The sequence below is a fragment of the Sus scrofa genome, chromosome 14 (assembly GCF_000003025.6).
Source record: "Sus scrofa isolate TJ Tabasco breed Duroc chromosome 14, Sscrofa11.1, whole genome shotgun sequence".
In the NCBI taxonomy this organism is placed as follows: Eukaryota; Metazoa; Chordata; class Mammalia; order Artiodactyla; family Suidae; genus Sus; species Sus scrofa.
In genome coordinates, this window is record NC_010456.5 from 130,049,778 (window position 1) to 130,193,956 (window position 144,179).

The window sequence follows — 144,179 nt, forward strand, 5'->3', positions numbered from 1 at the left end:
TCTAAATGCATTCCCAATGTTTTCCTTTTGGCCTTCTAGAGCTGCCACACTTGAACTTCCTATCTCTGATCTGCACGTTTTGCCTGACTACACTGAGACCTTCCTTGAATCAAATGGCAAAGACATTCAAATCCTCAACAAATGTCATTTGAGCACGTGAGTCAGTCTGCCACAGAGTATTTATCATAACTTACATTTCGGAGCGAGTACAGCAAGCTTAAGGAGATTTATGCTGCACTTGACCTCTGAAGAGCTCTCATTTTATGAGGTCTCCAGGTCCTGGAGATGCCTGAAGACAGCACAGTTTTCATAGTTACAGGAAAAAAAGGTTTATCGTCAAGCCAGGCGTAGGTATAAGTTCTGGTTCTCAGAGCTGAATTTGCTATTATTTTCCTCACTCCCAGGAAGGACCCTTGAGACATTCATTCCTTAGGTAGGAATTCCTGCACTGGGAAATTGGTGGTCGTTGTGAGTTTTGCTCGCTGTGGTTGCGTTTTCCCAGTGATTATCAAGGATGCTGGGGGCAGATGGTTAATGAGTCAGGTGATGGGGGATGAATGAGGGTTTGGAGACAAACCCATTCCAAAAGTGCATGGGATATAAATAGTCATTTTGCTCCATGGTGTTTAAGATATTACTATGTTAAGCTTGGAATTATTCTGTGGCTTTACCGTACTTCAGAGAATTATTGTCAACTTGCGATTGAATAGATTTTTTTTTTTCTTTTTAATTTTTTTGGGTCTTTTTGTCATTTTAGGGCAGCACTCACGGCATTTGGAAGTTCCCAGGCTAGGGGTCCAATTGGAGCTGTAGCCGCCAGCCTATGCCAGAGCCACAGCAACACGGGATCTGAGCCGCAACTGTGATCTACACCACAGTTCATGGCAACGCCAGATCCTTAACCCACTGAGCAAGGCCAGGGATCGAACCGGCAACCTCGTGGTTCCTAGTCGGATTCGTCAACCACTGAGCCATGACGGGAATTCCTCATGTATCTTTCTTAAAGACGAAGATGGTTCCACAAAAATCCTAGAATATGACGATAGAGACATGGCTTTGGCAATAAATGAATGTAAAGAGGTAAAATTTTGGCTTATGCATTAGCGTTCATTGGTGAAACAGAATCAGTATGAGACATATCTATATGTCTATGTCCATATAATGAGGAATTGGCTCATGAGATCACAGAAGCTCTCTCTCATGATCCCATGATCTGCCATCTGCAAGCTGGAGACCCAGAAAAGCTGGTATAGATCCTAATATGAGGGCATGAGATGAGATGAGATGTCCCAGCTCAAGAGTGGGAGCTGAAAAAGGAAGGTAGAATGCCTTCTTCTCTGCTATTCAGACCCACAATGAATTGGATGTCTACCCACATTGGGGGATGGCAGTGCACTTTACCGAATCCACCAATTCCATTGCTAATCTCATCTGGAAATACCTTCACACACCCACTCAGAAATAATATTTAACCTGGGCACCTCATGGCCAGTGGGGTTGATACAAAAATTAATCATCACAACTTCTTTTTGATGATCTAAAGTAGTATTTTGATTTCATTTATTTATCCTTAAAGGAAGTGACTTTATAATCCACAGTCAGCCTCTCTTAGTGCTGAATTTTCATCACATAGTAATTAGCAAACCCTTGGCAGTTATTTTAGGTGGATCATAATGAAAACTTTTTTCAGCTCAGGTTAAAAATTGATCCTAGGCTGTGTGCACCTGGCACGTGGAGAAGTAAAGCTCTGAATACTCACCCAGTTAAACAGGTCACTGCAGACAATACGTATGATCTAATGTGGTGTTCAGGGAGAGAAGGGAAAGAGTTGAAGGATCTCTGGGATTGAGAAAGAGGCGAGTGCAAAATAAACTCAGTGAAAGGCCACATTTTAAGATTCCCGTGCTCCTCACTCCAGCAGGTTTATTTACCTGCAGATCTAGGTCAGCCAAGTCCTGGGACATGAAGAAAGGTTTCCGGGGGAAGATGGATTCCCTTAAAAGAGTCAGGTCTCCTCAGTGCTGGTAACTTACATTTGCTCTCTGAGCATCCTGTCTTGGTTCTGTGGCCTGTGGGGAACTGTTACTACCCCCTTCCTACCCATGCTGATCTCAGGTGCTTTTTCTTTTTTTTTTTTTTTTTTTCTTTTTCTTTTTTTTTTTTTTATTATTATTTTCCCACTGTACAGCAAGGGGGTCAGGTCATCCTTAGATGTATACATTGCAGTTACAGTTTTTTCCCCCACTCTTTCTTCTGTTGCGACATGAGTATCTAGACATAGTTCTCAATGCTATTCAGCAGGATCTCCTTATAAATCTATTCTAGGTTGTGTCTGATAAGCCCAAGCTCCCGATCCCTCCCACTCCCTCCCCCTCCCATCAGGCAACCACAAGTCTCTTCTCCAAGTCCATGATTTTCTTTTCTGAGGAGATGTTCATTTGTGCTGGATATTAGATTCCAGTTATAAGTGATATCAGATGGTATTTGTCTTTGTCTTTCTGGCTCATTTCACTCAGTATGAGATTCTCTAGTTCCATCCATGTTGCTGCAAATGGCATTATGTCATCCTTTTTTATGGCTGAGTAGTATTCCATTGTGTATATATACCACCTCTTCCGAATCCAATCATCTGTCGATGGACATTTGGATTGTTTCCATGTCCTGGCTATTGTGAATAGGGCTGCAATGAACATGCAGGTGCATGTGTCTCTTTTAAGTAGTGCTTTGTCCGGATAGATGCCCAAGAGTGGGATTGCAGGGTCATATGGAAGTTCTATGTATAGATTTCTAAGGTATCTCCAAACTGTTCTCCATAGTGGCTGTACCAGTTTACATTCCCACCAGCAGTGCAGGAGGGTTCCCTTTTCTCCACAGCCCCTCTAGCATTTGCCATTTGTGGATTTATTAATGATGGCCATTCTGACTGGTGTGAGGTGGTATCTCATGGTAGTTTTGATTTGCATTTCTCTTATAATCAGCGATGTTGAGCATTTTTTTCATGTGTTTGTTGGTCATCTGTATATCTTCTTTGGAGAAATGTCTATTCAGGTCTTTTGCCCATTTTTCCATTGGGTGATTGGTTTTTTTGCTGTTGAGTTGTATAAGTTGCTTGTATATTCTAGAGATTAAGCCGTTGTCCGTTGTATCATTTGAAACTATTTTCTCCCATTCTGTAAGTTGTCTTTTTGTTTTCTTTTGGGTTTCCTTTGCTGTGCAAAAGCTTTTCAGTTTGATGAGGTCCCATGGGTTTATTTTTGCTCTAATTTCTATTGCTTTGGGAGACTGACCTGAGAAAATATTCATGATGTTGATGTCAGAGAGTGTTTTGCCTATGTTTTCTTCTAGGAGTTTGATGGTGTCCTGTCGTATATTTAAATCTTTCAGCCATTTTGAGTTTATTTTTGTGCATGGTGTGAGGGTGTGTTCTAGTTTCATTGCTTTGCATACAGCTGTCCAGGTTTCCCAGCAATGCTTGCTGAATAGACTTTCCTTTTCCCATTTGATGTTCCTGCCTCCCTTGTCAAAGATTAATTGACCATAGGTGTCAGGGTTTATTTCCGGATTCTCTATTCTGTTCCATTGGTCTGTAGGTCTGTTTTGATACCAGTACCACACTGTTTTGATGACTGTGGCTTTGTAGTATTTCTTGAAGTCTGGGAGAGTTATGCCTCCTGCTTGGTTTTTGTTTCTCAGGATTGCTTTGGCGATTCTGGGTCTTTTGTGGTTCCATATAAATGTTTGGATTGTTTGTTCTAGTTCTGTGAACAATGTCATGGGTAATTTGATAGGGATTGCATTGAATCTGTAGATTGCTTTGGGTAGGATGGCCATTTTCACAATATTGATTTTTCCAATCCAGGAACATGGAATATCTTTCCATTTCTTTACATCTTCTTTGATTTCTTTGATTAAAGTTTTATAGTTCTTGGCATATAGGTCCTTTACCTCTTTGGTCAGGTGTATTCCGAGGTATTTGATTTTGTGAGGTACAATTTTAAAAGGTATCATTTTTTTGTATTCCTTTTCTAATGTTTCATTGCTGGTATACAGAAATGCAACTGACTTCTGAATGTTAATCTTATATCCTGCCACTTTGCTGAATTTATTAATCAGTTCAAGGAGTTTTGGGGTTGAGTCCTTAGGGTTTTCTAGGTATAGTATCATATCATCTGCATACAGTGACAGTTTGATCTCTTCTCTTCCTATATGGATGCCTTTTATTTCTTTTGTTTGTCTAATTGCTGTGGCTAAGACTTCCAAAACTATGTTGAAGAGCAGTGGTGAGAGTGGGCATCCCTGTCTTGTTCCAGATTTGAGTGAGAAGGCTTTCAGTTTTTCCCCATTGAGGATTATATTTGCTGTGGGTTTCTCATAAATGGCTTTGATGATATTCAGGAATGTTCCCTCTATACCCACTTTGGCGAGGGTCTTGATCATGAATGGATGTTGAACTTTGTCAAATGCTTTTTCTGCGTCTATTGAGATGATCATATGATTTTTGACCTTTTTTTTTGTTAATGTGGTGTATGATGCTGATTGATTTGCGTATGTTGAACCATCCTTGTGAACCTGGGATGAACCCAACCTGGTCATGGTGTATAATTTTTTTGATATGTTGTTGGATTCGGTTGGCTAAGATTTTGTTGAGAATTTTTGCATCTATATTCATCAATGATATTGGCCGATAGTTTTCTTTTTTGGTGGTATCTCTGCCTGGTTTTGGAATGAGGGTGATGGTGGCCTCATAGAATGTCTTTGGGAGTATTCCTTCTTCTTCAACCTTTTGAAAGAGTTTAAGGAGGATGGGCACCAATTCCTCTTTATATGTTTGATAGAATTCACCTGTGAAGCCATCTGGTCCTGGACTTTTATTTGTAGGGAGTGATGTTATGACCTCTTCAATTTCATTTCTAGTGATCGGTCTGTTCAGTTGGTCTGTTTCTGCTTGATTCAGTTTTGGCAAGGTGTAAGATTCTAGAAAATTGTCCATTTCTTCCAGATTGTCAAACTTGTTGCCATACAGTTGTTCATAGTATTCTCTTATGGTTTTTTGTATTTCTGCTGTATCCGTTGTGATTTCTCCTTTTTCATTTATAATTTTGGTTATTTGGGTTCTTTCTCTCCTCTTTTTAGTGAGTCTGGCCAGGGGTTTGTCAATTTTGTTCACCTTTTCAAAGAACCAGCTCTTGGTTTTATTAATTTTCTCTATTGTTTTTTGAGTCTCTATTTTATTGATTTCTTCTTTGATCTTTATAATTTCCTTCCTTCTGCTGACTTTAGGACTTTTTTGTTCTTCTTTTTCTAATTCGTTTAGGTGGAGGGTTAAGTTGTCAATTTGGGATCTTTCTTCTTTTTTGAGAAAGGCCTGGATTGCTATAAATTTCCCTCTGAGCACTGCTTTCGCAGCATCCCATAGATTTTGAGAGGTTGTGTCTTCATTATCATTTGTTTCAAGGTAGTTTTTAATTTCCTTCTTGATTTCCTCATTGACCCATTGGTTTTTTAGTAGCATGTTGTTTAGTCTCCATGGAGTAGGTTTTTTCTCTTTACTTTTCCCATGGTTGATTTCTAATTTCATGGCATTGTGGTCAGAGAAGATACTTGAGATAATTTCTACGCTCCTAAATTTATTGAGATTCGCTTTGTGTCCCAATATGTGGTCGATTCTTGAGAATGTTCCATGAGCATTTGAGAAGAATGTGTATTCTGCTTTTTTTGGATGTAGTGTCCTGAAGATATCAATGAAGTCTAACTTTTCTATTGTTTCCTTTAGGATCTCTGTTGCTTTATTGGTTTTCTGTCTAGAGGATCTGTCCATTGATGTGAGGGGGGTATTTAGGTCTCCTGCTATGATTGTATTCTCATCAACATCTCCGTTTATGTCTGTTAATATTTGTTGTGTGTATCTGGGTGCTCCTGTATTTGGGGCATATATGTTGACAATAGTAACATCCTCTCCTTGGATGGATCCCTTAATCATTAAATAGTGTCCTTCTTTGTCTTTCTTTATGCCTTTTGTTTTAAAGTCTATTTTGTCTGATATGAGCGTTGCGACTCCTGCTTTTCTGTCATGTCTATTGGCGTGAAATATTTTTCCCCACCCTTTCACTTTCAATCTATATGTATCTTTTGTCCTAAGGTGAGCTTCTTGTAGGCAGCATATTGAAGGTTTTTGCCTTTTTATCCACTCAGCCACTCTGTGTCTTTTGATTGGGGCATTCAGTCCATTGACATTTAAGGTGATAATTGATAGATGATTATTTATTGCCATTTGAACCTCGTGTTCCAGTTGATTCTATGGTTCTCCATTTTTTTTTTTTTTTTTTGGTTGGATGGTGTCCTGTTATTATCTGCTTGAGTGGTTTTTTTTTCATTTTTTGCAAATGCAATATTTGGTTTTGGCTTGTGATTGCCCTGTTTTTTAAGTATGCTAACCCCTTCCCATAAATGTGTGTTTTAGCCTGATGGTCCTGTAAGTTCAAACACTTCATTACTATATTAAAATTAAGAAGAGAGACATACATATAAACAAAAAGGGTTATTTACCTCCTGACATCCCTTGCCCACATTTTATGGTTTTGATGACTCTTTTTTATTTTTTTCTTTTTAATTTTATTTTGTTTGAAGCATGTTCATGATGAAGTCTGTATGCTGGCTTATTTGAGTGACTTCTCTCTGATTGCAGTTTCCTCAGTCCTAGTTCTTCCTCTTCTTCTTCTTCTTTTCTTTTTTTTTTTCTTTTCTTTTTTCTTCCCTTTCCTTCCTTTCTTTTTGGTTTAGAGAAGCCCTTTCAATATTTCCTTTAACCTGGGTTTTGTGTTGCTGTATTCTTTAAGTTTTTGTTTGTTGGGAAAACTTTTTATTTCCCCTTCTATTTTAAATGATATTCTTGCTGGATAGAGTATTCTAGGTTGCATATTTTTTCCTTTGAGCACTTTAAATATCTCTTGCCATTCCCTCCTGGCCTGTAGTGTTTCTGTAGAGAAATCAGCTGATATTCTTATGGGGGTTCCCTTGTAGGTAACATTCTGTTTTTCTCTTGCTGCCTTGAGGATCCTCTCTTTATCACTAACTTTTGCCATTTTTGTTATGATGTGTCTTGGTGTGGGTCTGTTTGGGTTCAGTTTGTTTGGGGCCCTCTGTGCTTCTTGTATCTTGAATCCAGTATCCTTTAGATTTGGGAAGTTTCCAGCAATAATTTCTTCAAATATATTTTCCATTCCCTTATCTTTTTCTACTCCTTCTGGAATTCCTATTATGCGTAGATTGGCCCGCTTTATATTATCCCATAGGTCTCTTATATTGCTTTCCAGTTTTTTGATTCGGTTTTCTGTCTGTTGACCAGATTGAGTGATTTCCATTATTCTATCTTCCATATCACTGATTCGTTCTTCTGCATTATTCATTCTGGTTTTTACTGCCCCTAGTTCAGTTTGCATCTCTGCAAATGAATGTTCTAGTTTTTCTTGGCTCCTCCTTATATTTTCTAGTTCCTTTCTGAGGGTATCTGCATTACTGTTCATATCTTCTCTTAATTCCTTCAGTATTTTCAGTATTTCTCTTTTGAACTCCAGGTCTGTCAGACTGCCGAGATCTGTTTCATTGTTGACTGTTTTAGGTGAGTTCTCCTGTTGGTTTGACTGGGGGTGGTTTCTCAGCTTCTTCATCTTGCTTGTTGTTTTCTTTCTCCTGAGGGAGTTGTACTCTCCGTGATCGGGCAGTGTTTGCCTTGTCACTGCCGTGAAATATTTCCTGAGGGCTGGCGTTGTTGGTCAATCTTTTTTGAGGCAGTGTGGCTTTTCTGGAGTGTTGATGGGGCTAACAGTGTTTCTTTGAAGCAAAGGAGGACTTCCTGAGGGCAGACAGGACTGAGAGGTCCACACCGCGATGGTAGCAGATTTCACTTGGCCATGCAGAGCTTGCTCTGGTGTTTTGAGGCTGTGGGGTTCTTGCAGGGGGTTGGCGGTGTTGGGCAGCTGCTTTTTAGGGGTGCATCACCCCCTGGGGGCTGGAGCAGCTATCTGGGGCACTGAGAACCTGAGAGGCTCTTCCCTAGGGCAGCCCAACTCAGAAGGACAGCCTGAGAATGTAGGCGGATCTTTTCACAGTCTGGCTGAGCTTGTTGCAGCTTTTCTGGGCTGCAGGGGGTCCTGCCTGGAGCTGGCAGTCCTATGCAGCTGGTCCACTAGAGCATCCCCTGGGGGCTTGGGCGGGTAGCAGGGCCGTTGGAAACCGAAGAGGCTCCTCCCCGGGGCAACCCGACTCAGAAAAACCGTCCGAGAATTAGGCCGATCTATTCACAGCCTGGCTAAGCTTGTTCTAGCTTTTCTAGGCTGCAGGCCTTTTCTCGGGGGCTGGTGCTGTTTGGTGCTGCTCTGCGGAAGTGTAGCCCCTCCAAAGGGCAAGCAGGCCTGTGCAGGGGCAGCCCCTGCAGTGGTAGGCTTCAGGCAATTGTTGAGGCCAGCCCTCCTGGATGGCAGGCAGCCCCAGGTCCCTGAGAGCGTAGGGCGTGGCGGGGGTGGGGGAGGGGATGCACTGGGAAGCAGAGTTTTCAGCTAGCTAGCGGGCCTGTAAGCTTGCTGTGGCGTGGGGGGTATTCTATGGGGACCCACCCCTTCTTCTCTCCCCTCCCCAGCACGGGCGCAGACCAGGCTCTTCTTCCAGGTTCCCTCTGATGTGGCTTTCCCCTTCCCCACTCCTGGAGTATTGCTCCCTTCCTCTGCGACAGCTTTGTTTTCTAGTCTCCCAGGCAGTCTCTGCCCCGTCAACTAGTTTCTAGACCTCCCAAGCAGTTTCCGCTCTGCCCCGCCCCCCTAGCCCGGGGACTAATCTCTGGAGCCGAGGTCTCGGTGCCCAGCCCCCACCCAGGCGGCGCCCCCTGGCCCTTTCTCGGGACTAACCTTCGGAGGCGAGGTCTCGGTGTTCAGCCCCCACCCAGGCGCCCCCCGGCTCCCTCTCGGGGACCAACCTTCGGCGGCGAGGTCTCGGTGCCCAGCCCCCACCCAGGCGTCCCCCGGCCCCCTCTCGGGGACTAACCTTCAGAGGTGAGGTCTCGGTGCCCAGCCCCCACCCAGGCGTCTCAACTTTTGGTGACTGTGCCCGTAGTTCAGATGGTCCGTTGGGTTCTTGATCGGCCCCTCCGCACTCCAACTCACTGCCACACTCCTCTCTGCATCTGGCGATTCCTCTGGTTCGTTTGATCTTTCGCCCGGTAGGTGACTTTCCAGGGTGCGGGATCCCTTTCTCCTCCGCAGTTCCCTTTCGGGAGCCTCCGTCTCGCTCGGATTCGCCTTCTCTCACTCTCCTCTTTTCTCCTGTTCTGCCCAATAATGTCACGAATTTCTTGCCGTTATTGGAGTTTAGGTTCCTCTGCCAGCGATTGGTTGCTGTTCTGTGCGAGTCATTTATTCTGTAGATGTGCTTTTTTTGTTGTGTTTGTGGGAGAGGGCGAGCGTGTCTTCCTACTCCTCCGCCATCTTGTCCTCTCTCTCCTCAGGTGCTTTTTCTATTTCAGATCCATCACCCTGGGCAGGTGCCCACCTTCATTTTTGCTCACTTGCACACTGACGCATTCTTACCAGGAGATCTGAGTATCACGTGTGCGCAGGTGGGAGTACGCTGGCGCATGCGCACACGCGCATGCCCATTAGGGCTGATTACCGTCTATTTTCTGATCTACCACGTTAGCCCTCCAAACTGATTTTTTACATTTCCTTGTTCCCTGCTTTTGTGCCTTTTAGGCGCCCTAAGATTCCAGTGCAGATAATGGGAATGATGAGCAGTCATGTGTGGTTCTGACATCTCTCCGAGGCTAGCGTCCTTTCCAGGAACTTCCACTATTTGCAGGACCTGTGTCTGAAACATCTTTCTTTCCTTCCTAATCGGACCTAGTTCCTTCTCTGTCACCAGGGCTATGTCTTCACTCATAACCACTGGACATCTGAATGAAGGGGGACACTCCAAAGCAAACGTCGTTGCTCTGTTTCTGGAGACGGGGCAGTGAGTCCCTATCCTGTCTGATGAGAAGCCAGTGCAGAAAACGCTGCTCTCATCAAGGCTAACTGCGCATGTCTTACTAGGAAGCCAGAGTGCTGGGCTTTACAATATTATGCTTTGATGGTAAATGCAAATGATGGGTGTTGTCGCCCAGTCATAAGTAATGATGAAGTGTCAGCTGAACACAAAGTGCTCATACCCCACTGAACTGGAGAGCCTCCAGCCATGGCCACGATGTTCTGGATACAATCAAAAATAGATTCGCAAAAAAAAAATCTAGAAAAAAATGGAGTTCTCATCATGGTGCAGTGGAAATGATCCGGCATTGCCATGAGCTGTGGTGTTGGACGAAGATGCGGCTTGGCTCCTCTGGCATTGCTGTGGCTCTGGCGTAGGCTGGCAGCTGTAACTCTGATTAGACCCCTAGCCTGGGGACCTCCATATGCCTCGGGTGCGGCCCTAAAAAGCCAAAAAAAAAAAAGAGATTTTCCCTAGACAGCACTGGGGACTCCACACTAAGAGCCCTTTGTTCCTACATCCCTGGACAATATCCATGGAATGTTATGAAAAACATATTGTTCTGATATGTTCATGTTAAAGTGTGCATGGATGGTAATTTTGATGTTTCCTGAGGTATGAATGGTATAGGGATTTATCATTTTCCTACCAGTCATTCCTGGTGTAGTTAATTTTTATTGGAGATTTAAGTGATTAGATTAGAAGATTCCGTTCTAATTAGATAATGATGAAAAAAGATTATCGTGGAGGGTCCAGATTAAGGTATTGAAGCTGGGAATGTCTTTCTCATTAGTATAGTGGGGACTATTTCTGTTTGTCATCTGGGAGACTGGGGTTTAAGTCCCCAACAGTGAGGCTGCATTCCTAAGTTCTAATGCAACTGTGTTAAAATATATATATATGTGTGTGTGTATTATATATATATATATATATATATATATGTAGAGAGAGAGAGAGAGAGAGAGAGAGAGGATGGGAGTCAGTGTTACTTGAGTTTGAAATGCACGACTTTTTTAGTTGTGTCATCTTAAGCCTTAGTTTCCTCTTCTGTAAAATTGGGATCATAACAGAACCTTCTTTCTCCAGCTGTCAGGAAGATTAAATCAGACAGTGCATCATTGCTATAATGATTGCAGAAGAACTGCGCCTCCAAAATTGGGTTATTCTGGTCTGTCTAAATATGACCTGAGGAAGATAAGCCGGACACTTCTGCACTGGACATTTAAATCTGGGGTGACTTTGCAAACGGCGTTCATGTCCCAAATGAAGTCCAGTGCGGCTGAAGGTGGTCCCAGTTCAGATTCAATATGTTGTTTGGACTATAGACTCCACCCTTTTTGCTTATGTTGCAGTACCTGCCATGCAGCAGTCATGAAAAAGAAACTAGTCTCTCTGCATCAGGTTTTGCCTTCTTCCTCATCTTCCTTTACTCTTTTGCCAGAGTCTTCTTTCCAAATGTGGATCTAAATGGTCAAGAGAGAGGCCTTCTTCTTGCTGGCAGCTGCAGCTGTTTGGGTGATCGCAGTCTAGAGCTTCCAGGGCCCAGTGCACTCGTGAAACTGGAAGTGGAGGATCAAGAATGTTAGCCAGGGTCCCAGCAGGAGGTAGATGGCACGTTCCCTGTGAGTGGTTTGAGAAGAGCGTAATAAATGAATCATTTGCAGTGGTACAGGGGAGGATGGAGGGAAGCCAGCAAGGATAATACAGTATCCCCGGCGGCTGGCACCATCCCTGTGCCTGAATGAGCAAGGAGGGCCACGTACTGGGAGCTGGGATCACGTCCTGTTAGGAGCTGTGGATTTTGGGGAAGGTGCTGGGCAATAAACTCTCTGACCAACCTCACTTTCCTTCTGCCTTTGTTTCCTACTGGTGCCTCCCATGGGGGCCCCACCCCCTGGAAGCCAGCGGGAGGAGCTCTTAGCACAGGCCGGACCAATCGACTTCCCCAGCCCAGAGTGGGGTGGGAGGGGTGGAGATTATATTTGGAGGGCCAAGCCTGGATGGAATACCCAGCATCTTACGTTAATTAGTAAGGGTTTGCTTTACTTGAACCCTATGGAATGGGCTCCTCTCCAGGGAGGACTCAGAAAAGCATGCTGAGCAAACAGAAAGTGTCCAGTGTCCTCCTGCTTCAGCTTCCTGAGGTTTAGAACTTGTCCTGTGACCACCGATGTCATATTTTATCAGCAACTCTTCAAAACTTACATCCGAAATTTTATGGAAGTCTGTCTTTTAATGCCTGTAAATAATTTAGCTTCTTTAATTTATAATGCTGTATAAACCTCAGAGTATATTTTTAGCTATATTTCTCAAGTCTTCTACCTCCTATAGGTAATTTATATTGTTTAGTATTAAAAAATTGCCTATTGAATACCATGGTTCTTCGATCAATCTTAGATAAACCTCTGGGTATAACTTTATACCTCTGATATCAGATTTATATGTTTCTCATTGGGTCCTTGTGTGCCCTCTTCTGTAAAGTTTTTAGGTCACAGTTGATGGACTTTTTTAGATATTCAATTCACTCAATCAATTTCTCCTTGTATAGCGATAATTAATCTACTGAGTGTTCTAGACATTAGCAATACATAAAAATCCTGTAATAAAGTATACTATCATCTCTTTTTGAAAATGAGTAATGAGGCATGGCAATTTCTTTGTGAAGCAATAATCAAGAAAGAGAGCCCTGCATTCAATTCGTTATGTTAGCCCATAGAAAGAGCAAAGGAAAAGTAAATATTTTCAACCATTTGAGTCAACTTCAAACCTAAAATTATAGGTTCTTGCTACTCGGACTTAATTGCCATCACAAAGAAAGCACAAATTGCTATGACCAGATTTCTTACTGGAGACAAAAGCACAAATCTTTGACATTTTGGAAGCTAATATATTTGTCTTTGACCCAATCCGAACTAATTTGTATTCACAGTGAAATTTTTTTTTTAAATATCAGGAATGGAGACAAACCCAGACCTTAGGAAATTTAAGTGAGAGTCTTCTTCTTGAAAGACAGTCTGTAATAAATGATAAGAACTCAGGTCATGCCCTTTCTCAGCATCCACATTTATAATAAGTAATGAATATTCTTATTAACACCGCGACTTGGTTAATGTGAAAGTTATACACTTTCTTAATACCAAAAATATTAGACTTCAGCCTTTCTGGCCTGTTATCAGAGTCCTTATGGTGGTTGGGTGGGTCCCCAAACTGGCCTCAGACTGGGCAGGAGAAAGGCCCCCACACAGGGTCATGAATAACCCAGGGAATGAAGCCAGGTTCATGACCATTAGAGTGGGGAGGGGAAGCTCACCTTGCCCCCTTCCAGGTCACTGCCCCAAGGGACTTTCTTCTGCATTGGGGTTTTCTTCCTATTCTGTCCTTGTTTTTAATGTCATCATTTCATTCATGTGTCCTCATTTATGAGCTTTATAAAAATTGTAAGGTGTTTCAAGCATGCAAAAAAATTCAGAAAATAGGAGTTCCCACTGTGGCATGGTGGGTTAAGAATCTGACTGTAGGAGTTCCTGTCTTGGGAAGCGAATCCGACTAGGAACCATGAGGTTGAGGGTTCGATCCCTGGCCGCGCTCAGTGGGTTAAGGATCCGGTGTTGCCGTGAGCTGTGGTATAGGTCGCAGACGCGGCTTGGATCTGGCATTGTTGTGGCTCTGGCGTAGGCCGGTGGCTACAGCACCGATTCGACCCCTAGCCTGGGAACCTCCATATGCCGCGGGTGTGGCCCTAAAAAGACAAAAAGACCAAAAAAAAAAAAGAAGAAAAGGAATCTGACTGTAGTGGTCCAGGTTGCTGCGGAGGCATGTGTTTGATCCCTGGGCTGACACTGCCACAGCTGCATAGGTCACAGGTGCAGCTCAGATTCAGTCCCTGGCTTGGGAATGTCTATATGCTGCGTGCGTGGCCATAAAAAAAAGAAAAAAATTCAGAAAATAATAAACATGTACCCACTGCACAAGTTTCTTAAATATTATATTTTACCATGGCTGCTTCAGTTTTGTTTTGTTTTGTTTTTTAAAGAGAGAAAACCTCATTGTATTCAGGGAGAGGGTACTGGGGGAGGGGAGGAGGGCAGGCCCTCTCTGCGCCCACTTCCTGAGATTATTCATAGCCACGTGAGGGGGCCTTCTCTTGCTGGGTCTGTTGTTATTATTATTTCCCGGGCTCAGCCAGCCCCAGAGGTGTTCTGAATTCTGTACCTCTTGGGTGCCATTTGCTGACCCCTCAGTGTGAGTGGGTCTGAACACCTTCATCTATTTTCTTGGCACTTCAGGCTCCCTCTTCTGGGTTGTGTTTTTTTCTTATTGATGTGTAAGGATTTGTGAGAATAAAATCTCTATCCTTACAAATCAACATCTATAGGCAATCGATGTTGACCCTTTGAAATAGGTTGCACATTGCTTTAGCTGTGGCTTGCTTTCTAATGATTTATAGCCTCCTTTTTTTTTTTTTAAACAAAGACTATTGAAGTTGTAAAGTATTTAACTATGCCATTCTTTCCATTTATGACTTACTATCTCTCTGTTTCTGTAATTACAGGCTAGGGAGGGAAGTGAGCAGAGGGGCTGAGTCCACGGTCTGGGCCTTTCCCAGCTGGGAGATGGTCACTGAGGAGCCAGGCTGTTCTGAGCAGCGTGGCAGGCTGGCAGCAGAAGTGTCTTGCTATTGCCTTGGCCTTTCCCCTCGCCGCAGGAGGTGAGGATACGGCCACGCGGTTTGAAGCAAAGGTCTGCAGCCCAGGCCATCCTCAGAGCTCTGGGACACACGGAATTGGCAGGCTCCCAGCCCTGGAATCACGGCAGAGAGCCCCGCATGAGGGAGCCTGCCCTCCTAGCAACTCTCAGAGCCTCGCGCCTCCTCCACGGGCCCTGCTGCCGCCCCTCTGCCATGTCCCCATCGCCCCACGGTTCTCCAGCACCCGAGCTGGGGTTCAGAGTCACAAATGACGGGCCCAGAGCTGCAACTCCAGTCTGCTTTAGTACATGGCGGGGCAGGTGTAGATTGGGGGCCAAACTTGCCTTTGGGGGGCTCCTGTAGTCCTCAACCAGTAAAAGAAAAGGCAGACTTCACTTTTTAGAAGCAATAAGATGGAGCCACGGGTCCTTGGGAGAAAGCCTTTATAAAAAGCAAGCCACCAATCTATACTGATGGCACGACTTTGCAAGGCAATCCTAAGAAATCCATTGATGTAATCAGCAGATGATTTCCCATTTCTCCTGAGCGGCTCTGGGCTCACTGCCGTCTGCACACTCAATACAGAATCCAGGAGCCTCCAATCAATGCTTTGAGCCAGGGGGCTGGGAGATTTTTCAGTCTTCAGATGCATTCATATAGCCTTCATATCGCGGGGGGCCAGGGTCCTTCCCTCCTTGCCTGGCTGGTGGCAGATCTGTGTGAAGACAAAGATTTCATTTATTGCCCGGCTTGTCCCAACAGGTCCAGTACAGGCTCGGGCTGAGGTATTGCAGCTGCAGCCCTTCTGGGGCTGAGCAGCTTCTCGTCAAGTTCCTTATTGCATTTAGGAGGACAAGCAGCTCCCCCTTGCTGGCCTTGCTCTGGCATCCCATGGGCCCATTTGTGGGGCTCTCTGTTCTGTGTCTGAGAGCTACCCTACAGTGAATGAGATTGTGCAACTGTTTGGGCCTGGGGTATGCGATGGTTTGTAAAGTCATACCCTGTCATTTGCTTTTGTTTTGCCAGGTAAAAGGAACCTAACTTTGTTTACTTACTCATTTTTAGATTACTATTATTATTATTATTTAGTGTTACCGGAGACTTCTGGAAACAAACCTAAAAACGGGTGCATGTATCTAAGGCTGGTCACATGATGAATGTAGGGAATAAATGGAATGACGTGAGGATAAATCAGTATGAAGAAAGGGTAAAGTGGGAAGGCTGGTTGAGCTCCCATTGAACCAAGATTTGTTCTTGGAACGTGCAGTTTTCTTATAGCTTCTTAAGGAAACATTTCTGGAGAGCCTTGGCTCTGCCACTCACTCCCCATACATCTCTTTGAGCCTTCCAGCAGCCCATGAAGGAGGAGGGGTGCTTCCTTTTTTTTTTTTTTTTTTTTGCGTTTTAGGGCCATACCCAAGACATATGGAGATTCCCAGGCGAGTGGTCTAATTGGAGCTACAGCCATGCAGGATCCGAGCCGTATCTGTGACCTACACCACAGCTCACGGCAACGCCAGATCCCTAACCCACTGAGTGAGGCCAGGGATCGAACCTGCATCCCATGGATGCTAGTCGGTTTCATTTCCGCTGCACCTCAACAGGAACTCCTGTGCTTCCATTTTTAAGATAAACTTTTAATTTCAGAGCAGTTTTAGCTTTACAGAAAAACTGCGAAAAGAGTACAGCATGCTCCTTCATACCCCAGACTCAGTTTCTCCTGCTGTGAACACCTTGTGTTTGCTTGGTACATGTGTCACAATAAGTGAATCAATCAGGATACATTGTTATTAACCAAAGCTCATATTTTATTCAGATTTCCTTTTTTTTTTTAACCTAAAATCCTTTTTCTGTTCTAGGAAGGTCACCAGGGCACCATGTTACATTTGACCATCATGTCTCTTTAGGCTCTTCTTGGCTGTGACAGTTTCTGAGACTTCCCTCATTTTCCGCAAGCTTAACGGATTTGAGGAGTACTGGTCTTGCACTCGTCGAATGTCCCTAACTTGGGGACATTCACTGTCTAATGTTTTCCTTATGATTAGACTGGGGCTCTGGGTTTTGGAAGGAAGACTGCAGGGGTGCAGTGCCATTCTCACCACATCATTTCAGTGTCCCCCATGTTTGCTGGTGAGGAAACTGAGGTTCAGACGGGGCAGTGGCCTGCCCAAGCCTCCAGGAGGGCTGGTACCCAGGTGGACCCACTGTGTCTGAGCCCCAAATCCATGCTCCTTTTATGTCATGACATCACCCTCTTTTGGGGCTCAAAGGGGGTGGTAACCAGGTTCCAGAAGGACGGTCCCTTTTTGAATAGCCCCCTCTTCCCATGGTATGCCCCTGGCCCACCCGTCTTCCTGGAGTAGGTATTCAAAGTTGGGAGGAGAGACAGGAAGGTGGAAAATTGTGTCCAAAGTGGATGGGGTGGCAAAGCCAGCTGGAGAAGCTAGACTCCTCTCCTCCCATCCCGCCTTCAGTTGTGTTTGAGTGAGCAAGGCCACCTGTTACCTGTTTTGGCTCCCTTGTGCTGCAGCAGAATTCCAATAAAGCCTTGCCTGAATTTCTCATCTGGCCTCTTACCAATTTCTATTGAGTTCCCTGATGGCTTGGTATGTTAAGGATCCATCATTGTCACTGCTGTGGCTCTGGTGACTGCTGTGGCGTGAGTTCGATCCCTGGCCTGGGAACTTCCACATGCCATGGGTGCAGCCAGAGGGAAAAAACTTCTATGGATTAAAGAGTCCAAAAACCTGGGTTGGTGACACTAACTGCCGGCGTCTGGGTTTCTCTGTGGGGGTGTGGAAGGTTGGAGGAGGGGGGGATTTCTCTTGCCCCAAGTCTGCTTTGTAACCCACAGAGCAGGTGGAATGTACTGGGGATTAATGTCCTTGGCAGCAGCCCCCACCAGGGACTGATGGGCTTTTGCGTATCATCGTACCCCCGACTGTGTAGCTTCTTGGGAGGGACACCTCTGCTGTCTGGGTTTTACACTGGCTCCCTATGCCCCTGTGCGGGGTTAAGCTCCAGTCGTCCCGATTGGGGGCGGTGACATTGCACCTTTATCGCTCTGATCTGATGGCCACCCAGCTTCCTATCTTGCATCTCAGTTAATTACGTGCGAGCTTTGATATCTTCCCAAGGCTGGAAACCTGTTCAGGGCAGGGACCGTGTTTTCCCATGCGGTCTGGTGCAGTGTCCTTCAAGAGCTGCTCAGTTAATGCTTGTTGAATGAAAAGCGGGTTGAGTTAGCGAGGGTGAAGTGCCTTCCTGGGCTGGTTTGTACCTGCTGGCTGGTGGTGCCACACCAGTGTAGGCAATCCAGAAACCTTTCTCTGTGATTGTGTTTTACTTAAGTTCCTTTGACTGCAAGCCATGGGAACCCACTTTAGCTAACTTAAGAGGAGGGAATGTATTGGGAGGCTGCTGTGAGAGCACATAGAATTGAAGATGGGCAGGAGCCTGTCAGCCCCACGCCGGAACAGTGACACAAGTCGGGGGGGGGGGCAGTGGTAGCTCACATTTCGTGAACACTCCCTGCATGCCAGGGCCTGGGCCCAAACTGCATCTTGATTTCATTTTCACAGCAACCCCATGAGGTTGGTCTTATTATTATCACCTTGCTTTACCAGTGAGTGACTTGGGGCACAGAGGCTAGAAGGCAGGCAGGCTCACTGCAGAGCATCTGTTCTTAGCACACGGATACTCGGCAGCAGGATGTCTGGATCAGCTTTCCAGGCTGCCACCTCTGAGACTCAGCTGTGATGACTTCTCATTTTTGTCTCTCTTCTGAGTTTCAGGTTCTTGGGAAAAACCATTGACTTGGCCCAACTTCGATCAGCTCTGTTCCCCAAACTGGTGTCTCCCACCAGGCTAGGGGTCTAGTTGGAGCTGTAGCTGCCGGCCTATGCCACAGCCACAGCAACCTGGGATCCGAGCTGTGTCTGTGTTCTATACCACAGCTCACGGCAATACTGGATCCCTAACCCACTGAGTGATGCCAGGGATTGAACCTGCAACCTCATTGTTCCTAGTCGGATTCATTTCTGCTGCGCCATGACGGGAACTCCTTGGTTTATATTTCTAAAGTACAGACGATGGTTTTTGCAGTATGGTCATGGCACCAACTGCGTCAGCATCTTTGGGGGAGTCGATAGAGATATATATTCAACTGCCCCATTTCAGACCTACTCAGTCTGAAACTCTGGGGGTGGGAATCAGATCCAGAGGTCCTACTGCCTGGCATGTATTTGGCATTTTGTGTCCCTGGATATTGAAAATAGAGTCTCCCTTAAGGCATGCTCAGAACCTTTGCATTAATAGACGGGCTGTTAGGTTGCATTTGCTTGGCAGGAGGTCAGCTTTTCTGTTTGCTTTGAGGCTGACAATTTTTGCTTAATAAGAGCAAAACCTTAACCAGAGCCCAGTGGTCTACTTAAATCCTACTAAGAAAAGCATTAGGTCAGAAATTTTTTACTTACAAAGGACAGAAACTAAGAACTTAAAATTTGTCAAGCCCCAAAGGAATTTTTTAACTCATATATCTGAAAACTCCAGGAATTTGTCTAATTTTAGGTACCGCTGGATCAAGGTGCTCAAATGATGTCACAATTCCCCTGCCCCATTTCTCTTACGTGGGTTTCCTTTTGTGTGGTTTTTCTTTTTTTGACAGATTCCCTCCACGTGACGATACCCAGCGACTCCAGGCTTACCCATACTTCTAGCTTGAAATCTCAAAGAAAGAATGAAGCCGACTCTGCCACTCTCCCCATCAAACTCCTCTCCAAAGGTCTTTGATTGGCCCTGTTTGGGTCATATGACTGTGCCTGAGCCCATCACTGTCTCCAGGAGCTACACCTGCTATGTGGAAGATGTGGGGTCTCCTGCCTGACAGCTCTACACTGGAGGTGGGTAAGAACCAGGGCTACGTTCCTAAATGTTCCCCAACCCTTTCTGGTGATGGGGGATGGGAAGCCCTAATTTCTGTCACATGCTAATGTCTGTGGTGTAGTTATTCCCACCGTGGCTGATTTCAAGCCACCACCATACTGTCCCTAAGGTGGAGTTGGGAAGAAATGCACAGTGGCACAGCCTTACAGGGAGGGCATCTTCTCCATGCAGACATGACAGATGTTGGTAATCCCAAGAGCAGAGAATAAAGAGTAGTAAGCTCATTAGGAAGTGATGAGTGTTGATTAATCCGTGCCTTTGTTTTTCTATTATTTGTTTAATTGGAAATTTATATAGCTTGGTTTTAAAATAATGACTGTTTAAAATTTAGCTCACAAAATTCTTGAAAATGTAATGGTCACCTATGTCGTCTAGTAGGAGTTAGGTCCAGCACACCATGGGTCCGAACCCAAGAGGGCAGAACAAGAGTGGTGTGTCCACTCTGCTTTGCATTCCCTGTCCCCACTGCTGGGCGGGGGGCAATGAAACATTCACTCCTGAGTGCTACTTCAGGTGGCCCACCGAGGTTGGTGGGTGTGAAGAGTTTAGCAATCCAAGTCCTTGTAGACACCTATAGTCTGTGGCCACCTGCTTTTGAATAGTTCATTGCCAAGAGGAGCTCAGATGTGGGAATGGAGCTTTAGTAGCCTCGGGGCATAAAGAACACTTCTACATAAATTTCTCAGTAAAGAGAAATTACTTAAATGGATTTCACAACATTTGAACGAAGAAGAAACCTAACCTCTTACTGGTGCCTAACTGGTCAGAATGAAAAGTTGCCTGTTGACAAGTGTTTTCACCTATAAAAATTCACACGTGGAGGAAGGACTATTGAATATGTGCCTATGAATCCTTTCTTCATTGTCTGCAGAATCTTGCTTTTCTTGAATTTACTGGCAAGGAGCAATACTTTGCACTTACCATTTGTCCCACCAAAGCTTCCTGCAGGCTCAGGGGCTGAGGCTGCAGCTAGGAGCCCAGTGGGAAGCTGGGCATCAGTGAAGGCAAGAGATGGTGCGGGCCTTCGCTTGAGCAGGGCAGAGGGGACGGGGAGGGGTGCCCGATGGCAGGTGGAGCCAGAGCAGTGACCTAGTGCTTGGGGTCATTGCTAGCAAATGATTAACTTTTAGCTGGAAGAGCTCAGGACAGTGATCTGAACGCTTAAAAATGTAAATCATGTGGCTGTGATTGTACCCTGTATTCCAATCATATTAACCTACTTTTTGGGAAAAGACACTTAACAGCAAGAACTGAAGAAATTATAATAAATTTCACTTCCACCCCCACCATGCAGCATAACAATTTCACTTGTACACTGAGCACCGTAGGATTTGGAGGTGCAAAAAAGAATGCAGCAAAACAGTATTTTGCTGGGTCTATTTTTAGTCGGTAAAGTTAAGAGAGCTTGTGGCTTGAAGAATCAATGCCTACATAGGAGGCGGTATGGCTCAGTAAATATGGGACCACGTGGAGATGGTTTATTATCTACAGCATACCTAGTCAAGGAGCACCTGAGACATTAGATCCATTTTAGAGGCTGCCATCAAAGAAAACCCCTAGGGCAGCTTGCTTAAAAAAGCACATGAAGGTAACAAAACTGTGTTGCTTTCCTCCTGAATTGGTTGCAACCATCAGAGTATTTCTTCCATGGAGATTGGGTCACCTTTTCATCTAGAGAAAAAAGTGGTCAGACAGGGACCAACCTAAGGTATAAACCCAAAAAGGGCCTGCAGTGTTTCCACCAGAAGCTGCACAGCTGCAGCTATGTAGCGTTTGCGTGATCTCTATTAAGGACAAGTTGAAGGACAAAAGAATAAGCCTTTGTGCCTTTGAGAAACTGTTGAAAGTCTTTCTAATGTCAAAGGCACTACAATGTACATCACTGTACACCACCAGCAAATACCCTTCGGATGCACCCTAGAAATGTCTTTACAAAGTAAAACCTGCTTGGGAATATGGAAATGAACCAGCAACATCTAACAGATCAATGTCTGTATTTTTAAAGTGGCAGGTACAAATTTCCTTAGATCTTATTTGTTTTTAACAAGTTAATGAATTAGTGTCGACTTTCTTTTTTCAGATTTGGCTTTGGGGGTCCCAGGAAATTCTGCTTCTAAAGCAACCTGGTGCTACTTGATGTTTATGATAGCAGTTCTCACTGGTTGTCACTGGCTGGTACCAGGTAATGAGTTAAACCTTTATAAGTGTGTTCTCTGGGACATACATGACATGTCTTTATAAATGAGGTTACTGAGCCTGAGAGACGTTAGGTAACCCCCAAAGTCAAGAAGTGAAGGCTTTGGGCTCTGAACCCACATGACTCACCCCAGAATCTGTCATTTGAATGACTACCTTATAGTGATTGCCCTGTTAAGTGGTAATGCTACCCAACACATACGGTGTAGTTTATAGTTTGCAAAGCGCTTTAGCAAACCTTGTCTAATTTGAACATGATTCCGTGAGGGTGGTGATGGAGAATTATTCTCAATCTCTGCAGTACCCCCTTTATCTCTGGAGAGAAAGTGAAATGATTGTGTTCCAGAGTCAAGAGTGTGTACACAGTCCTGGGAAGACAGTGGTTTTAGCAGGGCGCTCTCTCTGACTGTGTCTCTGCCCATCTATTAAGATGGTTGCCTCACTTGGTATCACACCCAGCTGTTAGTCTCCAGTATTTGCTGCTGATTGCTCTATTGTTTTCAACAGTGTCCTGGGGGCTTCAATTGCTCCACATTGGATCAGTTTAATTGGGGGGGGGTAGCTTTGGAGGCCGGGCTTTGAGGTTTGTTTTGACCCCAGTAGGGCTCTTAGCTGTCTCTTCCTGCATCTCTCTGGTGAACTAGCCAGCCTGTGGTTTAGCTTGGTGCCCTTAAATAAGCTACCAGCCTCCTCTTGTTTCCTTATGATCACAATCTGCATTGTTTCCAAGAGCACTGTTAGGTTTGAACTTTCCCACATTGTTTCAAAGAAAGTCATTTCCTTTTAGGAGCTGCTTTTTCCTCGCAGAAAACTCTGAGCACTACTCCAGGCCCTGGGTGGGCAGGAGCCTCTGGTCTTCTTGGCTTGTCTGTACCCCTTGTTTAGGAGGTGAGGGAGCCCTCTTCTTGGCCACAGTGGCCCAGAGTGGATGGGCGGGGGTGGGGGCGGAGCTGAGTGGGAGGCAGTTGTGGCTCCGGGGCCACAGACCTCATAGTTTTTAGCAAGTGGTAGTCGCTTTTCTTGAATAAATGCTTCTTCATTTGCTATGTGCCCTTAGGACAATTTTCAGAGACTTTAAATGGTAGTTTTTTGTTTGCTTTTAAATAGTTGTCACTGGTTATGCTTATTTCATTGAGTGGGTCCACAGAGCCCCTCATTTTGCTCTCCCAAGAGTGGACTCCCCAGTACGACTCTTGCCGTGTCCATTTTACAGATGAGATATCCGAGGCACAGGTTAAGTGGCTTGCCTAAGGTTGCACACTAAATGGCAAAGCTGGGCTATAAAACCATGCAGTCCGACTCCTAAGTGTGCATGGACTGCAGGGGATGGCACGTCCATCTCTTGAGGTGGAGGAGAGGATCCAGAGTAATTCTTGGGAACTGTAATAGGAACTTCTAATCCGGACCCATCTGTGTGCTGAGACTGGTGCCACTTCACACTGACTTTCTTTGATCAGCCCCAGGGCATCCTCAGGGGAGCCTGTGCCATGTACCTTTCCAGCAGGCAGTGGCAATGAGTTCTGCCCCAGCCAGTATTCTTGTCCCCCTGCTGGATGACAAGCAGCTCACAGCTCACAGCTTCCCTTTAATTGACATCTTTGTCTCTGCAGTCCGGGATTGGGGCTGAACAGAGGGTGGTGTGGTGCAGGTTTTTCACGCAGGTCCATTATAATTGACGGTCTCCTGAGATGCCTCCCACTCCAGCCACCTCTCAACTTGTCTCTCAACATCAAAAATGTCCCATCCTGTGCCTTCCTCCCTCCCTCCTGGCTCACAGCCTCCTGAGGAGGGAGCTGTGGTATTGAGTGTGGTGGGACATTCAGTGGTACCCTCCTGGAGACCCCGAATCTTTCCCAAATGAAGTGAGGCCTGTGATAACAAACCATCGTGGCTGCTGGGAAAATCTTTTGGAGTGGGCAGAACTCTGTGGCATTTGCCTGCCTCCCCAAACATACGTTGCCTACTTTATAAATCTACTTAGATGCCTGAGAGCCATCTCAGCGGTGTGTGTCCAAGGCTGAACTCTTATCTTCAACTCCAGACCTGTTCTTCTTTCTCTCTCTCTCTCTTTCTTTCTCTCTCTTTTTTTTCCTGCATCCATGGCACTTGGAAGTTCCTGGGTCAGGAACTTTAACCCATAGTGCCGGGCTGGGAATCGAACTCACACCTCTGCAGCGACCCAAGCCACTGCAGTTGGAGTCTTAACCCACTGTGCTGCAGCAGGAACTCCTTTCCTTCTTACTCCTAATGCCTCTCACCACTTGCCTCCAGTCCATCAACAGGTCTCCCCTAAAATATGCTTCAAATCGCCTTCTTCCTTCCAGCTCTGCCATGGCCATTATCACAACTCTAGACCACCCAGTAGCCACTGAATTCATCTCCCCACCTCTGTTCTCGCCCCTCCCCCATCCATCTCTCCCCAGCAGCTCATCATTTAAAACAACGCGAATCAGGTTATCGTCCCCCTGCTTACAAGCCAAATCTCAGCTTCTCATCATGGCCTGCAAGACCCGCGATGTCCAGCCCCCAGCCACCCCTCCAGCCTGGGCCGGCCCAGCTCTTCCTTCATCTGCCATCTTGCTCTTCTCTGCCCACATTGGCCTTATTTTAATTTCCATGCCAAGGCTTTTGCACGTATTGTTTCTTCTGCCTGTGTGGCAGGCAGAGGGGCCCCCAGCAGTATTTACACCCTAATCCCTAGAACCTGTGATGTATTTTGTTGGACAAAAGGGACTTTGCCAGTGTCATTCATGCTACAGACTAGAAAATGCAGAGAGTGGCCTCTCTCATCCAGGCGCCTCTAATTTATTTTTATTTTTATTTATTTTTTTAGAAATAACAGATTATCATGAGTAATTGTAATAACAAAAACTTTACCTTATGTATGCAGTGCCCAGCTTCCAGGAGGGACAGGTGCATCTAATTTAATCGCACGAGCCCTTAAAAGCAGAAGACAGTCTCCAGCTGGAGGCAGGAGGGCTGTGGTCGAAGTTAGTGTGTGAGAAGGAGTCAGCGCACTGCGTAAAGCCGGGGAGGGCAACAGGATGAGGAATCCGGGCGGCCTACGGGGCTGAGAGTGGCTCCCGGCCAACGATGGACGAGGAGATGGGAACTCAGCCCTCCAACCTCAAGCAGGTACATTCTGCCAAGAGCCTGAGTGAGCGCAGCAGCAGGTTCGACTCCCAGGGCCTTCAGATAAGAGCCGGGCACGCTGACACTTGGGCCTGGGCCTGGCAAGACCTGGAGCAGAGAAGCCTGGAGGTGCCCTGTATTCCGACCTACAGAACGGTGAGATGCTAAGTTTGTGTTGTTTTGAGCTGCTGAGTGTGTGATCATTGGAACGGCGGCAATAAAAAACAGGGCCCAGAATGTTGTCTTTTCCCCACAGCTGTTTTCCTGAGAGACTGCATCCCGGGCTTCAGGCCCAGCCATGCAATGCAAGCCCGTCCTTCTTCTGCCGTCCCAGTCTTTTTCCTACTAACTTTCTAATCACACTTGGCCTCGTATACTTGTTGACAGGGAGTTTGGTGCCAGAGAGGGGTGCAGTGCAGTCCTCACCTGTGCAGGCTCTGGACCGGCATGGTTCAAGCCCTCGTGCGTCCTTTTTGCTGCTTGTGTGATCATGGCTGAGTCCCATTTCTATGCCTTAGTTTTCTCATCTGTAAAATGGGCATAATAACACGAGCTCAGAGGGTTGTAATGAGGATTGAATGAGTCAATATCATAAAGCATGTTGAACAGTACTGGGCCCATAGCAGGCTCCGATTATTGTAGTTTGGACCATGTATTTGTTGAATGGCCTTCTAGACCTGGAAATGGCAGACCACTGCCTGCAGGTCAAATCCTTTTGAAAAGTTTTATGGAACACAGCCGTGACTGTTTGTTTACATATTATCTTTGTTTACATAGAGCCCTTTTCTCGGGCTACTGAGGTGTGACTTTGTAGCCTAGGAAGCCTAAATTACTTTGTGTCTGTGCTTCTACAGGGAAAGTTAGCTCTGGACGAATCCCAAGGGTTGGGGTCACGTCTAGTTTATCTCTAGAGGCTCAGTTCTCAGCATACCACTGGGCACATAAGGGGTACATGATGCAGTGGGCCGAGATGATAATGGTGAATTGTGTGGTATGCCAGGAATCCCTAAGAGAGGGTGGGATTCGTCCCTGCTACAGCACCTGTGCAGAGTCCTGCTGCTTCAGAACCAATGCCTCCTCTCCGGCGCTACTCTGTCCCACCTCCTAACCAGCCTCATTAATGCTCTCCTGCCAGGGGGTCTTAGTTTTAACACCTAGGGCCATTTTTACTTTCTAAGTGAAAGCTGCTTCGTGGTTGTAGTTAATAAGCTCAGTGTCCTTCGGCCATCCATCTCCAGGGTCTGTACATGAGCTGGGCTGTTTGGGATGTTTTACACTCGCCGAGTCATAAATTGGTAGGAGCCATGAATACACACAGTTGCTTTAGTGCAACTCTGCTGTGAGCTTGAAATTGCTCCTGGGGGAGCTTGAAATTGCTTCTTTAGAGGCCCACATATAGCACCAGCTTTGACCTGGGCTGCTGAGAAGTTTTAAAGTGTCTGAGGTTTTCATCAATTATATCAGCGCCTTTCTTGCAGGTGTGCTTTCAGGACTGGTCTGCTGCCATCCATCATGGTATTTTCACGTTTCTATTCTCATACTCTTTAATTATCCCACGGGGGCTTTCAGAGTTTTTAATGATCAAATATACTCACAGGCAAATCAACTTACCTTTTCATGAGGTTGATGACAGAACCAATGACTAATTGAGATGTTTGCCACCAGGATCAGCTGCATCAGCAACGACCCGTTTGGTGGCGGGTGAGGGGCAGAGGCTGGGAAGGCCTCTGTCTCCAGTGTTCCCTCCCTGCTGAATGTTTCTCCTGCATTGTACACTGTCTGCCTCGGGGCCATTCATTTTTATTTTATGCAAATATTTCATTGAGTGGTAGTAACATGTAAAGATTCTGTGCTTCCTTCTTGAGTGATTTGGGCAGGTGGGCAGCTGAGAGCCGAGCTGTGAGTGCCAGGCGTCCTTAAGGATGGAAACTATGGTTGAGAGATCAGGGAAGGAGAAAAAGGAGTTTTACAGCTTTTTTCCCCTACTGTTTTACTTTATCTAGCGTCCTCATGGATACTAGTCGGGTTCGTTATCACTGAGCCACAATGGGAACTCCTCTAAGTAAAATCTTGAAAATTCCATTTTCCTTTTTTTTTCCTTTTTTTTTTTTTTTTTTGGTCTTTTTAGGGCCACACTTGTGGCATATAGAGGTTTCCAGGCTAGGGGTCTAATCAGAGCTGTAGCCACTGGCCTATACCACAGCCATGCCAGATCCAAGCCTCATCTGCAACCTATACTGCAGCTCACGGCAACACCAGATCCTTAACCCACTGAGTGAGGCCAGGGGTTGAACCCACATCGTCATAGTTGCTAGTTGGGTTCATTAACTGTTGCGCCACGATGGGAATTCCTTGAAAATTATTTTAATATAAATCATTATAGATATTTAAAAACTACTTCAGTATGATGGATTTTTAGAGGTGAAATGACTAATTGAAAGAGTATGTTTTTGCCAAAATTGTCCTTTCAGACATAGAATATGAGAATATCTGACCATCCTTGTGAACGTACACCCACAAAAGTAAAAAAAAATGTTGTAAAATTGGGTGACAAAAATGGTTTTCTTGTAGTCTTAATGTAATATATTATGACCAATGTATGATAACATTCCAAAGTTTAGTAGTTTTCTTTCTTTCTCTGTGGCTTAGATATTGATGCTCTTTGTTCATTTTTCTTGTCTTTTTCTTGATAGAGGAATGCTTTGTGTATTATACATTTTATATATTTTTGTGTTATAAACTTTAATCCTGTAGTTATTTTTTCTTCATGGTCCTTTGGTATTTTGTTTTTGCTTCAGGATCTTTTGTTGTCAAGAAGTTTTCAATTTCTATATGAGCAAATAAGTAAATTTTTTCCTTTATAGTTTCTGGGTTTTGTGTATGTTGTTATTCTGCCAAGGTCAGAAAAGCATGGGTCTAGAGTTTCTGCTACTGTTTTTTTTTTTTTAATAATCATCTGGATTTTGTGCTTGAGTAGTGTGGGGTAGGTGTGTTTTTATTTTCTCATGAGTGGATATTTGATTTGTCCAATGACGGTTACTGAATTGTCTGTTTCATCCCCTTTGATCTGAAGAGTTGCTGGTATCTGATAGGAAATTCCTCTTAGTATATGGATCAGCGCCTGGTCTCTCCATTTAGTTTCATTACCTATTTGCTAATCGCTGTCTCTGAATTACACAGTGGTATTTGCTATCACTTCAGCATGTCGGCTAAGGAAATTGCATTAATTATTTTAAAAAATCTGTTTTCTTGGGAAATTCTTGGGCATTTTTGACATGAATTTTAGTATTGACATGATTAATTCTTGGGGTTTTGATTGGAATTGATTTGAATTTATAAATTTTTGAATTAAAATCTTAGCAGTATTAAATCTTTTCATTCATGAACATTGCAATTCTTTCCTTTAGTAAAACTTTCTGGTTTTGTTCATTTTTATCATATATATTTCCTAATAAATTTATTCCTAGATTGCTGATGATTTGGTTTCCTCCTGAAAATGTAATCTTTCCCCATGAAATTTCTAATTACTGTTCTAGTGACTTTGGCCTTGGATAGAGCTGCCTTCTGAAGCCTCCTTTGATTCTGATGATTGGAATTGTTTCTAATATTAGTCAATTCCATTGGATTTTCTAAGTTGATGAACATGTTGTCTTAATTACAACATCTCTCTTTTTCCAGTTCTTATAGTTCTTACCCCCCACCCCAATTCTTGCATTGACAGAGACCTCCAGTACAATGTTGAATAGCAGGGTTGTTAGTGGGCATCTTTCTCTTATTCCTGATTTAATTAGATCTTCCTTAATTTTTCTTGTCATTCAGTATGATGTCAGTCATAGGTTTCTGGTAGATAGTCTTTATGAAAAGTCTAGCAATCTTTTCCTAAATTTGTTTAAAGTTTCATCGGGAGGAGAAAAGACAGTCTCTTCAGTAAGTAGTGCTGGGAACAGAGAGGCAACTACTAAAAATGAATGAGACTGGAACATTTCCTTATACCATATACAGAAATAAACTTAAAATGGATTAGAGACCTAAAATCATAAAACTTCTAGAAGGAACATAGGCAGAACACTCTTTGATGTGAATTGTAGCAGTGTTTTTTTTGGATCTGTCTCCTAGGGCAAACGAAATGAAATGAAAGCAAATATAAGCTCGTGGGCAGAGGGGTTAACATATATATACTACTCCATATAAAATAGATAACTAACAAGGACCTACTGTGTAGTATAAGGAACTATATTCAATATTTTGTAATAACCTATAAAGGAAAAAGAACTGAAAAAAAAGTATAACTGAATTACAGTGCTATACCCTTGAAACTTACATGACTTTGTAAATCAACTATACTTCAATTAAAAAAAATGGGACCTAATTAAACTAAAAAGCTTTTGCATAGCAGAGGAAACCATCAACACAGTGAAAAAGACAACACATGGAATGGCGAAAAATATTTGCAAATGATATGACCAAGAAGGGGTTAATATCCAAACCATATAAACAGAACATGATGTTTATACAACTCGTTATCAAAACAACTCAATCAAAAAATGGGCAAAAGACCTGAATAGACCTTCTTCCAAACATACAGCTAGCTAATAGGCACATGAAAAGATACCCAACATCATTGATAATTAGAGAAATGCAAATAAAAGCAATAATGAGGTAACACTTCACATGTGTCAGAATGGCTATTATCCAAAAGTCTACAAATAGCAAATGTTGGCAAGGATGTGAGAAAAGGGAAACTTTGGTGGGACTGTAAATTGGTATAGCCGTTATGGAAAACAGTATGGAAGACCTCAAAAAACTGAAAATCACTATATGATCCAGCAAATTCCATTTCTGAGAATACCCCCCCAACTGAAAACACTAAATAAAAAAGATACATGCACCCCAAAAGATGTATAGCAGCAGTATTTACCATAGCCCAAAAATGGAAGCAACCCAGGTGTCCATCAACAGATGAACGGATGAAGAGAATGTGGTATATACACAGTGGAATATTACTCATTTAATATTTAATAAACATAAAAAGAATGAAATTCTGCCCTTGCAGCAACGTGGATGAACCTAGGGAGTATTATGCTTAGTGAAATAAGTCAAAGAGATAAAGACAAATACTGCAATATGTCACTTATTTGTGGAATCTAAAAATAAAATGAATGTATATAGCAGAATAGAAACAGACTCCGATATAGAAAACTAGTGGTTGAGGGAAGGGGGAAAGGGCTATGTATAAAATAAAGATATATTATACATAGGCAGTTAAAGCCATTATTTGTGAGAACTTAATGGGGTATGTAATCCGTAAAAACACTGAATCAGTATGCTGTACACTTGAACATAATATAGTATTAAAATCAACTAGACTTCAATTAAAAAAGTTTCACTGGAGGAGTTCCCTATGTGGCTCAGTGGTTAATGAACCTGACTAGGGTCCATGAGGATGCGGGTTTGATCCCTGGCCTTGCTCTGTGGGTTTAGGATCCCACATGGCTGTGGCGTAGGCTGGCAGCTGTAGCTTTGATGATTGGACCCTTAGCCTGGGAACTTCCATATGCTGTGGGTATGGCCCTAAAGTAAAAAAAAAAAAAAGGGGGGGTTTCATTGGGAAAATGAGTTGAATTTTTTGTATATATTCTTTTGATTATTGAGATGATCTTTGTTAATTTGTTAACAAAGTAAATTCATCAGGAGACTGTTGAACCATTCTATTCTTTCTAGAATAAGCCCTTTTTAACTATTTGGAAATGTCACAGTACACTTTTTGGATTTGATTTGCTCAAATTTAATTTAGGTTTGTTAGATTTGTACTCATTTTTGAGATAGTCCTGTAAGATTTTGTATTAGCTTTCTAGGGCTTTTATAATAAATGACTCTTTTCTCAAATAAGGTCACATTCACAGATTGAGGGGATTAGGACATGGACATTTGCAGCAGGGGTCGGGGGCGGGGGACACCATTCAACCCACTATACTTGTGTTACTAGTGCAGCCATCTGCCTTCTGAGCATGTGGTGGGATTGCAATTCTTAGATCTCTTGGAGCTGGATCCAGCCGTGTTAGTAGTTTGGTTCAACCGATTGAAAATGGACCTCGTGTCACAATTCTGGCCCAGGCATTTTATTATCACAGCAGTTGTCCAGGGTATTTTTTTCTCCTTTTGACTTAGTGACCAGAACATTCAAGGCCAGCTGGTGCCCTTGAGTAACTATGATGAGCACAGCCTCCTGCCGTAGCAGTGGACATGGAGCATGAGTGAGAAAATAAACCATATTGTTTAAATGAAGCATTGGCAAATTTCATCTGTAAAGGATCAGATAGTAAATACTTGAGACTTTTGCTGGTCAAAAGGCGAAATCAAGGATATTATGAAAGTACTTAGAAATCAAAAGAGAGGACAAATTTCTGCATTTTTTGGGTTGATGAAATCCAAAATATAATTGGATATATAACAAAATATAACAATAGCAATAGTAAAGTATAATTTTTTTTTTTTGTCTTTTTTGTCTTTTTGTCTGTTGTTGTTGTTGCTGTTGTTGCTATTTCTTGGGCCGCTCCCGCGGCATATGGAGGTTCCCAGGCTAGGGGTCCAATCGGAGCTGTAGCCACCGGCCTATGCCAGAGCCACAGCAACGCGGGATCCGAGCCGCGTCTGCAACCTACACCACAGCTCACAGCAACGCCGGATCATTAACCCACTGAGCAAGGGCAGGGACCGAACCTGCAACCTCATGGTTCCTAGTCGGATTCGTTAACCACTGCGCCACGACGGGAACTCCATAAAGTATAATTTTTTAATACAAGTTTATTAATAAGAATGGAATTTTTTTGGGGGAGATAGTATTTCACTTAGAGTTCAAAGATAGTACTTCCTGTGATCAGATTACAAATGTTTATTTGTTAATGCTGCTCTGCAATAAGTTTTTATGTATTTCACTTTTAAAACTGCCTTTTCACACAGATAGGTCCTGCCTAATTCTGGTATCTACCCATGCCTAGGCTTTTTTTCTTTTTTCTTTTCTTTTTTTTTTTTTTGTCTTTTTGCCTTTTCTAGGGCCGGTCCTGCGGCATATGGAGGTTCCCAGGCTCGGGGTCGAATTGGAGCTGTAGCCACCAGCCTACACTGCAGCCACAGCAACGCCAGATCCGAGCCGCATCTGCAACCTAAACCACAGCTCTTGGCAATGCCAGATCCTTAACCCACTGAGCAAGGCCAGGGATCGAACCCGAAACCTCATGGCTCCTAGTCAGATTCTTTAACCACTGTGCCACAATGGGAACTCCATGGTATCTACCCGTGCCTAGACTTTGAATTGAGCATAGTCATTTCTTGGAAGGCCGGTCAAATGGTAGTGCTCTACTCCTTGGAGCTCGCAGTCTAGAAAGGAGACAGACATAAGAGATGTGTAATCATAGAGGCATAGAATGCAGCCCTCAGTTTTCAAGGTGGCACGTCACTTCCTCTAAGAAGCTCCCTCTTGCTCGCTCTCTCTTTCTCTCTCTCTCTCTTTCTCTAGGGCTGTACCCACGGCATTGGGAGTTCCCAGGCTAGGGGTCAAATCAGAGCTACAGCTACTGGCCTACACCACAGCCCCAGCAACGCCAGATCCTAGCCGCATCTGCAACCTACACCACAGCTCACAGCAGTGCCGGATCCTCAACCCACTGAGTGAGGCCAGGGATCAAACCCACATCCTCATGGATCCTAGTTGGGTTCATTATAACCGCTGAGCTACGAAGGGAACTCCCACTCTTAAGTCTCCGCTCCGATGTACACACCTAGCTCTTTGTTCATATCTTTGTTGTCTAAGGAGATGGCGTTTGCTTTATTTTTAAGAGTTTTTATCGAAGGATAGTTGATTTACAATGTTGTGATAATTTTTACTGTACAGCAAAGTGATTCAGTTGTACATAGTCACATTTCCATTCTTTTTCAGATTCTTTTCCATATAGAGCGTCACAGACCATTGGGTAGAGTCCCTGTGCTCTGCAGTAGGTTCTTGTGGGCCAGTCATTACAAACACCACACAGTGCATTTTGATGCTAATGTGACATACCCCAGAGTATGGTGTTTAAGGCCATAGACTGTATTCTGCTCTTGGCCCTGACAACAACTTGCTGTGTGACCTCAGGCATGTTACTTTACCTCTCTGTGCTTCAGTTTCATTTATATATAGTCTTACGGCTGTAATGAAAAGGGAATTGATTTTTGTATATGTTTCACATGTATTGTTTTGCCTTGTAATCTTAAGTTGAATTCATGAAGATACATTATCTAGTCTGTAGCAACATTAATTTCTAACGATTAAAAGAGGTAAAAACTATTTTTAGCTGTGGACCATATGAAAACAGTAAGAGACCAGACTGAGTTTGCTGACTCCTCCTCACTGAGATGTTGGGGTTGTGTTTTACTGATGTTTATATCTATCTCCATCTGTGTGTGTGTGGATACATGCTTTCTTATTAGAATTTGGTATCAGAGATCTTTCTATACCCTGCAGACTTATAACAGGTATTATTTATGAATGTTATATTTAGGAATGGAACTTACCTATTAAACATCTATGGCTGGAAAAAATTTTAGAGTGTATATTCAGCTGTTCTTTCAAATTCTTTCAGAGTGTCTGGACTAAGTAAATGTTTCCTCCTCTTTTGTAATTTTTTTCCTAGAATTATGCTGTGTATTATGGTTGCTACCATCCATATGTATTTTTTGAAGTTAATTAAAATGAAATAACATGTAAAAATTCAGTTCCTCAGCTGCGCTAACCATATCTTAATTGCTCAAGTGTTGTTGTATATGGCCAATGGCTAACATATCTGACAGAGTAAATATAGAATATTTCCATCCTTGTAGGAAGTTCTATTGAACAGTACTAGAAAATTATATATATATGTGTGTGTGTGTGTATATATATATACATATATATATATATATATATTTTTTTTTTTTTTTTTGCTTTTTAGGGCCACACCTGTGCCATATGAAGTTCTCAGGCTAGGATTCAAATCAGAACTGTAGCTGCTAGCCTATGTCACAGCCACAGCAACATCAGATCCAAGCTGCATCTGCAACCTGCACCACAGCTCATGGCAACTCTGGATCCTTAACCCACTGAGTGAGGCCAGGGATCGAACCTGCGTCCGCATGGCTGCTAGTCAGATTCATTTCTGCTGAGCCACGACAGGAACTCCAGAAAATTATCATTTTAATTGGATAGTTCAATTTCAGCATATAATTATATACGGTCTTCAAAAAAAAATGAGGTTTCAACAAGCTGTTGGGGGACTTGAAGCATCTGAAGATTCCACTGGGGCAGGGGGAGCAGCTTGCATGGTTCATTCACGTGGCTGTTGGCAGGAGGCCTCAGTTCCTCACCAGGTGGGCTTCTATATAGCAGCTGGCTTCTCCTAGGAGGGACCAGAGAGTGAAAGCAACACCAGACAGCCCTTTCAGACCTAGTTTCTGAGTCATACACCATCACTTCATCTTATTCTACCCCTCAGAAGGGAACCACCAAGTGCAGCCATACTCAATGGGAGGGGACCACACAGGGTGCGCTTACTGGGAGGTGAGGCTCACTGGGGGCCGTACTGGCAGCTGCCTACCATAGTCAGGTACACGGTCTGTTTTTGGCACTGGTTTTTGTGATTTGAAAAGTGCTTTTGTATCTGTTGGGATGTGTGACATGTAGATCTATTGGATCTAACTTGTCAGTTGTGTTAAGTCCTCATTTTTGTTTGCTTCACCAGCTGATTTTGGTGTGGGCTAAGGGTCTATCTTAATAACTATTCCATGGCCATGTAAAAAGATTGTGCATTCTGCAGTTGTTGGATGGCATGTTCTAGAAATGTCAGTGAGGTCAAGTTGTTAGCTGGGGTTATTCAAGTCTTTTTTATCTTTAATGATTTTCTGTCAATTTTTTCCATCAATTACTGAGAGGGAAATGACAAAATCTCCAACTATGATTGTAGATTTATTTCTCCCTTTAGCTCTGTCAATTTTTGCTGCATGTGTTTTGAAGCTCTATTATTAGGTGTGTCACATTTAGAATTATGTCTTGATGAATTGGCCAACTTACCATTCTGAAATGATTCTCATTTTCTCTGTAATATTCCTTGTCTATTTTTGTTGATTCTTATACCCAAAGTTTACATGGCATATCTTGTTTTTGTTTTTTTTTCTACCTGTCTGCATTTTAAAAAACTTAAATTCTGTCTTTAGCAGTATGTAGTTTGGTTGTGCTTTTTTATCCAGACTGATAATTTCTGCCTTTTAATTATAATGTTTAAGATCAATTGATTTTAGAAACAGATGTATTAAAATCTCCCACTGATTGTTGACATGCTAAGTTTTGTTTTGTTTTGTTTTGTTTTCCTCTATCAGATTTTGCTTTATGTATTGCAAAGCTAAGTAGTTATGTACCTTTTGGGTTAGAAATGATAGTTAGCTCTAGGTTATAGAATAAGAATTTATTTTTCTTTTATATGACAGCAGTCTGAAGCTGGCCCCATCCAGGCCTGGCCTGGTAGCTCTACAAAGTCAATGCTCCATCAGCATTCTACTCCACCATCCTTAGGATGAGACACTTATCCTCATGAACACGAGATGGCTGCCAGAGCACCACCCATCACATTCTGTTCTTATACAGGAAGAAGGGAAAAGGTGAGGAGTAAAAAGGTACATACTAATCTTATCTGGTGATTTCTACTTAAACATCATAGCCCAGAGCATCACTATTGTAACCACATAGAGGCCAGGAAATGAATTTTAACAGCTGGGCTTGTGGCAAGTGTGCCATTCCTTTTCTTCAGGGCCGTTCTTGGCTTCTAGCCTGAGGCCTAACATTACTGCCATTGTAGATCAGCCTCTTCTGGTTCATTTTTTAGGTTTCCCTGGTAGTAGATCATGGCATCTTCTCTCCTTAAGCCAGTGTCCCTTGAGGCTGGGCTTTCCTACACCTGGCCCAGCAGCTGGCACACTTCACTTCTCTTTAAGCAGTTTCTTCCTCTGCTCATGTCTTGGTGAGTTTGGTCTCCTTGGCTTTCTATATTCCAGTAATTCCATCAGGCTTTCCAGTTCTCTGATCCATTCTTAGGCTGTTCCCCAATCCCCATGCTTTTCAGGGCACATTCTTTTAAAAAATACAGTTTCTGTAATTTTAAGGAATTTCGGAAGTAGATTTTTACTTGGATGTTTTCCTTCTTGCAGCTCAATCCCACCTAATCAATCATTTTACAGATTTTTATGTGATCCTTCACAGTTTCTCCTTGCTATAGTGAAAGAGAGGTTTACGTAATACAGAGTTAATATTTCATATACGAGAGCTATTAGATTTTGAATAACTTGCACCCAGTTATTCCCGGAATTTTATATTATTACCTTGTTGTTCAGATGGCTTCGTGAGTTATCTAAAGAGATAATCACAGCTTCAGCAAGTTTTACTTTTCCTTTTCAAATCAACTGTTTTAATACTTGAACACTTATTCTCAATGAGTGAAATGAGTGCTGGTGGCAGCCAAAACTCCTTCCAGGCAAGTTTGCCGAATTTAAAGGGTTCTGCCTCCACTGCAGCTTGGTTCTTAGTTCAATGCTTAGCATATTATGGCACCCAGGTTATGCTTGGCTTTCAGGTTGGGAAGGGAATGAGAAAGTTCCAGTTTTTCTCTTTTCCTTAATAACAACAGCAACAATAGCAGCCACCCCACCATCCCTAATACAACAGCAATCTCAGCATCAACAAATACAGCGGGATGGCTTTTAAAGCGTCATGAGAGGAAACGGACATCACTGAGGAGGACATTTGTGTTATTGACTTAGGGTCTCTCCTCCAAATTCATCCTTTTTGCTTGCTCTGTGAAAATGGATCTGGGCCCTTTAACTGTTTTCCCTGAGCCAGCTGACAGTGAAGGATTGGCAGTAGAGGGGGCTGGAGAGACACTGCAGGAGGAAAGGGTTTTACCTCCTGGATTGCACCTGCTCTCAAGCTCCTTTAGCATGCATAGCTTTCTTGAGCCTCCACCAAGCTCCTGCCGTGTTTGCAGCTCCTCCAGGCTCAGCTCTGTAGTACACAGTGGCCAGTGGCCTCTCCTGGCACTCCTCTTGGGTGGTTTTGTAGCAGGATGTCTCCGACCCTGTAGGACTCACAGGCAGTCGCCTTCAGCAGCCAGCAGCTTCCCCCCAGCACCTCTTCCTCAATCAAGACTGCCTTTGGTGGAGTTCCCATCGTGGCTCAGTGGTTTACAAATCCAACTAGGAACCATGAGGTTGTGGGTTCAATCCCCAGCCTTGCTAGAATCCAGGTGTTGCTGTGAGCTGTGGTGTAGGTGGCAGACGTGGCTCGGATCCTGCGTTGCTGTGGCTGTGGTGTAGGCCGGCGGTTGTAGCTCAGATTAGACCCCCTAGCCTGGGAACCTCCATATGCTGTGGGAACAGCCCTAGAAATGACAAAAAGACCAAAAAAAAGAGTGCCTTTGGCGAGGCAATTCCTTGTGAACTGGTTTCCCTGGCACCTAGAAGACGCTCACCAATGTCTCCTCTGCATCCAATGAGCCACAGTTGTGCCCTTTCTAATTCGGTCAGATCTCAGCTCCAGGGTGAGCTGGGCAGTGCCCTCTCTCAGCTCTAGTGGTGGTGGCTTCTCTCTGTCCCTGCTAGTCCTAAATTCTTTGGTGTTCTTTTCACTTCCTCTCAGCTTGTCTCATAAATCGAATCCCCTTTTATAGTTAATACTTTTATATTGACCTTTTGCTGTTCAAATTGCTGTGTGGTTTCTCTCTCCTGGTTAGACTCAGACCCTTGAATCTCTGATGATCGTGACACCCATCTCAGACACTGTGAGAAGGGGAGGGAAAGTGACAAGGGCAGCGAATGGGAAGAAAACAAAGAATTGGCCTCTTTATTTCTCAAAGTCAGTTTCTGAATTTAGGTCATTTATCACAGGATTCTGCTAGTCATCTTTATTGAATTCAGATCTGCAGTTGAAACAAAACCAAGGGCCGGTCCGAGCTCTGCTCTGGACTCCCCCTTCAGCTCTCTGCTCCCTTCCCAGGCTGCCATTACGGCTCCCACATGTCTTTCTCCCACATTTCCGTCTCTAGCTCTGAGTCGTCGTCTAGGTTTCCACCCTACATCATCAGCTGCCTCTTGAAAACTGGAAATGTAAATGCAAAACCACGGTCTCAGTTCAAGTCTCAACTCTACCATTCACTCCCTGCATCGTGGGCCTCAGTTCTTTGGTCTGTAAAAGGGGGGGGAGGTGACACATCCATCTCATGGAGTGTCTGGGACAATGATGTGAGCTGATACCCATAAAGGGCTTACAATGCACTTGACCCATGGCAAGCTCTGCATAAATGTCATTCTTTCAATCCTGGACATTTTTTGTCTAAAATCAGCACTCGTCATATTTACTCTCCTTGAATTTGTAGCGTTTTTGATTAATGACCCCAGTCATTTAGACCTAGAAATACAGTGTCTGCTTTGTCTCTGTCCTCCTTATCCAGTTAGCCTCCAAGCCAAACCCTCTTTCAGCACCTCTTCCATGCCTTCTTCACCCACCCGGCTTATGCCTGATCTATCTCCGTAGGCTGACACTGGTCGCCCGTCTTGTATTTCACCAACTCCTCTGCGTTTTGCACAATGCAGGGACATTAATCTTTCTAAATCATCCCTCTTCAGCCATCTCTATTGTCTCCCAGTTGCCTCAAGGAAAGTATCTAGACTCCAGCTTGGCATCCAAGGTCCCTATTCATTCCGAGTCCTACTTGTATCTCTAATTACATCTCTGCCCAAGTCTTCTCCCCCAGGTGAACGCTGTACTTTCTGCTTCTCCATGAAGAAGGCATGGTGCTTGCGTTTTCTTTTCTCAGCCATGTCCTCTTTCTCCCCAACCCAGCTGCAAAGTCCTCTTCCTACCTCCTCTTTCCACCTCCTGCCCTTTACGGTTCCAGCTGCTTCTGGCGTTCAGCCGCCGCCCACCCATCTTCCACCACCTGGGAGGAGGAAGCGTGTTCATCCGCCGAGGTGCTTTCCACTGAGAGCCTTCACTCCGCTGTCCTGTTTTCCCGGACAAGTTTCACAGACCATCCGGCAAAGATTTGCAGACCTTTGACGGGCGGAAACAGTTTTTCAACTTGGTGTTGTCTCCAGGGCCTCTCCTACTTTCGGTGGCGCTATACAAATTAAGTTGCATTAAAATGTTCTCTCCATCACGTTCATTTTTAGCCATTTGATCGAAACCCTATTGGCTTCAGTATGTGTTAGTAATTCACTAATTGTATCTGCTGTTCTCCGAGTAACAGCACTTCTGACAGTTTTCTTTTTTATTTTTATTTTTTATTTTTTGTCTTTTCTAGGACCTCACTGGAGGTGCATGGAGGTTCCCAGGCTAGGGGTCGAATTGGAGCTATAGACACCGGCCTACACCACAGCTCACAGCAACACCGGATCCTTAACCCACTGAGCGAGGCCAGGGGTCGAACCCACAACCTTATGGTTCCTAGTCGGATTTGTTAACCACTGAGCCACGACGGGAACTCCATACTTCTGACGGTTTTAGATAGAAATGTAAAATTGGGACAATTGCCCCTGTTTTTGTTTTCCCCTTTGTGGATTAGGAAAAATTTACTAACATTAGAGGCATTTTAGTTTGAATCACTGACTATCTGGGCTCTAAAACGCAAAGTTTGACCATCACTCGTGTAGGTACAGATTTTATTTTTTTGAGGGGTTGATAATTGCAAGAACATAGTTAAAGTTATGAGGTAAAATGAAACGACGAGTATCAAAGAATTTTGGATTTGCGGCAGCAGAGTCCTTTAAATTCCTAAAGGGACATTTGGGAAATTTCATCAAGAGGGCTGTATATTTGTACCTGATAATCGATTTCCTAAGCAAGTTTTACACCTAGACGGTTCCCATTTGTAAACATGAAAATTATCATTTGCAAATGAGAAGCCATTGCAAGAGCCAGCATCTTGAGTAATATTACTGCAGACAGGAGGAGAGGGCCCTGGGCTCTTGCTGGCTGGAATGCATCCCAATGAAAAGTATTCTTGGTCCTCCTCGCAGAACAATAAGGCCCAGGGTAAATCCCATCTCCAGCAGGCCATTGCCTCAGCTCTTAGCCTGACTTCCCATGTCGATCTTTGCCTTCCGGTAGGAACAGTACCTGTGGTGATTTTGATTAATAAAATGACACCAGATAATGTCCCAATTAAGTTTTATTTGAAGCTTATAGATTTTCCTTGACGTCTAAATCCAATTTGGACTCCATCATTTTTGTTATAAACGGCTTCTATGCTCAGTACCAACTATGATCCTGACAACTGGCTTTAGAAAAGTCTGTATTGAGGAGAGGAGTTCCCATTATGGCTCCGCAGAAACAAGTCTGACTAGCATCCCCAACAACACAGATTCCATCCAACTCAGTGGGTTAACAATCCAGCGTTGCCCTGAGCCATGATGTAGGTCACAGATGTGGCTCAGATCTGGCGTGGCTCTGGCTGTGGTGTAGGCTGGCAGCTGCAGATCCAATTCGACCCCTAGCCTGGGAACCTCCATATGTCGCAGGTGCAGCCCTAAAAAAAAAAAGAAGAAACAGACAAATCTTTATATTGAAATTCAGCAAAAAATGGAGGGCTCCAGTCAAAATCTTGGCAGGTTGCATTTGTTTACTGGGCTAGGACAATGCTCCTTGACACCATAGGGCAGTTGCAGCATCTACTCCCATGATGAGCCCTTAACTTCCACCCGAAGAAGAGACGGAAACCAACAGTGGGGAGAGAACAAGCCCGGCACAGGCAAAATTCTTCCCTGTATGGCTTTCATGTGTTACCATTGAATTTACACCTGTGGACTTTGGAGTTCTAGATATAAATGGTAAGATATATATATATATATATTTTAATTTTTTATTTTATTAAAGTATTGTTGATTTACAATGTTGTGCCAAATTCTGCTGTACGGGACTTCCTGTCATGGCTCAGTGGTAATGAGCCTGACTCGTATCCATGAGGATGCGGGTTCAATTCCTGGCCTCGCTCAGTGTGTTAAGGATCCGGCATTGCCATGAGCTGCGGTGTAGGTCACAGATGCAGTCAGATCTGGCATTTGCTGTGGCTGTGATGTAGGCTGGCAGCTGCAGCTCTGATTGGACCCCTAGCCTGGAAGCCTCCATATGCCGCAGGTGCATTCCCCCCAAATAAAGGGACAAATTCTGCTGTACAACAAAGTGACCCAGTTATTTATACACACACACACACGTATATACACATTTCCTTTCTTGTGTTATCTCCTATCATGGTTTATTCCAAGAAAGTAGATATGGTTCCCTGTGCTATATAGTAGGACCTCATTGCTTATCTGTTCTGAATGTAATAATTGCATCTACTAACTCTAAGCTCCCAGTCGGTCCCATTCCCTTCCACCTCCCCCTTGGCAACCACAAGTCTGTTCTCCCTGTCTGAGAGACTGTTTCTATAGATAGGTTCATTTGTGTAATTGGCAAGATTTTTAGGAAAGTCTTTCTAAAACCTTGATGAGTCAAGAAGGCATCTCTAGCAGTCATTTGAAATTTTGAAGCATGGCTGTATTGATTATAATTATGAAACTTAAGCATACAAGTTGTCAAAGATGGCTTTTGAATTATGACTTGAGCTCATTAAGTAGATCAAACAAGTCAGATCTACACTGGCGAAAACACATAAATCACTTGTAAAAATGCAGTCTAGATGCAAGGACTATTTGATGGATGGCTCCCTGAGGGCTGAACTCTCGTGCTCAGCCCTGTCCTGTGACATCTTCATCAGTCAACTGGTAGGATGAGAGGTCATTACTTCATAACAACTTAGTAATTTCTTTGCCCATTCATTTCTGAGCTGGGCACTGCAGATACAGGAGTGAGTAAAAGGTGACTCCTGTCCTCCAGGAACATACACCTAGTGGGGAACTTGGGTATAGAGACAAATGACTAGAGCACAGTGTGCCGTGAGAGCTGAGATGGAGATGTGTACCAAGAGCTACTGGGGTATTGAGAAGAGAGGTGATTCAGGGAGGGCTTCTCAGAGGAGGTGACACTTAAGGAGGTGACATTAAATCAGTGATTGCCTAGGGACCACTATGAAATTAGTTGAAAATTAAGTAAAAAGATACATAGGTTTATAGAATCATCTGAATTTATAGAATCACTACTTTAAAGCTTATTTCTTCATTTTACAAGTGGCAAAAGTGACTCAAAGTGATTTAGCCAAGGCCACACAAGCAGTCAGTCTCAAACGCCTAATACGGTCCTTCTCACCATTTTCTGTGCTTAGGAATCCAATAAAATAGACCTTTTATTCTCAACTGTTCTACTTCATGTTTTTTTTTTGTTTTTTTTTTTTTGTGTGTGTGTGTGGGGGGGGAAACATTCATTTAAATTTAGCAAGTGGGCATTATAGAGAGAGAAAAAACAAATGCAGTCTTGGGTTGTATGTTACTTTCTTATTGCTGCCATAACAGGTTACCACAAACGCGATAGCTTAACACAACAAGAATTTATTCCCATGGCTCTGGAAGCCAGAAGTCTGATTGGTATCGCTGGGTGGAAACCGGGGTGCCTGCAGGACCCAGTTCCCTCCTAAGGCTCTAGGCTCTTGCTGCTTCTAGCTTTTTGGTGACAACCCACATTCCTTGGGTGGTGCATGAGGACTGAAGTCTGGCGACTTTGGAACGCCTAGGGGTTTTCACTTGACCTGGGAGAATTTGGAGGGGGAGAAAAATATTAGGATGAAGTGTATTTTCCACAGAATCTGTGAGACCAGTTAAATAAATATAATCACCAAGAAAATGACTGATAACAGAAGTATTAAGTATATGTTGAAGTACTTATTTTATTAAGAAGTGTCTGTTGCCAAAATGATCTTTTTAGTGTCATTGGAGGACTATTAAAAGCCTGCTTTCCTGAGGCCATAAACAATTTCAAATTGAAAAACTATATATATAGAGAAAAAATTATTTAAAACAATATAGGCATACCTTGGAGATATCGTGGGTTTGGTTCTAGACCATCACAATAAAGCAAATGTCATGCTAAAGTGAGGCCCATGAATGTTTTGGCTCCCCCGTCAAATAAAAGTTATGTTTACACTATATTTAGTCTATAGATAGTGCAGTAGCATTCTGTTTAAAAATGTACATACCTTAATTATCTTATCGCTAAAATGTTAACCATAGTCTGATGATGCAGGATTGCCACAAACCTTCAATTTGTTTTTAAAAAATGGATTTTCAATGTGCAGTAGAGAAAAATGCAATAAAATGAGGTATGCCTAGCTATAAAATCTATAACTTCATGTATATAAACTATACATATATACACATTTGTCTCAGAAGATCTCAAATTTATTCTTTTGTACAGAAAAGCTTACTGCTGTTTCCATCTTCTCCAAATAGGATGATTCATGTGCCATATGCCTGGTGCTTGGAAGGTCACAGTGTCCCTTAAAGCAATGATCTGCCACAATCCCTGTGTTGCCCTTCTGACCACATATCTGGAGGACAATGGGGAAGTGAGAGGGCTTGCATCTCGACTAAGAGACAGTTTCTAGGTGTCCCCCATCTTGGTCTAGAGGTCACTGTCCTGGCCACTGCATATTCACGCAGTTGTAGCTGGTTAGGCTCGAATTTCCGCTGTAGATGGTGAACAGTGCGGGTGGACACCTGGGTTTCCAGGTCACCCAGGTCTCCATTAGTGTCCACCAGCATCACTGTAACTGTGCAGGAGTTGGCCACTTCTTGGAAAGGCCCAGTTCCTGGGCCCATGGGGTTTAACTCGCTTCTTTGGTGAGCTTTTAGTATCACATACCTACAGGTAAGGGTGCACATTCCAAAAGTCCAACTCGAATTTCCCAGAGTGTACCCATCCTCTTGAGCACCCCGCTCAAATACGAGAATAATACCATCTCCCCAGAGACTTTGGGTCTCCTCCAGCCATTGTAACCACTCCTCCAACAGTAACCACTCTCCGGACTTTTTTTTTAAAGGGTACAATGTGGTGATTGATTGATTGATTTTATAATTTATTTAAAAAAATTTTTTTAAATTACTTAATGGATTTATAGGTGTACCACAATCACAATCACATTTTACAGCATTTCCATCCCAAACCCTTGGTGTACCCCCCCTCACCCTCCAACCTGTCTCATTTGGAAACTAAGTTTTTCAAAGTCTGTGAGTCAGTATCTGTTCTGCAAAGAAGTTCATTGTGTCCTTTTTGTTAGATTCCACATGTAAGTGATAGAATTTGATGTTGATGTCTCATTGTCTGACTGACTTCACTTAGCATGAAAATTTCTAGGTTCATCCATGTTGCTGCAAATGCCGTCCTTTCTCTCCTTTTAATGGCTGAGTAATATTCCATTGTGTATAGGCACCACATCTTCTTTATCCACTTCTCTGTCGATGGACATTTAGGTTGTTTCCATGACTTGGCTATTGTGTATGGTGCTGCAATGAACATTGGAGTACATGTGTCTTTTCGAGTCCTGGTTTTCTCTGGATAGATGCCCAGGAGAGGGTCTCTTCACTCTTGACAGTGTAGGTTTGAACAGGTTTGTCTGTTTTTGTACATTATGCAAAGGAGATCATGCCCAAGGCACTCTGGTGGTCTGGCTTTTCTTGTCCATGACAAGTATATGAGATTTGTCTGTGTCGCTGGGGCTGTAGTTTGCTCATTCTCAACTCCTGGATCCACTGGTGAGTACAGCACGGTTTGTTTATTGAGTCTGCTGTTGGTATAGTAGTCAGTTTCTCTTTTTATTATCAATGGCTAAGAACTATCCATTCTACTCTTTCGGTGATTTTCAGTTTGGGGGTATTCCCAAAAGTGCTGCTATGCACCTGTCTTTTGGTGAACACCTGTGCACATTTCTGATGGGTAGAGACCTAGGCGTGAACTTGCTGCTCTCAGTGTATCAATCAGCATGGTCAACTGTAGTAATGCTTGGACCTAAAGTTCATGAATGAGCCCCTGCAGGAACACTAAATGTGAGGGAAATGAAAAACAAGCTTGAGGAATTAAATCTTCCCTCCTTCCTTGTTGTACAGAGCTTTCCATCCCTTTTGCTAATGATTTCTGAGCACTTAGCATGTGCCAAGGACTCCACATGCCATATCTTGTTTAGTCTTCAGAATAAGCCTGTGACTCCGTACTATCACAAATCTCCATTTTCTAGATAAGAGAGCTGAGGCTGCTGCTGCTGCTGCTGAAGTCAGATTCAAACTTGGCTGTTAACTCTCATGTATATGACTCACCTCTCATTTCATCTTAAAAAAAAAATCTGTTGCGTCTAAGTCCTTGAAAGAGTCAAGGACATATATACCAGTGAATCTCCCTCTCTCTATTGTCCTCTCAACACCCTTAACTGTGTCCATGTAACCTTAAAAAAGACACATGCATCCGCATGTTCATTGCAGCACTATTCACAATAGCCAAGACATGGAAACGGCCCAAATGTCCATCAACAGATGATTGGATTAGGAAGATGTGGTATATATACACAATGGAATACTACTCAGCCATAAAAAAGAACAAAATAATGCCATTTGCAGCAACATGGATGGAACTAGAGACTCTCATACTGAGTGATGTAAGTCAGAAAGAGAAAGACAAATACCATACTTATACCTGGAATCTAATATACGGCACAAATGAAGCTTTCCACAGAAAAGAAACTCATGGACTTGGAGAATAGACTTGTGGTTGCCAAGGGGGAAGGGGAGGGACTGGGAGGGACTGGGAGCTTGGGGTAAATAGATGCAGACTGTTGCCTTTGGAATGGATTAGCAATGAGATCCTGCTGTGTAGCACTGGGAACTCTGTCTAAGCACTTATGATGGAGCATGATAATGTGAGCGAAAGGAATGTATACATGTATGTGTAACTGGGTCACCGTGCTGTACAGTAGAAAAAAAAAAACAGTGTTTGGGGAAATTGAAAAAATTAAAGAAAAAAGAAAAAAATATGAAATGGAAGTCAGGGTAGGTGTATTTCAATTTAGTAACTCATTCAGCATATGTCAGTCTCTAAAAGTAATTAAAACTATGATGTGAGCCCTTGGGACTTTCTTCAGCCACTGGTCTGTTTTCCATCACAGCCACTGTCCAGTGTTCTTGCACATATGCTTTAGGATGGTGGACATTAAATTGCCACGCCAGGTTTATTGCTCAACAGCATGAGTGAAAGGAAGCCTTCACCTGCTCTCTGTACCCTTTGGCAAATTTGCCTTATGGTGTTTTGAGCTGGGAAGTGAAAAGATAATTATCTGAGAGAGTTTATAAGAATGAGTGCAAATGTTTCAGTGGTGCCTGTTTAATAAGCAGGCCACTGAGGAGATTTTAGGAGTTGGGCAAAAGTCACACTTTCTTTGATGCAATTAAAGTGGAAGTCTGCTCCACGCTTGTTGTCTATTAAAACTTTGCAAGACTTAACAGGTTGTAGTCTTCTGCTGTATGTCATAATGCACAATAGTGTCTAGATGTTACTTGCCAATGAAACAATCCATGAAAAGAAATTGGTTCATGGAAGAGACTTTGGATAGAATAGCCTGGTTAAGGATGCTAGGAGCCCTTTAAGAGAGTGGGAGGAGGGCATGGAGGACAGCCAATAAAGGGTGTGTCGTTAAGCAGGTTAATGTCCCGGGCAGCTGGGGCTTGACTCTCCGGGGCAGTTCTGAGACAGTGTGGTGAACTCCCATGTCAGCATCCCCAGAGTTCTAGAGCTGAGTTATTTACTGGCTCCCATCAGTCACTGGCTGAGAGTTTTGAGGGGCATCAGCCCCCCAGCACATCTGACCCTCCCTGTGAGGCAGCCAGAGGAAGCCGCCGGGAGAGTGCTTTGGGTGCTGGCACTAGACGCTGTTGGATTGGTGTTCGCAGGAATGGTCAGGGGAGGGGACAGGGCAAGAGTCCCCACAGCCCCCGCTGAGAGAGACCTGGGCAGATGCACTTGTCTTAGGACACCACCCAGTTGCTGTGATTGGCTGGACCAAGGGTGCACCTGACCTAGGAGGAGACAGCATTGGTGGTTGAGAAGATGGAATTCTTTGAGGTGTGACTAAGTGACAGACAGAGTCAGGGGGTGCCAGGAGAGTGGGAGCTCAACTGGGGACCACAGGAAGACTGAAGGTAGAGGTGGAGGGGGGGAGGCAGGCAGAGAGCAAGAGCTCTGCTGAGAATGCCTTGGAGGTTTCTGAAGAGAGAACAGGAGAGCTTAGGGACCAGGTGCCTCGGGGGAGCCAGGAGCCTTGAATCCCTATTTGGTGGCTTGGGGCCCTGTGTAGCTTGGCTGTCCTTTGTTTCTTGTCCTTAGAAACGGGTGGAGCCCCCAGTGTCCCCTGCATGCACATCTCTTTTATCTCGGGTAGCTTGAGAGTTTCTGCTCTTTGTAACCAGTCAACCCCTAACTTCGGTCCAAAGCACTTTGGGTCCTGGCACGAGAGTAGGCTACAAGTGATGCTTGACTGGGGTCTCAGTGCATAAAAGGGGGTTTTGAAGAGAAAGGAAGAGGAGGGAGGGCGTTCCTGGCAGAAGGACTAACACAATGAAAGACACGAGACTGTCCCGTTGGGGAGCAGGGAGGTGTCTGTTTTGGACACACCTTAGGATCTCGGAGGGACGTGGTGTGGAGACCCAGTTGGGAAGGGCCTTGAGGGCTGTGTTAGGAGCTTGCATGGTATTTAGGAGGTGCCAGGGGGACGCTGGAGCTTTCACAGCAAGAGACCACCACAGTGGGTAAGATTAAGGCTTAGGAGTTAAACTGATATGAGTTCCCAGCTGGGTTCTCCGCTGCTTAATAATGTGACCTTAGACACAGTTCTTCACTCTCAAAGCCTCAGTTTTCTCATCTGTAAAATGAGAATAATGGTACCTAATTCATGGAACTCTTGTGAGGATCACATGTGATTATGCACTGAAAATACTCCAACCAGAGTCTGACACTTTGTAAATGTTCAGTGAATATTATAATTTGATATGATTCTCTGGTCTCTGTGTGGGAGAATGATAATTTCAAGAGTAGGTATTTCAGGGGTAAGTAGAATAAATAGGGTACTGTCATGATTCAAATAAGGGTCTGGACTGTTAGTGGGGCTGAGGAGAAGGGAACGGATTTGTTTCGGATTATTTCTGGTGGAAAGGAGCAGAAAAACCAACTCTAATTTATCAAATAAAGGGAAGTTATAGATGTATTTAAGTCAAGAGTTCAGAGGCAATTCAGTCTTCAGGCAAAGCTTGATCCATTGAAATGTCACCAGGGACCTGGCTCCTTTAAAAAATGTCTGATCTTTGGAGTTCCCTGGTGGCTCAGTGGGCTAAGGATCCAGTGTTGTTACTACTGTGGCTCTGGTTACTGCTGTGGCATGGGTTTGATCTCTGGCCCAGGAATTTCTGAATGCTGTGGGCACAGCCCCTCCCCCTGCCCCGGTTCTGATCTCTGCTGATTGGGTGTTCCCCAGCCTGGCTGCCAAGTGGCTGCCAGACGGCCACCAGCAGCACCTGTGTTCCCTCAATTGTCCGGCGGGAGAGGAAGTGTTCATTTCAGGAGCTTCCATAGAAGAGAAGACTCCTTTCCCAGGAGGCTTCCGCAAATGTCTCTTTACATTTCATTGGCCGGAACTGGGTCTCAGGCCCATCTCCCAAGGGATTTCTGTGCCCAGACAGGATGCACCATGCTCACTATTTACGCCAGTTGATGCCCCTTCCTGGGGCTAATGTAGATGGATCCATCCAGTTCTCAGCCTGACTGGGGAACGCAGGGTGCTCTTCGGAAGGGGAAAGGCGGGGTGTACAGGGTGGGCTCACAACCATTGCAGGAATCAAAACATGTTTCCTCGGGATCAGCAGTGTGGCACGGGGACAGGCTGGGCGGGAGGGAGGTGAGAGAGGGGGTGGAAGACAAAACCGAAGTTTCAGGCATGGGCATCTGGTGGGCGGATGTGCTGCTGCCTGAAGGTCGGAAGTGAGGGTAGGCTTTGCGGAGGGCGAGTGGGGAAGAGGCTACTTTAATTCTAAATGTATTGCTTTCTGGTCACCAGCTGACCCCTCTCATGGGTGGTCAGTAATATCAGAGGTTAATTTAATCCAGGGAATGGACGCACCTTCCCGGACGAAGCACCTCATTCACACCCGCTTTGAGGTAGAAATCAAGAATGTGTGAAGATGCGGGGTTGGTTGCTTGCAGTGTCAAGCTTTGGTGTGCTGGCAGTTTTAGAACAAGTGCCACTGGCTCGTCAGCCCAGGGTTCTGGATTGGGGCTCTTTTGCTTGTTCCTGCATGATGTTGCACAGATCCTCTGAAAGGTGCAGGCTTTGCAGAGATCAGCAGGAACAGAATAGATCCTCTGGGGAGATCTGGCCCTGTAAGGAGCCGTTCCCTCAGTGTAAATGCAGCTCTGGTATGGGCTTTTGAGAACCATCAGGGCTTAATGTGTTCTCATAAATCATTATCTGACACTGGAATGGCCTGGAGAAGAGCCTCTGCTTTCTGAAGACCAGGGAATAAAGTTTTCAGTGGTTGAAATCCAAGGACATCAGACTCGCATTGCACAGGGCAAAGAGCCTTGAACTAAGAATCTAAAGGTGTGACTCTGGCCTTGGTTTTTATCCCCGGCCAGCTTTATGGGTGTGGGCTCCCTGTACTCGCTTTACTTTTTCACGTGCAAAACAGCAGCAATGAGCTAGCTTCCTAGTGTCCCTTCTAGCTCTCAGATGTGATGAGTCTATAATTCTGATGTTTTTCTTAGCCATAGAAACCATACCCACAGCTATGTGGGGGTTGTATTTTCAAACTGGGGGGTATGAGCCAGTAGAGGGTCACAAAGTCAATTTCATGGATCATGAATAAAAAAATATATTAGAGTGCCAAAAAAACCCCCAAACAAACCCCGAAACTTCACCCAGGATAAGTTGTGTGCTGAATAAATGCAAGATATGGATTGTTTGATACACGTATCGCAGAAAAAGAACAAAAGGATATTATGGACAGACACAGCCCTTATGTTCCTCAATGAGCTATTGGTGCAGCAAAATTACTGTGCCTGTATCTCCCTAGAAATATACATATCCACTGGCCAAGGAGCTAATGGATCTGAAACAAATTTACAAAATTGCGCTCATGAGAAGCATGCTATTTATTCCTGAAGACATGGAAAGGTGCCCATTACTGAATAGTGATGGAGGCATTATTATTGGTATGAAATCAGGAGACCACATTTTGATGCAGTGTGCTTACAAGGCTCTCATTAAACTGCTCAGATTTCAAAGATGTTGTAGGGAAAACAGTCTCTTGGGATGTTCCCTCTTCTCTGTTTTTTGATTACAACATCGCTCCTGAGTGGGGGAAGTCTCTGATATGGTCAGTACACACCTAATTTGGGTCAGATGAACATGGGCATAAAATAGTTAATGGGGCTGCACTATTTTTTTTTTTTTTTTAGGGCTGCACCTGAGGCATGTGGAGGTTCCCAGGCTAGGGGTCCAATTGGAGCTGTAGCCACTGGCCTACGCCACAGCCACAGCAGTGCGGGATCTGAGCCACATCTGCCACCTACACCACAGCTCATGGCCACACTGGATCCTTAACCCACTGAGTGAGGCCAGGGATCAAACCCACAACCTCATGGTTCCTCGTTGGACTTGTTTCCGCTGCACCATGACGGGAACTCCCTGGGCTGCACTCTTGATTGTACTCAAACACTAAAGGTGTTACAGAGTCCATGGATTCTTTTGTTGGGCTTATATATAATTTGAATGTTCGTTGTTGCCAAAGATCAAGGATATAGGAAATGGAACCCAGACAGAAAAGCCAGTGGGATGAGATGCATGCACTTTACAAAGCTCCAATGAACAGTATCAGTAGTTATAGAGATCCTTGAAATGGAGATGCTAAAGCAAGGAAAAAGGTTAGTTCATCATGACTTTGACGTCTAAAGTCTGAGCAGCTGAAATCAGATGACGCATTCCTGACAGCTGGCATGAAAAGCCCAGCCATGGAGGAAGAAAGTGTCAGGGTGCCGACCAGAGTGAGGACATGCATCTCCCTCCCTCCCTCCCTCCTCCCTCCCTCCTTCCTTCCTCCCTCCCTCCCTTCCTCCCATCCAATTTGATGACTCATTTTCAAGCCTGTTAGGTTTCAGTTTCCTCTGGCACATTCAAAGAGAGATGACAAATAGCTATAAAATAGCCCCTTCTACTCTTTGGTGAGGTCATGTCCAAATGACACAGTGGGGTCCAAGCTTCTTAAGGTTTTACTCTTGGCCAAGCCACATTATCCCACTTCTTAGAAAAAGGGGCAGGAACTTGTAGAAGTTAGATAGCTTTCCCCAATCACACAACCAGGAAAGTGGCAAACCGAGGTATTTTATTTATTTATTTATTTTTGTCTTTTTGCCATTTCTTGGGCCGCTCCCGCGGCATATGGAGGTTCCCAGGCTAGGGGTCCAATCAGAGCTGTAGCTGCCAGCCTACGCCAGAGCCACAGCAGCGTGGGATCCGAGCCATGTCTGCGACCTACACCACAGCTCACAGCAATGCTGGATCCTTAACCCACTGAGCAAGGGCAGGAATCAAACCTGCAACCTCATGGTTCCTAGTCAGATTCGTTAACCACTGCGCCACAATGGGAACTCCAGGAGGTATTTTTTTTAAAAAGGCTTTTTGTGGCATTTTATTATAGAAAGTTTCAAACACAACAAAAATAGAAAAATAATGCAATGAACCCTAATGTGTAGCATAACCCGCCTTCAGTAATTATCAGGTTATCTTGTTTTATCGAAACCTGCCATTGAATTGTTTTGGTAGCAAATACCACTTCATATGTAAATATTTCAATGTGTCTCTAAAAGATAAGGGTTTAAAAAAATTACTCCAATCCATTATCATCTCTCTCCAAATTAACAATAATTCCTTATCAGCAAATGTCTAGAATATGGATTTTTCATTGTCTCTTACTTTAAAATTGTGTTAAAATCAGGATCTAGTAGGGTCCATGTATTGTAATAAATTGATATGTCTCTTGTCTGTTTTAATCCATGGTTTATCCTCTTTTTTTCTTACAAATTGTTGAAGAAACATGAAAATTCCCTTCTCTAGTTCTTTTTTCTTTTTCTCTCCACAGGGAACTACTTTCAAAAATTTACTCTTTAGCCTCTAAGAACTTTTTGTGATGTAGCAACATACCCTACATATAAAGTACATATATTTTATGTGTATTGTTTATGTATCATTTATGCTCGCTATATGTTGGAGGAAAAAGGCCCATCTAAACCATCTAATTGCTATATGGTGATTCCATGGCATGGGCGGACTTTGGCCCTGGGTTTTGACTGCCAGGTCTCGTGATGTCTTGTTCTTTATTGAAATCAAACACATCAAAACACTTTTATACATATGTTTTTATTTTGCCCACACCTGCGCTGTAGCGGAGACAGTGTTGCCTTTTTAAAATTAATTAAATTTTTTACTTATTTAGGTATTTAGGTAGGTAGGTAAAAGATTCTGGTTTTTTTTTTTGTTTTTTTTTTCCCTCTGACCTTGACTGTGGAGCACAGTTGGAAAGGTAGGCTCAAGATCTTGCTCTTCTGTTGTCATGGACATGATAGAAATAACGACTGTTGGTATTTGTAGAGTGCTTTATTCTTTACTAAATATTTTCATTCTCCTTTTCTGGTAGAACTTTGTGATTTAGGAGTTAAAAATATTTCGCTTACTCATTGGAAGGTAGGTTTGGTAGAGGAATGAAAATTCTAGTTTAGGTTTATTATTACCTTGATGTATTTTTACGCATTTATTTATCTACCCAACTTGTAGTGACAGTGTTATCAATAACAACATTGGTGGGACCCTCCCATGAGAGAGGTGCACAGCCACCCAAGGGTGCAGAGGGCTCAGAGGTCAGACAGTACAAGCCAGCAACAAGGGGGGCAGAGGCAAAGCTGGTCCTGTTTGGCAAGAGCCAAGAAAGGGGATAGTTTACTCTTGGGGACCTTAAAGACACATGAGGTCTAATTGTCTGGGGAAACTTGGGCCGAGCCTACCTCTCTGGTATACTTGCTGTAGGACTGCCTGCCGCCTCTATCCCCACAACCAGGGTCTCATGTGCCATTACCAAGATCCAGCTGGTCCACCCGATAGCACCTGTCACGTGCAAGGAAGAGCAAAAGGGTTAGTCTAAATTACTAAAATCTGAATGGTATCATACTAATCTAAAGTATTAGGTTGAACCGTATGCGATTGCCAGAATGTCTACTTTTTTTTTAGCCGCACCTGTAGCCTGTTAAAGTTCCTGAGCCAGGGATTGAAGGTGTAGCTCATTTGCGGCAACTCTGGACCCTTAATCCACTGTGCCACAAGGGAACTTCCAGTATGTCTACTTTTGACTTAGAAAAATACCAAGTTTGTTACATATATGTAATGTATTCAGCCTTAAAAAGAAGGAGATACTGACATTTGCTACCACATGGATGAACCTTGAGGACATAACGCTGCGTGAAATTAGCCCCTCACAAAAAGACAAACACTCTATGATTCCACTTATATGAGCGTCTTAGAGAAGTCAAAATCCCAGAGACAAAGAATGGTAGTTGCCATAAGAGAGGGGAATGGGGAGTTATTGTTTAAGGGGTACAGAGTTTCAGTTTTGCAAGATGAAAAGAGTTATGGTGATGGATGCATGACATTTTAAATGTATTTGACACCACTAATCTAGATACTTAAATATATAGTTAAGTATATATTTAAATATATAAATGTAAGCCTAAATTTTGTTAGGCTTACTTTACCATAAAAATTGGAAAAAGTGCCAGATTTCACATTTAGCATATTTCTGAGTACAAGGAGTTACTTAAACTGGGATAGCCAATTTTTTTTCTTTGGAATAAATAGGCTAGCCTATTCTACTTAATAAGTAGACTGAATTTAATGAATGGAAAAGACTGAGTTGCCACATTGATTCTCTGGAGCTAAGTAAGAATTTTGAGGTGCTAGAAATGCATACAAGTAATTGATACTTGCGTATTTTCTTTCTGTAGCCGTGACCTCTCTAAAGGATAAACAGCTTAGTTACCACCTGTACAAAGGGGATGATAACACCCACCTTGTCATATAAACTCTATGCTCAGAGTCTGACAGCAGCCATATCCTTAATATACCAGTGATGGAAAAATAGTTTAAATCTGAATTGCTCATTTAAGAGAATCTGCCATAGAGGAAATTATTAAACTCTCTGGACAGATGATGATAATAGCATTAAAAAACCCTCTGAATAGATAAAATTCTTGAAAGATGTTGGAGGTATGCTAAGTGTATTATTCATAGACTTTTCCGGAGATGAGATTTAAAATGTTTCAGAGTATATTCATATTGAGGACTGAAACTGCACAGGAGGTAAGAGGTCATAATTGAACATGTTTGTGTATCAGAACTCATTGATGTCTTAATGAAGTATCACAAGCAGTATGAGAAAATCTACCAGCCTATTGTGCCCATTCCCCAACCCCCCCCCGCTTCAGGCTCTGAGTTGCCAGAGGCTGTTTTTCTCCTCCTATAGATCCATCTAGTTTCTGTCTTAAGTATATAGAATAGAATCATTTCCCTGCTTCCATCTCTTTCCCTTTCAAATTATTGTCTGCAGTACAGCCAGAATGACTTGAAATAATGTAATTCTGATCACGTTACTTCCTGATAATGTGGTTTATCAATACCCACACTATACACCCCAAAGCCTTTGTGTCCGAGTCCAGGCTTTTCACACTCTTGCAGTAGAGAGAGCTGGTGAAAGAGCCTGGTCCACAGAGCCCGACTGCCTGTGTTACACCTGTGAAGAGCGTCAGACAGTGCCTGGCATGAGGCAGGGAGCAGTATGATTTAGCTGTGATGATGGTCTGACTCTGGCCTGGTTCCAGGCTCATTTCCATCCCTGACCTCTTACATAATCCATCACCATCTTTATACTCCCTGGGCACAGTGCATTTATTATTTCACTTCACCTTCATGACAACCCGTGTAGCTAGATTTTTTAAATTAACTCCTTTCAACAGTGAGCCCTGGGGCTCATACCACATAGGAACCAGTTGGGATGCTTTTGAAAATCCTGAAGTCTGCGCTGGACCCCACAGCTAGAGATTCGGATGTAATTGGTTTGGAGTGGGACCCAAGCATGGGTCTTTATTTTCTAAGCGTCTGGGTTGAAGCTAATGTGAAGGTAGATGTGCAGACTACTGAGTTGGGTGATTTGCCCGCACTTCTCATAGATCATAACCGGAGGTGGCACCTGAATGGACCAAGAGCCTGCATGCCTTTCGCTACTGGGCTGCCATGTGTTCTGCCCTGGCGCTGCCTATTTCAGGCACTGCTCCTTCCACTCCATGGAAATCCATTCCCTCACTGCTTTGCCTGGTGAACTTTTTTTCATCTTTCCAATCCCAGCTCATGAGTTAGCACCTTCCCAGGCTTGGCGCTGCCACTGTCTGCTCTTGGGTACACGTCACATTGCACTGTAATTTTTTGCTGGCCCGGCTCTCCCCCTGCAAGACTGTGAGCTCTTTGCAAACAGGCCTGTCTCATGGTGCCGGGGCCCAGCACACTGCCCCGGCGTGGAGTAGACGTCAAATACTTAGTGAATGCATGTGTGGGTGAATGACTGATGTGCGAGTGGTTTTAAGTCAGGCTCTTCCATGTAGAGGAATTGGAAACCTGTTCAGTGTTTCTTTTTCCTCTGGGTGATTAACTTTTTTTTCCTTTTCCTTGTGAGTAACTGGCCTGGTTCTCTTCCTTCCCTCTATGGAACTTTTGGGAAGAGGAATACTAATGGTTTGCTTTGGATAACATCAGATGCATTCTCTCTACTTGAGTGTTTTGTAGGTCAAATCCTTAAATGTGCTTTTCAGGAATAAGTCTGAGTCTTCACTTTTTCCTTTAGGTCTTGGGAAGGAGGAGGAATAGAATTGAAGTTTCTTACGATGTGATTCAAGAAAAAGTCTGACATCTTCTTTTCCTGAGAATTCCAGGGTCTCAGGGAGGATGGTTGATAATGAGCAGCAGCTGGGGAGGAGGAACTGGATTTTTACCCTGGAGAACTGAGACTGCTGGGGCTTCCATGCGTATTCCTTGGAGGGCTCGCTCTCGGGACCTCTGCTCAGCAGTGCCCTGTGGGTCTTCCAGCACTGGGAGGATTGCTGATTTAAGGGCCTTTTGATCAGGGGAGGGGGCTGGCAAAGTTAAGATGCCAGCTATCCTTGGGAAACCCAGTTAAAATACTCCATATATCTGAGATCAGATTCCTCCACATCAATGGAACAATCTTCTTTTAATTATAAGATTTGTTATTGTTTTTTCAAGGAAGAGTTGAAACAGGGGCATGCAATAATGATGATTGTTTACTGTATCTCTGAAAGAGAAATTACACTGTGTTCAAGTTTTCATCATGAAAAGCTGAGTCTTAGAGTTCCTCTTGTGGCTCAATGGTAACGAACCTGACTCACATCCATGAGGATGCAGGTTTGACCCCTGGCCTTGCTCAGTCAGTTAAGGATCTGGCATTGCTGTGAGCTGTGGTGTAGGCCACAGACTCAGCTCAGATCCCGGGTGGCTGTGGCTGTGGCTGTGGCATAGGCCTGTGACTACAGCTCCAATTGGACCCCTAGCCTGGGAACCTGCATATGCCGTGGGTGCAGCCCTGAAAAGACAAAAAGCAAAAACAAAAAACATTGATTCGTTGTGTGTGTGTGTGTGTGTGAGAGAGAGAGAGACACCATTAGGGATTATAGTTTTGACATGGTAAAGAATAATTTCTTACTTTGTTAAATATTCCCTGTACAAAATTACCATAAACTGACTATACATTAGCAGATGTTAGAAAGGTTATTCTCTTAAACCCTCAGGGTGTGTTTATAGAAAGCTGATTATTCTAACCACCTTGATAAGTTTTAATTCTAATAAAACAAGGCTATTGAGAAGAGGGACTTGAGACAAGTTTTAAATAAATGAATCCATTTTCTATGAAGATTTTAAAGGATAATTTTGTGGGGTTCAAATTTTGAAAGCCTGTTATAGCTCTCCAGTGCCACTGTGGATTTCTTTTTCTGTATCCAGACACTTTGGTTGATTTCATAAAGCACGTTGGAGAGGTTTGGGCAGCAGGGAGACATACAGCTTCTATTGATGTGTCTCTGCAGGTGAAATTAAAAATCTCTACTAGGTGTCAAAAAGGCGAAAGTTTGTGTGCCTGGCTTTCCCCATACTTCTCACGGACCCATTTCCAGCTATGAGATGTAGGCCTGGGTGGACACTTTTGGTTTAAAAGGTTCTCTGTGACCTATTTTGTATTGATTTTTGCTTTATCTCTTTTAGGGGAGTTGACTGGTTTTCCTAGGTGGGTAGCAGTAACTCCCAAACATTTACCTCTTGGGTTCCTCCAGTGAGTTAGTGTTTTAGCACTGGAGGACTTGGGCCAGTTTTATTTTAACTTTATGGCTAAAGCAGAGTAGTTACTTAAATCTCCTGAAAGACATAAGAAAAAGATACTCAAGACTAGTTTGGCAAATGTATTCTGCAGAAGCCATAAACAGTGATCCAAAAAAGTGTATCTCAACCCAGAGCACTGCCTCCTGCCTGCCTAGTGACTGTGGTGCTTGATAGAAAAGAGAATTTCGGAGTGGGCCTCTTGGAGTTCTATCATTCATAAGTTGTTGTAGTTCTTTTAGTAACTTTTCTTACACTAGGCATCTTTTTTTTCCCTTCTTCTTTAAAGGCCAAACACCTAGTGTGGGCCCCTTTTGCACATTAATTACTTTTAAGATGACATTTGCAATAGCGTCCAGAATTGCCTTCTAGAATTTTCGAATCTTTAATAGTGTAGTAATCAATCCTTCTAAATGATATGTTTAAGAGTAGAAAATTTGGTTCCTAGCAGCAATCTTAATGAGGAGCAGGGATAAGGCCCTTTTTATTTTTCATTTCTCCGTACTTAACAATTTCTGGATTCCTTTAGTCACCTAGCAAGTGTTTGTTGAATAAAGCAAATGTTACTTCATAGCCAGAGATGCAGGAAAAAAAAAAATTAAGTTTCAGAAGAGAAAAGTGGAAGTGGAATAGAAATATGGTGTATGTGGGGACTTTCTTTTGTCTGCAGCACGATGGCATCTGGGATGGATAATGTGAGGCCTGTTGCATGAGGCTGCTTGCCCCTTCTTCCACTGCTCTTTGAAAGGCACGCCCCTTACGTTCCTTGGTAAAGAAGAGAACTGGAACAGAAAATTGGAGATTGACCTCTTCCTCCCCACACTGGGTAGTAGCGTTCCTGTGGAACACGGGCACGCGACTTATTGTCAGTGGTTCAGATTCGGTATGTTTCAACCCCGTTCCCTGAACAGAAGGAGCCCAAGCGTGTGGCAGTTGTCCCAGGTGTGTGTGTTCCTGTGTGAGGTGCTCATGTCTGTAGCCGGGGGTGTGGGAACTGCAGGGAGGAGGAGAATGGAGGGCCGTTTAGGCCTTTCAATGGCAAGTGTTGAGATCTCTGCTTTTTATTTTATGTTGTTTTGCTTTTTAGGGCCACACCTGCAGCATATGGAAGCTCCCAGGGTAAAGGTGGAATCAGAGCTGTAGCTGCTGGCCTACACCACAGCCACAGCAACGCGGGATCCGAGCCGCGTCTGCAACCTACACCACAGCTCAGAGCAATGCTGGATCCTTAACTCACTGAGCGAGGCCAGGGATTGAACCTGTGTCCTCATGGATACTACTAGTCCGGTTTGTTAACCACTTAGCCATGATGGGAACTCCTAGATCTCTGCTTTTTAGGCAGAATTCTTTAATTTAACTCTAGGACTTTGTGCTGGTTATCTAAACTGCCTAGATTAAAATTTCTTCCTCAGTATCTGTGAGCGTCATCAGGTTATATGACCACATTAGGTGTGGTCAAAGTGAATCCCTTTTTCTTCAGAGATTTAAAAATAATGTGACTTTATTATCTTGTAAAAATTATACAAACTCATTAAATTTATTTTATGATTTTTATTTTTTTCAATATAGTTGGTTTACAGTGTTCTGTCAATTTCTACTGTACAGCAAAGTGCCCCAGTCATACATACATAGCTACATTCTTTTTCTCACATTATCCTCCATCATAAGTGACTGGATAGAGTTCCTTGTGCCAAATAGCAGGATCTCATTGCTTATCCACTCCAAATGCAATAGTTTGCATCTATTAACTCCGGACTCCCAGTCCATCACACTCCCTCCCCCTTGGCAACCACATGTCTGTTCTCCAAGTCCATGAGTTTCTTTTCCGTGGAAAGACTCATTTGTGCCATATTCGATTCCAGATGTAAATGATATCATATGGTGTTTGTCTTTCTCTTTCTGACTGACTTCAGTTAGTATGGTAGTCTCTAGTTTAAGCCATGTTGCTGCAAATGGCAGTATTTTGTTCTTTTTTATGGCTGAGTAGTATTCCATTGTGTATATATACTACATCGTCTTAATCCAATCATCTGTTGATGGACATTTAGGTTGTTTCCATGTCTTGGCTATTGTGAATAGTGCTGCAATGAACATATGGGTGCATGTATCTTTTTCAATGAAAGTTTTGTCCAGATATATGCCCAAGACTGGAATTGCTGGATAAATTTAAAATAGTATAGAAAAATACTAAGATGAAGGGTAACACATCATTAAAAAAGAAAAACTCACCAAACTAGAGATAACCAACTTTCACTAATATTTGATGGACATCGTGTGTACCAATAGATTGACAAAAATTGGGAAAAATGGGATTATACTATATTTGTTTTTTATTTTAAAAACTATTGAATTTTGGTTGACTTAAAAAAAGTGAAATAAGGAGTTCCCGTCATGGCGCAGTGGTTAACGAATCCGACTAGGAACCATGAGGTTGCGGGTTCGGTCCCTGCCCTTGCTCAGTGGGTTAACGATCCGGCGTTGCTGTGAGCTGTGGTGTAGGTTGCAGACGCGGCTCGGATCCCGCGTTGCTGTGGCTCTGGCATAGGCCGGTGGCTACAGCTCCGATTCAACCTCTAGCCTGGGAACCTCCATATGCCGCGGGAGCGGCCCAAGAAATAGCAACAACAACAACAACAAAAGACCCAAAAAAAAAAAAAAAAGTGAAATAAAATGAAAGGAATTGTTAGGCTACCATTGATGAGATTCTGGTAGCTTTGTGTCACCTTGTAATACCTCGGACAAAGTGGGTGGCCTCACAGATACTTGTTAAATGAGTATATGAATAGGTTTCAGTATTATTTGTTTTTGAGAATTGATTTTTCTCAACTGAGATAATAATTCAGCCTTGCACAGCTTTGAACTCAAAGTCAATTTTGTGTGCATTCATGGATTATTAATTCCTTTGCAAACCTTTATCGAGACATTATTTCTCAGACAGCTTACTAAGGACTGGAATACATGTCAGCAGGTTACTCCTGTCCCCCATGACCTGCTCTAGGCCTAAAACCTTCTAGATCTACCTTTACGCATTTCTGGCCTCTTCTGTGGTTGTCTAGCCCCTTGCTCTGGGACCACGCCTTTTAGAAATTAAAGTATAGTTGATTTACAGTGTTCTGTCAATTTCTGATGTACAGCAAAGTGACCCAGTCATATATATACACACACACACACACATACATTCTTTTTCTCCTATTATCTTCCGTCATGTTCTATCCCAAGAGATATAGTTCCCTCTGCTATACAGCAGGATCTCATTGCATCTCCACTCTGAATGTAATAGTTTGCATTGTTCTTCCCCTTAAATACTTCTTGCCTTGAGGCCTTCAAGTGCTTTTGTTGATAGGATTTTCACAGTGTGTAATTGCACATCTATGTTTGTGGTTATTCTCTTATCTTTCTGCTCCACTAGATTCCAAGTGCCATGTGGGTAGGATGCCTGTGTCCTCACATGATATTCCCACTGCCTAGCAGGGCTCCGCCATGTAGTAGCTACATAATAAATTTTCATTTTTCAGATAACACGTGGAAGTTAAATAGAACATGGTCTTACCCTCAAGAGCTTCTTATCCTCTACTGAGGATAGTGAATTAATTATTGTAGCAGAGTGTGAAAAGTACTGTAAGAGTTGTATGTTCATAGATATTTGTAGGTTGTTTTGAAGGATGAGTAGGGAGTGCTGGATAATAAGGTGTGTGTCTACATTTAGAGGTAGTGGTGGTGGGAGAAATGGGATGTGGTAGTGCAGGATGAGAGTGCTTTGGCTGGAGCCACTGAGGGTAAAGGCTCAAGGGCATTAAAGAGGGACAGGTTCCAGAATCTGCAGGTCACTCAATATGGTGGAAGCCGAAGTGGGGCAGTGGAAAGGGAGGAAATTTAGGACCATGGGGGCAGAATACGATGCGTTTAGATGCTCCTGAAAACTTATATTGCATAACATAATGAAAATGTTTTTCAACAGGGAGTAGAATCATTACGTTCAGGTCAAACTTCTTAGCATCTCGGGTTTGATTCTGATATTTCTATGAAGCTGTGGTAGTGGTAGAAAAGCTTGTTATAGAAAATAAAACTATAATTAAAGCTGTGGGTAAAGAATTTAAAAATTAAATTTAGGTAACTGGCTATAAAGGTAATGTGGATACCCAGATAAGAGGCAAAAGGAGAGGCTAAAGATACTTAATTTTTTCAAGTAGGAATTTTAAGAAACAAAATGGCCTTTTTGTGTGAAATGGAGCCTTGCGGGTGATAATTTAGGGGATTCTAGCATTATTCTCTGAAAAGACTGTCAAAATGGAGTAGTTCGATTCCAGACTGATGAGTGGAAAGAGTATCACTCACAAGAGCAATGGCCTATAGTGCGGGCTTGCTGTTTATTACTTGTAATTGGTGGACTGTCAACCCACACCTTGCTCTTCTCTTGACTGAGAGTGTATGTTTCATGCACATGTTAAATTGCTCTCCAGTATTTTCCACCACTAACCTTCTCTTAGGAAATACAGAGTCTCATCCTGGCTCTGCAAATAACTGGGGTAACTAGGCCCAGGGAATGTGATAAATAGATTTATGGGTCCCACATTCAGACTTTTGGTGTAGAAGGTCTAGAATGGAACTTGGGAATCAATTTTTTAAGAAGTTCCTGACTAGGGGTTTGAGGTTTTCATACGTACAGGAGGATAGGAGATAAAGTGTCAGGTCCATGAAAGATAAAGCAGTTTGCACAATGCTGGGAGCCTTGAAATGGGGTATGAGACATTCCATTCACCTGTATGGGGAAGCAGCAAGAAAACTGGGCCTCTGATTGGGGTGGTAGAAGGGAAAAGAATTATCTGTGAGAAAACTGACACTGCCCAGAGCATTAAGGTACCCATGGAAAATGTTGTCACAGAAGATTAGTGGCATTTAAAAAATAAAAAGCTCACACAAGAAAACGCAATGAAGAAGAACTATTACACTGGAAAATTCACACCATAAGAGCTAGAGATAATAGCACAGTGAAATATCTAAAAAGATGAGAGAAGAGCTAGAAACCATAAGGGAAGAATAGGACAGTATGACAAATGAATAGACAGAACTGAAAAAGGACCAAATAGAGATGATAGAAAATTATATCCATGGCAAAAATTCCTCAAGCGATGAGTCTAAATGTAACTTAAGCACAGCTGAAAAGAGACTTAGTTACCTGGAAAAAGAGCTAAGGAAATTATCAAGGATGTAGCACAGAGAGATGAAAATAGGAAAGAAATTATAAAACATGAAGCAGAGAATGAGAGCATATACTGAGACGCCAACCGGAAAAATAAAAAAATAGGCACGTGCAGACATCAACATAGTGAAATGGTGGAACATGAATGTCAAAGCAGAAATCACAAAAGCTGCCAGTGTTAAAATACAGATTATCTAAAAGGAATGACAGTAAATAGTAAGGTTCTTTTCAGAAATATGATATCACTTATATGTGGAATCTAAAATATGGCACAGATGAACCTATCTACAAAACTCAAAGACATGGAGAATAGACTTGTAGTTGCCAAAGGGGAGCGGAGAGGGAGTGGGATGGATTGGGTGTTTGATAGCAGATGCAAACTATTACATTTAGAATGGATATGCAATGAGGTCCTACTGCACAGCGCATGGATCTATATCCAGTCTCTTGGGATAGACCATGATGGAAGATAATATAAGAAAAAGGATATATGTGTGTGTGTGTGTGTGTGTATAACTGGATCACTTTGCTAGACAGAAATTGGCACAACATTGAAAATCAACTATACTTTAATAAAAAATAGCTATTTAAAGGAAAAAAGAAATACGATTCCAAAAGATAATAGAATGACAACCATCTCTAATTTCTTTTCTTTCTTTCTCTCTCTCTCTCTTTTTTTTTTTTTTTTTTTTTTTGTCTTTTTGCCATTTCTTGGGCCACTCCCGCGGCATATGGGAGGTTCCCAGGCTAGGGGTCCAATCGGAGCTGTAGCCACCGGCCTACGCCAGAGCCACAGCAATGAGGGATCCGAGCTATGTCTGCAACCTACACCACAAGTCACAGCAACGCTGGATCCTTAACCCACTGAGGAAGGGCAGGGATCGAACCCACAACCTTATGGTTCCTAGTCGGATTCGTTAACCACTGCGCCACGATGGGAACTCCCCCATCTCTAATTTCTAATGCTGAAAATAAAACTCAGCCTAGAATTGTATACTGAAATTACTCTTCAGGAGAAATGACAAAGACAACTATAGACGTACAAAAATGAAGAGAGTTTGCTGATCACAGACCCTGCTGGAAGGAATGTCTGACAGATATTTCCCTCTTGCTGAAGTACATACAGATGGAAAGAGAAGGATGCAAGGAGCGCTTGATGGGGAAATTGATAAGAATGTTGGCACATCTAAATATGAGTTGGATTAGAAAAGACCAACTTGTGGGGATTTTAAAACAAGGGGAATCTAAGAGCAGATATTGGTAACAAATATATCATGGAAAAATGGGCTTAGGAGTTTACAATGAAAACATTCTAACTCTGTATTGTGAACAGGATGTTATTTATTAACTTTAGATCTGTTTAATTGACAAACTTATTGAAAATTTGCGAGTGACTACTGGAAGAATAAAAACAGAAAGCATGACTTCTAAACCAGTATATGGGAAGAAGAAGAAATAGGACTGAAAACGAAATAAGACTGAAAACTATAGAAGACAAAGTAGCAAAGAAAAACCATGGTAAATAAAAAAACACAAAATAAGATTGTAGGTGTAAGTTAATTATATTAGTATTTACAACAAATGTAAACAGAATAAAATTCTTGATTCAAAGACTCAAAAAGACAAAGTAAAAGAAAAAAGATGTGGCTTGAAAGAGATTTGTCAAAAATATGACTACTGCAGTGAAAATGCATCTTCATCTATCAATGTGGACAGATCTAAAATGCTGAGTGAAAAAATTCCTGTTACAGAATAGGTGCAGTACTCTATCACTTATGTGTATTTTAGAACATGATACAGTATGTTTATACACACACATATACACTAAAATGATAAAAAAATACACATAGGAAGGGGACATATTATCTTTAGGATAATACTTGTCTTTGGGGAGAAACAGAGGGAATGAGACCGGAGAGGCTACAAAGCATAAGTTGATATGTATCAGGAGTGACATTTCACGTTAAAAAAGATCCAGATAAGCCCTGGGAGAATGACACAATGCACACACGATCCGTGCTGGGTACTTGGCTATTTAGGTGTATTGCATTTTTCTATGCTCTAGAGATATAATAAGAATATTTCCAAGCTCTGGAGTGAGTCCTTGTGCTGCTAGGTTTGGAATGTGTAGAGCAGATGACCCTTGGTCCTCTTCCAGTTCAAATCTTGTTCAAGTCCATATGTTATTTGAAAAGTGCCTTGTTGGCGCTTATGTAGACCCAAGTCTCTTTGTGTTTCTGGAGCAGTTAATAAAGATTGGGCCACAAAACTGCTGAAGACTTAAAGGGAGCAGTTTAATCTTGGGCTGTCACATTGAATTGGTGGTTTCTGTTCGAGCCATCTGTTCCCGTCATAGCTCACCGCGTCCCATCCTGCGTGCTTGGCAGGGTCTCGTTCCCATCATTATCTTTCAAAGAGCTCTAGATTAGAATTTAAAAATTTTTTGAATCAGATGTGCGGGAGAAATTGTCAGGGGGTAAAGGGCTCCAAATGACATGTTCTCACCCCTGGCATTTTTCAAGGGGAAAGAAGGGTGTGTAAAAGTATAATTAGATGATGCTTCAAAGTTTTGCCCTGAAGAGCTCTGTGAGCAACTTTTCCTCCCAAACTGAATTACCTGCCCTTCTTGCCAGGGTGTTCTTTTCAGTTACTCTTCATATCCCATCCAGAATTAGAGATGGAGGAAATACTTGTGTCAGCTCATCTTTGCTTTGCCAATGCAGGTGTTTTCCAACAACATGTTTACCATGATGGTACTCAGTTCTTAATGACAAGGCTGTGCACTGTGCAATTATTTTGATAGTAGAGAGAGGATGATAAACAGTGCCTATTTCATGCTATGAATGTGCTTTTTCATCCCAGCATCTTTGGAGAAACTGATGGATTTCCACATCTGCATGGAAGACCCTTGACAGATGCTCCTGCAAATCAGGACTGAGGAGGATCTGGATGTTTGGGGGGAAAAGCAAAGCTTCAGGTTGCCTTGTTTGTGAAGGCTGAGCTCTGGCTAGATATGGCGTAGCCAGAGGAAGCAGTATAATCATAATCTTGGGTATTTCAGGCCAGCCTGGATTAGACAAGTTTATTTTATAGTCCTCACAATATTCAAGTAGTAATGGTCATTGTAAGAGTAATTCCTTCTGAAACAGAACCAGCCCTCCTCAGTTACAGGTTATGTGCCTCTTAGCATCTGTACCTAGTCTATTATGACATTTATTATTTTGTAGTATAATGACCTGTTTTCCTCTCTCACTATATTGAACCCCTTGAGAACAGAGATTGTGTCTTGTTTGCTCTTATTTTTCTAGGACACCAGTGTGGTGCTTGGTATATAACTGGTGTTAGGTGGGGTATTTTTGGAGGGGATGAATGAAGCCTTGATCTTTGGTCCTCATGAAAGAGGTGGGTATGATGCCCTAATCATTTCTTAGAGGTGTCATGGCAAGTTGGCGTGGTTAGTTCTGGTACATAACATCAGAAAATATACATTTAGTAACCATCTGTTCCTCCAGTAAGTATTTAAGCAGTTTTGAGCTAGTAAGTTATGATATTAGAGGTCATGGAAGGTACGAAAGAGGAGACATATTCCTGCCCCACAGAAGAGATAGGACAGAAGTCAAATAACGAGGGACGAGAAGTGATACTCATTGGGATTGTTGACAAGAACATTGAAACAGGTTAGATGTTGACAGTAGTTTTTGGCCAGCTCGATATAAATTGGTGTTATCTGTTTAGGTATTATTAGTAGAACTTTTAGGGAGACAGTTAATAGTGTCCCTTTTCCTCTATTGACATATTGAAAATGTGAATAAGAGCATTTTCTACATGACAAGACAACTGTTGTATCCAAGAGATTGAAAATGAGTACAAAAGTATGATCTAATGTGCATCCATCTTCCCAGTCACCCAATAATGTCCTTTAGGGATGATTTTTTTCCATGTGCTGCATTTGTTATGTCTTTGTATTTTCCTTAAATCGTGAACAGTTCGCTTGTCTTTCATAACGTTGATACTTGGGAGAGTCCTGACTGAGTATCTTATGAAATGTTCTACATGCTGAATTTGTCTGTTTCCTGTGATCCATCAAATTAAACATTTTGTCCCAAGGAATACCATGCAGGTGGTGTAGTGGCCTTCCTGTTGCAGCACATCCAGAGCCATGTGTCAGCACTTTGTCCCACTGATAGTAGTAAGTTTGATGGCTTGGTTCTAGTATGCTTTGAAAGACGGCTCCACTATAATAAATATCATTTTCCCGTGCAATTTATAAGCCGTGGGGTGATTCTTGGACACTGTGTGAATACTCTGTCTTCAGTAAATTCTTGCGCAGTGAATTTCACTCAAGGATTTTAGTAAGTATCCACAGATGATGCTTGTCTATATCAATTATGACATTGATGGTGAAAAAAACTGATTTTCTAATTGTTTTTACATTTATTAGCTGACACTTTTCTGTAAAGAAGAGCTCCCTCACTTAGTTTTCAGCAGCATTATGGATTGATGTGTTTATTTATTTGCTTTTTGGCCATGCCCACGGTATGCAGAAGTTCCCAGGTCAGGGATAGGACCCAAGCCACAGCAGTGACAACACCAAATTCTTAATCGCTATACCACCAGGTAACTCCCATAATGGGTTTATTTTAAAATCAATATGTCATTATTCTTTTTGATGTTCAGTGTATTTCAGATTTGGCCAGTGGAGCTCCTTCAAGTTGACTGCAGTGTTCTTTTGATGTCTCGTGATTCTTTGAGTGCTTCCTTGTTTTTTTGTCTAGCAAGGGGGTTCAGGTTCATCTGATTCTTTCCCTGCCCCAGATCTGGAATAGGTCATTTCTCCAAGAAGCCCTGATTCCCGTTATTGGAAAATGATATTTAGAACAAGAACTGGACACTAAGTGTGCTTACCGCTACTTTTGGGTATCTTTGGTTCTGGACCCTTTCCGTGAACAGACCAGAGTTAAATGTATATTTTAACTCATGAGTTTATCTTGATACCTCTAGTTCAAATAGAACACTGTAGGGTTCTTTTTCACTCTCTCATTTGATATTTGCGTCTTCCTTCACCCTTCTGTTAATGGTTTTCCCCCCAAATCAATATATTTATGGATTTGTCCTATCTTTAAATATACGCAAAGTCGTTTCAGGATTACCACGCTAATATCACTACCAATAACAAACCTACCAAGTAAAGTTCAAGACTTTGGGGGAAGTTTCTTTTTGTTCTTAGGATATAGCTTGTGGAGTGTTTGCAGTCAGAGGACAGTGCTTAAAAATTACTTGAATCAATTCCTTACTTTTCCTATGTGGCACTGTTATCAATTTTATGTATAATTATGTTAATTTGTTTCTGTTCAAATTTAATTTCAGAATTTGTTTTTCATCCTGTTGGTTTAATACTAATTTTAAAAAAGATAAACAGCTACGAAAGGTGTAATCAGAGTCTTCTTGCCATTTTTTTCCTCTTCTCCCCATGGATAACTTTTTAGTAGATTCTGGGAAACCCTGTGTTTGCTTATAAAAAATGAAGTAAGTGCATTTATGTATGTCTGTGTTCTTCCCCTTTACTCTTATTTAAAAATTGTCCTGCTAAATAATTCTTTCGAACCTTGCTTTTTTTCATTTAACAATATATCCTGGAAGTTATTCCATATTACTTTACAGCAGTCTTCCTCATTTGTATTTTAAATGGATATTATTACTCCATTACATAGATGTACCATAAATTTATGCAACCAGTCATATGCATTTTGCATTTGGGATGTTCCATTTCATATATACCAAGGTAAAACTTCACAGAAATCCAAAATCTTATCATCAGGTTCTGGGTATGAATTTTTCACATTTGCTGGGGGAGGGCATGTATTTTTTTCTTGTCTATAAAGTGTTGCTGAGGCATTCAGAGCATTGCTCAATACAGGTGGGGACTGTTTATGGTTTATGTTTTCCAGAGGCAGTTTGGCAAATAGAAACACTTTGAAATATTTTGCATGAAGGAGAGCAGTGCTTTGAGTTGACAAGCTACTCCATTTAAGAATTCCAGTTTCTGAAAGAGTTTAAAGAAAATATTTATATATTTTCCTTTAGATTAGAATATTAAAAATTAAACATTTTCAATAATGTTTTTCCACAAATGTGAAAAATTCATACCCAGAACCTGATGCTGAGAAGATTTTGGATTTCTGTGAAGTTTTACCTTTGGTATATATGATTTTTTTCTACTTATATAATGAAAGTTGAAACCCTAGAGAAATGGGTAAAAGAGAGAGTGGGAGTTCTTCACAGTCCTAAACCTTAAAGATAATCTTTTGTCTAGTTTGGTATTGAGCCCTCCAACTATTGTTGTCTCTCTACTTTCCTTCTGGTTGTTCTTTTTTTATAGTTGGATTGTTCAGCCACATTCCTTTTCTTTGGATTGTAAGAGCCAATACCTTTTTTCTCCCCTGCCCCAACCTAGTTTGTGTTGTTTCTTGCCACTTATACACTCAAAAATGTCTTTATTAGTATATGTCTATGCTAATAAATATTCTGTTTGTTTTACTGAGTAGATTTCATTGATATGTAAACTCATATCTTTTAAATATATTTAAATATATTCATTTATATTTTGAAATTTTGAATTTAGATAATGCTAGAGTGAGCATTCTTATAACTTGTATAGTTGTTGAACATATCTCTAGAGAAAAATCTAGTAAAAAACTGAAAAAGTTCATACTTTTAGTGGTTTATATAAAATTATCATCCAAAAAAACTAACAATTTGTACTCTCACCAATAGTGGCAGATAGTGCATGTGTCCACACAACTAGATGTTATCAATACTACAAATCTTTGCAAATATAATGAAATTATATTTTGTGGTTTTAACTTTTACTTTAAAATTATTCCTATAAAGGATCACCTTTAAGTGTACTTACTATATACAGAGGGACAGAGATAAAGGATAACCTTTGGATCAAAAGAACAAATCAAAATAATAATTAATACTCTGAATTGAATAAAAATATAAACACAACATATCAATATCAGTGGGATGGAACTAAAGCTGTGTTTAGAGGAAAATCTATAGCCCTAAATGTCTATATGAGAAAGGAAGTAGAAAGGACCAAAGAAGGAAGATTATGAATCAGTACTATAAATGTATAAATTAAGAAACTGGAAAAAAAATGAAACAGAAGATAATTAGGAAAAACATGTATCAAAAAGCTGGTTCTTTTATAAGATAGTTGATAAATATCTTGCCATATTGTTTGGGGGGAGAGGATGGTAAAAATGATCAGTATTTAGGAGTTCTGAGATGCAACAGGTTAAGGATCTGGCACTGTCACAGCAGTGAACTGGGTCCAATCCCTGGCCCACATGCCATGGGTACAGCTCCCCCCTCAAAAAAAATTCAGGATTAGAGAGATGACCTGACTCCTGATACTACAGACACTAAAAGGATAACATGGGGATATTTTGAACAACTTTATGCTAACAAATTTGACAGTTTAAATGAAAGGGGAAAACTCACTGACAAAAACTCTCAAAATGCACTCAAGAAAAAACATAATTCATATAGCTCTATATTTTTTTAATAATTTGAATTTGTAGTTGAATGCTTTCCCACAAAGAAAATCTAGGCCCAGATGGCTTTATTGATAAATTCTCCCAAATATTTAAGGGATAAGTAATACCATTTCTTTTCTACACAAATATTTCCAGGAAACTGAAGAGAACAATATTGCTCTACTCATTTTATGAGGCCAACATTATATTTTTCTGACACGCATTACAAGAAAGAAAACTATAAATGCATATATGTTGTGAAAATAGATGCAAAGATTCTCAACAAAATGCTAGCAATTTGAATCTAACAATATATAGAAAAAGGCATTTACATCATTACCAAGTGAAATATATTCTGGGAATGCAAGGTTGAGTTAGCATTTCCAAATGAATCAATGCAATTTATCATATTAACCAACCGAAAAAGAAAATCTTTATAGGCTCAATACGGAAAAAGCATTTGGGAAAAAAAAAATCTAACATCCTTTCCTAGTGAAAACTCTCAGCAAGTTAGGAATAAAAGAGATCTTCCTCAATTTGGTGAAGATCATCTACAAAAAGCCCTAGCTAAATTACACCTAATTACGAAAGATAAATGCATTCCTCTCAGGAATAAGACAAGGATGCCTGCTTTTACCACTTCTGTTAAACTGGAGGTTCTAGCCAGTGCAGTATCCTCCCACCCCCACTGCAAAAAGCATCAAAAGACTGAAAAGAATCAAAATTGTCTCTATTCAGTGATGACACAGTCATCTATGTAGAAAAACTGATGGAGTTGAAAAAATGTTTTTAGAACTAGTAAGTGAAGTTAGCAAGTTTGCTGAATATAAGATCAACATAAAAAAGTTTCTAACTAAAAACAAACCATCTGAAACTGAAGTTAAACAATGCCATTTATAATAGCACACAGATGTGAAATACTTCAGAGTAAATCTGACAAAAGATGTGCAAGACCTGCCTGGTGAAAACCATGCTGAAAGAAATTACAAAGGATCCAAATAAATGAAAAGCTATACTATACTCATGGATCAGAAGACTCAGTATTATTAGGATGTCAGTTTTTTCCCAAAATGACCTGTAGAGTCAATGCAATCCCAATAAAAACTCCATCAGATACTTTGTTGTAAAGGTTGATATGCAATTCCAATAAAAATGCTGGTAGGTTTTTCTTTGTAGAAATCGACAAGTATGATATTGGCATCAGGACAGACACACAGTGACTGGAACAAAATAGAGAGTTCAGTAATAACTCATATATATAGACAATTTATTTTTGACAAAGACGAAAGATAGTTTAGCAAAGGAAGGGTAATCTTTCTCAACAAATAGTATTGAGACAAATGAACAACCCTCTTTAAAAAGTATATTTTGATTCCTGTTTCACACCTATAGAAAATTAACTCAAAATGGATCCTAGACCTAAATGTAAAACTTAAAACTATAAAACTTATGGATGAAAAGACATGAAAAATATTCATGCCCTTGGATCAGGCAAAGATTTCTTTAAAATGACACCAAGAGCAAAATCCTTAAAAGGAAAATTGGTAAATTAGACATTGTTAAAATTAAGAACTTCTTCTCTTTGATAGACACTCTTTAGAGAGTGAAAAATACAGGCTATTGCCTAAGAAAATATTTGCAAATCACTATAGTACCAGATAAAGGATTTATGTCCAGAGTCGATTTAAAAGACTCAGAAAACTCAACAACAAAACAACCCAATAAAAATGGGTAAAGATTTGAAAAAACACGTCACTAAAGAAAACATATGATGGAAAATAAGTATATGAAAAGATGCTCAACGTTATCATTTAACAAATTTAAACCATGAGATGTCACTTACACACCTTAAAAGAATGTCCAAAATTTAAAAAGACCAAGCGTATCAAGTGTTGGCAAGGATGAAGAGCAAGTGGAATTCAGATATACTGCTGGCAGGAAAGTGATAAAAACCACTTCGAAAAACAGTTTGACAGTTTCTTTAAAAGTTGATCAATTGTGCACTTCTCTTTGAGGCACTTACCCCAAAGAAATGAAAGCATATGTTCATACAAATACTTGTACCTAGGTATTTATAGCAACTTTATTTGTAACAGTTAAAGTTTGGAAACCCAGTGTTTATCAAATGGGTAGATGGATAAACACTTGTGTTTCATCCATGTAATGGAGTAGGACTCAGCGGTGAAAAATAGTGACCTGCTGATGCATGTAACCTTATGAATGGATCCCAAAACAATTAGGCTGAGCGACAGAAGCCAGACCAGATATTTAGTTAGATATGGTATGATTCAGTTTACATAAAATTCTAGAAAAAGCAAACTAATATAGAACGACAACAGTGACAGGTTGTGGGGAATGTGGATGGTGGGTGGCGGGAGACAGGGCAGTGTACGAGTGAGCATTACAAAGGGGTGCAGGGAAACTTGGGCGACGTGTGATGGGTGCATTCATTATGTTGCTTGTGTTATTGGTTTCATGGGAGTATACACATGTGTTAAAACATGTGGAATCTGAAAAAATTCATAAACAGTAGTAGAATGGTAGTTACCGAAGGCTTAGGGATGGAGGAATAGGAGAGCTGCTGTTGAAGGGTATAAACTTGAAACTGGAAGATAAACAAAAGGAAATCTGTTGCACAGTGTAGTGATTATAGACAACGATACTGTGTCATAAACATCAGCCTTGCTAAGAAAGTAGATTTTAATTAGTCCCCTCACAAAAAGAAATAATTACATGCTGTAATAAAGATGTTAGCTGCTACTACAATGGCAGTCACACTGCAATATGTAAATAGATCAAATCAACTCCTTGTACACTTTAAACTTACACAATATTATGTCAATTATATGTCAATAAAACTTGTCTGCATTATAGTAGCTACTCAAACATTAGCCCTTTTTATTAATATTAGCAGACATTTGGAGACCCAAGGGATAATTCTTGGGCAGTATGCTTCTGGCTCAGTGGAAGATGGGTGCAGTGTGGTGAACTCAAATGAAAGAACCCAGGAGGCCGGTTTCTGTAAGTGATCACACCACATTTTGCAATTAAGCCTTGTCACTTCTGCTTAGAAACAGGGTTACCAATGTGCGTTTAAGCTTTGTTTGGCGAAAACATGACAAGTGACTTTTGTACCAGTAGACATTCCCTTTGGAATCTCTGCATTGCTGGATTGGTCCCTAAGAGTTCAGTAAAATAAATTATAAACAAGATTCTCTTTCAGTGGAGAGTCCTTGTCAGCTGAAAATAAGAGCAGTGTCTGGAGCCTTGTTTAGGGATCATGATTCTTCTGCTGCACTAACTCTAACTTGTTCCGGAAGAGATATCCTACGAGAATGGGTTTTGGGGGTTGGTTGAAGCAGCGTTTAACACAGACAATGGAAAGGGAGATGCAAGTTAATTTAAGCCTGACCCCAAGGGGCCTCATGAAGTCTGTACTTTTCCATTTTAGAAATTGCAGTGGTGGAGACGTTGCCCTGGGTAGTGTACCATTTGTCCTGGATTTGTAGGAGTGATAGCAATATATCATTTAAGAATATTTAACTGGGTACATTGCGATCAAATTTTGATCCTGGTACCAAAGAAAAATGAATGCTCTGGAAGGGGAAGGTGAATTATTTCTTCAAAAATGACGAACTTCTAAAGGTTGTTTATAAATGACTGTATAATGCCTTCAGTTGGAGCGCTTTTAAGGCCAGTCAGTGGAACTGTGTGACCCCTCCACCCTGTGGTTACTCTTGTGTTTCCTTCCACTGATAATTGAGCCAGCAGCCCTTGTCCTGCTCAGTCCACAGCCAGGCAGCAGTGGTGTGACCATGTCAGTTACAGGGAGACCCTGTGCTTTCTGGGGTGACTGCACAGAGGGCTCTGGGAGAGTAAGAACCAAGCTGGACTGTTCATGATCACATCCACGGCAACAAGCCCAGAGCCTACCTCTTCCTGGGTGCTCAGTCAATCCTTGTTGACTGGCTGATTGATCTCTGAAGTCTGCTATGCTCTCAGCTATTAAACAAAAGCTATGTATCATCTATCTGTCTGTTACATCCCTTCCCTTGCTAAAAGTGTTCATGTATTCATTCCATTTTCACAACAACCCTTAGAGGTGGATACTATGGTTAACTCCATTTTATAGCTAAGGAAATTGAGACACAGAGAGGTTAAGCCATTTGCCTGAGGTCACACAGCTCATGAATTATGGAGTACAAATAAATTTTCTATGCCTCTGCTTCCTTTATTCATTTTTTTTTTAAAGACAAATTTTCTCTAAGACCAGGTGTTTGGGATGTGGGAAAAACTGGTATAGGGTAGATTTTCTCTTTTGTGCACTTTTTCTAATCTAACCTCATAATTACAATAAAAGCTGAAGCCGGATAAGGTGAAGGCCCAAAGAAAGCCGGCGCTGTGTGTGTGTGTGTGTGCGTGCATGCATGGGGAGGGTGTGATGCAGGAGGCAGAGGGCAACGTCAGGGTCTCAGTGAGAACCTGGCAATGACTCTTTATGGGAATGTAAGAATAAGACTTTTCTTACATTTATAAAAATTCTGTTTGTATGTCTTGGGTGATGGCGTTTCCCTCCCGGAAGGTTAATGACCGAAATAGCTGAAAGTTCTCTTGAAGCTGAGAAAAAGTATTTAACGTTTAATAACAAATGTGGACCCTTGAACCTTCAAGTATAATATCAGGGACTATCCACAATCAATCTCATTTTGCTTTTCTATAGCATGAACCATGATGATGTTTGGATGTTAAGGAAAAAATAACTAAAGTAAAAGCAGGAGTGGTGAGCCTAGTCCATACGCCAACATATAACAACTTCCCTTAGCAGAGATAAACTTCCCTTAACGGAGACAGTTTGTTTTTACTGATGGCATAATTTCAATAATGAATAATTCAAAGAAGCACACAATGAATGTTAGCTGAAGACAGGAAAAGAAAAAATGTCTTTGAATTTCTGTTCCATTTATGGCCCTTCAGAAATAGCTCCCTATCTATGTAAAGCCTCTTTCTATGGAGAGGTAGGCGCTCTTCTTAGGCTAATGGGAAATAAAGGCGTGATCAGTGAAACTCTTTTCTTGGAAGCCTGAGATGGAGCTGAGCCTCCTGAAACTCTTCACACCACTGCTCTGGTATCGGGAATATGACCAAACCAGGGATGTCCAAATGGCAGCCTTTTCAGGGGACGTCGGCAACCCACCTGAGGTGGTGCTGGTGGTCCCTGGTGTGCTGCTCTGGGAGGAAAACCCAGGTGAAAACTGACAGGGCATCATTTCATCCAGCAGCCCATGCACGTGCGGATTCCAGCTTGGTCGGCTGTTTTCCAGTTTCTCCACACCCAGGGTGAATGTCTTTTTGGCCTGCTGGATTCTGAGACTGCCAGGGGCCCATGCTTGCTGCTGGAGGATTGCTGATAGGGATTGCAGGTCATCAATCAAGGAGCCCAGCCGCTTTCTCCATTAATCAGGGGGCACAGATCTGCTCCCATTCAGCCACTCCCACTCTAGTTGCCGCCGGCGCCCTGTGAGTGATTTCTTGTCCTTTGTTGGAAACGCACACAGAAACAGACATCTCTATACAGAGGTGAATGTGTGTGAGGGAATCAAATGGACAAATGTCTTTCTATCCACATGTCCCTGCTTCCGCCTTCAGTCACCTCCAGGACATTTTAGGAGCCTTTTAATCTGATGAGTGGGCACCAGCTGAGAGGAAATGGCAGGGTGATGAAGCTTGTGGGGCTGGGGGAGGAAAGAAATGAATGTTAGCCTGTCCTCTGAGCAGTTGGACTCAGCTGGGCTGGGTGCTCCCTTCCCCACAGCGAGCGTTTGAAGACGTGAGGGTGTTTCCGATTGTCACCTGACTGTGGGGCACCCCCGGAACCCACCAGGCAGGAGCCACAGAGGCAGCGTGTTCTGTGATGTGAGAACAGTCTTACATCGAGAAGAGGTACTGAATCGGTATTCCATGTCTGCTGTGAAAAATTGCCGCAAACATACTGGCTTAACGTGATTTTTTTTTGGGGGGTGGTGGGTCGTGTGGAAGTTCCTAGGCCAGGGATTGAACCTTTGCCCGACGCTGCAATGACAACGCCAGATTTTTTTTTTTTTTTTTGTCTTTTGTCTTTGTTGTTGTTGTTGCTATTTCTTGGGCCACTCCCGCAGCAGATGGAGGTTCCCAGGCTAGGGGTTGAATTGGAGCTGTAGCCACCGGCCTACGCCAGAGCCACAGCAATGTGGGATCCGAGCCGCGTCTGCAACCTACACCACAGCTCACGGCAACGCCGGACCGTTAACCCACTGAGCAAGGGCAGGGACCGAACCCGCAACCTCATGGTTCCTAGTCGGATTCATTAACCACTGCGCCACGACGGGAACTCCAACAACGCCAGATTTTTAACTCGCTGTGCCACAAGAGAACTAACAGTTTTATCTTAGAATTCTAAGTCTATGGGTCTCAGTGGGCTAAGGTCAGGGTGTCAGCAGGGTGGTTGCTTTCTGGAGGCTCCATGGGAGAACCTGTGCCTTTGCCTTCTCAAGCTTCTAGAGGCCGCTGGCCCTGGCTAAGAGGAAGCGGCAGGCCCCGTTCATGGCCCCTTCCTCTGCCTTCAGAGCCATCAGGGGAGCATCTTCAAACCTCCCTCTGAATTCTGCCTTCTATTCTTACTGATCCCAATCCTCTTGCCTCCTCCTTTTCCTTCTAAGAACGCTTGTGGTTATGTTGGGCTCATCCTGATAATCCAGCATAATCTCCCCATCTCAAGATTTTCAATGTAATCACATCTAAGTCCCTCTCGCTAAATAGGTAACATATTCACAGGTTCCTGGAACCAGAATAGAAATCTTTGGCAGGAATCATTATTCTACCTACCATACCTGCCTTCCCCCAATGCCAGAAATGAGCTTGGACTTGATTGGCTAAGAGTTAAGTGATGTTTCTTTCTGGTGACGGCAGGAGTCTTGGGTCTTTGTGGTTAGAGATGCCTAATGGTTTGGTGTGGGCTTTTGACCACTCCATGAGTAATAGTGGGGCATTCCAGGCCAAACATAGACTCTTGATCCCCCAGGACTAGAGTTGGGCAGTATCAATCATCAATACCCCTTTACCCCATCTTTCTCTCTGAAGAATCAGGATGAGGTTCTAGATGCTTCTGAAGTCTCAACAGTGTATCTTAGATTGGAGGTTCCATGGTGCAGCCAACTGAATTTCTCATTCTTTCTGGAAACAACCCCCACCCCCTTCCTTCATCCACCAGCCCAGCCCAACTGGCCAATTTCCTTCTTTGCTTCATTTCCATCTCTGCTTAGCCACTTCCTCCACCCCTACTCAGATTTAACTGTTGGTGAGTTTTGTCTTTTTTTTTTAAGCTTTGTGTAGAGCCCAAGGTTTGTTTGTTTGTTTGTTTGTTTTCCAATAAGCACTTTAATAATTGGACCCTCTTCCACCAAATTTCCAAAATAACAACCCAACTGGACCTTACCTGTCTTCTGTCATTTAACTTTCTGTTCCAGTATGAACTGTGCTTTTTCTTTGTGTCCTTCTGGATTTCGTATTCCACCTCTGCTGTAGCATCCATCCATCTATCCATTCATTCATTCATTTGCAGCTAATTTTTAATTGAGTGGCTGCTATTAAAGAGGCCCTATGGTGTCACACTGCATAATATATACTTTTCTATCTCCCCTTGTAGGCTGTCAGTTCCATGTGATACATAAATGTATGCAGACTGAATCTCTAAAAGCTATACCAATGCACAGATAGCAAGTTTACTGCCAAGCAGGAGAAAATACATTGTCTTGGAGGAAGATAGGTGTGTAGCTGCTCATGGAGTTGGTATGCTGGTTTGCTACATAACGTGACTGTAATTAATTGCATCTTGGTTTGTATGAAGCATTGGGCTTGAGATAGTTATCTAGATTTTGGTTTCTCTGCCTAAGTGTCTTCATATAATTTTCTGAGGTCAGGATGGCCAGAATGACATCAAACCTCTGGTTGAAGGGCCAGCTGATGAGACCTTGATGTAGCTCTAGGGATGAGAGTCAAGCCTATAAATTGTTTTGGGTCTATCCAGTCTCAATTCCAGCCTTGCCCTCCCCTGGGAGAGCCCTTCTGCTGGACGGACAGTGTGTGGATCAGTGGGGGTCCAGCAACTGTCCTAAGGGAGTGGGAGCCCCCTCCGCCACCCTGGACCATCTGGGATTTGGGTGGGCGGAGACCTCTTGCTAGAACCCAACTCAGTGGGACTGGCCTAGGTCTCAAGTCCCCCAGTCTGTGACAGCTGACATCTCCCCAGCTTTGTCCTTGGCTTATCCTATGCTTCTCCCACCCCAGATCTACTGGTTGGGGAATTGACCTCCGTGGCTGATGATGCCCTACTCTGTCTTCTCTGCCTTCCTCTGTCTCCTTTCTCATCACACCTCCCTCCCTTTCCTTTAGTCACTTACTGAGAAGTAACTCATGTGTCAGGCAGGTTGTAGAGAAGCAGTGAGTGGCCCAATAATTGATTTGTCTGTTTACCACAGGGGTGTCAAGGAGTTGCCACTGGTCAGACATTGGGACTAGCATGCCTGGAGGGTGGGAGATGACAGATGGCAAACTTGAAGAATGAAACAGGTCTAACATGGCTAAGCATAGAGTGGAGGGGGTGCAATGCTGGTGAGAAATGAGACAGCAGTATAGGCAGCATCCAGGACATGCAATGTCTTGAGAGCCATTTTGGACTTTCTCCTGTAAGACCTTTGGGACGTGAGAGCTGAGGAGTGACATGGTCAGATTTGCATTTTAGAAAGCTCGCTTTGCCTAGAGCATGGACTGCAGATTGGGGAGGGGCAAAAGTAGAGGCCAGAAGACCATTGTAATAGTTGTTGCTGTGAGCAGGTGAGCTAAGTGGACCCAACCAAGGGTGAGGACAGTGGGAATAGAAAGAAATGAGAAGATTAATGATGTGAACAAATGCTGAGAAAAGGATGCCACTCCCTGGGGAGTGGGGAGGGTCCTTACCTCCCAGAAGCTTGTAGTCTAACGTAAGTGATTCCCAGTCTCTGGGGTGGTATAAGGGGCAGATAGCAGAAGGGCCAATATCAATATCTGGGGAGGGATATATGGTTAAAAAATACTCTAAAATGCCCAATTTATTTATTTATTTATTTATTTTGTCCCCCCCCCCCGCCCTGCCGTTTCCTGGGCCGCTCCCGCAGCATATGGAGGTTCACAGGCTAGGGGTCAAATCAGAGCTGCAGCCACTGGCCTACGCCAGAGCCACAGCAACTCGGGATCCAAGCTGTGGTGTGCAACCCACACCACAGCTCACGGCAACACTGGATCCTTAACCCACTGAGCAAGGCCAGGGATTGAACCCGCAACCACATGGTTCTTAGATTCCTTAACCACTGCACCACGACGGGAACAACTAACACAATCTACAGAAAGTGAAGTTCTACAGGATCTTGGCTGGTGAGATTTGTGGGAAAGCATGCAGAAATCATGGATTATAATGTGTGTCAAAATCCTGGCACAGTAGGAAGCAGAACATTGGAACAGATTGTAAAATGACAGCATCCCTGGATGGTTGGGATCAGGGAAAATGCTGTTTTGGAAACTTCAAGAGCTTTTTTTTTAAAAAAGCAATTTATTGTGCACATTTTCCCATATACAGAAAAATACAGAAGAATGAAAATACTTATCACCTAGATTTAACAGATTATTAACATTTTAATTATTTTTTCTGAAGTATTATACACTACAGCTCTCATAACATTTTAGCCCTTAGTACCTCATTATGAATGAACCTCTTTTAAAAAAAGACACTTTCTGAGTAACCACAATACTATTATCTCGCCAAAATCAACAGTAATTTTTTAGTATTATCTAATATCCAGCCCATGCTCAGATTCCTTTCTTTTCTTTCCTTTTTTTTTTTTTTTTTTTAAAGGGCTGAACCTGAGGCATATGGAACTTCCCAGGCTTGGGGTCGAATCAGAGCCACAGCCATAGCAATGCTGGATTTGAGCTGCATGCAACGCCGGTTCCTTAACTCACTGAACAAGGCCAGGGCCTGCATCCTCATGGATACTATTCGGGTTTGTTTCCACTGCGTCACAACGGGAACTCCCCAGATTTCTTTTCTTTTCTTTTTTTATTTTATTTTCCCACTGTACAGCAAGGGGATCAAGTTATCCTTACATGTATACATTTTTCCCCCCACCTTTTGTTCTGTTGCAACATGAGTATCTAGACATAGTTCTCAATGCTACTCAGCAGGATCGCCTTGTAAATCTATTCTAAGTTGTGTCTGATAACCCCAAGCTCCCAATCCCTCCCACTCCCTCCCTCTCCCATCAGGCAGCCGCCACAAGTCTATTTTCCAAGTCCATGATTTTCTTTTCTAAGGAGATGTTCATTTGTGCTGGATATTAGATTCCAGTTATAAGTGATATCATATGGTATTTGTCTTTCTGACTTATTTCACTCAGTATAAGAGTCTCTAGTTCCATCCATGTTGCTGCAAATGGCATTATGTCATTCTTTTTTATGGCTGAGTAGTATTCCATTGTATTCCACTACCACATCTTCCGAATCCAATCATCTGTTGATGGACATTTGGGTTGTTTCCATGTCTTGGCTATTGTGAATAGTGCTGCAATGAACATGCGGGTGCATGTGTCTCTTTTAAGTAGAGTTTTGTCCAGATATATGCCCAAGAGTGGGATTGCGGGGTCATATGGAAGTTCTATGTATAGATTTCTAAGGTATCTCCAAACTGTTCTCCATAGTGGCTGAACCAGTTTACATTCCCACCAACAGTGCAGGAGGGGTCCCTTTTCTCCACACCCCCCTAGCACTTGTTATTTGTGGACTTATTGATGATGGCCGTTCTGACTGGTGTGAGGTGGTATCTCATGGTAGTTTTGATTTGCATTTCTCTTATAATCAGCGATGTTGAGCATTTTTTCATGTGTTTGTTGGCCATCTGTATGTCTTCCTTGGAGAACAGTCTCTACTAATTAGTGATGTTGAACATCTTTTCATGTGTTTCTCAGCCATCTATATGTCTTTTTTGGAGAATCATCTGTTTAGATCTTCTGCCCTTTTTTTTTTTGTGTGTGTGTGTGTCTTTTTGCTATTTCTTGGGCTGCTCCCACGGCATATGGAGATTCCCAGGCTAGGGGTCAAATTGGAGCTGTAGCCACAGGCCTACGCCAGAGCCACAGCAACACAGAATCCGAGCCGCGTCTGCAACCTACACCACAGCTCACGGCAGTGCCGGATCTTTAACCCATTAAGCAAGGGCAGGGACTGAACCCGCAACCTCATGGTTCCTATTCGGATTCGTTAACCACTGCACCACGACGGGAACTCCTTCTGCCCATTTTTTGATGGGGTTGTTTGTTTTTTTGATATGGAGCTGCAGAAGGTGTTTATAAGTTTTGCAGATTAATCCCTTGTCAGTTGAATCACTTGCAAATATTTTCTCCCATTCTGTGGGTTATCTTTTCATTTTGTTTAGGGTTTCCTTTGCTGTGCAGAAACTTTTAAGCTTGATTAGGTCCCAAATGGGACCTATTTTTGTTTTTATTGTCAATACTCTAAGAGCTGAATCTGAGAAGATGTTGCTGTCATTTATGTCAGAGAGTGTTTGGCCTATGTTTTCCTCTAAGAGTTTTATAGTGTCTGGTCTTATATCTACGTCTTTAATCCATTTGGAGTTTATTTTTGTGTATGGTGTTAGGGAGTGTTCTAATTTCATTCTTTTCCATGTGGCTATCCAGTTTTCCCAGCACCCCTTATTGAACAAGCTGTTGTTTCTCCATTGTATATCCTTTCCTCCTTTGTCATAGATTAGTTGGCTGTAGGTGCATGGGTTGAATTCTGGGCCTTCTATCCTGTTCCACTGATCTATATTTCTGTCTTTATGCCAGTACCATATGGTTTTGATGACTGTTGCTTTGTAGTATAGTCTGAAGTCAGGGGGCCTGATTCCTCCAGCTCCATTTTTCTTTTTCAGGATGTCTTTGGCTGTTCTGGGTATTTTGTTTGAGTTCTGTGAAAAATGGCCTTGGTAATTGGATAGGGATTGCATTGACTCTGTATATTGCCTTAGGTAGTATAGTCATTTTGATAATATTAACTCTTCTAATCCATGAACATAGTATATCTTTCCATCTATTTGTGTCATCTTTGATTTCTTTCATCAGTGTCTTATAGTTTTCAGAGTACAGGTCTTTTGTTTCTTTAGGTAGGTTTACCCCTAGGTATTTTATTCTTTTGGATGCGATGGTAAATGGGATTGCTTCCCTAATTTCTTTTTCTGCTCTTTCATTGTTAGTGTATAGAAATTCCATTGATTTCTGTGTATTAATTTTGTGTCCTGCAACTTTGCCAAATTCGTGGATGAGCTCTAACAGTTTTCTGGTAGAGTCTTTAGGGTTCTCTAGATATAGTATCATGTCATCTGCAAATAGCGATAGTTTTACTTCTTCCTTTCCAATTTGGATTCCTTTTTTTTTTTTTTTTTACTTCTCTGATTGCTGTGGCTAGGACTTCCAAAACTATGTTGAAGAGTAGTGGCGAAAGTGGACATCCTTGTCTTGTTCCTGATCTCAGTGGGAATACTTTCAGCTTTTCACCATTGAGAATGATGTTCGCTGTGGGTTTGTCATATATGGCCTTTATTATGTTGAGGTAGGTTCCTGCTATGCCCGCTTTCTGAAGGGTTTTTGTCAGAAATGGGTGTTGGATTTTGTCAAAGGCTTTTTCCGCATCTATCGAGAGGATCATGTGGTTTTTATTCTTCAGTTTGTTAATGTGGTGTATCACACTGATGGATTTGTGAATATTGAAGAACCCTTGCATCCCTGGGATAAATCCCACTTGATCATGATGTATAATACTTTTAATGTATTGTTGGATGCAGTTTGCTAGTATTTTGTTGAGGATTTTTGCATCAATGTTCATCAGTGAAATTGGCCTATAGTTTTCTTTTTTTGTGGAGTCTTTGTCTGGTTTTGGTACCAGGGTGATGATGGCCTCATAGAATGAGTTTGGGAGCATCCCTTCTTCCGCAATTTTTTGAAATAGTTTCGGAGGGAGAGGTGTTAGCTCTTCTCTAAATGTTTGATAGAATTCGCCTGTGAAGCCATCTGGTCCTGGACTTTTGTTTGTTGAAGTTTTGTAATCACAGTTTCAATTTCAGTTCTTGTGATGGGTCCATTCATCTTTTCTATTTCATCTTGGTTTAGTCTTGGAAAATTGTACTTTTCTGAGAATTTGTCCATTTCTTGTAGGTTTTCCATTTTTTTGGCATATAGTTTCATGTAGTAGTCTCTTATGATCCTTTGTATTTCTGTGATGTCTGCTGTTACTTCTTCTTATTCATTTCTAATTTTATTGATTTGAGTCCTCTCTTTTTTGCTTGATAAGTCTGGCTAAGGGTTTATCAATTTTGTTGATCTTTCAAAGAACCAGCTTTTCGTTTCATTGATCTTTTCTATGGTTTTCTTTGTTTCTAGTTCATTGATTTCTGCTCTGATCTTTACAATTTCTTTCCTTCTACTAACTTTAGGTCTTGTCTGTTCTTCTCTCTCGAGCTGCTTTAGATGTAAAGTTAGCTTGTTTATTTGGGCTTTTTCTTGTTTCCTGAGGTGGGCTTGTATTGCTATAAACTTTTCCCTTAGAACAGCTTTTGCTACATCCCATAGGTTTTGGAGTGTTGTATCTTTGTTGTCATTTGCTTCTAGGTATTTTTTAATTTCCTTGTTGATTTCTTGAGTGATCCATTGGTTGTTTAGTAGCATGATGTTTAGTCTCCAAGTGTTTGTGTTTTTTGCAGTTTTTTTCTTGTTGTTGATTTCCAGTCGTATAGCGTTGTGGTTGGAAAAGATGCTTGATATGATTTCAATTTTCTTAAAGTTACCGAGGTTGGATTTGTAGCTCAGGATGTGATCAATCTTAGAGAATGTTCCATGTGCACTTGAGAAGAATGTGTGTTCTATTGCTTTTGGATGGAATGTCCTATAAATATCTATTAAGTCCATCTGGTCTAATGTTTCATTCAGAGCCTGTGTTTCCTTAATGATATTCTGTCTGGTCGATCTGTCCATTGTTGTAAGTGGGGTGTTAAAGTCCCCCACTATGATTGTGTTATTGTCAATTTGTCCTTTTAAGGTTGTTAGCAGTTGCCTTATATATTGTGGTGAAGCTAGGTTGGGTGCATAGATATTTAAAATTGTTATATCTTCTTCTTGGATTGATCCTTTGATCATTATGTAATGTCCTTCTTTGTACTTTAAAATATTCTTCATTTTAAAGTCTATTTTGTCTGATATGAGTATTGCTACTCCAGCTTTCTTTTGATTCCTGTTTGCATGAAATATTTTCTTCCATCCTCTCACTTTCCATTTGTATGTGTCCCTAGAAGTGAAGTGGGTCTCTTGAAGACAGCACATATGTGGATCTTGTTTTTGTATCCATTCAGCCAGTCTATGTCTTTTGGTTGGGGCACTTAGTCCATAAACATTTAAGGAAATTGTGGATATGTATGTTCTTATTGCCATTTTATTAACTGCTTTGGATTTGTTTTTGTTGCTCTCTTATCTTCCCTTCTTCTCTTGTTCTTTTCTGCCTAAAGAAGTTCCTTTAGTATTTGTTGTAAGGCTGGTTTAGTGTTGCTGAATTCTCTCAGCTTTTGCTTATCTGAGAAGGTTTTTATTTCTCCTTCAAATCTGAATGAGAGCCTTGCTGGGTAAAGTAATCTTGGTTGGAGGTTTTTTCCTTTCATCACGTTAAGTATATCATGCCACTCCCTTCTGGCCTGAAGAGTTTCAGCTGAAAAATCTGCCAATAACCTTACCGGGGTTCCCTTGTATGTTATTTGTTTATTTTACCTAGCTGTCTTTCATTTTGGTCAGTTTGATTAATATGTGTCTCAGTGTATTCTTCCTTGGATTTATTTTATATGGTACTTGTTGCTCTTCCTGGATTTGAGTGAGTGGTTCCTTTCCCATGTTAGGGAAGTTTTTGGCTATTATCTCTTGGAATATTTTTTTCTGTTCCCTTCTCTCTCTCTCCTCCTTATGGCACCCCTATAATATGGATGTTGGTGTGTTTAACATTGTCCCAGAGTTCACTGAGGCTCTCTTTATTTCTTTTTGATCTTTTTTCTCTTTTCTGTTCTGTATCTGTAATTTCCACTAATCTGTTCTCCACCTTGCTTATTTGTTCTTCTGCCTCCTGTATTCTGCTTTTAGCTGCTTCTAGTGAGTTTTTTATTTCAGTTATTGTATTTTGCATCTCTTAAGTTTGATATCTTATATCTCTTTGGTCAGTGTTTCCTGTAAGTTATCCATCTTTGCCTCCAGTTTATTTCCAATGTCTTGCATCATCTTCAGCATCAACAATCTAAAGTCTTTTTCCTGGAGGCTGAGAATCTCCTCACCACTTAGCAGATTTTCTGGTTTTTTTTCTTTCTCCCTCATCTGAGTTATAGTTCTTTGTCTTTTCATTTTTATAGGTTTATGGTGTGGTGATCTTTTTACGGATAATAGAGTTGTAGCCTCTCTTACTTCTGGTGTCTGCCCGCCTTGTGGCTGAAGTTGGTATGGGGGCTTTCTGTACCAAGGCTGCTGATAGGGGCTGATGCCTGTCCACTGGTAGGTGGAGCTGATTCCTATCCCTCTGGTGGGTGGGGCTTAGTCTCTGGATGGGATTAGAAGTAGCTGTGTTCCTGAGGAGTCTTTAGGTAGCCTGTTCACTGAGGGGCGAGGCTGTGATCCCACCTGGATTGTTGTTTGCCCTGGGACTTCTCAGCGCTGACTGATGGGTGGGGCCACATTTTCCCAAAATGGCCCCCTCCAGAGAAAGGCAGCTGCTGAATATTCCCGAGAGCTTTGCTTCCAATGTCCTTCCCTTACAACAAGCCACATTCACCCGTGTTTTCCCATGATGTCCTCCAAGAACTGCAGTCAGGTTTGACCCAGATTCCTATGGAGACTTTGCTTTGCCCTGGGACCCAGTCCTTGTGACAGTCTGTGTGTGCCTTTTAAGAATGGAGTCTCCATTTCCCCCAGTCCTGTGGAGCTCCTGCACACAAGCCCTACTGGCCTTCAATGCCACATGTTCCAGGGGCTCTTTCTCCCAGTGCCAGATCCCCACCCGTGACAGTTTGATGTAGGGCTCAGAGCTCCCACTCTTATAGGTGAGTCTCTGTGAACCTGTTAGTTTCCAGTCTGTGGAGCTTCTCTCCTGGGAGGTATGGAGTTGTTTATATTGCAAATTCACCCCTCCTACCTCTTGATGTGGCCTCTTCTTTTTCTTCTGGAGTAGGATATCTTTTTGAAGGTTTCTGGTCCATTTGGGTGAAGATTGCTCAGCCTTTAGTTGTGAATTTTGTTGTTTTTAGGAGAGAAGTTGAGCTCCAGTCCTTCTATTCTGCCATCTTAATCCCATCCTGACTAGTATCCATTAGGACATGGGTTCAATCACTGGCTTCACTCAGTGAAGGATCTGGCATTGCCGTGAGCTGTGATGTAGGTTGCAGATGCAGCTCGGATCCCGTGTTCTGTGGCTGCAGTGTAGGCCAGCAGCTATAGCTCTGATTTGCATTCTTCTTTCTTTGGGGGAATCTTAGTCATCAGCTGGAGTCAGGAGATCTCAGCCTGATCATGATGGTGGTCTTCTGGGTTATTGCCTAGACTAACAGTACCATAGAAGAAGATGAACAAAAGTCACAGGAATCTTCTCATCAGAAATCATGCAGGCAGAAGGACAATGGACTGACATCTTTGAAGTTCAGAGAAGCTGTCCCAAGTTACTTTAGGATGAGTGTCCAATAAGTATCTTGAGCTCCTAGAATCTTGGCCAGATGTTCAGGATGCTCAATGTCTGGACTCACTGAGGTTCAAGTTCTTCAAGCCTCTTCACAGAAAGAATTTGGCAAGAGACAAAGTGATAGGCAAGAAATAGGTTTATTAAGATAGGACACTTGTGAGAGATGCAAGCAGTCAGGCAAGGAGGCGCTGCCTCAAGAGCTTCTTTATGATGGAAACAAAGCCGTTTTTTTGGAAGATGTGCCTGTGTTTTGGAAGACTGCTTTGGCGAGCTCCTTCCATGAGCTGGATGTCCAGGACCAGCCTGGTGCTGCTGGGGATGCCATACTCATCTGTTGGGCTTAGGATTCTTATAACCTTGAAGGAAAAGATATTCAAAGTGTCCATATTCCTTGTGTTACGAGAGATGGAGGGTGGACGAAGGCTTAGGGTTCCCCACTTTGGGGAAAATTACTCTTTGATGCAACTGACTGTGCAAAAGAAGAAACTGCAAGCTGAGTCTGGAATGGGCCATGAGGCACCCTTTGTCCAAGGATGGCGACTCTGTGGAGGGTATGGGTGGCTGCAGAGATTTTCTCACTTGGTACAGGGATGTGACTGTGGAGGTTTTGTGTGGAGATTATGAGTACACCCCAGCAACCTGGCAGCTATCTTGGAGCTTAGGGAGAGGGGCCAATGAGGAGGCCTCATGAAATATTTGGTTCGGAGGGCTCTGATATGGTTCCTTGAACTTTGGTAACAGCTCTGCCTTTGTGGGTTCTGAGGCTATGCTCACAAATAGGGACTGGGTGGATTAAAGAGAGAGCTGAGCAAGGATGGCAAAGCAGGGAAGAGGCATCCAAGTCTGACAGGTGAGAAGCAGGGGCAGAGCGGAGCCGTGGGACCCTTGCATACTTCCTGAGTGTTCCCCGTTACACGCTGACAGAGGGGCTTTCGGTGGTGTAGGAGGGAGCTCAGTTTGTTATTATTGCTCAATAGAGGAAAAGTGGCCTCTAGATGGCTGTGAGACTTAGCTCCCAGATATTGTCACCCAGGACTCCCAGGTGACAAGAGGAAGGAGTCACTGGCTCTGCCTGAGGGAGGTGTCACTGATGAAATGCTGGTTCCGTTCCCAGAATGGGGAGTTTTCTGGCCAGACCCAGCTGGTTGTCTTTTACGGGAATATAGACCCGCGGGACGGAGTCTTCAGCCATTGAAGATTTGCAACCAAGGGAGTCAAGATCTGGCTCAAAAGCAATAAGAATAATGATGGAAAACTATGGAGAAGTCCTCCCCCTGCACTGGAGGTGTCTGTGCTGTGCACTGTCTGTGTGTTACTGGTACTGCTCCATGAGGCTGCTGCTGTCACCTTCCCACCCGGACAGCACCTGGGGCCCAGGAGAGGCCAGCGGTTGCCTGGCTGCGGAGTCGGGACTGTCTCACTTGGACCCTGAAGGCAAGTTCGGGTCAGAGGAGTTGACCTTGCTTAAATGCTCAAGATCTGGAAAAGTGACCTAAAAGCAGGAGGCTCCTTCTCCAAGCCTGGGGTGTCAGTCCATCCACATCTGAGAACCGAACTCCAGCCCCAGGACCCTCTGCTGGGACCCTCACGATTCCCGCCTTCTGTCTCCACCACTGACCAGCTGCTGGGGTATCTGCCTGGGCTGCACCCCGGTCAAGTAAAGGTGTCCCATGAGCGGGTGCATCCTCTGAGAAGAACCCCATAACACTCAGCTCAGCTAGCCTGAGTTCTGTCCCAGGCTTTGGAGCATAGCCCAGGTAAATGTTGCCTCTGAATAGAGAGTGATCCACTAAGGCTTTCTGCCTCCTGCATGAAAACGACCACCAATCCCAGTCTAGCTAAAGGAAATTATAAATGGGGTCCTATTGGTGGCTTTGTGAAAAAGACGCTAAAAAGTTGGCGGATCATGTCATACAGGAACTGATTTACACTTGGAATGCTTACTGCAAAATTAATGGACCTAGTTAAAAGAAATGTCCGTAAAATACAGACGACCACAGCCCCAGGGGTGGAGCTGGAAAGTGATCACCACTGCAGCAGTGTGTAATTTATTGAAGGCTCTAAGTTCACAAGACGCTTTGCAGAAGGTATAAAAGAGATGAGGTTCCTGGCCCCAAGGACTGCAAGCGTCACTAAGACGGATATTGTTGAGGAGTGAAGTTCAAATACATGACAACTTGTGATCGTTATCGGAACTACTTTAGGCAGAAAGGCTGAAAGACAGCTGTTTGCTTTCAGGAAGCATTTAAAGGAGATTGAGAATGATGATCTCGGAAGAAAGGCATAATATTAACTGAGAGTGAAAAGGAAACGAATGTTGTGTGTCTTGAATGTGTCTTGAATGCCTCAGAGACAAGGAGCCCTATTAAATGTCAAATTAAAAGACAAGCAATCAATGATAATAAATGCCTGCATCTATTAAAATGCAGCAGAAGTCTGCCATGGGCTTGGGGACGCATGGATCGTTTCTATTCTATTGATCCTGTTACCTTGGAATCTCTTCTCTGGGGCAAAAGGCTTCACATTTGGAAAGGTTGTGGTTAGACATTTAGGTGAACTTCCTGACACGAGGTAAGACTTTGACACGTGAAAATCAACAGTGCTTCACATACACCCCCAACCCTGAACACACACACACGTAGAAGTGAGCTGTTGTACTCAAACACTCCCCTCCTGCTCCTCCTCAACTCCCCACCATCTCCTTCCCAGAAGCTTTAAAAAATGAACTGACACTTGGTCACACGTCATCTGATAGATGTGACACATCTCTAAATTGTACTGCAAAACCTCAAAATGTATTAGTTGTGCTTACCATCCCCCACGTAAATCCAAGTTTGACAGCTGCAGTTTCCCAGCAAATTATTATTCCAAAGCACGGGCTGGGCTGATAGCCTATGACTTTCCTCCAGCTGAGATCTCCAGTATCTCCAAAAAAGGACAAAGGAAAGCTCACTTCTCGGTGCTCATCTGCTTTGGGCAAATGCACATTAACATTCTGGGCACAGGGTTCCACGCGTTGCTCGTGTCCTGCCGTGTTGAACTTTGTACCCACAAGTGAGCCTGTGAAACCGGCATCATTACTGTCTCAACAGCTCTGTGTTGAAATGGTTGGAAAGGAAAAGGTGCTGGCCTGGCAGTCCCCGTGCATCTCCCTTCCTCATGCACGCACCCTGCCTCTGATGCCTGGAGGAGCAGTGCCTGCGTCCTCCTGTCCGTCCAGAAGGCACTTCAGACTGTGCAAGTCCCCCGTGGTGGGGGGCTGAGTGGGCACTGGTCAGGGTGATTCTGGTTGTCTTCCCTCCCCTCTCTCCTTCCTCGCTTCCCTTTCTCCCTGTTTCTCTCCCCTGTTTCCTTCTTTTTCAGATTGTACAGTTTGAGGGGTATGGCCTCTGGAAGTTGGTTGTGGTCCCAGGACGCCCCTGAATCAGGCTTTAGCCCCCTGTGCTTCCTTCACGTATTTCCAGAGGGCACTGGAGCACAGTGGTGGAAAACATGTAGAGTGTGGTTCATGTGTCTGCTGGACGGGGGTAAGGGATGCCCAGATAGCTGTGAAACACGCCCAGACAGGGTGTGTCTGTGAGGGGGCTTCTGGAAGAGATAAGCGTTTGAATTGGTGGATGGAGACAGCAGGTGGTCCTCGCCCATGCGCATCATCCAGTCTACTCAGGCCCCCATAGAACAAAGAGGTGGGAGAAAGGTGACCTCACTCTCCATCTGCTCCTGCCCTTGGACATCAGTGCTCCTAGTTCTCAGGCCTTTGGACTGGAACTGAATTATACTATAGCTCCAGCTTCCTGGTTCTCCACTTTGCTGATGGCAGGTCGTGGGACCCCTTGGCGTCTATAACCATGTGAACCAGTTCCTATAATAAATCTTCAAATAGATTGGTTCTCTTTTTCTAGATCCTTCACGCTCTTTTCTTTTTTCTTTTTGGACTGTGTCCACAGCATGCGGGGGTTCCTGGGCCAGGGATCAAACCTGAGCCACAGCAGTGACAATGTCAGGTCCTTAACCTGCTGCGCCACCAGGGAACTCTGCTTTTCTAGAGAACCCTGACTAATATACCCTGCTAACAACTTGCTTGTTAACTGGCCCTTGGACCGAGACCCAGTGGAGATATCCTTAGTAAGATGGGTTTGGCCACATGGAGAATCTTTGTTTCCTAAACCTAAGCTGCTTCAGAGGAAAGCCAGCTCCTGGGGGACTTGAGCCCAGAGAGAATGAAATGGCAGGAGAGCCCTGTTTGGTCCCAAGGCCGACATGGTCTGACTGCTGTGCGGCCAGCGCACATGGACCCTTCAGCTCGGACAAGGGAGAGGTGAGACCTTTGACCCGCAGCTCCAAGTTAAGTGTGGCATTGGTCTTGCCCTGAAGGCCAAGCATGTGGCTTAACAGAGTCTCCTCTCCACCTGGGGCTGATGGGATGGAGTGTGATGGCGAACCCTTGCGTTTCTCTCACTAAAGGCCGCTAAAAAGCACCCACCTGTCTCATGTCTTTCAGCACAATATCTTCCCTCTTTTGAGGATCTCTGTCCTTCCATCGTGCAGGAAGGCGATGAAGTGTGAATTTACACAAATCCCACAAAAATTTGAATAGTGTGTATTTTAGTTATTGAATGACCTATGATTAGCTATTAAAGTCAAAATGTTTCTAACAAAATAAGGAGTTTGTTAAATACAAGGCTCCGTTTTTCTTTTGACATGAAAAGCAATTTCACTGGCCACATAATGTTCTACTCTGAAAGTAAAATTGCTTTGCCAGGATTGCTGTAAACAGACAATTGTACACAGCTTCATTTTCTAAAAGGTGCAAATCAAATCTGTTTTATATAATTAATGAGTGCTCACCTTATTTCTTTGAATTTCCACCAGTTCTGCCTTTGTGAAACTTCAAGGGTGAATTAATGGTTAGAAACCAGGGGTCTTTTTCCCTTCTTGCTTCCTCCCCATTTCTCGCCTCCAGCCAGGCAGCGCCCATCCAACCCTGAGACCTGGGCCAGAGCAGGTCCTGCAAAGCCCGCAGAGCCCTCCCCCACCAAGAGGCCCAACCCCTCAGCCCTTGTTGACTGTATGAGTTTCCTATCACTGCTGTAACAAATAACCACAAGCCAGGTGGCTTAAAACAACACACATTTAGTGTATCACGGTTCTGTAGGTCACAAGTCCCACATGGGTTTCACAGGGCCAAGATCAGTGGGTCAGCAGGGCTGCCTTCATTTCAGAGGCTCTAAGAAAGAATCTGCTTTTTGTCTTTCCAACTTCTAGAGGCTCCCCACGTTTCCCTTCTTCCATCTTCAGAGCCAGCAGCAGGAGGTCAAGTCCTGCTCACACTGCATCTCTCTCTCTCTCTTCTTCCACTAAAAGAAGGATGTGATTAGATGGGTCCCACCCAGACAATCCAGGATAAACCTCCTTGATCTCAAAGTCAGCAGACTTTCTGCATCAGCAACCTTAATCACCCTTTGCCATGAAAGGTAACATATTCACAGGTCCTGAGACAAGGACGAGGACATCTTTGGGGGGACCATTCTTTTGCCCCTCACTCCAACCCAGGCCTGCCTAGGTTTAGTTTTGAGTTACCTGTGTCCTCCATGCTGCTCAGTCTTAACTGTGCTGGCCTCCCAGATTCTTTGCTTCTCAGATGTAGGTCAGCTTCTCTTCCTGCCAGGAGAATTCTCTCAGTTGAAGCAAGAGTAGTTAAAGCCTGGGGAAGCAGAGTGAACTTGAACAGAGCCCTGAGACTGGAGGGAAAAGTACGAGGTGGCTCGAGGCCATGGTGGAGGGAGTGGGAGTGGGGCATGGACAGACCTGGGCTCATGCAAAGCACCTGGGGAATCTTGCAGTGCCAAGAGCATCTGCTGAGTAATGATGCTTTCACCGTGCTGGCCCCAACTCAGCAGTGTGAGCCTACCCATCTGTTCCCACAGACCCACACCTCAGTGTGTGCAAATTGTTGAAAAGGCACAGCAAACGCTGGGACTATAAAGTATAGCCTGACAGCAGTTTAACCCAGGAGAATAATTTACTTAACTCCAGATGACTCGAGGCTGGGTGTTCACCTTTCCCACTTACAGGAAAATCTATTCTTGGCTGAAATTGATGTTTGATTTTTCCGTCTATGCTCTTACATTCCTGTAGGTGATAAATAGTCTTTTGGCAAATACTGAATCTCTGAAATCCTGCTGACTGTGGCCTGATCTTGCCTGTTGATGAGACTCTCCACAGCAGAGATTGATACGGCTTGTTTACAGTAGGGTTAAGCAATTGATTTTAATTAAATCCTTTTTAGAAATCAGCAGAAAGTGGCCATTTTGGGCCCCTCCATTCTCAGGACATTAATCAACTCGTTAAGTAATTTCTTCCAATTTATGGGCCCCAATTAGCCTCTCCCTGGAGACACGGAGAATTAAGTAAGACATACTCTTCATTTCCAATATCCTTGAGTCATTAATTTTGAATCCTCACATCCAAAGTTCAGGGAAATTACTCAATAAGACTTTAGACCATTTTCCAGTTTTTTTTTTTTGTTGTTGTTGTTTTCTTTTGTTTTTCTTCTTTTAAATTATAGCTGATTTATAACGTAATGGCAATTTCTGCTATACAGCAAAATAACTCAGTCATGTATATATATGTGTGTGTGTGTATATATATATACACACACAGACACATGCATCTTTTTTTTGGTATTATTTTCCATCCTGGTCTATCCCAGGAGTTTGCACATAGTTCCCCGTGCTATGCAGTAGGTCCTCGTGCTTATCCATATTCTAAATGTAATAGTTTGCATCTACTAACCCTCAACTCCCAGTCCATCCCACTCCCTCTCCCCTACTCCCTTGGCACCCACATGTCTGTTCTCTGTGGCTATGAAGCTCTCTCTCTTTTGTAAATAGGTTCATTTGTGCCAAATTTAGATCCCACATATAAGTGATATATGGTATTTGTCATTCTCTTTTTAACTCATTTCACTTAGTATGAGAATCTCTAGTTGCTTCCATATTGCTGCAAATGGCATTATTTCATTCTTCTTTATGGCTGAATAGTATTCCATTGTATATATGTGACATATCTTCTTAACCCATTTATCTGGTAATGGACATTTAAGTTATTTCCATGTCTTGGCTATTGGGTTTTCATTTTGCATTTTGCATGTCAATAATTGGCTTACAGTTTTACAGTTAGTGGGTGAAAGTGCTTTGTTGGAAAGGGCCATGGAGAGCTCCTGCTCATCCTGCCTCCCCCGCTGCTGGCGTTCTCTCTCTGATGGCTTCTCTACGTCAGTGAGCTTCATGGCATAAGAGCGCCATGGAAAGCTTGTTACAACAGTGTCCTGGACCCTGATTCTAAGTCAGTGGGTCAAGGTTTGGCTTGAGAATTTGTATTTTTTTTAAATTATTTTTGAAGAAAAATTGTGTATATTTAATGAGTACTGTATGATATATGTATATGTAGTGAGATGATTACTACAAGAAGCTGATTAATGTTATCCGTCTCTGCACACTGTTAATCTTTCTTTTTTTACTTTTTTTTTTTTTAGTTGCAAGCCTTTCTAGCATTCCACACAGTGTTATTAACTATAGTTATCATGCTGTACTTAGATTCCTAGACTTAATCATCCCAAACAACTTCAACTTGGTACCGTTTGACCAGCATCTCATTTCTCCCACCTCCCTTGTTTTTGGTAACCACCATTCTACTCTCTGCTTCTATGTATTTGACTTTTAGGGGGCATCATGCAGGATTTTTTTTTTCTTCTTTTCTGTACCTGGCTTATTTTACTCAACACGATGTCCTCCAAGTTCATCCATGTTGTTGCAAATGGCCGTATCTTCTTTTGCAAGGCTGAGTAATATTCCAGAGTTTATATAAAGCACAATTTCTTTATTCATTTATCCATCCACAGGCATTAGGTTGTTTCCCTCTCTTGGCTACTGTGAATAGTCTGCAGTGTCAGGGGAGTGAAGACTTCTCTTCGAGGTACCTATTTTACTACCGTGAGAATTTGCATCTCTAACAAACTCTCACGTGATACCAGTGCTGCTGGCTTGAGGACCACACTCTTGATAACGATGCTTTGGACAGTGTGCAAGGAGAAGCTTCAATGGGCCACGGGAAGTAGGGCAAGGTAATTCTGTGTCACTAATTTTCATCTCACAAACAGTTCACTAACTGGCTCTTTCTGGGGGACTCCATACAGTAACACAAGACACTTTGTTCCAAAGAAGGTGGGGAAGGAGAAATGGAGGTGAGATGAAAAACAAAAGAAACAGATAAACTTCATCTAATTCTTAACTTCGCTAGGCCAGTTTTCTCTCTTTATAATAGTCTACAGGAGGAGTGTCTGGGATTCCTTCTGGTTACTTCTTGGAGGGTTTTGTTTGTTTGTGTGTTTTGCTTTTTTGCTATTTTAGGGCCACACCTGCAGCATAGGGAGGTTTCCAGGCTAGCGGTCAAATCGAAGCTAGGGCTGCCGGCGTAAACCACAGCCACAGCAACTCGGGATCTAAACTGTGTCTGTGACCTACACCACAGCTCATGGCAACACCGGCTTCCTGACCCACTGAGTGAGGCCAGGGATTGAACCTGCATCCTCATGGCTACTAGTCGGATTCGTTTCTGCTGCACCATGATGGGAACTCCTTGAAATTTCTTTATAAAGTAAAAAATGCCACAAATACTGCATCTTCACCATTGCCCAGAGCTTTCTTGTTAATTCAAATTCATTTAAATTTATCTCTGTGTGTTGCTTTTCTTCTCTGTACTTTTTCAGTGAGTATACTTTGGGGAAGAAATAGAATTTCATTTGAAAATATAGCTACCTTAAAAAGTTGCCTCTGAGGTAGGTAAAATTATAGTTGGTATAATTTTCAGAAGTGCCTAAAAATTCATCCTATCATCAGTTGATTGAACAAGGAAACCCCTCCAAGTCTGAAATCTCCAGCCTGAACTTCGTTTCTTATAGAACTTTGGAAGCTGGTATTGTTTTGCCATGTTTGTAAAGGAGCACTGATTTTGAGGAAAGGAAGCTTTTTCTAAGGTTTAATATTAATGATAATCACCAATGAATATGCACAATATGCTGATGCAAACTTTAAGCAGAATAGAATTCTGATTTTTTAATACACTTAAAAATATGATTTATAGGTGAATTTTTAAGGAGGCAAACATTTTTGAACATTCTGTTTGCTTTATAAAATATTTCACCAAGGCTTTTCCCTAAGTAGAAAAATCCCTGTCTATAACTTAACATCTAATTTACTTTAAAAAAAAATTCGAGTAATAGTATTTTTAGAACAAACTCATTGTGTAGAATGAGGGGGTGCCGGGCAATCTGAGAGGTGAGGTAAAGAGAAAATCCTAATTATGAATCTGTCGAGGAGTCAAGGTTTCAAACTTTTCACTTCTGTTGGCCTTGGATAAACACTGTCCTTTCTCACCTGAAGGAGGAGAGTTTAAAGGTAAACAAGAGGTAAAAGTGTGGAACAAAGGCCCAGGGCCTACTCAATGGATAGATTCAGAAAGTGCTTGAAAAATTTGCAGACAATTTGGGGACATGATAAAAGAGTAAACCAGGAAACAAAGAGGAGGAAGGCATTTACACAAGCCTCCATCAGCTTCAGAACCTGCTGCCAAGGACTATTATAGCACAAAGAGGCCCGTGCTATGTGTTATGGCACAGATCTCTTGACTTTGAAGCCTGATTTTAGTTTTCTCTCCATATAGTCTTTTAATAGTCCTAGTTTAAGTATAATTCCAGATTTTTTAAAGCCTCTTCTGCAAGGCTTCATATAAATGCAGGTAGACCTGGGCCCTGAAGGAGAACCAAGCAGGATTCTTTCGTTCAGATAATGACTTCCTCTGTTTCCTACTGGTTCACTTCAAAGTTGGTTTATTCTTCCTTTCCCCACCCCCACCTTTTAAAATTTTTTAAATGAAAAAAAAAATTTTTAAAGCAGCCCTATCTGGAGCAGGAGGCTTCTTCTGCTCTCCAAATACGGATTGGCTGTGAGATGATTCCTTTTAGAACGTTAAATGCTCACTGATCCCTTTCTTTTTGGTTCTCAAGAAATTCGTGATGGCTGCCCACATGTTTGGGGACCGAGTGTTTTTTGACTCATGGCAGGATGAAAGAAAAGCTGTTATCCGTGCTTGATTCATTTCACGGCCTGGCAAGGCCACAGGTGCCTCACTTCAGTATTGCTAATTCACATCACACCGCAAAGGAGCAGACTGAGTGTCAGTCCCGCTTATTAAAGAGAAACACGAGCATTCCCAAAGCCAGTGTGCTGGCTTTCCAGACTCTCAGGAAGCAGGGGAGGCTGGCTCTGGCACTCTCAGGCCTGCCTTTATTTCCTATGGTTTTACCTTAAATACACTTCTCCTCTCTCTTCCTTCAGTGGTGGGCTCCTATGGAGCTTCAGTAGTGCTTTCAAGGCTCATTTCACAGAGAACTTTCTCTAAGGAGACTCAGCAGTTCATCCGAGCACAGTTTAGTGCTCTGTGATCTGGATCACCCTGAAATTTTGACATAAGACCTTTAGTGCAACGGGGGCCTCTTTGTTTTACATTATTCGTGTTTGTGTGTTTCTAGCTCCTACCCAGCACGGAGCTAGGCACGTGGTTATTTATACAATAAACGTTATTGATCACGCCCCATTCAGCCATGTTCAACACCCATAGCAGGAGTCTCACCCCACCCCTTCAACCTGGCCAAGGTCGATAGTCTAGAGGCACAAGTACACAAGTTAAGGCAAAGTTCCATTCTCTTAAAAAAAAAAAAAACCCAAAAAACAAGCAAACAAAACAACAAAAAAAATGTAAGACAGGAGGACAGAAGTGTCTGGAGTTAGACCTGGATTAAATTCCCAAGTCTTCTTTTAGCTGTGTCGGTTTGGACAACACACATTTCTCCTGCTTAAGGCTGTTTCCTCATTTACAGAATGAGATAGAAATAGCATCCACCTGAGCTTAATGTGAGGCTTAGATGAGAAAATGCACATTGGTCTAGTGACTGGGCTTGGTTAGTGGGGGCCGTTCTTAGCATGGGAGCCACAGAGCTTGGGTGCTTACCCAACTTAAAATCTCTCTGCAGGATACACACGCACCCCACACATCGCTCCTTTTGGTAATGTATAGCTGAAACCATTTTGCTTTTATGCTCAGATTACTTTCAACTAATTTGCTTTTAACTTAGTCCTAAAAATGTTCGTTAAGAATCACGTAAGTCTGTCCTCCTAATGTATACAGGGTCCTACTACTGATAATTTGGGGCTACTGACGTCCTCTGGGGATAATGCTCTGTTCCCAGGGCCTGGTCAGGGAGCAGATTCTCTTGGCTCTGTCCTGGGGCTCAGATGGGCTTGTGATTTCAGCCATCTGTGGCCTTAAGGGAAAATGGCAGGGTCATGGTGGATGTATCACTGACACTGAAAGAAAAAACAAAGCCACAACAATGACATGATGGAGTAAAAGTCAGCCAGAACACAGCAGTGGCAGCATCCTCGGCAACACAATTCAGCATCAAGGGTGTGCTTCTTCAGTGGGGGTGAGGACCACTCCTCTCTGTATAAAAGTCTACCGTCATAGACTGCTAGACTGTGAGAACTCTAGCACTTGAAAGAAAATCTGCTGTCTTCAGGACCACCCTCCCACTCCATTTTACAGGAAATAAAACTGAGACCTAGAGAGGAATGCAAACAGACCCCCTCGTGAGTTAGAGGGAGAAACAGGGATGGGGGCTCTGATCTCGGGACTCCCCTGGTCATTGTTTTTCCATGGAATTTAAGTCTCTTCGGCCTAAAAGAAAATCATTTCGAGCTTTCCCACAAACCTGGGTTTCCATGAATACCAAAAGCGAAGAGAAGAGAGATCAGGCTAGGATGGCATTTCCTTCCTTTACTAAACTCTCTCTCCCTTGCTTTCTCCTCCTCTCGGGTCTCCTTCTGCCTTGTGTTCTGGTTCGAGTAGGAGAAACGCCACATCTGCTCTCTGGGCGCTTTATCTCCCCTTGTAGACTCAACAGCCTGGCAGGGCTTCTGTCTCTTCTGTGCCCACAGCCACTTACCCACACTGCTCTTCCCAAATATTAGCTATAAGAGTGACTGAAAAAAAAATGTAAATATACATTCCCCTTACCTTGTTTTTACAACACCTCATCTGCCTTACTTTAGTGTTGCTCTCATATCCTATGCGACTTGAATACAGATCTATTATTTTATGTCATAATGCCTTTTAAAACTAGCGCTGCAATCTTATGCTCCTCTGGAGATTCGAAGAAAGTTATGGTACCCCTGGATTAAGTATGCGTGATAAGTGTCATTAGCTTTTTATGATTGCAGATATTCTTTAAAATGTTTCTTTTCCCTCAAAACCAAATTCATGGAGGGATTCTCTGCTTTTCATTTGTGTTAAGATCTTTATTAATGTTTGGATCCTGTTTGAAGTTAGGAGTATTACAGCACCAGCGGCTAAAAACCGGAGTCAGACCGACTCTGTTCCGATGCCTGCCCAGCCTCTTACTGTTTGTACGATCTTGGGAAGCTCTTTAATCTCCACCAGCTTTAATTTCTTCATCAGTAAAATAGGACCTACCCCATGGAATGATGTGAGAATTAAGTGAATTAAAGATGTAAGGTAGTTGACTAGGATTTGTTACTTAGTAAATGTGCAATAAGCATTAACTGTGAAGATTAGTCACCAAATAATTGCAGGCCGGTGAATATGAAGATCAAAAAAGAAAAAGAGAGATGCTGAGTAGAAAACGTATTCCTGAACAATTGTCTTAGAGATTTCCAGCAGTCTGAGAAATGATTTCCATCCCTGTCCTGGCTCTAAATCCTGTCAAGACACGTAGAACTTTGTGTCCAAGGATTCCTTGTCTGGTTCTGGATCAGGCTGGCCATAGAGGATTTTGTACAGGATTTAGGGGCAGATGCGAAGTGCCAGCTTTTGCCCTCTGAAGGTCAGCAGAGCAGGCACCTGGTGGCCCTCCACCTTGTTGCCGACTCCCATACTGTCACAGGACAGCAGGTGAGCCCTCAGCTCCCCCCGCCCGCTTCCCCCAAACCTCCTCCCCAGCTTCTCCAGGTCCTGGGGCAGGTGTGTGTGCAACTCTGTGGCAGGGGCTACCAGACTCTTCTGCCAGTCACCACATCTTCAAGGTTGATGTGGTGAGAGATGGACATGCGTTCTGGTTGTGCTGCGGTTTCCAGTTTGTCCTTGTGTGTTTTAGATCATCTCTGAAGGCTTCACTATATCCTCTCTCTCTCCTCATGCCCAGCTTTTCTTCCCGACTTACACCCGGAAGAGTCAGAGACCACAGACCCTTCAGATGTAAAGTCAACAGCCTCTTAAGTACTTTTTCACCTGCTCCCACGGTTTTATCAGTGACCAAATAGTTGTTGACACTGAATATTTAGTGAAAATATGGGGCATAATGGTTTGATTGGTTGTTTCTAAGGCACTGGATAACTTGCAGGAAGTGGTTCTTTATCACGGGTGTCGACAAGTGCTACTGGGTAACACCAAATGCTTTATGACAGGCCTTCGAAAGGCCATGTGACCTGAGCCACCTGTCATGAACTGGACATTGCCCTCTAAGTCGTAAGGTTGGGTGGACATAGCAGCAGTCCATCATCCAGTGTAAGGAGTAAATTTGAGATTGTGCTTGAGCAAATAAAGTGTGTCGGTAGACTCATGTTCATAGAATTCACTGATTTGACTGTATCCACATCATCCTGATGGACAATGAATTGCCTTTTTGAAGATCCACTTTTACAGAGCCAGTTGGGTGAAAATACCTTGTAGGGTTGGGATCACACGCTCTAAATCAAGAGTCCGTATATGCTGCTGTTTTCCGCATAACGTTCATGGTGCTGGGAATCACAGGGTGACTATGGAAGCGGCCCCTCACTGTTACTCCTAAGCAGCCAAGACTGAATTTTGCTTTCCATCTCTGAGGCTTTGGGTCTACTGGTCTAGAGATCTCAGTTCCCAAGGGACAAGTGCTTCCACCAGGAGACACAACAACAGTTCACTTAAATGGGAACTTGAGGCTGCCAGCCAGCCACTGTAAGCTCATCGTGCCAGTGAGTCAACAGGCAAAGAAGGGAGTTTCTGTGCTGGCTGGGATCAGCGAACCTGTCTATCAAGGATTCCTTCTATGCGGTAGAGATAAGGAGTACCTCCCAGCACCTCTTAGAACCACTGGGTCCTGTGGTAAAAGTCAGTGGAAAGCCACAGTGATATAAGTCATCCAGGACTTCCAGTAGCCCAGACCCTTCCGAATCAAAGGTTTGAGTCGCCTCTCCAGTCAAGGAATCATGACTTGCTGAAGGCAAAAGGTGTCAAGAGTGGACAGTGAAAGAACGTTATACCAGCTCTTACCATGCGATCAGTTGCAGAAATAAGTTGCAGAAGCTGTAATAGTTATGAGCATTTTTATTTATTTGGATAAGCCAGTATTTGTGTCTATATTCATTATTTCCTACCTTTCCTTCCCATTCCCAACCATCTTATATTAGATTGTTAAAAGCCGTTAACTTTGTATCTCAGTATTTGTTACAAGATATCAAAAGGGGAGTGTGACTCAGCTAGAAGATGAAGGAACATGACTCAAAGATGAAGGAGTTCTGTATCCTCCGTTTGGAAGTGTGCTTTCAGTTGTTCGAGGTAGAAGTGCGTGGAGTGAATGGTGTGAGATGGAATGTGTGATTTTGCAGTCATCTTTATTTGTACGTTAAGTAGGTTTAAAAGAGATGGGTATGGATATACCCATTTGACCAGGGTTGGACAGTGGTGGCTTTAGACTCTACTAGCTTAACTAAGTTAAAATACGATTAACCTTTCAAGAAATGAAATGAAATTGTTAAACATTAAGCTGCTACAGATAGCTTTTGCAAGTAGACAAAATTTAAAGGAAGAAATGTAACTTTAACATCACCTGTATTTTGCTGGAGTTCCAAACATTTGGAAAAAGAATTTAAAAAATCTCAGTTCTGATTAGTAAGTGCTGAGAAGATGAAATGAAACCTGGCCAGCAAAGTTTTGACAAAGGAAATTGGCTTCACTGGGTTATGGATTGAATGGGGAATTGTTTCAGAAGTCATCGAGGAACAAATGCAGTAAATCTGATTCCCTATGGTCAGAAGGCTGAACTGAGAACAGTGATTGGGAGCAAAGTCAGGACTGTGACTGAAAGTGCAAGTCCAACAAGGACCATGAAACAGAGGCTCAGAGTGAGAGAGGTGTGAATTGAACTCCTTTCTTCTTGGCTGGTTGGGCCTTCTTGCATCTATTCGGAGAACTCTTAGTAGTCTTATTGATCCTCTCTCTTAATGATGAAAGTCAAAAGAAGGTGAATGAATCTTCAACACATGGTGTTGGGACAACCGTATTTCCTAATGATTTCGAAGAGGCAGCAGTGAGTGACGACTTGAAGCGAGATCCTAATCTTCTGCTCAGGAATTGAACCTGCGCAGCCTGGGTGAAAACCAGGAATCCCAGCCACTAGACCAGCTAGAAACTAGAAGCAGAATTGCCCTGATTCTTGCCCCCCACTCCCCCATTGAAAGCAAGAATGTTTCAAGCAGGCAAAGATGGTAAAAACAGGTATAAAGTTGATTGTTAGAGTCACGGTACAACATGTGAGAGAGCACATGGAGAAGCATTAATTTATTTAAGTTAGAAGCAAAGAATTAATACACACCCTAAAGAGGAGTGTGGGTGCAGTTGTCCCGCTGAGCAAGGAGCACTCCAGAGAGGAGATTTAATCACTTATATAGGACAGTATCTTTTAGGTCTTTGCTTGTCTTTGCCCAGTTAGCTTCTATCTCTCACACCTGACTGGCCACAGGGCCCTCCCCGATATGCGTGCACATCTTTTGGTCGAGATAGATTCCAGATCAAAAGGTTCTGGGACGGTATCAAGACTTGCTATGACCTGGTGCCCCCTCCCTTTCTGACCCCTAGGAGTCTCAACTGCACATGTGTAATTGGGAAGGTCTCCTTGACCCCAGGAGTGATTGAAGTGGAAATCTTATCTTTTCACTCCAGCAGAGCCCCACTCCTGCAATTAACTTTCCCCTTGACGTGTCAAAGAGAAGCAGGGCCCAATTTACTCAGCCCGACCAGTCTCAGCTGTTCTTCAGCCCAGGGACCCATCTACCTCCTGCCTTACTAATTCAGAAGAATGAAGTTGGAACTTTATCTTGTACCATATACAAAAATTAACTCAGAAATGAATTAAAGACTTAACGTGTAAGACCTAAAATCATAAAACTACAGGAAAATATAGGGAGAGGCTTCATGACACCGAACTTAGCAATGATGTCTTGGATGACATCATAGGTGACAAAAGCAAAAATAGGCAGAAGGGACTACATCAGACTGAAAAACCTTTGTGCATTAAAGGATGCCAATCACCAGTGAAAAGACAACCGATGGAGTAGAAGGAAATATTTGCAAACCACATATCTGATTAAGGGTTAATATCCAGAATATATAAAGCATTCTTGCAACTTCACAAAAAAATCAAATAACCCAATTAAAACAGATGTTTAATATGGAATAGACATTTCTCCAAAGATGATATACAAATGGCCAATAAGCATGTGAAGAGATGTTCAACATTACTAATCATCAGAAAAATGCAAATTGAAGTCACATGGGATATCACCTCACACCCATCAGAATGGTTCCTATTAAAAACAAAACAAAACAAAACAGGAAATAACTGGGTAAGGTTGTGGAGTAACTGGAACCCTTGTACACTGTTGGTGGGAATGCATAATGGTGTAGTCACCATGAAAACAGTGTGGAGCTACCTCAAAAAATTAAAAATAGAACTGTTTATGATCCAGCAATCCTCCTCCTAGGTATATACCAAAAAATTGAAAGCAGGGTCTCAGATGGTTGTGCACCCATGTTCATAGCAGCCGTGTTTGCAACAGTCAAGAGGTGGAAGTGAATACTGTGTGGCACAGATGAACGGACCAACGAAATATGGAGCATTCATAGAATGAAATAGGATCCAGCCTTAAGGAAGGAAATAGTGTCACAAGGTACAAAATGGACAAAGCTTGAGGATATTATGCTAAGTGAAACAAAGCAGCTGCAAAAAGACAAATACCGTATGATTCCAGTTAAGTATCTAAAATAGTGAAATTCATAGAAACAGTAGAATGATGGTGCCCAGGGGCTGGGGGGAGGGGAAAAAGGAGAATTGTTTAACGGGTAGAGATGTTCAGTTTTGCAGCATGAAAACGTTCCATATTTGTTTCACAACAGTATGAATATGCTTAACACTAATGGTCTGTGCCCTTAAAAATGGTTAGGATAATTCTGTGCTATGTGTTGTGTGTGTGTGTGTTTTTTTTTTTTTTTTTTTTTTTTAACCTGAATTTAAAAAAAGCAAAATGAAACAACACTGTGAAAGATAGTATTCCCTGGACTTTTTTCCCCTCTGCCATGTTTCCTACAAAAAAAGTTTTACAAGTCTTCCTTCTGGTAAGCCTCAGGGAAACTTGGTCAGAAATGCAACAATTCATATGCAAAACACTTCCTCTGGGGCATTTCACCTTCCTGCTCCAGCTGTTGCTTATCTTGGAGGGGCTGTTTACCAGGTACCATCTGCTGGCTCCCAGAGCCCTTTTGTCATCTGTGCTCTAAGGTGTCACCACCTCAAAGTGAACTAAAAGTAGGTGTCACTTCTTTGTACTGAGGCCAGGAAATAGCTAAACCCCAGTACTTCCCAATGATCAAAGCGTGTCAAGATACTTTGATTCATATAAGACCTCATGATCTCACCCCCCATCACGCTGAATAGACCCCATGAGCATGAGTTAACAGCCCTCTGTAATCCAAATTTGAAAAATGATCAAATGATGAGTGCATAAGTAAAATGGCCTCACTTGGTGTAACTGGCATCTTTACCAAGACGTCATGTCTGGAAGCCGCTACCTGAATACACCTAAGGATAAGAAATTATCCTCTGTATTCTCTTTCATTTATTTAATAAACTAAAATAGTGCTTGCTATGAATGGGCTTTCTATTTTATAAATACTAGTTCATTTAATCTTCATAACAATCCTCTGAGTTAAGTACTACTATCATTGTATTTTACAGAGGAGGAAATCGAAGTCCAAAGAAGTTAAATTTTTGCCCCAGGTCATTTAGCTAGTGAGTGGTGAATCTGGATTCAAACCCAGGCAATCTCATTCCCGAATCCATGTTCCGTAGGTGAGGCGAAAAGAGCAGATCTCACGGAAAGCAAACATCAAGGAAACAGATATGCTTTAAAAAATAAATTACTGCTTCGGAATTAGTTTACTTTCATCTCTTTTCTTTACCAGGAAGGAAAGTATCATCCTCAGTGATGAGTGTTAAGTACTACTATACTTGTGGCTAGCATTGATTGCACTACTGTGTAGCAAGAATTGTGCTGTTTTCACCATGCATTTCTTTGCATAACTGTACTACAACTGCCGAGTTATTTATCTTTATCCCCATTTTGCACATTGTGAAACTGAGGCTCAGAAACAGAAAATAATTATCCCAAAGTCACACAGGAAGTATAAAGAATCAGGGTTGGAGCCAGATTTGCCTGTTTTTGGAGCCCATGCCACACACACACAAACCCTTAAAGAAATCGATGAAGAACTGGCAGTCCTGTGCTTTCACATATAGTCAATATATTTGTAAAAAATGAGGCTAAGTGTTGGAGAGGGGCCATTGGTCTCTACAGGGGGAACCAACTGGAATGGTGGCCCCATGAGACCTAAGCTCCACTCCCCTGACCAGCAAGTGTTAGGTATATATATATATAGTCTGGTGTCTGCAGTGGAAGAGGTGGGGTCACCACCTGCATCCATTTCATTTCACTCATTCATTGATCCATTCATTCGATGTTTTTGGAGCATTTGCCATGCTCTGTGCAAGGTATCGGACACCAGGAGCTCTCTGTAGCTTTCTTTGGAAAATTAAAGAGGCCAATGCAAAGTAAAAGGCTTCATATTGCTTGCCCATTGTTAAGTGCTCAGTAAATCTACCAATCCTAATTCCAAATGACACATGTTCTAGATCCCAAGTATTAGACACCAACTGGGACTGCAGGATGCACTCACAGCAGCTCCTCCAGGACGGATGCTATAATCATGTCCATTTCACAGGTGAGGAAACTGGGGCATGAAGAACCCAAGTCGCTTGCTCCGGGTTATACAGTTTAGTGGAGGATTCCCCCCTCCCCCACCACAGCTGATTGATCCGGGGGTGGAGATATGCTTCTCTGTGACACTAGGCCAGCAACTCCTTCTAGGAAACATAAACGTGCACAGAGATTTATGAATAGGGGAGGGCGATGGGGGTGAGCCACCTTGAACCCTGGCTGCTGTGTTTCCTGCAGTGCCCCAGTTCTGCCATTCCCAAGCCCAGGCAACTCAGCTCTGTAAACTTCCTACTTCCCTTCTGGAAACTCTTCCCTTTCGTTTTTCAAGTCGCCAGCATCAGATTCTTTATTTGCAACCACAGTAATCCTAATGAGTATACCTCTGTTGAATTAGGAATTTGGAGGATCAGCCTGGATGCTTATTTTTGGAAGAAGCTGCTGGAGTGACTCCCATGGTTGAGAAACACTGCCCCAAATGACTGAGAAACTGTATTGTAGTGGGGAGGGGGCAGAGCCCTCCCAGAACAAAGGGAAGGCAGCATGCAACACCAGCATCTGTGTGTGCCAGTGAGGTTCGACAACAAGATAGCATAACCTGCGTCCATGAGCGCCGGCCTATCTGTAACTGTCCACTCAGAAATTATAGAACACCTTATAAGGGGGACAAAGGAATCTAGATGTGGCAGGAAACCTAACGGGGTATATAAGGCGACGCCCTGCTGCATTTGGGACTCAGCCTTTGGAGATGAATCTGCTGAGCCAGTGCCGGCACAAATAAACACTGCTTCCTGGCAAAAAAAAGGCCTCCGTGTCCTGTCTCCCTGTATGTAAATTGTAAATCCTGCAACAGTACCTCAAGCCTATTTAAAGATTCTTAACTGCAATATGACATCTCTGAGTCTAACTAATTATTTGCAATGAAAATACATTGGTCCCACCGATAGAAGCAACCCTGAGTAGTTATGCTGCGAGCCACACGGGAAGTCTGGTCCCACTGATGAATGCTCTGCATCATGTATAGATATAATCTCATTTACATGACTCTGTTCTTGGAAGGAAATCAGTGGAATTTAGTTGGTTATGGCCTGTTTACCAAAGGTCATAGCCCGATCACCAGAGAGCAAAACAGGTTTCAATGACACTTATTTAGAGGTAAGAATTATTGGCTGCAGCCAGGGCTGCTCTAGCAAATTAATTGAGGTTAAAACAAACAAACAAAAAAAACAAACGCAGTCTGAGTTCTAGGAGATAACTGAGTAATGCATGCACAGGATGTATGCGGATCGCTAACCATGTCATTTTAGTTATGAATTCCGCAGACAGATTTCTGTATCTAACACAGTAATGGCACTGGGTGAAGTGGGCTATGTGGCAGGTTTGCTCTTCAGTACCCACTGCATTGTCCCCATCCCCATGCTGTGTTTCCCAGCCCCTGGCAGTTAGGTTTCTTGTTCTGGCCCATGGGTCAAGAGGAGAAGTGAGAGGTGTCACTTCTGTGCTGGAGCATTCAAAAGCTTGCATGCAGTCCTCCAGGTCCTGCATCCCCTGCCTTAGCAACCTGAAAACGGTGTGAGGAATCGGGTATGTCATGTGATGGAGCAATCTGGATTACCAAGGCACTGCAGAAAGAGTTACCAGTCCCCAGTAGACTTTGAAACAGTGAGGGGCAAGCTTTGCTATCTCGTTGTTAGCAACTATTGAAAACTCAGAGGTGGTTTTGGGTTTTTTTTCCCTTTTTGCCATTGCCTGGTGTTATCTTGACTAACATGGTAAATAACTCCATTGTCTCCAGATCAAAGTTTCAAAACCGTGGTGCTACTGCCATTTGGGGGCAGATAACTCTTTTTTGGGGGGTGGGGGTAGGTTGGGATGGAGGACTGACCTGAGCACTGCAGGCTGTTTGGCAGCGTCTCTGGCCCTGTCCACTAGAGGCCAGTAGCAATCCCCCATCAAGAAGTTTTCCTGACCTTGTCACGTAGCCCTTGGGTGGGAGAGGGGGTAAAATCACCCCTGGTTGAGACCCGCTGCCCTCGATAACGTATCAGCCCTACTGTCTTCTCTGGGTAAAGGTATTGATATTACTTGTTCCAAGCCACAGTGCAAAGGACGCTAGGTTGAGTTTAAAGACCTGTGTTGAAGACTGAGAGCTTGTACAGCAGAAACTGACAGAACATTCTGAACCAGCTACAATAAACTTAAAAAAAAAAAAAAGACTGAGAGCTTGGGCAAATCACAAACCTATGGCTGAGTGCTTTGGTTGTAAGCGGCAGAAACTAACACTAAGTTAAGGACGAAAAGGACTTCAGGAAGAGCTAGGGAAGGTCACAGAAGAAAGGGGGATTTGAGCAGCTGGGTCAAGCCAGGGATCTTGGCCGCAGACACTGTGGGCTGGCTCCTGGTTCCAACATCCTTCTGCCTTGAAGTTCTCTGCTCCATTCAATTTTCCAGGAGACAGAGAGTCTCACTGGCTTTTCTTAGTCATGACTCTCTTAGCTTAGGGAGGTGGCAGCTGTGACACTGTCCTTTGATCAGAGCTTCATCAAAACCAAATGTGATGTGGAGAGACATGTTTCCGAAGGGAAAGGGAGATGCCTGTCTCAGAGGAGCAGCAGGGAGGCCAGGTGAGCAGAAAGAGCAGATGTCTATTGCAGGGCCCTGGATTCTGCATCTCTAAGATGGGGATGATAAAACCTGTCCTGCTTATATTTCACGGTATTTTAAGGATCAAATAAGATGACTGTGAAAGCGTTGCTGAAACTCGGCCTCTGTCCACGGGTGCCAAATAGAAACTCGAAGACAGTGTTTTGGGTGAGGGAGAAAAAGATAGCTTTTATTGCTTTGCCAGGCAAAGGGGACCACAGCAGGCTAATGCCTTAAAGACTGTGCCCCCCTTGGGAGAGATTAGGGGGTGGTTTTATAGTTTTGGGTGTGGAAAATAGGGCCACAGGTAGGGATCAGGGTAGAGGCAAGCTGACACTGTTTCTCAAAGCTGGTGCTCAGTGGCTCCAGGACTGGGTCTGGTTGTCCTCTTTCCTTCTGGAGAGAAGAATGCTCCATCAAGGAGTTAACACCTTCCATTTGTTGGGGGGGTTAGTTCTGCAGAAGGGCTCAAAGATATTGTTATGTATATTCCTGGAGGAGGACCCAGGATCCTGCCCCAAGGCTGCACTATTGTCTATTGACGGCTCCTCCCTGGTCTCTGTATCCCCTCCCTTCCAAGTAGAGCAACTTTTTGAACCTGCCCTTTGGACCTCAGGGAAGGTCACAGAGGCTGAAGCTTATTCCCGAAAAACAAGAAATGGGGGACACAGTAAGGCTTGTATACCCAGGAGTCCCATAGGGCCCTGCTCGGTTACAAAAGCAGTACATATCCAAGAGGAATCTTGAGATGTTGGAAGTGAATCCAATACTAGTGACCCAGGGACTAGTGTTAATAGGATGCTGCCATATATAATAAGGCAGGACTCTGGGGCATACTAGAACTTTCTCCTTTCAGTGGTTGGTTATATCCAGAAGCTTTGGTTTTAAGATGGAATTTTATTGGACTTGGCGGCTCCTTAGAACATCTCTGGGAGTGATGAGGAGGGAGAAACTTGCATCTGCTCTTTCCCTTTTCTGGGCCCCAACTTCAGACCAGAGAACCAGGCTGTGGGGAGGTCAGACCACGCAAAGCAATTCTGTGGCCCTTTCTGTTTAGAAAGCCTTTCTCCCACCCTATTCTGCTTCTCCTTCATGTGGAGCAATGTATACAGATGGAGTTAGGGCAAAATGAGAGGGCCAGAAACACACAATCTAATCCCCTGGGATAAAGAGAGGAAAAAATAAACACAAATGTAAACAGGAGGAAGTTAATTTAGACCCCACCCCAAATCCTGGTAGCTATTGGAACTAGATGAACTCATGAGACCCAGGGGAAGGGGCTTGGGAGCTTATTGGATGGGAAGGCTGTGACCTCTACAGAGTCTGATTTTTGGGTCAGTGCAGAACAGGGAACATTTACCTGAAATCTCTTTGGCTTAAGACTTACCTTGAGCTCTGTTATTTCTGGATGATAAAACTAAATGAATGAAAGCCCCATTGTTGTCTCCAAGGTAAGAGAGGCATAAACGAAGCCAGCATCAGCTTTTTCCAAATCCTAAATGTGTTTAGACTCATTTGGAATGACCCCTTTGATTCACTTGCGCCCCGTCACTCATCTGTAATCCCATCAGCCCAATTTCATGTACTTAAACCTCGAGCTTCAGGGAGGCTGTGTTTTGTAAATCCATTTAGTCTCAGAGGCAGACAAGAAACCATCACAGTGAACTATGTGGATGGAAAAGTGCCTGACGTCAAAACTGGGGTATTTGATCAATTTAATGTGCAAAGAACAATTGTTAAAAGAAATCATGACCAAAATACATGAGGGACTGGGTGTCTCTGAGAACTAGGACTGGAAGATGCTCCCTCAGCCCTTTGATCCTTCAGACCCAGGCAGGAGGCTTCCTCAGAAAGAGTGAAAACTGTCCAGTGGAAAAGGAGAGGGCTAGTATTGTTATTTTATAATCCATGTCAGAGAAGCCATCACTTGCCCCTTCTCTGCTCTTCTTCTGTTAGATGCTGGGTTCCTCTCTTAGATCCAACTCTCTTGTTTTCTTTCTTTTTCTTTTTTTCTTCTTTTTTGCTTTTTAAGGCCCCACCCACAACCCATATGGAGGTTCCCAGGCTAGGGGTTGAATTGGAGCCTCAGCTGCCAGCCTACACTACAGCCACAGCAATGCCAGATCTGAACCATGTCTGCGACCTACACCACAGTTCACCGCAATGCCAGATCATGGCCAGGGATCAAACCTGCAACCTCATGGTTCCTAGTCGGATTTGCTACTGCTTTGCCATGACGGGAACTCCCCAACTCTCTTGCTTTCCCATAGAAATGCAGGAAAAAAAAACACTGGCTGTTATAAATACTTTAGGAATTCAGAAAATAAGTTGCATTATTCCTGTGGGGAGCAGAGGACTCTTGTTGGATGAAATTGAGATGGCCTTTGATCTGGGAGTTGAGGGAAGCCCAGATGGAGAGGGCCAGAGGAGCTCATGCCTGACCACTAGGAGAAAACAGGAAGGGCACATCTCAAAGAGGAAACACCCTGAGCAAAGACGTCAAAGGAGAGGAGCAGGAGCTCGCTGAAATGGCCAGTGGTCAGAGATGGGATTGAGAGGCAGGAGGGTGGTACCTAAGAGCATAGACCACAGACCCAGACTCCCTCAGTGCACGTCTCAGTTATAACATGCCCTAGTTTTGTGACCTCAAGCAGATTCCATTATTGCACAGGGGCTCAGTTTCTTCACCTATAAAATAGGAATAAAACCACCTAGTTTATACGGTGGTTATGAACGCTAAATATGGCACATGGTAAGCACTATGTGAGTTTTAGTTATTAATATAGCACTAGGAGGCAGTATTATAAATATAAGTCGAGCCTGTATCATGAAGGGGTCAAAAACCAGGCTGCAAAGTTTGCAAATACTGAGGATTTTCCAGATATTCTGTTATTGAGATCTAATTTAATTCCAGTCTGGTTAGAGAATACACTTTAAATGACTTGAATCCTTTAAAAATTATTGAGACTTGTTTCGTGGCTGAGGATACTAGGAAATGTTCCATGTGCATTCGAGAAAAAATGCGTAGCGTGAAGAGTTCTCTAAATGCTGATCCGATCAAGTTGGTAGTGTTTTTCAAATTCTTACATCCTTACTAATTTTCTATCTACTTGTTCAGTGAGTTGTTGAGAGAGGGGTTGTTGAAATCTCCAACTGTAATTGTGTTTCTATTTCTCCTTGCAGTTCTATCAGTTTTTGCTTCATGCATTTTAAATATGTTATTATGGGCATAAATATTTAAGACTGTTATATTCTGTTGATAAACCAACCCCTTTGTTATATTAAATGACTTTCTTTGTCCCTGGTAATATTCTTTGCTCTAAAATTTGATGTTAGATGTGCCATTTCAGCTGTCTTTTCATTGGTATTAGTGTAGTATATTTTTTCTTGCTTTAAACTTTTAGCCTTTTGATGTCTGAACATTTAAAGACTATTTCTTGTACACAGCATACAAGTAAGTCTTGCTTTTTAAAAATCCAGTGTGATAATTTGTACTTTTTGATTGAAGTATTTAGATCACTTACATTTATTGTGATTGATTATTCATATGATTGGATTTAAGCCTATCATTTTTCTCTCTCTTTTTTTTTCTATTTGTTCCTACTATTCATTGTTCTTTTTTCTCTTTTCATGCCTTTTTTTGGATTCGTTGAATTTTTTAAAACTATTTTATCTTCCCTGTTGGCTTATTAACTATAATTATTTGTCTTGTTTTCATAGTGGTTATTTTAAGATTTACAGTCTACATTTTAACTTATCATTATCTATTATTAAAGTAATATTATGTCATAAGAACTTGACAATAGTTTGTTTCCATTTCTCCTGTCTTGACCTTTTTTCTATTTTGTCATACATTTTAGTTTTATATATGTTAAAAATCTCACAGTGCATTATTATTTTGGTCAGTTATTTTTTAAATAAATGTAAATAATTAAAATTATATTTACTTACCCAGGAAGTTCCATTTCTGGTGCTCTTCATTCTTATGCATAGATTCATATTTCTAATTGGTATAATTTTCCTTCTGGGTGAAAGACTTCTCCTGTAATAGTTCCTGCAGTGTGATATATTCTTTCTACTTTCGTATGTTTGAAAAAGTATTTCCCCCTTTTTATATAAAAAAAAAAACTGAAGTATAGTTGATTTATTATATCGTGTTAGTTTCAGGTGTTCCTTTGCTTTTGAAGATAATTTTGCTGGTAAACATTATTTTCTTTTAGTACTTAAAGGTGTTGTTATACTGTCTATTTGCTTGCATTATCTTCTGTAAGGAATCTCCTGTAGAGTCTTTAATCCTTAATATTTAACATGACTTTTTCCTTCTAGATGCTTTTAATATTTTATCTTTATCATCAATTTCATTGTGATGTACCTTGGTGTAGTTTTCTTGTCCTCCTCATCCTCCATGTCGTCTTCTTTACTCACGTGTCTGTGTTCTTGAGGTTTGTTGAGCTTCTTGGATCTGTGGGTTATAGTTTTCATCATATTTGGAAAAATTTAGCCATTTTTCTTCAAATACTTTTTCTGTCTCCTCTCTCCTCTCTTTGGGGTCTCCAATTACACATGTATTTGGACTCTTCTCACAGTTCACTGAAGCTCTGTTAATGTTTTAAGTTCTCTGTTTTCTCCATGTTTTATTTTGAATAGCTTTTACTCTAGGTTCACCAGTATTTGTTTCTGCAATAGCTAATCTGCTATTAATCTCATCCAGTATATTTTTCAACTCAGATGTTGTAGTCTTCATCTCTAGAAATTCATTTTTGATAGTATTTATATCTTCCATGTCTGCATAACATTTGAACATGTGAATTGCTACTGTAACAACTGTTTTAATGCCTTTGTCTGCTAATTCTAACATTTGTGTCAGTTGTGGGTCAATTTTGAGTAATTTTTATCCTCTTTTGAGGTTACATTTTTCAACTTCTTTGTATACCTAGTAATTTTGGAATGGATGCTGGTCATCTTGAAATTTCTCTTTTCAGTGTAAAATTTTGTTCTTAGATTTTGATAAATTTTATTGAGCTTTGTTCTATGATAAATTTAGGTTATTTGGAAGCAGTTTGCTCCCATTGGGTCTTGCTTTCAAAGTTTTCTCAGCCATGCTCAGTTTATGTTTAATTATTTCTTATTCCTAAGCTAAAGCTTCCTTTGTTCTCTACCTAAGGTCTCACGAATCATGGGATTTTGCAGGAGAATCAGACATATTCTCAGTTCTATGTGAGCATTAGGCAGTGTTACCTCTAAGTCTTTCAGGTGGTACTTTTCCTAATCTCAGAAAGTTTCTGACCCACATGTGCTGACCGATACTCAGCTGACTATATGAGGGGAAGGAACATTCTCTACATCTCCAGAGTGCTCTCTCTCCGTGAGGCTCTTTCCTCTCTGGTGCTCCATCCTATGAATGACAGCTGCCTTAGTAGTCTCAACTCTCAGCCCTGTCTCCTCAATTCAGGGAGTCTGCCAGTCTCTGTTTGGTCCCAACCTGTGCTATGGCCTGGAAACTCTCTTAAGACAGTAAACTATATGGCTCATCCTGTTTCTTTCCTGTCTCTTAGAGAGCACTGTCTTTCATTGCATGGTGTCCAGTGTTTTGGAAGCTATTATCTCCTATATTCTATCCACTTTTTTGGTTGATTTGAGTGGGAAGGTAAATCCACTTGTCACTCTATCTAGTCTAGAAGTGTAAGTTCCAGGCTGCAAAGTCCGAATGTCATTCTCTAGGGGATGCAGAAGCATCAAAAGTAGGGATCGAGGATCAGTCTCAGGTGTCCAGAAGGTCACTCCAGAAGTGTTTGTAGGAGCAACTGGAGAAGAAAGTCAGAGACAGGAAGACTTTGCAAAGCCCTAACCACTAGCAGTAAGGACCCAGAGAAGGCATGAATTTAAGAGATTCTAAAATCCCAGTATGCGAAGAACCCTAAAATAAAATGCAAAAGTCCAAGCTTGCATAATAGAAACATCATCTAAAGTAATGTATTAAAAATATGCAGCATTTTATGTGCCTCGACAACACAAATTAAGCCTGGATTAATGCAGAGCTGGTGTCTTCCATAGCGTGTCCCAAACGCTAGGAACCTAACACCTGCAGAACTGGAGACTGTGGGACTCATTACTCATTACAGGCATACCCCAGAACCCTGCAGAGTGTGATGGCTAGAGATTCTGTAGACTTATGTCCCCTCAAAGGGCTTCTGGATGGCTATTCTTGTTTGGCCAACATTTAAGGATATTTCCCTGGAGAAATCACCATATTTTATTCACAAACTTTGGGAACTTTGTGAATAGCAGGGAGTATTTTAGGCTTTTAGGAAGCAAATCTCCAAATGTGCTTATCAGGAAGCCTTTGAGTTTGCAAGTCACTTTGGAATGAGAGCATTTTTCATCCAAACCACATAGTCTAAATCCAGCTGGGATTTTTACATTGGAACATTGTGTTTCCCCAAGTTACTGGCGTGCTTAATGCTAAAATAATATATTTAGGGTAATAAAGCAAAGTGAGGAATAAGAAAGCACAAGGCATAGTCAAATCAAATCAGTCTTGAGAACATGTTCCCTTCTCACTTTGAGGGAGTCGGGCATAAATGAAATCTCTTTAAACTTGGTGTGGGGAATGATTGTTGGAGGAACAAAGATGAGAGAATATTAACAACTTAATGTTGGAGAAAGGCCATTAGAGACCTCGGAGCATTCATGCTAGAACTGTGGGAGCAGTTATAGTCCTAAAAATGCTCTCTCTGTGATTAGGAATGAGGACAGCCAAGAACAGGGGTGTCAGCAGCCTGTGGCTGCTGTGTGCTGGCTTCCTCCCAAGGGAGGAGCCTGGGGCCAAGGCCAGGCCTTCACCTTGAATTCCTGTAGGTTTCAGAATGACTCACAGAGCATCCCCTAAGATTCTTACTGATAACTCCACATGGAGACCTTCAGGAAATATAAACACCCTTATGCACAAACCCTTTACAAAGTGAAGGTCAACCGACAACAAAACATTACCCTTCCAGAAGGTGACATTCAGGAAAGATGACCTGTTAATTCTCAAACTTTTGAGTACAGTATAGCTACGGGAGAACTGTCTTTATGTTTTGTCTTTTTAGGGCCGCACCTGTGGCATATGGTGGTTCCCAGGCTAGGGGTCGAATCCAAGCCGCCTCTTCGACCTACACCACAGCTCACGGCAAGGCTGAATCCTTAACCTACTGAGCGATGCCACAGATCGAACCTGTGTCCTCATGGATGCTAGTTGGGTTCATTAGCCACTGAGTCATGATGGGAACTCCCTGGAGAACTTTGTTTATTATGAAGAGGGAAATGGGTGATCAAGATGGCAAGAAAAAGGAGGAAGGAAGATAGAGAACCACGATTAACCAGTGAACACAGTAAAAAAGAAAATCCCCAATCTGCATTTGGTGTGGTCACTGATAATGTTAAGTCTGACACCCCCCCAAACAGTGAACACTCTGTCAGCTACTTTACAACATGGCTACAGAATTGTTATCCCCTGTGCGATGCTTTTTGATGCTGGGATGGTGATCTGGGCACCTTCTAAAAATGGGAATCGTGTGAACGCCCCTTCCCATCCTTGCTGATGCCTTTGGAAAGCGTGTTTGGAGGCTGGCCTGATAGGTCATGGTCATTACAGCTCTGGCGACTTAGAGGGCCTTTCTCATTCTTCAGGGACCCAGCCCTGCTCCTTTAGTTCTGGGAGCTCTCAGTCAGGATTCCTTAGGCCTAGGGTAGGAATGGGTATTTGACGCAGGCTGGCCAGTGTGGGACCCTCAAAGGGAAGGCTGGTAGGTGAAGGAGAGGCACCTGACCCAAGGAGGACCGTGCAGAGGCTTCCCTGGCTGGGTACCCAGATGCCCTCGGGAGACAGGTTAAGTTCCACGTTCTGCTGAGGGTTACTAAGCTGGCAGGGTGTACGTCGAGTTGGTGGCTGAATGCCGTGGAGCAGAGGGAGGATGCCACCAGAGAATGTGAACGGTAGAATCAGAACCTGGTTTGTAGTTTTGTTAAGTACCCACATGAGGCCTGTTTCATGACAGATGGAGGATTTTAGGGATTAATTTTTTTTAAGAGCTTCATAATCGCAAACACTTTTAATACAAAATATGCTTTCTATCACTTGAATTAAACCTATCATTCAATTCCTTTCCAGTCCTCCTGTCAAGATGACAAATGACCCATGGCAGAAAAGTACCAGCTGGCAGAGACTGTCAGCTCGTAATTTCACTGCCACTAGCGAGGGTGGTGGCAGCAGCTGCAGCTGCTGTTGTCTTTCTTCCTCCAGGAATTGGGTCTCCCTGTGGAAAATCACCCCCTGACATCCGGTGTCTGTGAATAGTCTGAATAAGAAGCAGTCCTCTTCCATAATTGAGGAACTTTAATGGAAATTGGCTGCCCATCCAGTGGTTGGCTCTTCTTCATGAATAGTGTTAGCTGGGGAGAGAATAGACATCTATAATTCCCAAGTGGCTGGAATTTAAATCATCCTATGAATGCAGGATTGGCCAGACCGCTTCCTGAGCAAAGCCATGAGTTTACAGTTGGGTATCGGCTTTGAGTTTGTGTAGATTGCGGTGACCACGGGCTGGATTGACCCTTGAGGAAACGAGAATCCTGTTAAGTTGTCTCTGGAAAGGCTGGGTGTTACAGGAAGAAAGACACAGATTCTTTCTCTCAGAAACCACAAACTTGGTGTTCCTATGGTGGCTCAGCGGGTTAAGAACCCGACTATGTTCCTGAGGATGCGGGTTGGATCCCTGGCCTCACTCAGTGGATTAGGATCTGGTGTTGCCGTGAGCTGCGATGTAGGTGGAAGATGCAGCTCGGATCTGGCATTGCTGTGGCAGCAGCTGCTGGGCACCTCTAATTAGACTCTAGCCTGGGAACTTCCATATGCTGCAGGCCCTAAATAGAAAGAGAAAGGAAGAAAGAAAGAAAAAGAAAAGAAACGACAAACTTTGCTGTCCCCCAGGAATCTTCCTTTTCTTGGTTGGCGAAGCACCCCCGTGGGAAATCTCTCAGTGTACACCCCACCCGATTATCTATACTTGCCATGAGTGGGAAAGGTCTCTTTCTCTCTCTCCTGCGAGCACACACACACATTGGGAGCAGTTTCCTAGTGCGTGGCAGCATGGGGGAAGACTCAGAGAATCTGGAAGATGCCATGAAAAGCATTTAGTGCAGAGCTTGGCTAACTTTTCCCATAAAGATCCAGTTAGTAATTCTTTTAGGGTTTGTAGGACATGCTATGTTGCATCTACTCCGCTTGCTATTGCAGCACAAAGGCAACTGCAGAATAAGTGGTGAGGCTGTGTTCCAATAAAACTTTATTTACAAAAACAGGTGGCAGCTGGATTTGGCCTCTGGTCCCTGGTTTTCTTACTCCTGGCTAGTCCTATGCCTTAGAAGAGGAAACTAAAAGTCAAAATGATCTACTGGGAGTTCCCATTGTGGCATAGTGGAAACGAATCCAACTAGAATACATGAGGATGAGGGTTCGATCCCTGGCCTCGCTCAGTGGGTTAAAGATCTGGGAGTGGGGTGGCTGGGGTGTAGGCCGGCAACTGTAGCTCTGATTTGACCCCTAGCCTGGGACCGTCCATATGCTGCAGGTGCGGCCCTAAAAAGCAAAAACAAACAAATGATCTACTGGCCACATTGCTAGTCAGGAGTGCAGATGTCAGAGCTCTGGGTCCCGGTCCCCTCTGTCCACCCCGCCACCGTCTTACACTGCAGTCTTTGGTTCTTGAATCCAAGCGGGGGAGTTACCTCTGCTTCTTTTCTCTGGAGGGCTACACACAGGCACAGGGATGAATTCTTTAGAACAAGGTTTCCCAGTTTAGGTTTGGGGCTGCCACCCGGGTGCTCCTGGTTCTGTTCTCATGTGGGTGCTGTGACTTGGAGACGGGGCCGTGTCAGGTCACTGCAGAGTCTTCAGGGGAGACCCAGGAGTCAGAAGGGCAGCTCTCACATCACCCCTTCCTAGAGACTGGGAACAAATGTCCTAAAACACGTATGCTTGCTGGCGCCGGTGTCCTTCTGGTGGGATAAGCTCCAGGGGTGGCTTTGGCCAGCATCTGGAGCCACGGCTGCCTCTCAAAATCCAGGCGAGGGATGGCGACAACCCACGGGGGGTTGGTGTGCTCACACGTCTCCATCAGCCCTGTCCTTGGAGAGCAGCTGAGCACCATGGGCTAGATGGGCCTATGACTGTGAGGCGGCTCTGTGGTTGGCCTTGCAGGAGGGTGCAGCATCCGAGAAAGCCTGTCCTGGGGGATTTGGAGTCAGGAGGAGCAGAGGGAGATACAATTCAGATAAACAAGCTGCATGGGACCAAGAGGGTTCTAGAACCACCTCACTCTGAGGTGGTTGCCTTTCTTTGACCTGAAAAACCACAGGCTGCCTGTTACCCACTAGCTTGAGGCAGGATCTGCCAAAAAAAAAAAAAAAAAAAAAAAAAAAAAAAAAAAAAAATCCCTCTCTCATCTGCACTCACCTGGGCTCGGGATGGAGTGCAAAGGATATAATGTTGACATAGTGTCTGTGAAAAGTCTGTGTGAGAGGACATTTGAAAGGAGTTGTATTTCTTTCAATTAGATGCGTTAATAAATATTAATAGCTATAAAGATGGGGGGGGACACATATCATCCCTGCTTATCTAGACCAACCTCAGAAACCACACAGTTAATTCTGAAGATAATTATGCAAATTCCTGCCAAGGGATAATTCTGCCTTCTAATGGAATTGGCAATATTGGGGACATTTTCCTGAGCCTTCCTGCCCACTTCTTACCTAGCATCCTCCCAACCTCATCGCTTGCTCGCTTGTTTACCCCCTTCAGGTAGTCAGACAGGCGTATCTCCACACCTTTGCTCTTTATTTAGCCTGGTGTGGCATTAGTTATTTTAACCTGTATTTAGCTTGGTGTAGCATTAGTTATTTTAACCTTGTCTTGTGGATCACACTCCCTTGAGGTTGAATGACTCGCTTAACTTTGCACTGAATATGCCCTGCTTTTGCTTCTATTCTAGAAGTGGAATCTGAACTGTAAACAGCTGTAGAAAAATACACAAAAGCCCCAGTCATTTTCTTCCTACATATTGGAGTTTTTTCTTATGGGGGACTTAAAAATATTAATTTAAGAATTTGCAGATAAAATGATGTCCCAGAATTCAGTTGGCCCATTTGACATCTCTTTCAGCATAAACTGGGCACAATGGAAATGTCATTAAACCTAATTCTGCTGCTAATTTGTTTAGGGATTGTTTGGTTGTAAAGAACAGACACACAGTCAAGCTAACTTAAGCAAAACCAAAAGCAAGCAAAAAAACATACACAAAATGAAATTTTTTGGAAGAAAACTGGGTCCAGACCACAGAAGGCCAGCTGGACATCTTCAGGGACTCAAACCTGTCCCTGGCACGTGGGGGCCAAGATGCCTTCTGTCTCTGGGGCTCTGCTGCTCAGCTCCTCATATCTCTGCAATTTCCAAAGAAATTGGATAGAGCCTGGTCTAGGTCCCAGGTCTCCAACTCTGAGCCCCATCCTCTGCGTTCTTTACCAGATTTTGTCACACTCTTCAGGGGAGCCACGGGGCATCTCCAAATACTCGAGAACTTATCCAAACCAGAGAAGATGCAGGCCACCTGGAGGAACCCCCCGCCCCTGCCCCCAGCAACACTCTCCTTGGCTTTATATGTCAGGATTCTATGTTCTGAGTGGGAAAGGGGTTGTGCTGTCTGTTTTGTGCTCCTGCAGAATCAAGTACTGGGAATAACGGATCTAAACGAGCAATACGACAGTACAAGATATAACTTTGGGGGCAGTTTCTTTGGACAGTTATACTTTAATTTGTGGCAAATGAGCTAGGTATCCTGTTGATCTTTAGAATATTTTTTCCCTTTAGTTTCTCAGAACGAAAGAGCCCGCTCGTTTTCTGGCTCTCTGAATGTGGGCAAAACAGAAAGCAGGGCTGGGAAGCTGGCTCTTGGTTCCATGCAGCAGCTGCCTGTTTTATCAGGAAAGTTTTACGGGAACACAGCTGTCCCTTTTCGTTTACACATTGTCTTAGGCGGCAGTGGCAGAGTTGAGGCGTTGTGACAAGCACCATCTGGCCCACCAAACTAAAAATATTTACTACCCGCCCTTTGCAGAAAGTTCATTGATCCCTGGACTGAAGAGAGAAAAACAAGTTTTAGTTCAGTGTGTCACGGAGAGATATCTTAGATGGTTCTGGGGCTAAAAGACGAATGGTCGCGGGAGTCTATGGTGAGGAAGCCGTTTGGAGATCCCGCATCTCAGCTTCACGGAGGAATCTGGTCACGGACTTGTTTCAGGGAGTCTTAGTAACCCAGGAGCCACCACGTGGTGCGCCCCATCACGCACAAGCTGCAGCTCAACTAGTTTGAGAAGAAATAAATAAGGTCCAGGGGGTGTGAGTTGTGACACCACCAGCTATGGATTGAACGAGATCCTCTCCCGCCTCACTGGATCTGTGGAGCAGGTCTAAGGTGAAATCTGACAAAGAGTGGGGAAATAAATGCACTCGACTGAGCAGACAACTTTCAGATGGCAAACTGGATGGTTCAGACATTTTTTTTTTCTTTTGTCTTTTTAGGGCTTCACCCACGACATATGGAGGTTCCCAGGCTAGGGGTCCAGTTGGAGCTATAGCCACAGGATCCTTATGCTCGGGATCCTTAACCCACTGAGTGAGGCCAGGGATCGAACCTGCATCCTCATGGATGCCATTCAGATTTGTTTCCGCTGAGCCACAACAGGAGCTCCCAAACTGGATGGTTCAGAAGAGAATTTTGCTGTGTCAAGTTAAGGAACAGACCTTGTCTGAGGCAGGCAGGGAAAGGCTGTGTTGTTTCCATGACAGTGTAGCCACTGTTGTCCTTCTTTGGTGCCTCTTTGGAGATGCTGTGGCCCCGAGTAATGTATCCAAGAGGACGGGGTGCCTTAGTGGCATCTTCCTCCTGACACCTGGTTAGCACCCCAGTCTTTCCCTTTCAGGGGAGCCCCCCACCCTCTTAACCCATTCACCTCTCTCTGACTTCATTTTAATCTGACAGGTCTCCCATCTTACTAAGCATTTTTCAAGTGTCTCTATCAAAACCTTTCTAACTGTGCTCTCACTTTTAGCATTTGAATAAATTAGCCCTTGTGTTGATAAAAATGTCAGTGGTAACAATGATAGTTATAACCTGGTGTTCATTGTCTCAAACTGAATACCTTTTTTATGAGTAAAGCATTTGAAATACTTTCATTCCTTTGACCCGCATATCAGCCCCTCAGGAGTGACTGCGATTATAAGTCCTATAAAATGACAAAACTGAGGCTTAGGGAGATGAAGCACTTAAACAAAATAATTTCTGTATTCATTCATTCAGCAAACAGATGCTGACTGTGTATACGAGCCAAGCTTAGCACTGGGTGTACTGCAGTGAGCACATCGTCAGGAAGCGTGGAGCTTGTGCTGAGGGGAGCGGCCAGGAAGTAAACAAAACACATAATTCTGAAGAGGGGTGAGTGGTCAATATGAAAGGGCAAGGCAAGAACAGTAACAGGGCACCATGGGCACGTGGCTGCCTGGCCCCCAGGCTCCTCCAGACAAAAGTCCAGGTCTGAGATCTACGTTCTTGAACACCTTTTGTTTGTGCCGTTCCTCCCTCAGTGGGACACTACAGCCCAGAGGTGATGGGACTTTAAGATCCCCTGGTCCTGCCTCCTATGTCTTACAGGGTGGGTTTCTGCATTACCTAATTTTGTCCCAGTTGTCTTCAACTATAGAGATCCTACAGCCTTTCCCAGAAGATGTCCCAGAAAGGAGATGCTTTCTTTCTCATTATCAACAAAGAGCAAGTCTTTTTCTCTCACCTCCCTCCCTCCTTCCTTCCATCTCTTTACATCATTTTATTTCTCCCAGGGAGTTATGTATTGGACTCAGTTCAGCAACTGCTTATTAAGGATGCCCAGGGTCAGCAGAGTGCTCTTCATAAACATTTATTGGATAAATGAATGCACTGGGCTCAAAAGAAGAATGATTTAAAGCAGACAGGATCCCTGGCCTCAAGGAGTTGCCCACTGCTAAGCAGGCTTAGACAAAAACAGCTCCCCACAGTCCAAGACAGGGAGAAGCAGGCACGGACGAGGCTGTTCCCTTGGGATGGCTCCCCCAAAACTCTACCCTGCAAAATTCCAAGAGATTGGGGTTGGGTCACAATTCCACTAGGAGCTCACGTCAAAGGTCAGCTACCTTAATGCACAGGTTTGTAGTTTGCGGTGTCTAACGATCTTTGATTCCAAAGAAGGCTCAGGGAAGGCTCGGCAGGTCACCATTCAGGATGGATTTGATAGCACTCCTCCCAGTGGCATACATCTGTCAGGGTGGCATCGCTGGCATTCGCAAGCAGAGAGGTGCTGAAGGGGGATGGGGAGAGAGGTGGGCAGGTGAGACTCACGCACCTGCGTGCAGTCAGCTGGCGTAGACAGTCGGTGGCCCTGCGTCAGTGATTTCTGCTTGCATCATCAGTGCTCCAAGAACTGGGTGGTTAGCTGCAGGTGCGTGTGTAATTGACGACTCTTCCAGAGAGCGCTCATTCCGTCATTAAGAGATGTGTGCCCTTTACTCTCGCTCTACAAAACTCCCTGCCATTCTAGCAACGGGCTCTTCTCTCTTACAACCTAGTGTTCCTTTTCCGGGGCTGCCAGCTCTGACAAATTTATACAGCCTGGCTAATTCTTAAACAGATTTCACAGCTTGCTTTTAAGGCACCTCCATTTTTTCCTTTTCTCTTGATTTTTCTAGCAGGGTAGAGAAAAATGGACAAAAACTGACATTTAAGTAATGCCCAGGCATTTTGCTCTGGGCAGAGTAAGGGTGGAATGAAGCACTTCAGACGCATGGTGTCAGAGAACTTGGGGCTTATTCTCTAAGCATTGAATAAACTGTGTCTGTTTTTCTTGTGATTCTTAGCTATCCCTTATTAAGTTGATAGGACAATTATGTTTTAGAATGGAAAAATAGAAATTCAGAAAGAGTTTCCTTCTTGCAAGAAATGATTGTGTGTCAACAATGTTTAATATTTATATAATCTTATTTATTTATTTATTTTTTTAACTCTTGATGAAACTGAGGCCCAGATGACTGACTTAGAGTCACAAGTAGCATTGGCAGAAGGTCATCAACTTACGCAAAGCACGCGGCCATGTCCCTGCCTGGATGGAACATTTAACAAGCATTAGTTCTGATGGCTTCTTTGCCCTTCCCCCCATTTTCTTCTTATACCAGGAAATGCATCTGAGAGGTGGAAATTCTAACCAAATAATATTTCATTATAAGTAAGAGTCACAGTGGCCTCCTTGCCAGTGGCGAGGAGCTGAGAAAATACAAGGACTCAAAAAAAAAAAAAAGACCTTGCCTGATGGCAGAAAAACCTGAAGGCAAGTTCCTAACCAAGGAAGGGAGCTCGGTACATGCTGAAGGTGGGCTTCTGGTCAGGATAAAAGCCTACCTGAATGGTACAAGCCGAGGGCAGGCCTCAGGTTACACAGCTCTTATTTTGATGTTGATGGGGAAGAATTGGGGCTTTCCTGGGAAAGCAGTTTCTATGTTTGCCCTGGAGAACATGGATTGTTTCTTGGGTGACCTAGTCTTCTTTCCTGCTGTTTTATTTGTTATTCAGTTTTCCTCAGTCTTTCCTGATTATTTACTTATTATTCTTTTTTCCCGTTCTTGTTTTCCTGTGGTGATTTGTGATTTAACAAAATTACAACAATAATATAATAAAAATTTCATCCTGAAGGACTTTTCCCTATTCATATCCAACTTAATTAATATATAATGTTTAGCTACTGACTAGTTATACAGTAAACTTTAGAGTTAGGATTTTAATGAGGTTCATAGAAGTTAGACATATATTATTCTTGACCAAAAGACACCTAGCTATGAGTTATAGAAGCTTTTAAGTGATAGCTAGTTAAGTTGGTTTATATTTTCTTACACTGTCTCCCTGCCATAACGCTTTAAAGATAAACACCAGTGTAAAAAACAAGATTTGTGAATACCCAATTCTTGTGTCTGTGGCCTCTTCAACTTGTGGAGACTGGCTGGCCATGGGATGATTTGTACTGAGTCTCCTCCTTTCCACATGACGTATTGTACCTAATTGCCTTTAAATTGTACTCACTAAATGTAGTTAAAACAAAGACGTTAGAATGTGATGTACAGCTGCTGTACCATGTAAAAGTTAACCAATGTACTTTTAACACTGTGATGTAATCTGTAGTGAAAAACTGTCTATATAATCAACCACTTATGCCAATAAAATTTGAGCAGTCCAGCACCCTGAAAGAAGGGACAAAGAGGCTGTCTCCGTTGCAAAAGCCGATGTCCGTCCCTCTCCTTTGGGAAAAGTGTACACCCCCTGGCCGCCGGAGCTGGCCTCTGGCAGCCAGTGAAACTCATTTGCTCCTAACCTTTACAAATACACTGGCCAGAATAAATGAAGCTCTGGATGGGTTCATATAGTCACATTTAGTTACCTTTGTGGCCTTCTCCTGGAAAACATTATAAAGGCATGTTTTTCTGAGTATTGTGTACAGGAAATGTGTCAAATGTAAGATTTCTGCCAAAAAGCACTTGAATGGTCTTTCAAGAACTGATGTTCAAATATGACTGTCTGCTTAGGATCATAAATATTTACAAGGCTGACATTTGATTAATTTTTTTTATGAAAGTAGAGAAAATACTTGAGCTGCCATTTAAGCTTTGGAGAGGAATTTGCTTTTTCTTTTTGGAGATAAACATGTTTGCCATAGTCTTTGTTATTGACTGTCTCATTGTTAGCTTTTCAGAGACTTCTATCTTGAGGCAGACACAAATGTCATTAACATCTTGGAAGAATGTGTTACTGTAAGCTCCGCGAAGGTTGCCTGAATATCTTATTCATCCTCATAGACCCTGTAGCACTTAGCACTCTAGCTAGTTAGCAAAAATGTTTAGTGAGCTCCTTCTATGGGGCAGGCCTATGCTGGGCTTTGGACAGAGGTCTGAATGAGACATTCCCAAACTCTCAGACTCCACGGGGCTCAAAGCAGGATGTTGACTATGCTCCATTCACTTCCTTATCAGAGCCTTTGGTCTGCAGCTTCATTAGCAGCAGGCAGTGGAGACAAGTGAGATGGTTTTTGTTATTATTATCATCAGGTACACTCTTGGGTGACTGTTAGGCATCAAGCACCTTTGCCTTATTTTACTTATCTACTTAAACTCTAGGAAGAAGGTCTTGTTGGTTATATTCCCATTTTGCAGGTCATGATCAGAGGCACAGAGTGGCTTATATATAACTAGGCCACAATCACAGAATAAGTAAGTGGAGGAACCGAGTTGAAACCCAGGTGGTCTAACTTCTGAGTTTTATCATTATTAGCTGCAGACCATACCATCTCCCATTATACCTGCTGTACTCTCCATTCACCCATTGACTAGCTGCTCTTACCTGGCCAAGCATCTGCACACATTTTCTCCTTTGTTTTATGCTTGGATGCTCGGTTGGACAGAAGTATGTGAGCAGCAGAGCCCCTCAAAATCTAGCCGGAGAAGCCTTGATCTAGAGATCTGCCTTTTTGTTTAACGGGACCAGCAATTTTAAAGGAGCATCATGTTGAAGAATGAAAAGCCAGGGGTGTGCTGGACCACGGCTACTGGCTGGTTTCCCAGCTCGGCATTAGTAACTTCAGGTCTGTGGTTTGAAATTGGCCATGGTGGGAGTATTTACACCATGGAAATTGGTGAACTCTACAAGCCAGGCTCTCCCCCAACCAAAGACAGTAGTTAAACACTTACTAGGATTAGATATCCATCTTTTTGGGGGGAACTGATCATTCACCCCAGCTCCTATTTCTGTGGTTCTTTGTGGCAGCACTTTGGAAACCCAGCCAAGATGGTATAGGACCTTGGCTTAAGATGGACTAAGCACTATCATCCCTGACTCTTGGAACTGAAAGACAGTAAGAGAGAGAGCAAGGAAGAGGGAGCCAGCTTTTCTTAATGCCTGGACGGTGGGGTGTGAAATTCCATGAACTGCTGGCAGCCGTATTCTGGAGTGTGCATCCAGGTTAAGAAAGCCAGCTGCCAGTGGAAGACATGACCTGCTGGTGTATAGCAAAGCGTAGATGAGGGATGCAAAAGGGGGACTCCTGGTTATGTTCTGTCCTGGAGACTGGGCCGCCATTAAAATACTGTGATATCACGAAGCATCTTTCCAATAAAGGTGCAAACCCACTTGGTTGGTCTAGTTTGGGCTGGCATTCTCTAGCAGTCTCTGTAAGGTACACAGAATCACGCCTGCTCCAAGATGTCCACATTCTCATTCCCGAAAGCTGTGAACATTTTACCTTCCAGAGCAAAGGGGAGTTAAAGGGAGCAGGTGGAATCAAAGGTGCTCATCAACAGACTTTAAGATAATAGGAGTTCCCATTGGGGCTCAGCTAGTTAAGAACCCGACACAGTATCTGTGAGGATGCAGGTTCCATCCCTGGCCTCACTCAGTGGATTAAGGACCTGGCATTGCTATAAGGTGTGGTGTAGTTTGCAAATGCAGCTCAGATCTGGTGTTGCTGTGGCAGTGGTGTAGGCTGGCAGCTGAAGTCCTGTTCATTCCCTAGCCTGGGAATTTCCGTATGCCACAGGTTCAGTCCTAAAAAGAAAGTAAAAAAAAAAAAAAAAAAAAAAAAAAAAAAGATCAGAGTCACCCGGTGTGAGGAGGGTTCAGTTTGCTGTCGCCAACTGTGAAGATGCAGGAAGGGGACCTGAGATAGGTGGCCTCTAGAAGCTGAAAAAGGCAAGAAAATAGATTTTCCCTTAGAGCCTCCAGAAGAAACTCAGATCTGCATTCCTTGATTTTTAGCCCTGTAAGACCCACGTTGGACGTCTGAGCCACAGACCTCAGACCATATGTCTGTGTTGGTGTAAGTCACTAAGTCTGTTACAGCAAAAATGGAAAATTCCTACCCCAGCAAAACCTTACAGGCTCTGAGAACATTTCTACTCTCAATATCTCAAGCTTTAAAATCCCCTCTCTGACCCCTTCTCTCCATTTTCACCCTGTGGTTTTAGCAAGTTCCTTAACTACTCTTTATGTTCTTCAGTCTCTGCCTCCACACACACATATTTCACTCATGTCCTAATTTCACTTGCTTTCCAGCAAGTCTTCTAACGGAGTTGCTGGCACACAGAGAGCTTTCAATAGCTTAGCAATAGTGATAGCGTTGCTATTATCAGAACAAAGGGATTTCTCATCCCTACAGAACCTAAAACAATGGTCCTCTTATACATATTTCCTTACAGAATATTCGTGAAATTGAACTGAAGTAAGTTGACAAAACACATTAAAAACAATTTCTTAAAATTTCTGGCTAGATTTTTTTTTTTTCCCTCTCTCTTTTCCTTTTTTGGCTGTGCCTATGGCACATGGAAGTTCTTGGGCCAGGTGTCAAACCCGAGGCACATCACTCACTCACCTGAGCTACAGCATTGACAGCGCCAGATCCACCATGGAACTCCTTCTGGCTAGTTTTAATTAAGGAAAACTTTTAAATATTAAAATAAAACTGGCCCACTACAGCTTATCATACTAAGTGAAGTCAGACATAAAAGACAAACATCATATGACATTACGTATATGTGGAATCTAAAAAAAAATGATACAAATAAACTTATTTGCAGAATGGATACAGAGGCACAGATTTTGGAAAATGTATGGTCACCAAAGGGGACAGGTCGGAGAGATGGAGTGGCGGTTTGGGGTTTAGGGTTGGTACGGGCATACTGACATATATGGGATGATTGGCCAACAGGGACCTGTGGGGTGGCACAGAGAACTCTACCCAGTATTCTGTGATTATCTGTGTGGGAAAAGAGGCTAAAAGAGAATGAATGCGCATATGTGTATAACTGAATCACTGTTGCACAGCAGAAATTATTACAACATGGTAAATCAACTTCAACAAAACTTTAGAAAATGAAAAAAATTAAAAAACCCCACAAAACTGGCCCAACTCCCACTTCCCACTTTTTTATGTAAAATTATAAAACAGCATCAGCACTCATGTCTTACATCTCCTGCGTATTTCTTCTTGAGAACTCAAATGTTTGATATTTATCCTTCTTCTCTGGCTTTTCATCTTTAAATACAAACGATATTGGTGTCAGCCTTAAGATGTTTCAAAGACAAACTGAAACCGTCAATATTTCTTAAAAGATGAAATGAGCCCATCAGCATATATAAACTGTTTAATTAAGAACGCCTCCTAATTGATATTCAGCTGACCAGGCTCTACATCTTAAGACCTTCGTATTGATTTTACTTTTATTTTCTTCAATATTTTAAATGAGCAGGAAACGCTGCTGCTCAGGAGATTTAGTTAGCAACTGTTCTTTCTCATGCGTTTTTATTGTCTCCCGAGGTCTGTCTATAATGTCTTGTCATTAGGGTGGGACTTTCATTGCTGTTTACACCATTTAATGACCTTCTCACATGTTTGTAAATGGCACCTACAGTTTTGTGGTAAAATAAGCCTTTTGTCGAAATTTAATTCAGAGCTCAGCCTGTGCATAGTATAAATGGGATTATGTTCCTGGGCCTGGGTTTTAATTAACACACTACTGAAAGGAAGAGACTTGCAGTGAAGGTTGTAGCCAGGCTTGGGAGCCGGAGTTCAGATCTCAGTTGGACGTGAGAAATAAAACATTGCAGAGCCATGGGAACTGCCCCCCCCATTTCCACCCCTCCCCCATTCGACTTCTCTCCTTTCTTTAGAGGATAACCTGTCTTAAAGTTGATGAGTGTCATTTCATGCTTTAAATAATTAATCTTCCATGATTTTAAACTTTGCCTGAATAGTATGCTACCATGCATATAATTTTTCAGCGTCCTTCTGTTTCGTAACGTTTTGGTTTTGAGTCTTAACTTGTGTCAACGTAGCTCTTGTTTATTCCTTGGAGTGGCTTTGCCATTTTCTGTTATGCAAATACAGGACCATTTACTTTTCCATTCTTTATCAATGGATTTTGAGATTGTGTCCCCTTTTTCACTTTTAGAGACAATGATGCAATGAACATTTTGTACGAGAGGTTTTCTAGATGGGGAACCTAGGTGTTGGAATGGCTAGACTTTAGCACATGTACGTCTAAAACGGTCCCTGGCTTGTCCAATGGCCCTCCAGAATGATTGACTCACCAGCTGTGTGTTTAAGTCCTGTTTCTCCATCATCTCACTTTTCAGGGACTCCCAAGACTCCTCCTTGGTTTGGTAATTTCCTAGAGGGAGTCACAGGACTCAGAAAGAGTCTTTGTTCCAGTGAATGAATATGAAGCAGGATCAATAAAAGAAAAGGACACATGGGGCCAAGTCTGGGGAGAGCAGGTATGAGCTTCCAGAAGTTCTATCCTGATGGAGTTGAACAGCAACACGTGGGAAGTCTTATATGTCCAGGAAAAGTTTATTGGAGCTGAAGGGTCTGGAAATCTTAGTAGAGGCTAGTCCTAGGGGCACATATTACCTTTGCGATTAGCCAGAGTTCCTGAAACTCCAGCCCTGCAGACGCAAAGCAGCTTTTCACACAGATCACAGTGTTTGCACAAATGATCTAAATAAGGTGGTACAACATGATTAAAGTATATAAAATGCCCTTATCAGTCAGTAGCATAGGGAATAGACCAAGAGCTCAGCTCCCAGGAGCCAGCTAAGGGCTGGCAAGCGGGCCTTCCTGGGGATGTACAAGATTTGAGCAACCAGGCCTGCCGAGTTAGTTTTTCTACACACTTGCCAACTTGACATTTTCATTTTAAACTTTTAGCCAATTGGATGACCGTAAAATAGAATCTCGTTAGAATTTTAATTTGCATTTTCTTGATTCCAGGTAAGACTGAGTTTTCCTCTTCTGTGAATTTATTTCATATTTAGTATTCCCCCCCCCCTTTTTTTTTCATTAGGATTTTGGTCTTTTCCTTATGGACTTGCAATCCTTCCCACATTTTTGAATATTAATTTTCAGGGTTGGATATGTGTTTCGAATATCTTTGCTCCATCAGTGATTTTCCCTTATATTCCTAGGTTTTGAAAGTTATTTTCCATGAACAAGAAAAAGGACTTTTCTTCAGTCACTGATATGTTAGTTTCTTGTGGCTGCTGTGACAAATAACCACAAACGAGATCACTCTATAAACAATAGAAATGTATTCCCTCATAGCTCGATCACTCTATAAACAATAGAAATGTATTCCCTCATAGCTCTGGAGGCCAGAAGTCTGAAGTTAAGGTGTTAGCAGGGTGGGTTCTGCTGGTGCCTCCAAGGGAGGATCCATTCCACGCCCCTCCCTGAGCCTCTGGCATCTGCCAGCCATCCTGGACATTCCTTGGCGAGTAGCTGAACTGCTCCAACACAACCTGTTTTCACGTCATCTCTGCTCTCTCTTCTCTGTATATCTCTTATAAGGACACTTGCCATTGAATTTAGGGCCCCCTTAGATAATACAGGATGACTACCTCATCTCAAAATCTTTAACCTAATTATATATGCAAAGATATTTTTTCCAAGTAAAGTAACATTCAGAGGCGTGGGGACTAGGACAGGGACATATCTTTGAAGGGGAGAGAGGCTGTTCCCATCATGGCGTGGTGGTTAACAAATCTGACTAGGAACTATGAGGTCGCGGGTTCAACCCCTGTCCTTGCTCAGTGGGTTGGGGATCCAGTGTTGCCGTGAGCTGTGGTGTAGGTCACAGGCAAGGCTTGGATCCCGCATTGGTGTGGCTCTGGTGTAGGCCAGCAGCTATAGCTCTGATTAGACCCCTAGCCTGGGAACCTCCATATGCCGCGGGAGAGGCCCTAGAAAAGGAATAATAAATAAATAAATAAATAAAATAAAATAAAATAAAAAAATGAAGGGGAGGGAAATATGTAGCCTACTACAATTGCGAAAATTCTGTCATTGTCTCCTTCAATCTGTTTTTTTTTTTTTTTTTTCATTTTTAAGAGCTGCAGGTACAATAAATAAAAGTTCCCAGGCTAGGGGTCAAATTGGAGCTACTAGCAATGCCAAATCTGAGCCTCATCTGCGACCTGCAGCATAGCTCGAGGCAATGCCCCTTAACAGGGCCATTGATCGAACCTGCATCCTCATTGATACTAGTTGGGTTTGTTTATGCTGAGCAACAACAGAAACTCCCTTGATTGATTGATTGATTGTCTTTCTAGGGCTGCACCTGCGGCATATGGTGGTTCCCAAGCTGGGTCTAATCAGAGCTGTAGCTGCCAGCCCACACCACAGCAATGCAGGATCCCAGCCATGTCTGTGACCTACACCACACCTCACAGCAATGCCACATCCTTAATCCCCTGAGTGAGGCCAGGGATTGAACTTGCAACCTCGTTGATACCAGTCCGGTTTGTTAACCACTGAGCCATGATGGGAACTCCTCCTTCCTTTAATCTGTTAATGCAGTGGTTTATATTTATAGATGTTCTAACTTCAAACTATCCTTGCACTCATAGGATAATTGGCCCTAATGCTTTATTATTTTTTATTTTTTAAAGTATAGTTTATTTACATTGTGCCAATTTCTGCAGTACAGCAAAGTGAGCCAGTCACGATATATTTATAAATATACACATATTCCTTTATATTATCTCCCATCATGGTCTATCCCAAAAGGCTGGGTATAGTTTCCTGTGCTGTATAGTGGGATCTCACTGCTTATCCATTCTAAATGTTTTTTTAAAATAAATTTTATTTATTTATTTTGCTTTTTAGGGCTGCACATGTGGCCTATGAAGGTTCCCAGGCTAGGGGTCCAGTCAGCTACAGCTGCTGGCCTACACCACAACCACAGCAACATCAGATCCCAGCCGAGGCTGTGACCTACACCACAGCTCATGGCAATGCCAGATCCTTAACCCACTGACCAAGGACAGGGATCGAACCCACAACCTCATGGTTCCTAGTCAGATTCTTTTCCGCTGCACCATGACAGACACTTCCCATTCTAAATGTAATAGTTTGCATCTACTAAACCCAAACTCCCAGTCCATCCACCATAATGTTTTAATTGTGTGTGTGTGTGTGTGTGATGTGAGCCAAATTCAGTTTCCTTCTGTCTTATTCAGCATTTTGAGTCTGTTATCACAACTAAGATTAGACTGTGAATTATTTTCTTGTCTAGTTTTGATTTCAGGCTTTCTATAAAGTGATTCAAGGAGCCTTCCCTCTTCTTCTACTCCCTGGAATAATTTGTGTAAGGCAAGGACACCTACCTGTCAAGCCCACTTGACCTTCCTGGGGCTCAGTTTCCTCTGAGGTCAAATGAGGATGATGCTGGTACCCACTTTGGGAATGGTTGAGATTTGATGAGATAAGACTCGTAGTGAAGGGCTTGGCCCACAATCTCAATAAGATTGGCCATTGGTACAGAGGGTGACACCTGTCACCTGACTTTGCAATTGTGATACCTCCTGAAACCATCCTCTCCTGGCTAATGTTAGCCTTCTCCAAGTGAGAAGCAGCGGGTTTAAAGGAAAGAATATGAGACTAGTAGTCAGAAAATCTGGCATGGTAGTTTCTTGCCTAGGTAGTTTTTATCAAAACACTAATCCCTTTCTTTCCTGTTTTTGAGCAGTTTTGTCTCTACTGCTCTCTGTGCAGGGTCTGCATGAGCATTAAAAAAAAAATGTCCCAGAGAGCTTCTCTTTTACAAAAGTTGCTGTAAATCCCACGAAATATTCCTAAGAGATATTACTGCTTTCTGAGCCTTGGCCTGTCTGCTCCCGCCTGAAGAAAGAGCGTCACAGGTCACCTTGTCCCCATCCACTCAGCTCTCCACTCAAGGAAAAGGACTGACAGGGTTCCCATTGTAGCTCAGTGGGTTAAGAACCTGACTCAGGGCCTGTGAGGATGTGGGTTTGATCCCTGGCCTCGCTCAGTAGGTTATGGATCCCACATTGTGGCAGGCTGCAGGGTAGATCACTGATGTAGCTCAGATTTGGTGTTGCCGTGATCTGAGCATGATGCAGGTCTGTGGTGTAGACCTGCAGCTGAAGCTTCAATTTGACCGCTAGTCTGGACACTTCCATATGCCTCAGGTATGGTGGTAAAAAGAAAGACAGAAAGAAAGAAGAAGGACTGACCTTATCCTAAGGTCACAAGAAGCCTTGTCCATTAATGGGGCCAACCAGATTTAATTTGTCTTTCAAAGGCTTGAGGTCGCTTGAGAACAATACTTAAGGAATAGGAAGAGCAGACTGTTGATTATAGTCCTCTTCCCCTCAAGGAACCCTGCTGAGGTCCCGCCATGCATCCCCCCAGCCCTCTGAGTCAGATACTTTCTCATCCTCATTTTATTGATGTGGACAGCAACATTTGGAAAGATGAAATCATTTGCCAAAGGTCACAGAAATGCAGACTTGTGTTTAACTCTCAAGTTTATTCCCGAATGTGACCAAGACACAGACTTGCCAAAGAGTAGGTGATGGAAATTCCAGGAAGCCTCAGTCAGAGAAGAAGAGACTAGAAGCCCCTGGTATCTCTGAATAGCCAGCGTGGTGAGCTGGGTCTGCCCAGTCGGTGGCTGGATGATCATGGGACTGGCCGGGTGAGCAACCGCTGCTTACTGCACGTATCCTCATGCAGAAGCCTCACAGGTCCCTGAACTCCTTGTTCTGAGCATCGGTGCTCAGTGCAGCTGAGCTCATCAAGGAGGCTCCAAAGCACCAGTTCAGGCCATTTGTCCCCAGTAAGCATTGCCACACTCAAAAAAATAAGGTGGGGCGACACGCCATGAGCATACTGTTAGTAAAAATGTGAGTGAAGACCCCGGCCACACCTAACTTCCTCAGAAGTTTGACTCATGAAATGTGACAGTGACAGTGCAGCCTGCTCCAAAGGTCAACAGACCCTTCACTGATGTTCTCCAAAGCTCTGAGGGCTGATTAATGGGCCTCATTAGCCAGGGTAATCGGGGGTTATGAGAGCTGCCGCTGCTGCCCCAATGGAATAAGAGTTGCCAAGTCAAATGGGCAGATCAGCCCTGTTATTAATGAGGCTCTCCAAAGTTTTCAGGCTCTTTCAGAAATTACATCCAAACGCCTGCTTGGATTGGTTAAAAGAGAAATGAAAACAAATGGGACTGTCAGAGTGGGGAGCCCCTTACAACTGGTGTAAAGGATTCAGAGAAAGTCGTTATCTCAGTTGCAGAAGCCTTTCCCATTCAGTTTCTCAACAGTGGTAATGAGGAAGGCGAATGTGAAAGGAATGGCCTAGTGATGATATATGTCATCCCAAAGCCATTTTATCACACGGCGCCAGGATGTCCCAGAGCCTGACAGCGTGGCTTTTGGAAGGCAGTTCTTCAAGGAGCCAGGACATTTTAATTGCCATTTGTTAAATATGGCATCTTGCACTTAACTAACCTAATTTCCGGGGCTACCTCTTTGGCCTTTCAGAGTGACCCACACAGAATTTCCTTGGACTCAACACTGTAATAGAGGCTCTCATCAGAGCTGATCTCCTAAGGGTTTGTTGAATGACTCTGAGATTCTGGAGGTTGTAGCCCAGGTCTGATTTGGTTCTGTATACCCACACGCTGGGGGAAGGTTTGATGAGTGTATATGAAAGTTCTGGAATGAAAAATTAGTCTACGTTGCTTTCTGTATCTGAGACGGGGACCAGGTACTATATAGGATGCAAAGATGCGGAAGATGTGGTCCCCACCCTTCAAAAAGCTGCCCATCACAGTTAGGACGAAAGACAGGCTTCATGTCGCATGCCACTGCCTTTTGGTTGGCTGGTCAGTCACGGCTGCCTGAGTGTGTGCTGAGAAAATGTTGAGATCTAGTCTGGGATCAATAGAATATAACATCTGTCCTGGACTAGTGGGGAGAAAGGGGGCAGAGTGCTACCTATTTTCTGTCTCTCATGCAAAGACCTTAAATAAACATAATGCAACATAGCAAGTGTCAAGGAGCACAAGAACTATACAGATAAGAGTTAGTGGTCATTCCTTTGAGGGCAGGAATACCTTCTTATTCAGGGCCAGTGGTTGTCCTGCCCCGCTGTGGACAGACTGCATGCACATCCTGGGAAAGATGAAAGCATCACCATGCAGCTCAGACACAGGTCCTGCAGCCGGTCTGCAGAGATGTTCCTGAGAGCCAGGCAGGATAGCTTTGCGGTCACCTTGTAACTGACCACACATCCTCTTCCTGATGCCGATGCGTCTCAAACACTCCTTGGTCTTTGGAAACTTCCTAGAATTTGCCACATAGAAGAACTAGCCTTTTAGAATCAAATGAAGGGATTTTATGTCCTACCTAAAATTCAGCTTTGAGAAGCTGTTGAGGTTTGTTGATGGGACAAGATTAAAGACTCTATATACTGAAAAGCTTACCACACCAGCTGGCATATGGAATTCAGAGTAAGACTGACATTAAACCATAAAATAGTTTATTTTTCAAAATGACACGAGGCCTACATACATGCTGAAATGAGTGGCTTCTTGCTGGACTTTAAAATCTCTCCCCTCTCTCCCTGCTTTGCTGCTACCCTGGGTATGTACATATTTTTCTCGTTGGATAATCCGTTCTTGACTGTGGACCTCACTCTCAGGCATCAGCGGCAGGGGCAGGACCACAAGCAGCATCGTATGCTGTTCTCAGGCCATGTCCCTATGCACGCCATGCTTTACAGGTTGTCACTCCAGCCTCTGAGAAATACTCTTTCCAGAAACTCTTATCGATGCTGTCTGCAATGGCTTTTGTGCTCTGCCCTCGGAGGCAGTGTAGGATCATCACCAGAAACAGCGGAACAGGATCGGAGGACTTGCTTGGCACCCAGAGGGAGCTGTTAATCCCTCCTGACACCCCTGCTTTCAGGAGAGGTGAGACTGCCAGAGGGGGCATCTCCTGGCAGTCCAACGGGCTTCTTGGTGCTGCTCCCACCAGGCACTGAAGGCATCTCGAGTCCTCACAAGGCCCTAAGTGGGCAGCCCCCACTGTTGAAACTAGGCATTGGGGAAATTCTTTGGCATGAAATAATTCTGATTGTAACACTCTGAAAAGACGGATTTCTCCCCTGAGGCAGCAGCAGATATAAGAGTTCTGTCTACCACTGTATCCTTGCGCAAAGATGGCATCAGTAGCCAGCACTGCTCATATCCACCTCTGGAAGAACAGTGCTCATGACAGCTGGTCACTACCCACCCAGACAGGGGAGGCTGAGGGCTGGATGGAGATTCTCCCCCGGCCTCTGACTGGTTTTCCCAAGTGATGCCAAAAAACCTGTCTTGGTTCACTAATAAAACTCGTGGCTGAGACACACTCATTGCGACCTTCAGACTCAACCCACATTTCTTACCTATGTGTCCTGCCCTAGGCAGGGCATTGGGGGTCCAAAGACAGTCTTGTCCCAGCCAAGTCACAGTCCAGTAAGGGACAAAGACACAGACATAATCATGTATGACTCAGTGCAATAGGGTTGTGAGGGTAGAATATGCCCTGGGGTCATCCTTTATCATATTTCATAATCTATCCAATAGGAAGTCCTGATAAGATAGTCAGACTTTAACCACCTCTGCTCAGAATCCACTAATGTCTCCTGGCTTCTCTAGTCTTCAGAATGGCCAACCCGCCCATCACAGCCTGGTCCCCACAGCCTGGTCCCTGGTCCCCATGTCCCCATGGCTCCTGTAAACCAGATCCTGTTCATCTCTCTGCTGCAGCCAAATGGGTCTCCAGCCTTAAGCCCTTGTCACTGTCTATTCCTCAGCCTGGAATGTTCCTCCTCCACGTCCTCCCTCAACTTTGTGCCTGAAGGTCTTCTAGTCAATGAGGTCTCCCCTGGCCCCTGTTTCAAATGAGAAGCCTCCCCCCACCCCCGTGCTCTAGACCCATCGTTCCCTGCTCTAAATTTCCCCGTGGCGTTCATCACCGGGCAGTACACTCTGTTTCATTCATGGGTTATGTTTGTCCTTTGTGGTCCCTGGTTGAAATGCTGTCTCCATAGGGCAGGGATTTTGTCTGTTGGTTCCTGGGTGTAGCCCAGGGCCTCGGGCAGTGCCTGGCCCGTGGCAGACCCTCAGTGAATATTTGCTGGGTGAATAGGTGATTGCATGAATGCACTCGGTACTGTGGGAACAGGAGGTGACTATCACAAGGAACTGGTGTGGGTGTCGGAAAGACTTCAGTCACGAGGACGCGACTACTGAACTGTCAAGTCAGTTCAGAAGTTTTACAGGCAGATGGAGCTATGGTGGGGAGATGGAGGGGAGAGGAGTCCGACCGCTTCTCAGGCTGTGAGAACAGCAATCATCGAGGCACAGGTGCCTGAAAAAGAAAATTAAGAGATCCCACTTGTGACAATAACGATTTTATGACATTTAAGTATGCCCGTCCCCAGACTCTTTGTCTTAAATGATTTATCAAGTTCTGATGTTTTGTAAGCTTAGCTGAACCTGAGTCAAAAGTCCTCTGGTTTGTAATACTGCTCTGAAGACCAAATTCCTATCTGAAGATTGAACTTGAAACCTGAGAATGTTGGGTATTCTCACTCATTCCAGATGGATTCCTAAGATATTCAAAAGCATGAATCTATACATCTAAAGCTGTGTAGCTAGAAATCCAGAGCCTCAGACTTACTGGTATTGATTCTCATAGGAAAGGAAATGAAAATGTCCATTGAGGCAACTGGTTGGTTGGTGGTGGAAATCCCCCCTCCCTGCCTTTTAGAGAGCGGAAGCTTTCTGAGTTTGACAGCACGCAGCCTGCCTCTCTGAGGACTGTGACAAGATGCCATATGGAATGTCGGCTTGGATGGCACTCTGTGGGGACCAAATTTCTTCAGGAGTATAAGGAAATTAAATATTCAGGAGTTCTATGTGTGAAACTTAAAACACAGCAACAAAACTCTACAAAGTTGGGTTGTGGGATAGTAGAAAAATTACGAGATTTTGAGGTTTAAACTCAGCATGAAAGTCCTGGCTCTGGAGTTCTGGTTATGGCTCAGTGGTAACAAACCCGACCAGTATCCATGAGGATGTGGGTTCATTCCCTGGCCTCAGTCATCGGGTTAAGGATCTGTTGTTGCCATGAGCTGTGGTGTAGGTCACAGATGTGGCTCTGATCATGAATTTCTGTGGCTGTAGTGTAGGCCAACAGCTGCAGCTCCAATTCAACCCCTAGCCTGGGAATTTCCACATGTTGCAGGCATGCCCCCAGCCCCCAGCCCCCCCGCCCCCAAAGGATCCTTCATCCCCAGGATTCTTGACCAAAGGACTTGACTTTTCTGAGCCCAGGTTGTCTCAGTTACAAACAATGGGATTGTTGTGTTAAAAGGCCCCACACAGGTGCTCAAAAAGTATTAGTGAATTGAGAATCTGGAAGTTATAATTCAGGCAGACGTGCATGAATATTTTGTAAATAAAAAGGCAGCTAAATCTAGAAATTATTAGTCACAGTGATGGAATGCAAAGATTACAGAAAGAGCTGACAGTGACTAGAGAACACCATTTTATATTCCCTAATGTTATTGATGAAGTTGGTATTCATTACTATAGCACCGAGTCGCTTGGGATTGAAATGGGATGCCATATGCCTTGCCAAGGGAGCAGAGTCATAATTCATTACTGTTAAAGTAAAATCATTAGGATGACATATTGCCAACATAAGGAACATAGTCACAAAGCCCTAGAAAAATAAACAGCTCATGAGCGAGCTTCCATTGGTAGGAATGCTTGAGTGATTATGATACTGTGGCTCATTCTTTACCCTAAACCCGTCACCAGACACTGGATGAAGAAAACAAGAAGAGAAAGATTATGTTTAGGGAGAAAAGCCTGGAGCATGGTGTTCTTAAGTGACCTATTTATAATCTTTTCGCTGGGCAATTTGTCCTTATCTTTGGCTGACCAGCATCCATATTCCTTCTCATGTTTGAGGAATCTTCCACCTTCTGGGGCTCGGGAGGAGGCAAGGTCCCCTGGGAGAGGATGACTGAGCCACATCCTCCCTCTAGGATGACCCCAGTGACAGAGAACCGTCTGGGGTTTCATATGCTCCCCCGAGTATGGTATAAAGAATAATTCATGACTGAGCAGGGCTTGAGAAATATTTTGGGGAGGTACTTGGGGTGGACCAGACACCTGTATATTTATGTGAAAGTGTGCATCATCACGTTGGATTTAGAGAATGAAATGCATGGCTCTTTGAGTGTGACTTGCAGAGGATTTGAGCATAAAATGGGGTAGATAATGCTAAAGAAAGTGCTTTGCAATTTGTAAAGTACTAGGGAAATGTTGGCTATTTTTGATTTTTCTACCTTCCAGGATTATTTACAAACTACCTGAGATAGTGTGTACCTAAAGTTGCTTTGTGAATACTACCAAGGGCTGGCAAATGTGCGGGAGAATGAATGGGAAACCCCATCACCCTGTAGGAGGACAGGCAATGAGTGCTGCTGCTTTGGAGAGTAGTTTGTTGGCCTTTAGGGAAAGTGCATACGCACAGCCATTCTACTTCAAGGGAAACTTGTTACCTCACAAAGTGACTTGTGCAAGGTGGTTTGTCCCAGCGTTGTTTGTAAAGACAAAGGGAGCTAAACAGGCAACAGTAAGAGAAATGGATAAATGAGGTAAATGTATAAAAAGGAATATCATACAATGGTTAAAAATAACCACCTATGTACTAATGAAGCCCAACAGGAAAAAAAAGACAAAAGCCTCAACTACTCGCTTCACCACAAGATTAATAAACATATGAAAAGATTGTCAAATTCATCGGTTAGCAATTCAAATTAAAGCCCTATGTTATAGCTGCAGCACTGGCACAAGTTTAACTCTGACACTATTGAGACTTGGAGAGGCTTGGCGCCACTGTAACCCTGATTCTCTGCTGGTGGGAATGCCCATCACTACAACCTCTTGGGGCACATATTTGGTATCTAGTGAAGCGGCCGATGTGTGTACTGCTAACCCAGCAACTCCACTTTGTGGCACAGAGACATCCCAGCACATGGGCTTCAGAACGTTCGTGCCAACTTTGTGAGAGTGAAAAACTGGAAACAACCCAAAAGTCTGAGAATGGGACGTGAATAAATAATGATGCAAGGCTCTGAAACTGTTATTACAACAATTATGACTGCAAGAATGAAACTCACATACATAATGTGGCATTTTAAAAAGTCGCCTAAGAATACATATAATTCCATTTATGTAAAGTTGAAAAGCATGTATGACTAGACAACAATACTTTGGGGTATATAACGTATATGGCAAAACTAACAAAGAAAAGTAAGGAAATAATGAGCAAAACATTGGGTTTCCGTTACCTATCAGATGAGAAAATTTGCTCAGATCAGGGGCACCTTATTTTTATGGTCCTGGCAATGTAACAGCAGGTGGTGGATCAGTAGGTGTTCATTTTATTGTTAATCTCAGTACACTTTATATATGAACATCAGTAAAATGTACACATGTAATGTTAAATGGAAAAAGTAAAAAGCCAAATGATATACCCAGCACAATACTGTTTGTGGAACAGGAATAACTCATGCTAGTAAAGGATTGGTAAGAATGCCTCTGGGGTGAATAAAATCATTCAGCGCAGCTATATATTAAACAAGAGTGTGTAATATGGTAGAATGGGAATAGAATGAGGAGTTAGGTGAAGGAGCCAACATAAAGTTTGAAATGTTAATGATAAAATGGGGCTCTTAGTGAGCTCTTGATGCTAATATGCCACAAACTAACTTGAGGTGGGGATATTAACCACATCACTCTAGCTATGCATTTGAAATCCTAGAAGAAAAGAAAGATTTCTTTGCAAACTGGAATATCAAAATAAAGTGTTATTTTTTATAGCATATTTCTATTATTATTATTATTTTGGTCTTTTTAGGGCCACACCCTTGGTATATGGAAGTTCCTAGGCTAGGGGTCGAATTGGAGCTACAGCTGCTGGCCTAAACCACAGCCACAGAAATGTGGTATCCCAGCTGCATCTGTGAACTATACCACAGCTCTGGCAATGCCAGATCCTTAACCCACTGAGCGAGGCTAGGGATCAAACCTGCATCCTCATGGATAGTAGTCAGAGGCATTCCATGGGAATTCCATATAGCATGTTTCTCTTTTGGGTTGGATATACAGTAGAAAATAAAGCTCTTGCTAATTGTCTTAGATTCTTTGTTATAAGTCTGACATGAACTGAAATGTATACTTAATTTCCTTCTTGCCTCCTTGAAGAGAAGTTGTGAGGGATACGAGGGTTGATTCAGAATAGAGCTCTTTTCATGGTTAGTTATATTGTCAATGAAACCAGCAGCATTAGGAGCCATGATCTACCTTGATTTTCACCTTTTCTTATCACAATCCAACTTTTTTTCATCTAAAATATCTCTCAGATATGTACTTTCTCTCTGCATTTTACTCCCACCAGTTGCTATCACATCACACCTGAGCTGCTGATGTGGTCTCTATTCTCTTTCCTCTGATTATATCTGCTCTGTTCCCAAATCTGTCATTTTCAGGCTGATCAAAAATTCAGTATCAATATATTCATTGTAAAGAATATTAGAATAGTTTAATAATAGCCAAAGTGATATGACAGGAAAAAAGATGTTATAGTAGTTAGAAAGGAAAAATGAACGTGTCATTATTTTCAGAAGATCTTATGCATCTAGAAAACCCTGGGGAATTACTGAAAAGCTACTAGAACTAAGACAATTCATTCAATAAGGTGGTCAGATATGAAATAAATGTACAAATATCACAGGCTTCCCCAGATGTCAGCAATACATTATTTAGGTGGTATGACAAGGAAAATGCTATTTATATAGCCACCTTTGCTGAGGAGGTTGGATTTCCTTGTCAGAACCCAGAGTGTCAGAAAGTCTCTCATGAAAATAATCCCATCTACTTTTGGCCCTTATCCATTAACCCCGGGCTGGGTTCCAAAGCCCTTCCAAAGGGTTTGGGGAGTTCAAATATTGTAGGAACTCCTCCACTGTCCTTGACACATTTTTCCTGCAACACTAAGAGCTGCAACCCTGCCTCCAACACAAAGACCTTTAACATCCTCCCCCCAGCAAAGTTTCAGCTCCTCAGAATTGCATCTCCAACCGCATTGCCAATTCAGAAGGTTCTGTATTTGCATCATTAAAAGGTCCTTTGGCTGGTCTTCCTAGGAAAATGAAACAGTCTCTTCAAATGGGCCACTGAAGTCTCTTTCTCCTGCCAGACATAAATGGCTTATTTAGCACTCTAAAATGACAGCCTTTCTTTCTTCCTCTCTCTTTTCTTTCTTCCTCCTTCCCTCCCTTCCTCTTTTGCTTCACTGTTTCAAAAGCAATAGATCTAGACAAAATTCTCTATGACAGTAGAAACTAAAAGTCATGAATTCTAGGGGTGGGGGTTAACTGGAAAGGGGCAAGAGGGGACTTTCTGGGGGTGATGGAGTTGTTCTACATCTTGTTTTGGTTGGTGGTTTCACAGATGAGCACAACTGTCAAAAATCACTGAATAGGACACTTAGGATCTATACATTTTATTGTATGTATATCATTCTTTAATTAAAAAAAAGCTATAGTTCTCAAAAGTTAGGGTATTGCCCAAAGGCTTCTTAATAATGCAGAGCTTTAACCGCAGCGATTCGGTCAGTGACAGTGGATGGGTGAAGGAAGCTACGCTTTGAACAAGCACTTCCAGGTGGTCTGTCACCATCCTTTGGAAAAGAGACTTAGTCTCTGGGGTTCACCTGGGCACCCCGACAAGGTTCTCGTTGTTTACAGGCTCCTGTGCAGTATATAAGCATCACTTGGGCCTGCATTTCCCCATTCTACCCCTGATCCTGCTGGGCCTGGAAGTTTCAATGGGCATATTCTAGTGACTCAGGTCTGGAGTCACTGGCCACCTCTACTCTAGGCAGAAGGGAAGCACTGCCTTAACTAAGTCAGAAGAATTGTACTGCCTATGGAAAAATCACGTCCATTTTCTTTAAATGTCCAGAAAATGCTGTTGTTTTAGTAGGTGTTCCCACTCTTCTTCTGAGGTGGGCCCACAAGCTTGCCCTGAATTACAGGTCTTTCTAACTTTTCTCCACCCTTGAGGCATGGATCAAAATTTCTACTAGCAGAGTCTCTGCTGTAGGGTGAGATACGATTTCTTTCAGTAGACCCCTGTTAGAATGCAGAGAGTGTAGAAAATGCAAAAAGCAAGAAGCAGCTAAGGATATCAGATGCAAGAGGAGATGCCAGGGGATGTAAATGAAAAATAATCACCACGAGAAAGGAAGAGGTTTG

The 144,179-nt window shown here is 43.0% G+C and overlaps 1 long non-coding RNA gene across 1 annotated transcript; it reads left to right on the top strand.

Moving 5' to 3' along the window:
* On the top strand, window positions 21,046–107,088 carry LOC110256781. Its single transcript, XR_002338763.1, has 4 exons — window positions 21,046–21,827; window positions 24,732–25,129; window positions 106,106–106,194; window positions 106,585–107,088. It is a non-coding gene; the product is annotated as an uncharacterized LOC110256781 (long non-coding RNA).